This window comes from Thunnus thynnus, chromosome 10, assembly GCF_963924715.1.
Source record: "Thunnus thynnus chromosome 10, fThuThy2.1, whole genome shotgun sequence".
NCBI classification, from domain to species: domain Eukaryota; kingdom Metazoa; phylum Chordata; class Actinopteri; order Scombriformes; family Scombridae; genus Thunnus; species Thunnus thynnus.
The window spans coordinates 9,523,072-9,634,192 of record NC_089526.1 but is presented as its reverse complement, the minus strand read 5'-3'; the positions used below and the strand labels follow the sequence as shown (position 1 = coordinate 9,634,192).

Here is a 111,121-nt window from a genome sequence, read left to right as displayed (position 1 = left end):
AATTTATTATTTTTCAGTGTTTTGGCCTATATAGAATCTGTTAAATTCTAATGAAGATGTGTCATATTTAAGTTATGATGTAGCCTACATTTTCATCAGGTTTGTTGAGCAGATGGATCGAAGGTGCAAAGAGAAGTTGTGTGGCTGTATTTTCAAATAACCTTTGACAACTGACTTGAAAATGAGGAACTTGCGAAAGTGGAAAGTGAGAATTATTACCAGAAATGCACTTATATCTGTTCATAATCATACAGTTAAAACTGTTTGGCTTTGTTTTAGAATTGAATAACTGATGATGCTAATTTATTTCCATCACATTAAGAACAGATAATCAAATGGATTAGTAGTACACATCAAGATTTGCCATCACATGTCTTTATTAGTGAATGTTAAAACTGAATTGGCAGTTCCACTTACAGAAACCAATTCTCCTTTTAAGTGTCTTTAGTATTCAGTGTTGTGCACACCCAAAACAGAAGTCAAGCTCAAGAAAAACATTCTGACAGAAGTGGCCTTTGGTGGCCTCCTTCAAGCAAATTTGGCAGTAAATCAATTAAGTTCATAATATTTAATATCAATTTCACTTCCACAACTTAGCAAGAACCTCACAGCAAATTTGTTCAATCAGATGTCACTTTTCACTTTAACATGTTCTCACAGAAATCTGGTGTTTTTAAGAATGACACACATTCAATATACACTATGAATAATGAATGATATTGAATGTGTTTTTTGTAAAATTATGGTAAATTATTTTCATTATTGGTAGGATGTCATTCTTTCATAACAGTTTTGCTCACTTGGCTGTAAGAAGCCTACCGTATAATAATAAATATAATAAATAATTGCAAAATACTGTCCTGACCAGGAACTGACAACAAAGAAACCATGTTTTCTTTAAGATACATATTCTCCATGTTACATTTTCATAGATATTTTCTTTTATTTGTTAAACTTGTGCTTGCTTGTCGAACTGGCTTCTTCACCCTGTCCAGGTAGGTCTGAAATAATCCAAGGTAATCCCTTTAGGTTTTTAAAATCCCTGAGACCTGGTCGCCATAGCTCCAGCTCTCTCAGCCTCTTCCCCACTACCTCTGTGAGGTTATTCTTACAATGCTGATAAAGGAGAAAATAATCATTCACTCCTGTCCACATAGCAATGTCTTCATGTTATAATTCTAAGTAGAGGTTGATATGTTTTCCTTTTATGTACTCTGAGAGGTGATTTTGCTGGTGAGGTTTACAGTGTTTTCTGTTATTCTCTCTATGATAGCAGTAACCCCTTGAATGAGTGACAGACAAAGTTCCTTTGCTAATAATTTCAGAGATCATTGTCTTCCCCATGTCCTATGTTTTCTTCTCAGCTCAAGACAGAGGCTTGCTTGCTCTGCTTCCTTGGTCAGCTCCCTGATTGCCAACTTTACCTTGATCCCAGTCACTCCCAAAGTCTTCAGGAGGCACTGTGTAGATGTTCCAATGAAGCCTCTGTAGCCTACCTCCAAAAAGTAGGTGATGGCTGTCCACCCTGCTTCTCTGCACTCTGTAGGCTTTAAACATTTTCTTTTACATAAAAGACCTGTAGGCTAAACTCTGATGTGTAAAATCAGTGGAGTTTTGCTTTAAAGGGGACTTCACACCAATGTCCAGATATTCTGGGGCTCTACTGGTATATCATTGCATGATTCACAGTTCAAAAAGCTTCTTATTTATCTACTGGCCCTTAGTGCAGCCCCTCAGTTCAGCCTCTGTCTGAAACAGGCTGTTTTAGCTCCTGTCTCTGTAAGGGTCCCTTCTCAATGAGCCCATTCTGTTCTAATCGGCCAGCTCCCGAAAACAGCCCTTCGGCAGACTTCCAGCAGATCTGGAGGCTACGTAAACAAACAGTAGTAGAAGGATTTCACTTCTTTTTCTCGTTCTATACTCAAAATGGAAACTTCTCAAATACATCTGAATATTTTCAAGCCCGAATCCGATCTGAAATGTGCGAGTGGACAGGGTGAACAACCCATGGGACAGCGACAACCTTAGCAACAAAGGCTATGGCTATCACGAGATGATGATGTGATAACATATTGGACATGCTTGCACTAGTTTTTTTTCTTTAGGATAAGGAGAGAAAGAAAAAAAGAGTTTAAATTCAGTAATTATTTGAATTACTGCAAAAGATTACTTCCAAAGTAGAGACAGTGGGTTACTACAGAGCTGTTCTATTTTATATTTTCCTTTTTTGGGTTGTGTTTTTTCTTGGGGCTTAACACTGATGAGTAATTGCTATTAAAAAGTGTTATTCTGCTAATGAGGGCCTGAAGTTGGAGTGCACTGGTACTATTTGTTTACTATGCTTGTGCCAAGGTCTGGTTGTCATATACTGTATCCAACACCAATAACAGCACCAAGTGTTGGCAAAAATGATTGCCACATCACCCTGATCTAGAAATGCAAGAAATATACTTCTGCAATTGCATGGTAAAAGAAAAACAATGATTGATACGTGAGATTTTAAAATAATGCCATTTTATAGTATAGCAGCCATACATAGACTCAAGATAGTTGGAATAAATAGACAACTGATTGCACTAAATGTACACAGTTGGACATGTGCAGTTGCAAATGCCTTGAGTTCTCCAAGACAAATCCTGATGCAGCCTTGCTAGAGATTTAATGTAAAATAACATGACCATTTAGCAAGAGCACAAAGAGGAAAACCTATCAAGTAAGTACTAAGTTAGTAACTGCTAAATATGAAAATCCATCCCCAATCATTGGGTACTTTGTCCATTTACTTTGCACCTGGCAATCTCATTATTGTAAATCTAAGGTCCCCTGAAGCAGTGTTTAGGCCCATATGACATGTTTGTGAAATTCTAATGAAGTTGTGCCATATTTAAGGTATGGTGTAGGTATGTTTTCATCAGGTTCGTTGAGCAGATGCATCAAAGATGCAAAGAGAAGTTGTGTGGCTGTATTTTCAAACAACCTGCTAAAACTGACTTGAAAATGAGGAACTTGCAAAAGTGGAAAGTATGCGAAAATCATTACTACAAATGACGAAACAGCACCACAACATTTTTGGTTCTTACTGCACTTATATCTCTGTTCATGATCATACAGTTAAAACTCTTTGGCTTTGTTTTAGAATTGAATAACTGATGATGCTAATTTGTTTCCATCACATTAAAAATAAATTACTCTTATTGGCTTTTTATTTGCAAAGCTTTTATTACACTTACAGTAACATAACGAGTGTAGTTGTTGTCAACTCGAGTACTTCACGTGGTTCGTTGTCTCTCTTCTGCTCCGCTCAGAGGACACACACCCACACACACACAGAGCGCTCAGCCGCACCCGCGGTGAAACAGAGGATGACGATAAATGAGAGCAAAACACAGTAGACACTGTTTATACATGTTAGTTACCTTTATGTGCACTTGTCTCATTTCAGCTCAGGGTGAGCGTCTGCTGCATTTTGCTTTCATTTATGGTCGGGCTAGGTTTCTCTCCTCTCCTCCGTTTCACTGCGAACAGGGCTGAGTGCTCTGTGCATGTGTGAGTGTCTGTTCTCTGAGAGGAGCAGAGAAGAGAAAGTTAACAAGGCCGACTTGACCACAACTAACTACACTCATTGCGTTACTGTAAGTGCAATGAAATCTTTGTGAATCAAAAGCCAATAAGAGTTAGAGGACGGACCTCTATCACAATGTTACGATGGTGGAGGCTCAGTGGTCGATGACTGTCAGCCATAAGCGATACACGATGGCATCGCCCAGCTGCCCAACCCTTATATCAATTCGACTAGGTTGTCACGGGTTCACCGTCTTAGGGACAATTCATGTTGCTCACCTGCCTGATCTCTAAATCTCCTGTCATTGCAGATCCTGCCACACCCATCTGCCCTGCAGATAACCTCATTCCCCTCACCTGAGTTTCCCCACCCATCTCCTCACCTGGATCCCATTTGGCTCATCAGTCATTCCCTATATACTGGTCCATATTCACATGCCCCTCGCCAGATTGTCTAGCGTGTTTACCTAGCCTTCCAGCATTTCTATACCTACCTGTTTGCTTGCCTGTTACCTTAGATCCTGCCTGTTTCCCGTTCTTGAGAATTGCCTTAGTCCCTTGGAGTTGTCTGCCTGGTTTGTGACCCTGCTTGTTTTTTTGGACTGATTAAAGTATTTTGGACTCTGCTCCTGTCTCTGGTATCGTGCTTTTGGGTTCTGAGGTTCTGAGTCGTTACATAGGTCAGATATTCATAATAACTTAGCAAGAACCTCACAGCAGATTTATTCAATCAGATGTCACGTTTTACTTGATGTATTAACATGCTCTCATAGAAATTTGGTGTTTTTGAGAAGCACAGTTTTTCGTAACATTAGGGTAAATTATTTTCATTCTTGCTAGGATGTAATTTTTTTCATGGCATTTTTGCTTTACTTGGTGGGAGAAGCCAACCATATAATAAATATAATAAATAATTGCAAATAACTGCCCTGACCAGAATTGAAAACAAAGAAACTATGTTTTCTTAGATACATAATTCTCTTTTTTACATTTTCATAGGTATTTTTTCTTATTTGTTATACTTGTGCTTGCTTCTTAAACTGGATCTTCTCCACTCAGTCCAGGTAGGCCTGAAATAATCCAAAGTAATCCTCTAAATTTTTCAAAAGAATATTTCAACAGCTCTCTCAGCCTCTTCCCTCTCACCTCTGTGAGCTTATTCTAACAATGCTGATAAAGGAGGAAATAACCATTCACTTCTATCTAGATGGCAATGTCTTCATGTTATAATTCTAAGTAGGAGTTGATTTGAGCATTTAGCATGAGCACAAAGACCAAAGCCTATCAAGTAACTACTAGTGCTGGTACCAAGTCAATTACTGCCAACATGCCTGAGTTTACACAATACACCATACAATCTCAGTTATAGATATGAATACATGTACAGTACCTGAAAATAATTATAATATAACAAAAAGATAGGTCCTCATGTCCTTTGAGACCTGAGAAATATATTGCAATTACTGACATCGGCCATGTGACATCTAGCAGTTGTGAAACAACAACAAATGGACTTATTAGGTGGTAATGAAGACTTTTCAAAACTCATCTGAGAGCTGTAGTCTTAAATTGTCCAGGTGATCTTTGAAAACAAACAGCAGGAAATAATAGCTTGAGAAGCCATGATGGCCAGCAGAATTAGCATTTATTGTGACACATTGTACACAGTAACATTGTCAAATGCTCAACCAATTTACCCTAGATAATTAACAGCAGAATCACAGAATAATAGAAATAGAGGTCACGCCACAATTTACTAATTTGCTAGACATAAAAATGCAACAACTAAAGAAACATCACATTCATCTTTAAAAGTTTGGAAATACAACAACAACAATTAATGAAAACACATGAACATGATTGAAGAGCATCCATAAGAACATTTAAGGCAGGTATTAATACAAACTTAACGATAGCACAGACCTGCACTACACAATAATGTGGACACATACACTTGTGACTAAAGATGACCATACAGTAAACTTCTGCAATTCAGTTTCAACAGTAATTTCACTGAAACCTCCTGAATCGAAGTATCTATTGCAGTGCTGTTTTGCTTTGCATTGTGTACTTGTTCATGTCATTTTACCCACACCATGTTGCGAATAATCATCATGAAAAGCTGATCTAAACAAGTGGAAATTTTAAATAGTATTTCTGGATGTAGTATAAAAGAGAATGACAAAGAGAAATCAGAACAGTCATTTTGAAGTTTGGCCTATTAAAAAGTGGCGCACAGCTCACAGCTCCAAATCTTGAGTAGAGTATCAGGTGCACAGTAGTGATGAAACAAAACAAAACACTGGCACTCACTGATCCATCTACTTATTGTTTTTTACTGTGAACAGAAACGACAGAAACTGTTTCAGCCAGAGGCCATCATCAGCGTGGAGTTTGGCCTATAACATCATACTCTGGAGACATGTCTCTTCTATCCAATGACATGTAAGTTCTGTCCTCTTCATTTGGCTTCACATTCTTTCTTGCTTTGCTTTTAAGAAAAGACAGAGGAAGTCATGTAAAATTCTCATTCCTAAAATATTTACTATATAGCTTAAATATCATAAATGTATATTGATATCAGAAAATTGTATCAACATACCAAAGCAACATCATGTAGATGATGCAGAAGACATTCCCAGTCAGAGATACACCAGCAACAGCCCAGGGAAGGACTGTAAAAAAAGGTCCATAATGATATGTCAGAAGACGCAAAATAATATAGATCATATCCATCATTAACTGTTGTGTTTACACTACAAATCCCTGTTGTGGAAATTGTCTGAAAACACTAAACAGACATATAAAATAATACACAAAACATTGCTGAGTTGAAGATTAAAAAATATTATTGTACAATAAGGAGACAGGAGATACACAAAGATTTGCATCAGTTGAATGGGAGTTTAGGATATAGAAATAATTCATTTTACTGGTTAATGTTTAGACATATTATATGAAGAATTGAGCTTGGCAATAAAAAAAGTATTTTTTATTACTACTTCCTTATATATACCTCTTTCTTTTTTCAGGAAAGAGGCATACCATATGCATAAGTTGTTGGTATTAAAGGTGCAGTGAGTAGAACTTAGAACCAACTAGCAGAAAGGAATTGGCAGAAATATAATGTAGTACTCATAAGTATGTTTTACTTAGTGTATAATCACCTGAAAATAAGAATTGTGTTTTCGTTAGCTTAGAATGAGCCCTTTATATCTACATAGGGAGCGGGTCCTTTTCCACAGAGCCCGTCATGTTGCACTGCCATGTTTCTACAGTAGCCCAGAATGGACAAATCAAGCACTGGTTCTAGATAGGACCTTTTATGTTTTTCATGAGTCTCATAGCCACTGTAGGTTCTCCTACATGTTTGGAGGGGGTCGGCTTATTCAGATTGTTCTAATCTGCAACCTCACTGCTAGACGCCACTAAATCCTACACACTGCACCTTTAAAGAAAAAAAAAATCCAAGAAACATTTGTGTGGGCTCATTTACATATTAATCAAAAGTCTCTCTAATGTAATTTGGTTTCAGTCATTTTTTAAAAAACTGCTAAACACACACCTTCATGATGCTCAGCACTGTGGACACTAAATTTTTGACTGGCAGATCCCAGAGAGTTGGTGCTATGACAGACCAAGTTGGAAAGATCCTTCTTCTGTGGTTTATTCACAATAATGATGCTTCTCACCAGAGCTGTGCCATTCACAAGATTAATGCTGATAGTAAACTTGTCAGAGGTATTGACAGGTAACCCATCCAAATACCAACGTAACTTGGGAGAGGGGTTTCCCATACTCTCACAGGAACAGTTGATCTGGCCTGTAGATTTGGCACAATCAGATGAGGGTAGGATCTTTGGAGCAACTGCAATGAAAGTATAAAAGACAAGTTAAGAGTCAAGTGAAGTCATGTTTAATCAAGTTTACAAAAATAAATTACAAGACGTACTGGTAGTTACAGGTGAGGGTGTTATTAGTCAAAGCAAAGGGCTGTTTTCTCCAAGTCCATAATTTTCTTGTTGGGACACCCTGGGGGGCATCATTGTGCTAATACCATAACCCTGTACACCAGGAATTAAGACACTGATTGTAGCCAGGGTTAGGTTAGTTTTACAAGTGGGTTAACTTGTAACTAGTAGGCCACACTATTAATTGAAATATTATCACAATTTTGATTCAGGCTTCTGTTATCTCATTTTATGTGACAACCATTCTGTTTGTATTAGCAAGGAAAGAACATTACTTTTCAACCAAAAGTACCATCACAAATTTGTACAACCACCTGAAATGTCTTAAAAAGTCTAGGAAAATGTAGGCAGAAAATGCATGTCGCTCTAAGTCTTAAACATCCCACTTAGCATAAAAGGACTACAGAGGCTATGACTCATCACCTAAACTCAGTCACAGATATGGTTCTGGTCACCATTGCAAAACAAGAGATTAATGCTTTGCTAAAGAAATGCTACTCAGTGCAGTGAAATACTGTGAAATATGGGCTGGGCAATATGGCCAAACTATAAAATCTTGACTTTTGTTGTTTTTTTTAAGCTTGGGTTCACACTTCATAATTTTAATCAAGTTTTGTTTCTTGATTTTTGTTTGCCTACAAAATACAGGATTGAAACATCATATTTTTTCACATAGTTGTGCAGGAATAATGAAAGACCTGCACCACCTGCAAGGCTGTCATCATTATACATAAAAGACAGGTTATCCCATACAGCTATAGACTGTCAGTACCAGATGCTTCAACTAAGTAGAGCACTGGCATCAACTTTAATAATCAGTTTCAGCACAGACAGGGCAGAAAAGTCCACTCACTAATTGATCTGCTACTGTTTGTGTTTCTAGACATCAGCCTGATATCTGCAGTCTGCTAAGAAGAAACTGGAAACTGGTCAGTTGAATCCCAGTGTTTCAACTCTTGTTACCAGAGATGATACCTCCTCAACAAACACAAACTGAGATAAACCAGTGTGAAGAGTCATTTTCAGTCTGTCCCTCTTGTAGATGTGAGCATTAAATTCACTACGAGATAGCCAGAGACAACTAGCCACCTTGAATCACGACTGTCCTGCAAACTGAGTGTGTCATGTACTAAAATGGTTGTGTCGTGTAGATACTGCGAGTCCTCCAATAGACCTACGTGATGTAGTGTAACTAATCACGTCACAGTTAACAGGAATGTTGTGACTTAAAACAGCTAATGTAGCCAGCTACCATCTACGTTTGACTAAAAATAACCTCTTTGTATATAGCAATAACTCATCACATTGTAGACATTTTACACATTGTGCAAAAACAACATGAATGAATCAAATTAATTCGATATACTGCCCAGCCCTACGGTGAAAACAGTCTCTCTTCATATCTGGACTAGGCTTCCATGTTTTGGAGCACAAGCTATGTCTGGCCACAGGTGAGCTGTTTATTAGTTACACTTTTTCTTATTTTTTAAACACAATAGAAAAGTGTTCTAAAGAGTTAACGAGAAGTTGAGCTGTCTGTTTTAAGTAAAAAGCAGTGTGTCCTTTACCGGTGGCCAATGATCATATTTATATTTATTATTATTTATTTATTATATTTATTATTTATATTTATTTATATTTTCTTAGAAAAATACTGTCCTTAAGAATCGTGGGAGAAAATTGTGATCTTGATTTTGAGTGGAATGATGATTCCCATTGTAGCCCTTGTAACTTGTAAGAGATTGATTTATATAATTTATAAATTAATCTATGATTAAGTATATCAAATTAAGAGATCTATAAAAAAACTAAATAAAACATTTAATGGACATATTCATATATTAATTGTAGAATTTGTAAATCAATTTACATAATGAATAAATAAGCCTGGCTTTACATAACATAAAACTTTTGAATCATGTGATACATACATTGAATATCTATTTGACTGTTGTTGGATCGTCCAGCTCCAAGATCATTTTCAGCCTTGCAGAAAAAAGAAGCTTTAGGAGCTTTAATCTTTAAAAAACTTCCAGTCCCCATGATTTACTACTGCATGTCAGTTTCACATTGCTGTCCTCTGGTGCTGAACCAGAGAGACTGACTGACACTGTGATGTCTTGGGGCAAATCTGAAACACGGATAATGAATAGTATGTTATATGAATAATTCATGTTATTGGTTAGTGTTACATTGCATTTTCTGATATCTGTTCCTATACAGCATTTGTCCTAGTAAAGCTTTAGAGTCAAGTCATGTTAACCAACATGATACTAGAATTTCACAGGGGTTACAGTAAACAACAACAGCTAGACTTATTGCTTGTATGTTTCTGCACGTCCTCCCACCTGTAAATTTGCATGCATGTCATTAATGCAGGGTCTATACTCAATTTGTGTCTGCTATGGAAATGGTTTAGCCTCACAAAGACCAAAGCTAATAATGTTGTTCTTGTCAACTCATTAAGTCCAAAAATAAATAAAAATCGATAGGTAGGTGACCTAAAATGGCCAACAAAGTGCATAATAGTGGTAAAATCAGACAAGGTCCTATTCAGATAGAAATATATTCAGATACATGATACATACATTGAACATCATTTTGACTGTTGTTGGATTGTCCAACTCCAAGATTATTTTCAGCCTTGCAGAAAAACGAGCCACTGACTTTAGAACTTTTAGAGCTGGAGTGCGGGACTTTTACATATGAACGTCTGTTACATTCAAGCCCTTATCAAACAAGTTCACAAAATGCTGATTAAGCCTATCACCACCAGGTAAATCTCTCTGTATTTCAAGTTTTTAAATCTGGTGTGTTAAATTAAATTACTGTGTCCACATAAAATCATTAGTAATGTAACCCAAGTCTGGGAGGAACAATTCTGCTGGGTATTATGTGCATGTATTATGTTCCTGTTTATAACTGATGAATTAGACTTTAAACTGAATCAATAGATCAAGTCAGTTGTAATGAAACAATTTGACAAAGGAGGAAACAACTCACATGAAATATCAGCTGTTACACTGCTGCTAACAGATTTTCCAGTGCTGCCGTCTTGTTTGTTGTATGCAGCAGTGCAGGAGATTTCCTTTCCATGATGGAGGTGAGAGGCAGTGAAGGTCAGAACAGAGGTTATGATTTTAGTTTTGTCCTCATTCTGCTGCAGTGTCTCCTGACTGTGACCCAGGCTGGGGGTCCATGCCAGAGCTGGTGGATGAGACAGACAGGGAGCTGGAGCAGAGCATGTCAAATTCACTGAGGTTCCCTCCTTCCCTTTCAGTGTGGACGGAGTCAGAGCTAGTGTGGGAGGATCAGCTGATTCAAAGGCACATTTGAACACTACATTAGTCACTACATACATTTTTTTAAGCTTCACCATTTGATTTGCAAGCTGCAGTAAATACAATGAGGTCAAAGCAGCTCTACAGGAGTAGATTGGTATCAAACCTACCTGTGACATGAATTTTTAGTGGTTTATTCGGAAAAGTCATTTTCAGACCATTGTTACACTCCAGTCTAAACCAATAGTTGCCGTTGTAATTAGGACGCATGTTATTGAGCGTTGTGCTGCAGTCTTTGTTTAGTAAACTTCCTGTCAAATTTCCCTTGATGGTACCTTGTTGTGGAGTGCTGCTATCAAATATGATTTCTTTGTTCTTATTCCATATAGCTTTACATGTGTGGTCTAAGTTTTTGTCATATTCATCCTTTATGTCAAAGGAGCAGGGGATGGTCACACAGGATCCACTCAGAACCTTTATAGTTTCTGGCATGAACACCTCAAATTTCCTACACAGGGCACCTGAAAAACAAAACAAGGAAATACTTTATCACAGCAAGGCAGTTTTAATGCTCTACTGCTGCCTTCTGAAATCTTGGCAATACAGTTTATCAACAACAACACAAGTTAATGAATGAAGCTATACCTTGCTTTGATTTCAGAGTGATTTTTAGATGCAGAACTAACAGTAAAAAATTCATTAAATTCAGTTTCTTATAAAATAGCTGCCAATTTTAGATGTGAATGAATTTCGACCCACCTTGCAGCAGACAGCCAGTGAGAAGGAGATTCAGAGCTCGAACCATCTTTGTTTGGAGAGATGGAGTCTGGAGACACAGGGATGAAATGAACATTTTCACATTTTGAATCATTGGTTAGTGTATAGATGTTTGCTGTGCTGTTCTGTGTGAAAATGAATGACAGCAAGTTGGTCATAGAAAAATAATTTACATTTATATATTACTGATCTTCAGTAGCTTTAAAGGAAATAAATATCCACCATATTGAAGTTTTTCCACAGAGCATTTTTTTTGGACTCTTAAAATTCTCAATTCTGAATCTCATGAATTTAAATTTAGTGGTTAAGCAGATTATGAAACTTTATGATACAGCAAACTAATTGTTCACTCACTGGAGAAAACACTGGTACATTACTGCTTTTAAAATGAACACTGTAAATATTAGTTTACAAGTGCTGATGTGACATATTGAAAGATTAATTTAGTAACTGTGGTCATGGTGAGTTTCAAGAGAAGGCCAATGTTGCCATCTAATCCTAACATAGAGATAAATGTACAGCAATTTAAATATGAAACATTTATGAAATAGAATGGAAAAAAACATTCATGACATACGGAAAAACATCTGTTATACTTAACAAGATGCAGAGCATGAAATGAAAAAAGAGATGAAAATGGGAAGTGATATGCAACAAAGTGAGAGACATTTGATGAACATTATGTTCAAACTGTTTTGAAGCCTGCCTTTGTTTTAGGTACATAATATACTCAGAGGAGTATATTTAAAGTTATGAATTAAAATGTATGTCTGGAGAAAATCATATTGTCTTCATGTTCAGTTTTAATAGTTAGTTTTGCCATATTGAAGTCATGACTTACGTTTTCTTGATGTCTGTAAAGAAGTCAAGTTCCTCAGAGGTGAAGTTATGTTTTAAAAAAGCCTGCACAACAAGACTTGAAAATGAGGAACTCTCGAATCACTATATCTTACTTTGATCTCTGCAGCTCATATTACACCCCAGAGCTGAACTGTATCGCAGAGTTTTTCTTAAATATGCTGTCAAAGTTACTGTAGTCATTTAATAATAGCGTGCAAGAAAAATGTCTTGGCTTTTTTTGTGGAGTTGAAATAATTGATGATGTTTCTACCACATTAAAACTGACTGATAATCAGTCTAATTGTACACATAGAGATATTCTATGAAATTAAATTTCTATCAGTGTTTATGAAAATTTAATTTTCCTTTCTGAATTGTGTTTTAGTGCTGATCGAAAATTAAATCATTAAGTTATGTAATTGACTGATTCTTCAAGTTATTTCAGGTGCATTATCTGCTCAAGTATGAGGCTTTTCTCCTTTTCTCATTTTTCTATCATTGTACACTGAATATCTTTTAAATGACATATAGTTTAAACAAATAATCACTTCATTTAAAAATAGTAACTCCATTAATTGAAAAATCACTGACAAATTAGTCAATGTTGAAAATAATTAAAAATTGCTGAACTAATCTGTTTTACATCCATTTAAAGCCTGAGTGAAAATTGAGTGTGGGAGGATCAGCTGGTAGGAAGGCACATTTGAACCAGTCATTCTCTTAAACTCTATTGCTCAAAATTTCTTGTGTGTTTGGGCGTGTGTGCGTGTGTGTGTGTGTGTGTGTGTGTGTGTGTGTGTGTGTGTGTGTGTGCCATAAAATAAATACATTTTTATACTGCTCTGAATTTATTATTTTTCAGTGTTTTGGCCTATATAGAATCTGTTAAATTCTAATGAAGTTGTGTCATATTTAAGTTATGATGTAGCCTACATTTTCATCAGGTTTGTTGAGCAGATGGATCGAAGGTGCAAAGAGAAGTTGTGTGGCTGTATTTTGAAATAATCTTTGAGAACTGACTTGAAAATGAGGAACACGCAAAAGTAGAAAGTATGTGAGAATTTTTGCTAGATATTACTAAACAGAACCACAACACGTGTGGTTCTTACTGCACTTATATATCTGTTCATAATCATACAGTTAAAACTGTTTGGCTTTGTTTTAGAATTGAATAACTGATGATGCTACTTTGTTTCCATCACATTAAGAACAGATAATCAAATGGATTAGTAGTACACATCAAGATTTGCCATCACATGTCTTTTAGTCAATGTTAAAACTGAATTGACAGTTCCACTGACAGAAACTAATTCTCCTCCACCCAGCACAGGTAGGCCTGAAATAATTCAAGGTCATCCACTTAGTTTGTTAAAACCAGAGACCTGGTCAGCATTGCTCCAGCTCTCTCAGCCTCTTCCCTCCCACCTCTGTGAGGTTATTCTAACAGTGCTAATAAAGGAGGAAATAACCATTCAGTCACTCTAGATGGCGATGTCTTAATGTTATAATGCTAAGTAGAAGGTGATATGTTTTTCTCTTATGCCAGTGTCCTCTGAGAGGTGGTTTTGCTGAATCGGGAGGTTTACAGTGTTTTCTGTTCCTCTCTCTGTGATGGCAGTAATCCTTAAAATTAGTGACAGACAACATGGCTCTCAATCATTTCAGTCTCATCTTCAGTCTCATCAGACCTTATAACCTTATTTCTTCTACTTTGTTTCAGTCTCCCACAAGCCTTTTGGCAAACTCTAACTCAGATGTCATTTGACTTTCTTTCAACAGCCATAAACCTGCAACTGAAGCACTTGGGTAACAGTTGTTGTCAGTAAAGAGTCTCCCATCTTAGCCACAAAACCCTGCCCTGTTGCAATAGTCTTCATGGTGGCCTCCTTCATGACATCACGTTACATTGTGATGTGACAAGACAACTTGCTTCAGGCAGATTTACTGCTACTTTGTCATTTAAGTCATTGTATTCTGAGGGATGTTTGGTGCCTTGCATTCCTCCCAAGAATGGTACTTTGCAATAAACTTGTCACTGATTAGTCTGGAAAGTCTTTTTGTCACTGATATGCACATTTTTTATCATCACTTTTTGGACCTTATATGTATTAAATTTAATTTGTTTTTACTTGGATAGTTAAGTTGTTCTTGTCTTGATCAGTTTCATTAAATTATATTGACATTCATTGTAAGTCAACAAAATATAAAAAGAGTCCATTTAAGGACTTTCCATTGACAATGTCTGATATATTAGCCTTCATTCAGCACCAATGTTTTAGATTTTGAAATGATGGCATAAGAATACAGGAAATGATAATTGAGTTAGGTCAAAAGCTATATAAAGACAATGGTGTCATTTACGTGTGTTATGTCACATCTTTATTGGTTTGAAATGGTCTCTTTCAGTGGAGCTAATGATGAAAATGAATCAAACAAGCAAAATACAAGACCATAACACAGTAAAAAGTACAATTGGGGCACATACAGTTTAGTTCATGGCTCCTGGTGAGCTCTGTCCTTGGTATCGATCAAGCTTTTTATTTCATAGCCAAATCAACTGTTATTTCCATAAGCAGGGCAGCAACATTCACCTTTATCCTCTGGCCCAGAGAAAGGATTTACACTTCTTTTGACCTAGCCCAAGCAAGAACTGCAACAGCTTTTTCCAGGGCCCGCGTGAGAATTGCATTTTTTTTTTTCCACTATGACCAGCGAGATAATAGCTCTTCTTGCCCTGGCGCAGGAACTAACCCCAGAGCTGGGTCTGCTTCTAGCTCTGTATTGTTATATCACAGCTATTCAAATCTTCTTCAGGTTGCAGCAGCTTTTTCCAGGGTCTGAGCAAGTATTGCATCTGTTTTTTCCATGGTGCGAGCAAGAACAGCAGCTCTTTATTCCCACGCCAGGGTAAGAATTGTTGGGTTTTTTTTACAGGTGGGAGCAGTGATTGCTGTTATTTTTTTCTAAAATTCGCAGCTACTCTACCATTGCCTGTGGAGGAATAGAATTAATAAACACACAAAAATAGCATTGTCTGATTTTGAAACAATGTAATCAAATAATACAATCAGAAGTACAATGCATCATATTTCTGAGAGAGAGCGCATACCACCTAGAATTACCTTTTATCCCCGGTGAGTTGGCACTCAGCCGGTTCTTAAATGCCCCTGTACAGGATCAAAAATAAATATAGCTAACCTAAAGGTCAATGAACAACCCTCAGATAGAAACAAGGGTCAAGAGTGCAACTAGTTTAGGAGTAAGATTTCTTCTCAACCATGTATGCCAGAATGACAGCACACAATGTGGACCAAAGCAACATCGGATAACAAAGAGACATTGCTGGCACATTGAATTGCAGAACAAACACTATCCTCTAAAGGCCTGTCAAATCAAGGCATTAAAGAGACATAGAATCTGTATGTACATAACTATAATCTGTCCTACCACTGGCTCAGGCAAACATACAACATTTGTAACATATATAATAGGGGCATATACAAATACATTATTCAGCAAACCGCAAATAGTGGGTTTTTTATGAATATTTGTTTCATGCAAATATTTTAAAAATTATTTGTTCTGTATCTCAGTCTCTCTCCTCTGCTCCACTGTTATGTCTATCAGCGGGTCTCAACGAGGGGTGTCACATCCACCTGCTGCATGACGCACATTTCATAATTTGGACATCACTCCCGGAGTTGGGGCTGTTCTCCAGAGATAAAGCTGAGCTGTTGCTCCCCTTCTCCTTTCCACAAAATTAGGTTGTAAAAAATAGGCAATAAATGAAAAATGCAAAGCAAGAATCACCTTTGAAGTTCTTCCCTACACGTTACACGGTGCACTGTCTCTGTGTTATGGGTGTATAAATAGGTAGAGGTCTGCCTGCATTGAGGCGATGAGTAAAGTTTTAGCTCAGTAATCAGTGCAGTCATCTATGATCTGGGAGACTCCAGTTCGAGACCCGATATAGGGAGCTCCTTCGTAAGGTAGTTTATTCATGAACACTTCTTGTAACACTTTAATATTCTAGAATAAAAAGTGTAACAAAAACAAAAATAGGAATTTTAAGTCTCTTTCCACTTTTATTCAAATACAAATACAAATACAAATAACTTTGCTGCCTCAACAAATATAGATAAAAATATATAATACAAGAAATATATCAAATGATAACAACAGTTTAAATCTCTCTCAAACAGTGGCTCAATGGTAAGCACTGCTGCCTCACAGCTAAGGTCTGTGTGGAGTTGTATATTGTATGTTCGTCTCGTGTCTACGTGGGTTCCTCCCACAGTCCAAAGACATTCATCTTCTTATGAAAAATTTCCAAAGTTCAATGAAGTCAATACAATATTGAAAAAAAGCATGATTCAGATGTGTTTTTTAAGTTGACTCAGTTTTAAATAAATAATTTAACTTAAACAATATTTTAATGTTTGTGTGAATTATAACTTTAAGATTGTGGGAAATTGTTTTTTTCAAAGATCTTCAAATAAAACAAAGTTTAAAAATGCAGAGTAAGGTGAACTACACAAACTACGTCACTGTCTGTCTGGCTGGACCGCAGCGGACCAAATTTAAGTCTGTCCCTGACTGACTGAGTGACAGACTGAGCGATGATGGTGTAACTGATGAAGTTATGGTGTAATGAAGTTACACCACTGGTCGGCCGACCAGTGGTGTAACTTCATTGTCACCACTTCCTGTATTTATCGTTTCAAAATAAAAACCCTCTAGCGTTTCATACACAGTCCAGCCATATAGGCTTTGACCTACAGTCTTGTCATTGCCAAATTCCCTCTTTTTGTTGCAGCTGTAGCTAAACAGGAAAACACTGTCTGTTGAGGCACAAAGAGGGATTTTTTTTATTAAAAAGAGTATAACTGTGGCCGATATCCACTTTACATGAGTAGCTCAGACTGCTGAAGTATCATGTTATCTTCCGATAAATTTTTAAATAAATTTTTACTCAAAATGAGGACTGTGAATTTTGTCCCCCATCACTTACATTGTGAACACATTTGAGGAGACCGTCAAATGGTCAGTATGAACAGGAGGAATGATAACAGCAAGCAAAAACCTGTTTCAATGTCCATGTGATCACCGGACTATTGTTTCAAGACAGACTTGAAAAATTGTGAACCTATCCTTTAAGCTACTGTTTAATCTATAAGAAGCTACAGTATTAGAATACAGATCCGTTATCTATTATTGCATAGTATTTTCATCTCTAAATTTAACCTGGGCATATACAGTATCCACTGCCTCGTTTGTGTCATTTCTTGGCCCCATGTTACCATATAGGCTGGCCATCTCCTGGGTGCTGGTCACAGAATTTCTACATGTGCCTCCCTCTATGCACCTCTCCTCCTCCAGAAAGGAGCTACCAGACAGATTCCTGTTCCCACAGCGTTCTCCCTTTCTCTTGCTCTTCCAAATCACACTAGAGTAAGTCAAATCATCACCTTCCTCCTCATTCTCCTTCTTGGAGCTTTTACTGGTGACTTGTACATGTTCTTGATGGGTATTTAGTTCATTTGCCTTTTCCAGCACATCTGTGTTGTCATAAATGTCCTCTTCTGGTTTGTCAGACACCTGAAATTGAAAAATAAACATTAGCGGCACATATATTCTGCCAGATTATTTTTTTTTAATACACCTAAATGAAAAAAATCTGTCTGTACCTCATTTCCCTCTTCACTTGTCAGGCCTTGGTTTATCACAGCAATGCTGGCGTCACCTGTGCAGTAGGTCCTCTGAGCCCTGACAAAAATACAGCAGGAAGCCCCATTCAACTTACACGGACATATTCATTTCAACTTTGGTTTTCAGCCTATTCATGTATTAGTTGACAGAATGAATAAGTGTGATCAGTAAGGAAGTCAAAACTGAGGGTAGACAGACTCCAATCAGCACATCTTGAAGTCCAAATGTGGTTATAATAGGTGAATTTCTAGTTAGGACTGATTAACTACAGCTCATTATTTGTCACACCTGACATTACCTCTAAAGAGGCGCGATCATTTATGAACTAGTCTTGATAGAAAGCAATGTCAAACATTGATTGTGATTTTTTTTGTTCTTTTTCATGAGGTGTTTATATTAATTATTTTGTTTATACACGGTGCGTTTCTCTGGTAAACTGTTAATTTTGCAGGGCCAGTTTAATGTAGCTGACTTGTTGTGAGACAGGTTGGTCCACTGACAGAGCATTTGTTCTGGCAAACACTACATAGAGTTAAATTAACAACATTAATTTTACTGTGTATGTGTAGTCTGAACATTCCTAAGCTGTTACCCTACCAGATGGCAAACAGCAGAGCAGACACTAGAGCTGCTGTTAGAACAGCGACTGTGGCGATTAAGATTGGCAACGTCACTCCACCTGAACAAGAGAGAATAGAAGGTAACATTGGTTAATCAGAATCAGAAATATATTTGGTATTTTGGGGTTTAGGTTTGGACATTCAAGTAACTTGGTGGTTTGTGCATGTTGTTAAACACAATACATAAATATGATGGATCTGTATTTTAGGTAATTCGTCATGGTTAAGAGATTACTTGATGAATGGCCTCCTCCATCATACCAGACATTCATACACAATCACACAATAATGTCTTAAAAAATGTTTGATTTGAAAAGAAAGTTTTTAAACAAAAGAAAATGTTAAACATTTTTTTAATATATTTATACATTTTCATGATGTGAATATTTAAAAAATGTAGCCAAAGATGACATTATAAGTCATGAGGGGTTTTAAAACAAAGCAGCGATTTTAATGGCAAAAAAATGGGGCTGATTGGGGTGGACTGACTCTAAACTGACTTTATTATATTTCAAATGCCTTTATGGACATGAAATGTTTAAAATCAATACAATATTTTAATAATCCTATAGTGACTGGTGGTGTTTCCCTGTCACTCAGAACTTGTCTAATCATGTTGTAGCATCAAAGTTTGACAAGTCCATCACGAACAAATGCTAACTTTAAGATGCTGAAATTAAGAGTGTTAAAACTAGCCTACATATTACATAAAATATGCAAATATGTCACTGTTTGGGGCTTACAGGACAGTCAGTAGACAAAGATGTTCAAACAATTTCAAGAACTCCTGATGGTTTCCAACTAATAAATTAAATGTGCATTCAGCACAAAGACAAACCTTGATATTCTGCAGATGTTTTAGGCTCAAGTCTGTAGAAATAAAATTGCTGACTGTCAGATCCCAGAGAGCTGGAGCTGCGACAGACCAAGATGTGAAGATCCCTCTCCTGTGGTTGTTTCATAGAGATGATGCTCCTCAGACTTGTGACATTCTGAATCAGAGTCTCATAGCTCACGACAAACTTTTCAGAGTGGTTGACAGGTAACCCATCCAAATCCCACTCCAATATGGGAAAAGGGTTTCCCACAGTCTCACAGGAACAGTTGACTTGGGATGCAGCTTTTGTGCAACCGAAGGATGGCAGGATCTGTGGAGCAACTGTCAGAAATGTAAAGTTAATAGTTAAAACTAATGCAGAGCCGCTAGCATGGCTGTAGACTTGTTTTGTTGCTGTTCATCTGCCACAGCTTAGTAAGGAAACAGCTTATCAAAACTCAAAGATACTAGAAATACTTTGGAAATAACCCACTTAATATGGCTAACAGAGGGAATGAGTACAATGAACAATGCTCTTTCAAATTACATATTGGTATGTGAGTATTATAAAATGGACCTGAAAAATCTTACCATGTTGCCTGTGGTCATTCAGACATGCAAATCAGAAATTTTCAGTAACCATATATAATACATGAATATTCCCTGCTATCATAAAAGTTAGTCAAGTTGAAATGGCATCACCTAAAGACCATCTGCAGCAGTAAAGTACTGCTTACACATCCATTCTTCACAATGAGTGATTTTACTTTTCATAATTTAAATTAGACAAGTAAAAAATAAATTTCACAACCCTACAGAACAATCTTGATATCACAAATTGTCACTGATGACAAATTAACTCACATGAAAAATTGAGGGTTAAATTCCCACTATTGGTTGACTGAGTGCTACCATCTGATTTACTGTATGCAGCAGTGCAGTGGATTTCCTTTCCGTGATGGAGGTGAGAAGCGGTGAAGGTCAGAACAGAGGTTTTGACTTTAGTTTTGTCATCATTCTCCTGCAGTGTGTCCAGACTGTCACCCAGTCTGGGGGTCCATATCAGAGTTGGAGGATGAGACAGACAGGGAGCTGGAGCAGAGCATGTCAAAGTCACCAAGGTTCCTTCCTTCATCTCCAGTGTGGACGGAGTCAGAGTCGGATTGGGAGGATCAGCTGGCGAGGGCACATGTAAATATACAGTCATTACTTTATGCTTCATTATTTGATTTGAAAATCCCAGTAAATTCAAAAACAGGATTAAAAACATAGAACATAAACAGTCAGCACACACAGTACACAGATATTAAAACGTACCTTTGACCACAATATCTACGCCATGGTCTTCAAAATTATATCCCAGTTTGTCACATTCCAGTCTGAAGAAATGTATGCCACTTTTACCAGGACCAATGTTATTCAGGGTTGTGGTGCAGTCTTTCTCTGTCAGTATTCCCCTCAATTTTCCATTAATTGTATTTTGTTCACTACTATCAAACACGACATCCCTTTCTTGATTTTTCCATATTGCTTTACATGTGTTATCTAAATCATTTTCAACTCTGCTTTCTATGTCAAAGGAGCAAGGGATGGTCACACAGGATCCGCTCAGAACCTCTATTGACTGTGGAACAATGACCTTAAACACCTGACACAGGGCACCTGAAACATAAAAAACAAATCTTGATGAAGAAGAGTACGTACAACTTAACACTAGTGAGACCATTTCACTGCTGCAATAGCTTTCTAAAATCTTGGCCCAATAGAATATCCATAAAATCATAGGAAGTGATAACTGTAACTATTATGGCCTTCAATCTCAGAGGTCCTTAGATGTGTTCATTTACTGAGAAACTTATCACAGAATTATTTTGTACTGTAGTTTGCATGGTTGAGCAACAGTTTAGAGTTTTGATTTTTATTAGTCCATAAGTGAATGAATGTCAACTCACCTTGCAGCAGGTAGCCAATTAGAAAGAGATTCGGAGCTCTGGCCATTTTTGTTGTTCAGGAGAGGCAGAAACTCAAGTTTAAAACAGTCTGGAGATTACAAATGGAACAGTCTGTGTGTGGTACATTTCATCAAAAAAAAACAATTTTCAAAAAAAAAAAGAATTCATTGGTAACTCTTGGTCATTTTAAATCCACAGTCTCAAACCTTTTAACTTCTGTTTGTACCTGTTTTTAATTGATTTTGTTGTCACTCTATTATTTATATGTTTGTTTTATTGATTGTCTTCTTTCTTGCTCGATGTCATTGTAAAGGGGGGCTTTGCCCTCCGTGATTTTCGAGTTTAAATAAAGACAAATATCCTTTAAGTAACATGATTTTCAGAGTAGGGTCTCAGATGGAAAATCCTTTTGTTGAACTCACACATCAAGATTTTACCAAGGTGGAAAAACAACAACAATGAAATTAACAAGTGCTAATTTTAAAACATTCTTGCAGATTTGACAGACTTTTCCTAAAAGATTTGATCATGGCGACAAGATGAAAACAGGAAGAAATTTGCTTAAAAAAAAAAGGTGACAAGTATTACTGTATATTTATTTTATTTACTGTTGTGTTTGAAATCTATAATTATTTTAGGTAACAAACATACAGTATTTAGGAGTTACATTTTCAAAACCACAATCTACTGAGGATGTAAAAGTTTATTTTGCAAATATACAGTATAATCATTTAAAGCGTAATGAATCAGTGTTTTGCTGTCATATTTTAATAAATGAATGCTATCAATATTGAAATTCAATGACTTACATTTTCATCAGGTCTGTTGAGCTGTTAGATGAAAGGTGCAAAGAGAAGTAAAGTTCCTTTGAAGTGAGGTTGCATATAGCTTACAGGAATTGTTTTGAAAAGATTGCACAAGCGCGACTAGGTGTGTCACAATGATTTTGACATCGGACATATGTTTTTCTTCTTGTGACTTTATTAAATCCCATTATTTAAAAAAAAAAAAAGAATTGTAATGGTAACCCTTCCCTTTGCCACAAATTAGGCTTGCACATAAAGTATATACAGTATTTCACATTTTCCATGTTATATGGGGTATGCATGAACAAAGTTACACATATATACTGTATATGTATCTTTTTTTGCCAAAAAGCCATTCACGCATAAAAGACATACAGTATGCTATTCTACATAGTGATGTTAGTTAAGTTTGGGATCACTTAGATCCCTGTAGACCTCACATGAAAAAGGGTGAAAAATTCTAATAACATGAATCTATAGACTTATTTGGGATTTTTGAGAGATACTACTGCATGAAAAGTACTGCCAACACCAATGGCACATATATAGAATATGAAAATCAATTGTATTTAACCATGTTTTACAGCTGAGGTTACAAACAGAAGTGATTTGTAGTTTTATGTAGCAGCAATTTACATGAAAGTAAGCAAAGTCATGAAACATCAAGATGATAAAACAATTGTAAGTATGTTTTTTGAGTTGTGAAAGAGGACTCTGGTCTTCAGGAATCCAAATAGAACATCAGGGTTAATGTGAATTCCACTTTAGATTGAAGTCAGAATGTTAGTCGACTCATGGTGGATGCTGGGAAACCATTTGCATCTTCAGATGGTGCCATACCCTAACAAAAAAAAAGCCAAGTAACTTGTGGTCATCTTCCTCCAATCAGATCTGTGGAAGACTTCAGCAACTCCTCAATCTTTGTCTGAAGCTCCTTGGCTTTCTCTGCGTTCTCTCCTTTCTCCACCTTTCCTGCGACTTTGAGCCCCTTTAGCACCGACTGCAGGGCGTCTACGTTCTTCACAGATTCCATCTGGTCCCGGTCAGCCTGGATCTCCTCCACCCAGTCCAGGTAGGCCTGAAGTAACCCAAGGTCATCCACAAAGTTTGTAATAATCCGGAGTCCCGGTCGGCATTGCTCCAGTTCCCTCAGCCTCCTCCTTCCCACCTCTCCGATGTCATTTCCAACAATACTGAGGAAGGAAAAAATAAGCAGTTAGGAGTAATTCTTTTTTATTAGGACAGGACAGTAGGTCACACTAGATGGCAGTGTTTTCATACATTATAACTCTGAGGACACTGAGCAGAAGTTAGTGTGTTTTAATCTTACGTCAGAGTTTTCAGAGCAGTGTTTTTGCTGAGGCATTTGACAATGTTTTCTGTTCCTCTCTCTGTGATGCCGGTAATGTCCAGATAGAGCTCCTCCACAGTGTTATTTTGCTCCAGAGCATTCCATAGTTCCAAACCCCCCTCTGGACCAAGGTTATTGCCACACATACTGCATAAATGAGTAGAGGAATTATGTTGCAGTAAAATACAAGTAGTGGTAGTTGTGTAAGTGCATAAGTTACAAGTTTTTTGTGCTACTTTTTGCATTTTATGGCACTTATGCCCTCATAGTTCTTAGCCTTTAATGTATATTTTTAAAAGTGATATTATGATCATCTTAATAAATACTTGTAGTGACTTACAAGAGCTGCTTCACATGGCACTCGTTTGATTTCAGAACTGCAGATTCTAAAATAGCTGCTTGCCTATCCAGGCAGTTGTATCTCAGACTGAAAGAGAATCGAAGAAAGATTAGGTTGACTTTGTTTTTGGCAGTCCATTCATTAATTTTCAATCAAGCTTATGAGGGAGCATTGGGCAGAAGACAGAGACCAGTCTTGACAGACAGACAAACATGTAGACAGGGGAGAAGATGCAAACCCCACACAGAGAGGCATCAGCCCAAGTCGATTTTTGACTTCATCAGTAGTCAGATAGTAATCCTTACCTATTTATCTAGACAGTCCATGATCAAATCAGTTACTCACTAGAGAGATTCACAGCGATGTAGGATTGGCCCCAGCCTGTTGAGTCCTCTGTTGCCAATGTTTGAGTAGCCTAAGTTGAGCTCCTGCAACTTGTGTGGAGAGAACTGCAGTACATAGTGTATCGCTGCACAGTCCACAACACTCAGCTTCATTTTAAACAGGTTGAGTTTCTTGATCTCTGGTGCTACGATGCTGGTGGCTTCGTCCATGTGGAACTCCATCAAGCAGTGTAGAAGATTCAGGGCTGTCTGGTTTTCCAGCTCCCTGTGTTTAAACTGGTCTTGGAACCACAAACCCAGCCTGGCAGGGATGTCATCCTCTTGCTCCATGGGCTGAAGAACAAGGCCATCCAGCTGACCTGCCAGCCGTGCTCGAAGCATTCCCATGAAGAAGCGTGTGAACATCTGGAGGCTCTCCAGTTTGTCCATGCTGAGGTCTATGTTCTGCAGGGGTACAGCAGTAGAGGATGGTGGATGTACTCCAAAGCACCAGAAATCCAGAGCCTGGATTATGTCCTCCTGGCTGAAGAGATTGATTGCACAGTAGAGGGCAGCCAGATGTTCTTGAACAGTCAAGTGGAAAAAAGAAAACATCTCCACTGTCTCCTCTTTGACAGACTGGAGGATGTGACAGAGAAAGGTGCTCTGAATATCAGCGGGTGTAACGCCGTAGTTCTCCAAATCACCTCTGTTGAACATGATCTTTTTCTTTAGAAGGTTTTCATAAGCCAGTTTTCCCAGGTTGGTCAGTTGCTGCTTAGCTAGTGAGAGAACCTCAGATCTAGGGGTGCTTCTTTCTGCTCTCCCCCTCAGTGCATGGTGCTTAACTGCTGTAAACAGGTAGCAGAAGTAAACCTCGCTGACTGTTCTGGGTGGATTGAGCTCCAGAGACTTTAAGTCACCAATTTCTTGAGGCCCTGAAGAGAAGAACTCGGCCATAGCGGTACAGATGATGTAGCAATAAAGAGGGATGAAGGACAGCACAAAGAGGTTGTCGTTGTTCAAGATGTAATCATAGACTTTTCCTGCAACATTACTGTCTTTGTAGAACTTGGTGGTATATTCCTTCACCTGGTCCTCCTCAAAGCCCAGCACCACACAGCATCTCTGGAAGAAACGCTTTGGAGCTTCAGTCGATGGTCTTGTTGTGAGAATAAGTGAGGCCTCTGGAAGAAGGCTTCCCTTTATCAAAGCCACCATCAGCTCTGACACTGGCACTTTCGAATCCACATCAATGTCTTTGCCAGGACTGTTCCAGTTTAAGGGGAATTTGAATTCATCCAGTCCATCTAAGATGAAGAGCAAAGAGCTTGGGGATGTGAAAAGGTCAGGTAAAACTTCCTTCAGGTACCGGAACCGGTCTTCAAGCAGCTCCAATAAACTCAGTGGTGCTTCAATCAGATTGAGCTCTCTGAAGCGCAGGTCAAAAACACAGGTGAATTCACGCATGTTCTTCCCAATCGCCCACTCATATACCAGTCTCTGTACTGCTACACTCTTTCCGATACCAGCAATACCCTTCACTTTGACCCTTTTCAGTGGCCGTGCCGATGTTCCTTGGGAGCTCAGTAGATCGCAAGGGCGGATGCGTTGGCAAGCCTGGTGGACATAGATGCGAGCTCGTCTGCTTGCCAGATCAAAGTACTCATGTTGGCTGCTGCCGATTAAGTCATCATCTTCTGTCACAAAAAGGTCAGTGTAGCGGATCTCGATGTGAGAGGCTGAGTTTGAAGCCACCCCTTCACCCTCTGAGTAACACTTTAACTGCTCTGTGCGTTTCAGCAAGGTGGTTTTATGGGCAGAAATGGGAACTGCAATGAAAGACAAGAAGATGATACAGTAACATATCAGAAAAATGGAATTTAATCATTCTTCAATTTTGTCTAAAATAAATATTTTGACCTTTTTCTGTCAGTTCAAATAAGATATTTACATACCTCGAGTGTTGGAAAACTTTACACTCCTGCAATGTTTAAGTTCTTCTTTAGCTGGATAATGATGAAAACATGAGTTATTTGGGTACACAGTTGCCTTCATAAATTTTAAGTATTTTTATTATAGAAAGTTAACCCATTAGAAAAGAAAAGTTTTAAAACCCAGCTTTTGACAACTTAATAAAGTCATACCTGTGACCTCTGCAGTCACCGTGAATCCCTTGTTCTTTCCTTTGAACAGTTTAGCAAAGGGGCCTTTAGGCTTCTTGTCTGTGGATATCATTGGATTTGTAAAGTAAATAACATATTATATAATATATGTGATAATACACAGTGTAGTTTTGTTTAGACACAAATTAAGAGACCATGCATTTAATTAAAACTGTTTAAAATTATTCACAGGTTGCCTGAGCATTTTTTATTCTTTTAGTGTTTATACTGCTTCATAGCCAAAGTCAGCAAAAATTACTTGGCATGGTATCACAGTGTAACTGTGTAACTTTTGCACCCTGTTAATGATCTTCTGTATGTTCCTGTTACTCAAGCAGTAAAATTTCATTGTGTTCAGTGCAGTGTGGACATGCAGGGTTTGAAATATAATGTTATTCACCTTCCAGTTTAACTGCAATTGCATCTGTTTATATAAAAACTTAATCTAATCAGGCACAGTCATCACCAGCATATGAAAACAGCCTCACCTTCAACTTTTACAGGTGCAGGCTTTGGCTTACTGACAGTATCATTCATGCAGTGTCTCTCCACCCAGACCTGCAGATCCCTGCAGTAATAATCCTGCACTTCCCTCAGCACCTGCAGGAATTTTTGGCTGCTCTCCTCAGTGGCACACACTGTCTCCAGAGCCTGGGCCACAGCATTGGAAGGTGACCTCTCCAGCAGAGACAAGTAGTGGTCAAAGGAAAGCACCTCAGCATCACGCAGCCACCGCAGCAAGGGTGCTGGGTGGTCGCAAGTCCAGTTCAGCAGCAAGTCTCTCTGAGACCGGAGCAGCTGCTGAGCTGATTTCATGGCTTCAGAAAATGCTGCTAGACTGTGCAGAAGAATAAAATAAGTACAAGATGTTATTCTAATAATGATTAGAGCTTTAAATGAAGGATTACCACACTGTCTTAAGAGCAGACTGTAACTTTGAATACTGCTGACTTTACAGTTCTCACGCCCGCACACAGAAAACTAAAAGAGAAACAATAACGAATTCTGAACAAACAGCATGCAAATTGAATTTTAATACTTACCTTAACTAGATATTTTATCTCTGCATACTGTATTCCTCTCGTCTTGTTTTGCCATTGCAGTCATGAGTGTTAGCAGGAAAGCTGTGTGTGTTCTCTCTTAAGGTGCAGGGAGGAGGAGTGGCATGACTTAGGTAGCAATTCAAAGGGTCCATAGTTCAAAGAAAAAAAGTCTTTGTCCCTGTCTCTGATTACACGGTTTGTTTGATCTTGCAGAAACATGCCAATCTCAAGGTGTCATGTTGGAGATAACACACAATATGAAGAAAAATACACATATTCAAGACAAACTTTCCTGAAAAATGAAATTGTCTGTCATATAACAACCATATATTTATGATATTTATGTATTTTGTGTATTTAAACAGATTGTTTGACCAGTAAACTATTCTATACAATCGCTTGTTGAAATACAAATGTTTTAGCATGAGACTTTTCCCTTGTACTTTCATCATTTTCACCACTGATGACTTACAGCACTTATGTTGAGGGATAGTTATCATCAACAGAACAGCAATGAATCAGTATCAGGCAGAAAAGTTAATCATTAATCTGTTTTATTCAGCTTTCTTTTGAACTTATGTCACCATCACTTTTATCACACTGCAGTGGTTTGGTGAGGTCGGTTCGTACAGACAAAAGGAATCAGGGAGCCTTTGAGGAAATGGCTAACAGCATGAGGGTGACTCACCCATTGTCATGTGTTGTCTCACAGATACTTGCTGAGGTCTTTCTTTCCCTAGCAAACAATTCCTAGTTTGACCATATGAGCGATAATTTGAGACTTTTAAAATGTTTAAATGAGTAAAAAGTTGCCTATCGTTATTGATTGTGAAATTACATTATGAGGCAGCGGGGTACTTAAATGGGATATAATTAATATTAAGATATTGGATGGTTAAGAGGAGGCATCAAAGTGAAGTACATTGCACCAGGAGCGCAATGAAACAATACAACTTCCCCCTCTTCTTTCCACTGTTCATCTCCCCTCTGTCTGTGCTGGCAGAGCAGGGTTGCAGTCATGCATGCGGACACTGTCTTTCTCGTGTGTCCTCTGATTTTTGGTGAGTAACACAATCCATTATGTATGTTTGTTTGTTGTTGTTGTTTTGTTTTTTTTAAATACATTTGCTTCAGATTTTTGTATGTATTTCATGGACATTCAACATTGACTGATGTAAGTTATGACTTGTTACCATGGATACCACTGTTATTCCCATAATTATTACTGTAAGAGAGGTTGTTTTTTTCTCTGTTGTCCTTTCTTCTGTTTTCTGCAACATAAGAACTGTATTAGAGTTTTGTTGCTTGTTTTTTTATCAGATGCTAATTTATTTTATCCATGAGGTTGATGAAAATGTGCAAATATATTTAGGCACACAAATGTGCCTAAAATAACATAACAATCGATTTTTCTTATTTCAGTTTTTAACCACATAATATCTACTGAGTAAAAAGCTTGTAGTAGTGCGATAGTTCCAGAGCCAAAAGTGCAGTTGCCCTCTTCCCTTTTCTAAAAATATTTATATTGCGAAATACTTGCGAGACAGTGCATTTAAATGCAACACGTCATGAACTTCAGCGTCTAACGTCTAATATGACTTGAAATTTATTCTTAATGATTCTTTCTTTCTTCTTTGTAAAAGATCTCCATGACTGAAAGTGAGAGCCCTATAGCTTAGAATAGAAACTTTTTAATTGTCCATGCATTTGGGAAATTGTCTTTGGCTTCACAGTGGTCAAATTCAAACTGAAAAAATATAAATGCAAAGAACGTTAATAGCACAATTATGAGGCACAATTTTATGGCAGAATAGCTCAATAACAAACCCTCTGTCTCCCATTAACAATGCGCCAGTTACATCAGATCCTGTAATTAATCATTTTCTGTTCTCCATCACAACAACAGCCTTGTGGAGGGGGGTCCAGGCTTTATCTCCTGAACCCTCAGTCCCTGAGCGTGTCCATGCTCTGGTGGGCTCCTGCGTGGTGATTCCTTGCTCCTTCACTCCTGCAGCTCCTCATCCTCACAAGGGCAGGAGGGAGAGGGTGGATGTCCGGCTGAGGTTCAGAGGTGGTGGCCACTTCTTCCCTCTCCGCAGCACTGCTTTTAACAGCGAGGACAGAGATCAAGTGAGCAGGGATTTCCAAGGCCGGACATCCCTCATTGGGCGAATCGTAGATGGGGACTGCTCTGTGAAGATCGAAAGGATCAGCCTGGATGACTCGCGGGTCTTTGAGATCGCTCTAAAGAGAGGTGATGACTTACTTTGGGGGAAGCCAAGGAGCTTCAATCTAGATGTTGTGGGTAAGTGGGGGAGTCCCTGTACTTCCTATTTCTCCTTTTATAAAACTATTTTGAATATTTATCAGCTAGATAATGTATGAGTATCCAATAGTACATAATAAATAGTACAAAACACACACAGTGGAGAATATCCGACACATGATACTGAGTGGCACACAACAGCCAAAAAAAAAAAGCTTAGATGAAGGTTCTAGTCAATAATATTTATTACTTGTCAATGTGCAACGTGCAAAGTGCAGAAGTGCATGGAGTACAGATGTGTCTGCCTAACAGAGCAATAAATAACTAAAGCTGAACACTTTTCAGATTGAATGAGCAATAATAGTCAACAACTACCTTTTGCATTTTGTCCAAAAAAGTAAATTAAATTTTAAAAAAATAGAAACAGTCATTAAAAATGTAATAAAGGAGACAAAAAAGAGTAGTAAATACAATCACATATGGGCTGATTGATGAAATAGTTTCTGTACCTACATAATCTGGGACACGTGGCCTTTCCACTGTCTTTTATGAAATACACAACAGTAATGAAACACAGTGATTACAGATGTTTTCCTCACTGACAGACACTCCTGAGGCTCCTGTCGTCAGCGGCAAGTTGTCAGCCACAGAGGGACAGCTGGTCACCCTAAACTGCACCGTCAGCTACCACTGCCCCTCAAGACCTCCTGCCCTCCGGTGGCGCTGGGAGAGGGGAGCGCAGCTGAACAGCAGTGAGCCCGGCGAAGTACAGACTCTCTACCCCCAGGCCCACAGGCCGATGTTACTGGCTTCTATGTCCTTTACTGTGTCACACCGGGTGAAACCCAGAGTCAGATGTGAGGTCAGCTACCCAGGAGCCAAATTAATGGCCACTTCAAAGGATCTGCATGTCACATGTAAGCATAGTTTTGACATGTATCTTTGTGCTTCTTGGCTCAGTTTACACTTAAAGCTCACTTTTTTTTTTTTGTTTATGCTCTGTAGTTCCACCAAAAGATGTGAAGGTTCAGGTGCAGTCCTTGACAGTGCAGGAGGGGGGCAGTGCTTTGCTGGTCTGCTCATGTAAAGCTGACCCACCAGCATCAGAGTACCACTGGTCCTACAGCCAATACGGCCATACGGTGCACCTCCACAAGCGCACACAGACAGTCCGTGTGTACAACGTGACCCGAGACATGAAGGTCCGCTGCTCAGCTCAGAACCTGATTGGGCGAGGAGAATCCCGGCCCACACCGTTGAACATACAATGTAATCCTACTTTCTGTAGACCTTCCTCCAATGACCACGCATACATTTGGACTGTTTGACAACACACTTAGCCTGTTTATGTTGGATATTCAAGGCTGTTAAGGTGTTATAAGAGATTTTTGAAAAAAAAAAAAAATTTCTGTGTTCCTATTTTTTTCCTGTAAATGGAGCCAAAATGTAACTGGAGAAGAGCTTTAAAGGATTAGTTTGACATTTTGGAAAATATGCTTATTCACTTTCTTTCAAGGAGTTAAATGAGAAAATTAATACCGGCCTCACATCTTTATATTAAATATGAAGTTACCACCAGCTTAGTTAGCTTAGCTTAGCACAAAGACTGGAAACAGGGGGAAACAGCCTGGCTTCTTGGATGGAGCCCAGCTGGCTGTTTCCCCCTCTTTCCAGTCCTTAAACTAAGCTAATCCAACTGGTAGCTTTGTATTTACCACACAATCATGAATACTATCTTTTGATCTCAGCAAGGAAGCGAATAAGAAAATTTACCACAATGTCAAACTATGTCATTTAATGTGTCAGTAATATAAATGTTTTCCTTACTATTCGTACTATCCTTGTAAACTCAAGTCAGTTTTTTACAGTGTGTCCAATATACAACACTTCCTTTGAACTTCAGCTCTGGATAAGGAAAATCTTAACACTCAGAAAATACCCAACTAACAGAGAAATGGTCCCATACGTACAGAGTAAACACTTTATAGTGAAACAGAGCTACAATAGTCTGTGAATAAAAAATAAACTATGAATTATAGTATCAAGTAAATAAATTTAAAGAGTTTCAGGCAAAGTGCTTCTTCTCTCCTCCAGATAAGCCAGTCATCCTCCGGCTGTCTTCCACCTGTGTTGTAGAGGAGTTGGAGGTGCTTTGTCGCTGTTTGGTTGACTCCAACCCGAGACCTGCAGTCACCTGGAGCGTTAATGGAACTGTTCCACCTCGTGATTACAACGTGTCGGTAACATCAGAGTCTGACACGCTAACAGCCACTCTGAGGGGCCACATGGACAAACCTCAGACAGTGATCTGCTTCGCTTTCAATGCACTTGGAAACGACTCCCTGATTTTGGTGCAGGGAGGAGACGGTGTGTTCAAAGTGCTGTTTTTTTTTTCCCACACTAACAAAGAACACAACAGCTCTGCCTCTTGTTTATTCACTCAGATGTAGGGCTGGTGCTGAAACCTCTGTGCAACATGTCTGCAGCTTGAAAAATGAAGTGGAAGAGAATACGCTGAAGAGTGAATTAGGAAACATTGCAAAGAAAACCTTATGTTTTGCCTTTCTTGAGCTATGAGTGCAGCTTTTTCATATTTTTCATATTCCTGTATATTGTATTTCTTATGATGTTAAATTCTGTAAAAAGAATAAAGATTATTATCATGAAATATCTGTACAGTAAGTGAAGCCTTCGAGCTTGAGCAACAAACATTATAATTTCACATCATATACTAATGCTCTGCTGCTCTTTTGTCCATATACAGAGACAGCAGCTCTGTTGTGGTCGGTGGTACCTGCTGTGGCCATTTGCCTGGTCATATTCCTTATATCTCTTATTTTCTACTGCTGCCGTAAGAGAGCTGGAAGGTACGTGAAACAAATCAGCCCTTTTAATTTAACATTTAATCTTGTCACAAATGTTTACCATGTGATTCACATACAGTCTCTGTTCTGATCTTCTCAGACATGTTCTGAGACGTCCAGCCGTGTACCCTGGAGGAATGGGAATTTATCAGGACCGGATGCCCCTCTACATTAACTGCACAGAGGTGACCCATATCTACGCCAACGGCAGCTACCAACTTGTATACCAGAACTGCACACCTCTTTTCGTCCGTACTAAGCAGGTATTTGATTAACATAATTTTTGAGTGGCGGTCATGTCCTTGGAAAGAGAGGGTATTGCATACTGTAGACAAAAATCTCTAAATCTCTTAATTCCCAGATTTGAGGATTAACAAAAGCTGTCCCTTTTTCAGATCCGTCCCATGGGCAGAAGAGGTGGGGAGAGGCGAGTCGGGGAGAGAAGAAGAGGTGGAGAGGTTGGACGTATAGACAGACGAGGTGCTTTGGGAGTCAGAGGCACAAGGGAGGTGCAGGGTACTTCTGCGGCTGATGCTGAGACAGCCATCTACCTGGAGATCCTCTAAAATCATTGTGGAGAAGTCAAGTGATTCACTTTTATATGATTCATTCTCATACTGATGATGAATTAATGTTTTTTAGAGCTGCAACGATTAGTTAATTAATCGATGAGTTGCCAACTATTAAGTTAATCGCCAACTACTGTGATAATCGATAAATCATTTGTATCATTTTTTTAGAAAAAAATGTCCAAATTCTCTGATTTCAGCCTCTCAAATTTGAAATGTTTCTCTAGTCTTCTATGACATTAAACGGAATATCTTTGGATTGTGGACAAAACAAGACCTCACCTTGGCCTTTAGAAAACAGTGATTGACATTTTTCACAATTTTCTGACATTTTATGGACCAAACAACTAATTGATTAATCGAGAAAACGATCGATAGATTAATTGATAATGAAAATGATAGTTAGTTGCAGCCCTAATGGTTTTACATTAATTTATGTTGCTCAGTTTATACTGTACATATATATGACACCAGCATTTCACAGCAATGCACTATGTAATCTGGTAGTAGTGTATCTTTCTCATAATCTCCATATTGAACAATTTCTTTTTTTTTTTTTTTAAATAAAAGATGAAAATGTTTTTTAAAAAAGGGGCTTCATCTTGTGTCTGTTCTATGACGCACACATGCATCGACCCTCAGATCTGATTCAGTCTAACCAGTTGGCTGCTCTCATTGCTTTTGTAACAGAAGATGAAGTCTGTCTAACACAAAGTGATTTTCAGAAAGTGTTTTAAGTTCCTCTGGAGGGAGAAAGCATCAAGAATGTTGAATGTTGGAACTGGAAAACATAAATGGAATCTTTCTATCTATCTATCTATCTATCTATCTATCTATCTATCTATCTATCTATCTATGCTGCCTATGCACTGATTTATCAGTGATAATAATTTAACTTACTTTATTAAACGTATTTAATGTAGCCACAGCCCATTTTCTGCAAAACAGCTACTTTTAATACTTACTGAAATTTACCTGGTAATACTTCTGTACTTTTACTTAAAGACGTTTTCTTGTAATGGAGTATTTTTTTTTTCATTGCTGTATTTCTACTTTTTAAGTACGTGTTTAAATCATATCTTCAAATACTGTTCAAGCTGGCCTCATTTATAGGATTTTTTACAAGTGCATACGGTTGGTGGAGACCTTACCCCGGTAACGCGCTGATTGAATCGCAGAAGAAGAAGAAGAAGAAAACGAAGTAGAAGAAGAAGAAAACGAAGAAGAAGCAGCTCTTATATTATAGGAACTGACGTCATGTGGAAGTTGCGTCACAGGACGATACATACATCAGGCTTTTGGTGGGAAAATGAGTTCGCATCCACGTACATTTAACTTAAAATTACTGTAAAAGCATTGATATGTACTTTCTGGTGTTTGCTATAATCCCAAAGTAAGCGGCTATGTGTCAAGTACATAACTGTGTGAAAGATTTATGCGTAACAGCCCTTTGTTCACTCTGCCTATTGTTTGCTAGCATGCTATCACGTTAGCCAGCAGTTTGTCGGACGTTGACTTGCAACAAAGTAATTTTTTTGCTACAGTCACTGCCATTGAAAGTATTTAACAGTTTTGTCGTGCTAGGTCGTTACGATAACGCTTTGCGGAAAGCCAAGCAGTTGGTTGTTTTATTTGACTTCACATAAGCTGATACACCAGTGTTAAACCAGTCAGGAGTCCACAACAACATGCCAGAAATCAAACTCAAGCACGTTGTGTCTTGCACCACCGAGGACACTGTAAGTTCATTTGTCACTTGTATTGACATTGTAGACATAATATGCAGAAATACGTGCTATCCTTGTGTCCTTTTGGTCTGATTCAAGCTATTTTTTGAAATGTGAGCCTTCCTTACACACACTTAAAATCACTGGGTCCATTTTTTCTACCCAGTCTGGGTCAATATAGCACTATAACATTAGGTTAACTTAACCGATCTGTTATTTTGACTAAGTGTTCAACACACAAAGCTTAAGCTAAAACTGTCACAAATGTATTGTTTCTTGTACTAAACAATGTGCATATGACATTAAAATGATACACAAATGATTGACAATCAATAATTAACAGTGCAATTTACGTTTAAAAGAGTAGAGTAGAGCTTTAGTTTGTGTAAATAACCCAACAGTAAAATAAAAAATAACATCAAAACTGTGTCAAAACAACCCCCTGTCTTGAGTGGCTTTCTGGGTAACACTAACCCAGTATTGTGTTGGTGCTATATTGACCCAAACTGGGTAAGATTTTAACCAAGTGATTTTTTTTAGTGTTCACTCACTTTTGTTTGTTGTAATGTCAAACAGACTCACAAAGCAGACAACCTGCTGAGCTCTGACACCTACAGAAAGTGGAAAGCAGCAAGATCCGGGGAGAAGCAGACATCAGTAATTTTACAGGTATGTTTTTTTTTTCCCTCATACTCACACAAATCATAGGTTTCAGTGGTTACACAAAGTGTTGTTTGGGTGTTATTTAGTTTATTTGATTGCATTTAATCAAGCTTTTGAGTTTCCTGAAAACCCAGTGATCCAGCTAAGCCTAATCAAATAGTGTTTCCCACAGGTTGAGAATTTACTTGTGGTAGTGGGTGGCGCGGCGTGTGATGGGTGGGTTCAGTAATAAACTAGTCAAATAAAGGTTTATGAAAAACAAAGTTACAGAGTTCTTTGTGGGAAAATACAAATAATTAAACACTCAAAGTTCTCTTATTGGGAACATTTTTAGAGCTTTCACCCACATCTTTTGGCCTTCATCAGTGGATCGAGTTTGTTCAGACAGCTGATGTCTGTTTCTGGTGTTGATTCAGCCTCTTGTTCAGGGTCCTTTGCTGTTTCACTGATGTAGTGTTCCCCACAGCTGTCACATGTGATGTCATGATGATGTCATATACCACTCCAGTCTTCCTCTCAGGAGGGTTCTGTCTTTAGAGTACCAATAGAGATGTTAATGGATGGTGATAAATGCTGACTCCTTGAGACTTGAAGACTCTGGTTAGGTGTTCTGACAGTTTAGCAATAAAAGGGAGTCCCGCTGTAGCTGCGTTTCGACTGCAGGAACTTTCCCCAGGGACTAAGAACCTTTTGATGAACTCAGTTCCTCAACCTGCGTTTCCACCAGAGGGACCAGGGTCTAAACAAAACATCTGGATTTGCAAACAAAAGTTTTTGATTTGCATTTTAATCACAAATGTATTTTACTTGCAATAAAACATTTTTTGATTGCAGTGTTGATAGTTTTACTCTCAAATCTATTTTTGATTGCAAACCTATTCTGTTTGATTGCCTAAGTAGAGCCTATGTATGGGAAATGCTGGTGTCTCTCAGATTTTAGGTGCTTACAACATAATGTTTTCTTTCATTCATTCATTCATCTTAGCTTCTTCTTTGTCGCCCCAAGTATTCTGCTCATTCCCCGCACTCTTAACAGGGATTTTTGTTCACTTATTAAGTGGTATTTACCCAATTTTTTTATGTATTCAAAGTAAGATGGCTAGTAATGGCTGATTGACAGAATATAAAACAAGAGGTTGTTCACTATTTATTGGGGGCCGACGTTTTACAGGCACAGTGAAAACACTGCCTAATATGTTTTGTTCATTTGTTTATATTAATTAATTCAAGAATAACATTAATTTTAAGAACAGTTTTAGGGTTATTTCTGAGGACAGATGTCATAATTTCCTTTAGTAAGTGACAGCAAACAGAGGGACAACATCTTATGTTGATACTGATTTGGCAAAAAAATGTCACATACATAAACATGAACATACATGAGACTAGAAATGTAATTGATTATTATTAATTGCTTTTCCTCACAGTGGCCTGCTTATTTCATGGTGGAAGGAAAATACTGTTATTGACACAAATCTGTTCTGTTCAGAGAGGCCATGTTATGTACATGTGTTATTCATCTTGTAAATTTATAAGAGGTCAACAGGTCATATGTATTGGGATTTACATGAGCCTTGTGTTTACATTGTTATCTGTTGTAGATTTCTGAAGAGTCATGTAAAAGATTTTAATCTATAAAAGGGAAAACATCAGCTGTCATTAAATATTTTTTAGTTGGAGGGCCCAATTTGGGTCTGCGGGCCGCTATTTGCCTACCACTGTGTTAGACTCTAACCTGCCTTTTGATAGCAAAGTGGTAATGGTTGTGCAGTCATGTTTTTCTGTTATTTGTGTGAAGCCAGTTGCACTCATAGCGCATTTGTGTGGTAATGTAACGTAATTACAAACGTTGGCATTTACGTAAGTTGCTTCCCACTTCTCCTTTGTAGATATATTTTTATCCTTTTGGGAACCCCCTTGTCTGCATTATCTTACTGCACAGACCTTCCTCCGCTTTGATTTGGTTTTGGCTGTAATTTTATTTCCTCTTTTTGAACACAGCTGATTTTGAATACAGTTGCGGTTGTCTTTATTATTTGGAGATAAGATATAGCTTAGTCAGTTTCCTGCTTCTAGCTTATTCAAAAGGCTGCTGTGAGGCTTTTAGCTCCTAGGAGACAAGAACATACTATGCTCATCTACATTATATTTGGTTACATTTGAGATATTAGACCTCTGCTTGCTGGTGCTGCTAGTTGTTTGCTGGTCGTTCATATAATGAAGAGTAACTGTGCCTTCTCTGCCCCAGGTGTTCAGCTTTAAAACTGCATGAGCATTATATTGTGTATTACAATGTACTATCATTTAGGAACAGTTGTTCTTTGCTCTTGTATTTCCTTTGCACAAACATGTTCAAAAGAGGGACTACTAGTTGGATACTGTCACTTCTTGCAGCTACTCTGTTAAATCTTTTTCATACGTTGTGTAAGCTATTTTAACTGTTGTACTTTTTCTCTCAGTTCGAGAAGGAGGAGCAGGTGTACAGCATCGATATTGGAAATGAAGGCTCAGCTTTCATTGAGGTGTTAGTCGGGAACTCTTCAGCTGTCAAAGACCAGGACTATGAGGTATTTTTGCAAACCAAACCAATGAAAATATCTCACTTCATAGTCATCTTAATTTGTTCATTACTCCATATTTTTCGACTAATTCTTCAATCTCTCCCTCTTTGTTTTAGGTTCTGTTGGTTACGTCTTCCTTTATGTCCCCCACGGAGAGCCGTAACGGCACCAACATGAACCGGGTGCGTTTCTTTGGGCCCAACCAGCTGCAGAAGAGCACGGCACAGGAGAAGTGGGACAGAGTGAAAATTGTATGCAGCCAGCCATACAGCAAAGTAAGGACCTGATCACCCAGGAATTGTAGTTGTATCTGCATTTAGTAAAGAACTGTGCCCATTAAAATAAAAACTTAATTCAGCTTTGTGTAAATCATGAATCCATCTAACTCCTAATCAACAGAATTACCAGCAAGTACAATATATGTATTTAAAATTGAGATCTTTATAAATCACAGCACTGTTGCAAATTAGCACTTTACATACAGTTCAAACGGTTGCTGTACAAACTATGTGTACTCAAGCTGCATAGTTGTACCTGTAGAGCAAACACTGTTCATGTTTTGTAGTTCCATTAACTACTGAATTTATGGTAAATTCTGTGATAAGAACATAAACAGTGCACTAATAAGCACATCTCCATTGCTGCTTGTGAAATGAAGTATGAGATGAATTTTTTTGTGTACTTAATAGAATATAGCATACGGACTGGCCTTTGTCAAGTTCCATTCACCGCCTGACAAAAACGATCCTCCTCCAACAGCTTCCCCAGTAAGTAATGCACTGTCTTGTTCAAGTGACCATAAGGATATTGTTAACACTGATACTATACCTTACTTTGAGAAATAAAACATATTTTTCTATAAAAACCCCCCCCCCAAAATCCTCAGTGTTAATTGTTGTCTGGACAAAAGAAGCCATACAGGAATTCTGCCTAAATAGTCTAAAACTGGCAGAGTTATGATTTTAATTTAGAAACTGCCTGATCAAAAAATATGTAAATTAGACTACAGATCTGACCAAACATTAGGTGCCGACTTGACACTTTAAAGGTGTTACGACACATTTTGTTCAGGTGCAAACACTGTCTTTGAGGTTCGATACCCAGATGCTCCTACCACTTACAGAACAAACCAGTTGGAGAAACCAGACAGACCACCAGCAAGCATAATAAAAAGTGTGAGCATAATAGTAGAAGATTAAACATGATGCTACATTTTGATGTGAACTTATGTAGTATTTATATGATTTACTTTCATGAAAGCTTTGGTTAACATCCAGTGCTGAGACCTGGCCCGGCATGTCACTATAGGGTGTCTGAAACCTTAATCTACTCTTAAACTCCACACATTTTTTTAACAACTTATGAAATCATTCATCTTGTTGAAAACTCTAATCTTTAATAAAGAGACAGATCTCTCCAGTGTATCTTTTTTATCAGCACTAAACTTGTCCTCCTTCTCCCTTGTCAGAAACTGACAAAGCTGGGGCAGTTCAGGTTGAAGGATGAATCTGCTTCATCCGGGTCCAGCCTACAACCTGGCAGTCTTTTCTTCAATCGGGACAATGCAACAAAGTCCAGTTCTTCACTCAAAGGTGAATTTAAATTTACCAGCTGCTGAAGCCCACTTAAATTCTTCCAAGTCCTTATAATAATAAAGTGGTAATAACTGTGAATAATAATAAAACCACCAGACCACTTATTGGATTTATATTTAAAGCTTCTTAAGTGTGCCAGGAGACAAGACGAGGTGATTTCAAAGACATTCTTTATGATTATGCTACTTTGTAGGAATAAATCTCCTGTGTCCACTCATCACCACGCTGCACTTTTCTCTCTTTAGTGTCTCCTCAGAGTGACAAGTTGAGTTACGCTGCTGCTGCCCTGCAGGCTGGTGGCAGCTCCCACACGTCAGGTCAAGCTTCCTCCCCCAGCTCTGACTCACCACAGGTACTAAACATCACCATCATTTTCCTCACTTAATGTTTTTTGCTTTATTCAGACAACAGGAAGGCTGAGAGAAACTTATAGAAGGTGACACGCTGGCAGCTTGTTGCAGCATGTGATTTATAGTTATTGAGAGTTTTAACTACAACACCAAGTCTGCAAAAGTTTGAGGTTTATTTTACAAATGGAAAAACTTGTCTTCCACACTTTGTCTGTGCTCGAGGGAGGTTTATTAAATGTAATTTTTTTTTTGATGACTTTCTCCTAGCATTAAATGAAAGTGTGGACTGTTTGTGCCACTTTTCATCCAACAGTATCTCCTCCAATGCATCTATTCTAAATATACAGGCGCCCATTGTGCATATTTTTACTCGCTTACTTTAATTGTTTCCTCATAGCGACCAGCAAAGAGGAAATTTGAGTTCAGCAAAGAGCGGCAGTCTGCCTCCGGCCCTCCTCCCTTGAAGAAAACAAGCCCAGCTGGTTCACCTGAGGGCAAAGCTGTGACACCCAAACCCAAACCCAATCCAGCGAGCACTCCCAGCCCCAGCACCTCAAAAGGTGACACCCACAAACTCACTCTTACTGTCTGAATCTCGGCTTACAGATGATTCCTTAACTGAAAACTTCTTTGACTTTCCGTTTGATCTCGCCAGCCTCACCAGCACAGAAGTCCGCTGACAAGAAGAGGGAGAGTCAGTCCAAACCTGAGCCCAAACCCAAACAACAGAAATCCAAATCCCAGAGTGCACAGCAAGTTCCATTCAACCGGATGATGGAGGGGGTGGTGTTTGTCCTCAGCGGCTTCCAAAACCCCTTCAGAGGGGAGCTCAGGGAAAAGGCTCTGGACATGGGAGCCAAATACCGGCCTGACTGGACACCCGACTCAACACACCTTATGTAAGCCGTGTCCCCCCCCCCTCCAACCTCCTTTAATGCTTTTCTTTTGGGTTTGCATAGTTTTCACAGAAAAATACATCAACCTCAACAAGATCAGATTTTTCATTCCCACCACATCACAAGTTTGTTGCTGCAAGGGCACACTGTTTACTCAAGAAGAGATAAATGGGATGCAAATGCAAAAGAGCTGCAGATAAGCCAAAAGATCAATAAATGGTGAAACTGCAGGATGTAGGCAGACTATAAGATTAAAGAGAGATTAGTAGAAAGGCAACTTTATGTAGTGGATGAAGCAGATTGTTTACAGGTCTCTTCAGGGAAAATAATTTTCAGTAGAAATAAAAAACATAAAGATAAAATCCTGTTCATTTCTGAGGTATAAAGATATTTTAAGTTGCTTGACCTCTGACCCTACTGCACCAATATACACTTTTTCAGTTACTTTCACTTAAGACAGCTGCATGTTATGGACAAAATAAATATCACAATGAGCGTAGGAAATAGTTTTGATAAATAACCGAATCACTTACATTAATATGAAGAGCAAAAAATGCTTTTAAAATGATTCTCATAGTTGTTCTAGAGATGTCCTTCCAGCAGAGATTTTTATTCGTAGTTCATTTTTATCTTTGAAGCAGATTACAGGATTGTGTAACAGCCCCTGTTAGCACTAATTTAGTTTGATTGCATCTTGATCTCTACTATCAGAGCAGAATTATGTCCTTGTTAGCGTCTCTTTAGTGATGTAACCATATGTGCCGTGTGTGTGTGTGTGTTTATGTGTGTGTGTGTGTGTGTGTGTGTGTGTGTGCGCATGTGTCTTTTGGCCCATTAATCTCCAGCTGTGCCTTCGCTAACACCCCCAAGTACAGCCAGGTGAAATCAGCAGGGGGCATCATCGTACGGAAGGAATGGGTGATGGACTGCCATAAGAGGAAACAGAAGATCTCCTACAAGCGGTAAGAGAGGGCTGGAATATAAAACAAACAAGTGAAAAGAGATGGTTTTACAGCAGCAATAGCAAATTGAAACTGTATAGATGCTTGTATAGGATTTATACCTGTAGGAAGGCCTGCAGGCTGCTTGGTTGGCATTGTTAAAGGACACTTCCGCAGGATGACAGCCTGGTTTCAGTGTGGAGCGTAGGTCCAGTGTATGAATCCATATCTGATTAATAACTTCTCTTAAGCCACGTCTGTACCTCTACACAGCGCAATCTGTGCACAGCACTCACTCTGATTGAAACCTCCCAAAAATACACCCCTCACAGCAGTGATGCCCACTTGCTACGCAGAACATTGTAACCTTGAGCAGCTGATGCCTGCTGTGATCACAAATTCAGCCCAGACAGCTCCAGCAGCTGTCTAATTATATGCCTCATTACAGGGGGAGCTTTCGCAACATCAAGGTCTTCTGTCATCGCTCCACATGAATCTGCGTCTATTGAATAATGTAGAGCAGGATACTCATCTCGGGCGAAGGAAAGGTCCTAATTAATTGGATTAATATTGTACTTGTCTTATACTGTATGAGGCTTTGCTTTATCATTTAAGGAATTCCTTCATTTGTGTCGCTTCCGTAATAATTGTGTCTGGCATGAAGATGAATCAATTTAGGAGCAGGCTCCCATGCTCCAGTGTTACTGAACTTGTTAGTTTCAGGCTTCTGTTGAATTCAGACAATTTAAATAGTTTGAAGAACTGGTTTTGTGGTAGATTTGACATTATAAGTAAATGTTTTGACTGTAATGAAATGAATCAGTTTATATTGTTCTTTAGCAAACATAGAGTCAGAAAAAATGCTGGCCTCAACTGGCAAAAAGTAAAGGCTCTTGGTTTTTCACACAAATGTTGCAAAAATGTTCCATAATGACTTTGTTTAAGCAGGACTGGGCTAGAGCTGCAACGCTCACGTGATATAAACACCAAGCAAACAAGAGGGAGTTTTAAACATCGTTGTTTCTTCTCACCGCTGTGATTTGGAAAGTAATGACATCGAGGAAGGAGAGTGTTCACAGTTCTCTAACAGGCGGCTTCAGCGGTGTATCTTGTAGTTGAATGATAGCGTATCTGCATGAACGATGATGATGGTTGCTGGCCCTTGAGGAAGGCTCACCCCCGAAACTGAATATAATAATGTAAACTGAATATTTTTACCGTTGGTTGGGGCAAAAGATGACATTTCAGGAAATGATTATTGACATTTTTCACCATTTTCTGACATTTTATAGACCAAATGACTAATCAGTCAATCAAGAAAATATTCAACAGATTAATCCATAATTAAAATAATCGTTAGTCCCGGTTCTAATGTAAAGTATTTAGCTGGGCTTCAGTGGCAGATAGTGTGATCCTTACTGTGAAGTTTTTCCTCTGTTGTCCTGCACTAGAAGTTAAACTGGTTTTATTTCCTTATTCTTAAAAAGTCATGATAAAGGAGAAATGTGATTAAGTTCAATTTTGACTTATTAATTGGCCCAAAACAATCACATTGCCAACGTGACTTTTACAGGACAAAACAAGCAGTCTAAAAACATGACATCAGCTTTGAAAACGACTCCTCATTTTCAGAATGAAGTGCATGGACCTGACATTGGCCTGTGCTGATGTCAATAATCTAGATATCATCTATATCGATTATGAAAATAATCTTTAGGTTCCAGCCCTATTTGAGTTACAAGTATAGATACGGATGTCACAAATATGTCATTAGTGTTCTTTCCTTTTTTGATGTGACTGTCATTTAAAAGAGATAATTGTCATCCAGTTCCAGCAGGACACATCTGGTGATGAGACCGAGGGCACAGAAATCAATTTTTACTCACATTAGTCTTCAAAACCAGAAATGAAAGCAGTCAGATTTATGTTTTGATGGGATTACTGTGGACAGCCACAGTGTGCATATGAGGCTTGTAAAGCTTTTTAAATAAATACAGCTTAAGGACAATGGCACATTACACTATGATCTTATATAATCAGGTCCTTTCTTTCAGAGTCTCAAGGAGTGCAGAAGTTCACTACGGCCTGTGTCGTCATTCTCCCTCACGCTCGCCTTTCTCAGTCAATATCTGATTGCGCAGAGGATCCCTCATCCCTATCCTCCCCCTCTGCTCCCCCCCCTCTCTTGTTGTCAGAATAATCCATTCCCCTGCCCGGCACCGCTATTGTGCGGTGCGTGGAGTGTGCAGCTTTGATGATGTACCCTTTATTTAAAAGCTGCATCTGCTATGGGTAATTAAAAGGACCACTTACTTTGATGATGACAAGTGCCCAAACAAATACACACACACACACACTCACTCTCTCAAACTGTTGCTCCATCACGCACACACACACACACACACTTTGTCACCGAGCATTTGGAGACAAATGCACAGCTTCACTAACGCCATTCAAGCGTGTACTGTGTAGTTGTGTATATATTCATGAGACTGTGACATTAGCCAAGCACCCCAGAAATGCTTTCTCCGTAGTCATTACCCAATCAGTGAGGATCCAGAGACAGACAGAAAGAGAGGAGAGCAGAAACCACTCAAGCAGCTCTACAACGTCCCATCACAATAGACCTGAATAAGTAAACACATTTCTCATTAAAACACAGTCTCTGTTTCAGCATCCCACAGGGACTCGGGAAAGAGTCTCAGTGTTGGAGCTGAAATATCAGCACAATCACATAGTAAAGAATCTATAGCACATAAAACTTGCAAGTTTTAGTCTGTAGGTGTACTACGCCTAAAGTGTTTTAAGGGCTGACATCATCATCAGTAGTAAACAGAACATCTAAAAAAAAAAAACACAATACTTTGATTTGATCAGCAATGATTGGCAGTAAGCAGCTGGTGTAATATTCCCAAACTGATAACATGCGACTACCTATTTAAAACATTTCAAATATGGTTTATAACACACTATAATGTAGTTTTTGGCAGATATAAATATTTATTAATTTATTTGTCAACTATTTCTGTATAACTCCTCAAGTGTAGGCTGGTGTATACACAATGATGAATGACAATATAGTAAAATGCAGTTGTAATCATATAAAATATGTTCATAGGAGAAGTTTTAATTGTTGACAAATACTGTACATTAATGAACAATTAAAAAGGTCTCATAGGTGCTTATAACTAAATGTGTATACATACACCATAGTTGGCATCACTCTATTTTTTTTTTTTTCTTCAGTGTTTTTTCTATCTACAAACTTAAAGGGAATACATCACACACATTTCCAGGTCTGTATTTATAGTCTGGTTTAATTATGCAGCAGATAGTTGATCTATCACAGTGAAGATAAGAGCTGAAATGATCAGTTGATTTTCAATATTGTCTGTTTTGAGAATCAATAATTTAGGCAATATTTCCAAATGAAAGTGATTTTGTTTGCTTTGCAAATTAATTAATTTTTGAATAGAACTAAAGGCCAGACAGTAAAAATCAATTTGAAGATGTCACTGTGGGAATGTGTGATAGATGTTTGTCAATATTTTTGACATTTTTAGATGAATCCAAAAAAAGTCAATAGATAAATCAACAATGACAAATGATAATTAGTTGTGGCCTACAGTAGTTAACATACAACATTTATGTTGTGTTGAAAGACTTTACATTATCATCTGTACATTGAAGTAAAAGCAGACATGATTATACTGATTTCACACAAAATCCCAACAGGTTTATCTGATCTAGAAGTGAAGCGCAACTAACAGAAACCTGGGAGGAGGAAGAAAAGACAAAAAAACCTAAAACAAACCATCAACAGATAATAAAAGTAGCATTTTAAGTATGTGTGACTTCTAGTTTAGAGGCTTCAACATGAAAAAAATGCCATAAAATATCTGCTTCAGTCATAAATACTAGAACAGTAGATTTTCATCACTTACATTGATTATTTTGTCAACACTGTTAAAACAATGTCTTTGTGCTATTTGATTTTACCCGCTCAAACAAATCAAATGTGTCTCCAGTAAACTCTAAAGCAGAGTAGATTGAACTTGTAGGTCTGCTTTTGAGGAAAGGGCACTTAAAAGCAATAGATTCTGTAATACTCCCCTTAACCACCGTGGCCTTTTCATTTTCCAATTTCCTGGGCACTGAGTTTAATGAAACAAGTAAGCATATGTCAGTAAAATGTCTCGCCACAGTGTCAGCGGAAATGATTACTGGTATTTGGTATTTCAACTCTCTGCACTTATGTCCAGGTGACTTTATAGTGAGATGAAGGAATATATGGAGAGGGTGGGGAGAAATGTCACATTTTCATTGAACCTTGTTACTTCCGCATGTGTGATCCATTTCCTGTATGATTATCACCACTGTTATGTATTCTCTCTGGAATTTATAGGGACATTTAGCTTTTTATCTCTCCCCACACTCTCTTAACCTTTGCAACGAACATTACTGATTCAGTCACGGTCTCTTTTCTAACCGCATAGTCCCTTCATCTTTTATGGGTTTTTTTTCTGCTTCTTCTGTTCTTCCTTTCACTGATTTTTATTTGATTGTCTAATCAAGTCATCGCTTGATGTTCCTTTGACGAAGAAGAAGTGATTGGTTTTTGGTGTGGGTTTTCTTATTTTCTCATTAAATATTGCATCTACTTAAGTCACAATTATCTATCACTCTGTTTTGATGCAGGTCTGTGTCTAGATGCAAATTAAGAATTACCAAAAGTTTTTATTATTAAAATATCAAATTGGAGGGATTGTGTAGCCTTGACAGAGGTATTGGATCTTATACTGTACATGAGTGCTTTTTTAGTTAATAGAGTTACTAAAAGCATAGATTTGAAGACATGAAGCATTAATTTGCAATGTCTTGCTCTCTAAAATGACCAGTACACTGGACTTTACTGACACTCACTTAAAAGTTCTCTGGAAATTTCTTTTTTCTTTCATTGCTTCAGTTGTCTCAAATATGAGCCCAACTAGACATGATCTACTAAACAGATGTTGTAGGAAAGACATATAAATTTTGAGTTGGGTAGGTTACATTAGGAGTCATGTTTGGGTTTAGAGTTTTCTTTCACCAGTCAAAGAGGAGGGATATGTATTTAGCCTAAAAGGAAGGTCGACTAGTTGTGAAAGATGGCGGTGAATAGTGAATCCCTTATGAAGCACTATGAAGCAGATGTATGTTGATTAAAATGTATACTAAGCTTGGAAAATATTTTCAGCCTTGATCAACTTATATGATTTCCTGATATCTGTTTTTTTTTTTTTACAGAATAGATAGATCACTTAGTGGTGCTTTAAAAACCAAGTTTTACGGTAGACTTCAACCAAAGGGCTTGCAAACACCTCTCCAACTTCAGAATTAGAGGGAACTGAATCTAACGATTTCTGCAAATTTCTGAAACCAACAATCTGATATTCAAACCCACTTAATGCAGTGATTAGCCAGGTGTATGGAGGAGAGGAAGTACACATGGTTTTATTGTTTTTCATTATTAACATAACTTATTCTGTCAGTCTTTGAGTGCAACAGTATGATTGCCTTCCAGGACTGATTGTCTGAAAGTGTGCACCATTATCCCCACATTTAAATGATTATCGTATCTTGCCCATTTCATTTTTGGCTGGCTTTTCACTCTGCCTTCGAGTGAGGTTGTTCAGAACAGCTATAAACACTTTTGACATGTCATGCTTTAAGTGTCCCTATTTTTTTTTTTTTTTTGCCAAACTGTTGAGGAATATGGTTGGTTTTGTTATTTTTTTTCTCCACCCTGCAGTAGATTAGACTTGTCTCCCAGCATGCAAGCTTCAAAGTATTTAATATACAATCAGTGGTAATGTTTTAAACATCAGGATATTAAATGTCAGGATATTGGTGAAAAATATTACCTTCCCTCTGAACCTTGTTTTCGTTCCACTATTCTCTGACAAAGGTCCACTGTAGTTTGAAACATTACATATGTAAAGCTGATTGGGAGTGTAATGGAAAATCACTGATCACTCAATAAACACACAAAGAGAGCATTGTCAGGTTATGAAATAATGTAATCAAATAATACAATCACAAGTATGATGCATCGTATTCCTGGAGACAAAGATACATACCACCTAGCTATCTTTTCTTTGTCTGAAAAGTTGGCACTTAGCCAGTCCCTTAAATACTACTTGTACAGAATTGAAAACAGCTGTTCACTAACCTTACAAGTCAGCAAATAACCCTCAGATAGAAACACAAGTCAAAAGTTCAACTAACGTAGGAACAGTCTGTCTTCACAACTATATATGACAGCACTCAAGCATGCACCAAGTATCATCACAAAATAACCTTACTACCATATTAAATTAACAATAAACCACACTATCCTCTAAAAGCTTATCAGATGAACGTATAAACATCTACATAACTATGGTTTATCTTATCATTGGCCCAGATAAAAGCACAACAGAATAAACTAACTGTTAAACACTCAACTGCCTCATCTGACACAGCAAAGAACTAAGTTTAGAATAGACACAGCACAGAGAAACTAACACTAAACTGAACTCAAAACACTATCTGTTACATGTATGATATATATACAAGAAATATATCAAATGATAACCTATTATTCAATTTTCTCTCACAGGAGCAAGATATAATGTGCAGGCGTTCTTTTCCCTCCAGTTTTTAATCATCCTGACACTTTTGTTCACCCCTTTTTTGTCTTCCTCCAGGTATTTGATGGATGGAGCAGAGTCAAGCTCAGAGAGCGAAATGGAGGAGGACGACCAGAGTGAGGAGGAAATGTACACAAAGGTAAATTTGTTTTTTTTAAAGGCATACTATGCAGGATTTGTTTGTTTGTCTTTGTAAACAGAACAGTCAAAGTTGGCCCCTCCTCCCCGGCTAAACGACACCAGAGAGAGAGAGAGAGAGAGAGAGAGAGCAGCGTTGGTGGTTGCGTTCTGAAGCACAAATAAACACACCCACACCCACACACAGCCCTCTGCGAAGCGCACACTTCATCTTGTCCGCTGTGGCCTCTCTGCTCGGCGTGTGTGTGTGTGTGTGTGTGTGGAGGTCAACCCTGTCCTCGGTCAAACAGGCACAAACAGAGAGCAGAGGAGAGAGACAAAGACAGCGATATAACCTGGTCATGACACTACGAGTCCCGACCTCACACCCTGAATGCTGTTATTAGCTGTGTGATACACGCTCACTGCCAAAAGGTTGACACCTAGAAACGTTCCCGAACACAGCAAAATAATAAGAAAATACAGGCAGAGGGCAGAGTCTCTGTAGATATATACACTGCCACACACTTCTAGTGGGTCATAAGTGCTGATTGAGAGGGATTATTTTTGTAGGAGTCTATACATATACAATCCTGCATAGTTTGACTTTAACTGAGCTTATAAAATTATCAAATGAAAAATCCTTTTTCCAGTTTGTAAGTCAATTAGCTTTGATCACTCTGTCCGTGCTGTGATTACTGTTCTTGCAGACTCCACAGAAACAGGAGAGACAACCCCAAAAAGTCACCCCCAAAAAGACACCAGAAAAGAGGAATGAAGATGATGAGTATGCCGGCTCCACTGATGTAGATGAACCAGGTTTGCATCAAATGTAGTTTAATAGAAAGTTTCACTATGGAAAACGATTAACTGAACGTTACCTGAAGCTCAGTTTAATATTCAGCCAAAAATACTGCGTGACCGGGACTTTTCTTTATTTATTTGTGTACTAAACAAACTTTTGTTGAGATGCACTAAGTAGCCACTTTATTAAATACACCTTTCAAATCTGGATTGCCCTCCATAATAGCCTGAATTCATCATTGCATGGATTCAACAAGGTGTTGGAAACATTTCTTAGATATTCTGGTCCATGTTGACGTGATAGCATTATGCAGTAGCTGCAGATTTGTCAGCTGCACATTCATGCTGTGAATCTCCCATTCCACTTCATCCCAAAAGTGCTCTTTTAGTTTAAGAGCTGGTGACTGTGGAGGCCGCTGGAATACACTGAACTCATTGTCATGTTCGTGGAACAAATTTCTGACAATGTGTACTTTGTGACATAGTGCGGAAGTAGCCAGTGAAAGATGGGTAGACTGTGAGCATAAAGGTATGCACATTGTCAGCAACAGTGTTCATACAGGCTGTGGCGTTTAGACAATGCTCAGTTGGTAATAAGGGGCCTAGTAAGTGCAAGAGTCTTACCCAACGTCTAGACAGCAAACATTGCATGAGCAGCATGTCAGCAGAGCAGCAGCAGCAGCAGCAGCAGCGACTGCTCCCTCTGTGTGTCTACACTGGAGGCATTCAAGTGCAGTGTTGAGCGTAGGTCACCCACGTGGTGGAAGCACTCAGAGCCCAATACACATGACTGTAGTGACGTGTGTAAAATCGACTTGAAGAATAAATGAACACTTGAGGTTGCGGTTAGACCTGTGAGATCCGGCTGAGACACGAGCCTGCACGGAGCCGATACGCACAGCTGCATAGATTACAATCAGAGCCTATCTGTTGCGTGTGATGTGTGTGTGAAACACACGTCTGACACCTGCTCTCTAGACACGGGGTTAAGCTGCATAGCATGGTTGCCACACGTGGTTATTTGAGAGACTGTGATCTTTCTGTCAGCTTGAACTAGTCTGGTCTTTTGTCTCTGAAATCCCTCTTTAACAAGTCATTTTCAGCCACAGAACTGCTGGGTCACTGGATGTTTTTTGTTTTTTGCACCATTCTCTGTAAACTCTGGAGACTGTTGTGCGTGAAAATCCAGGTAGATTCTCCCTGTCTGGCACCAACAATCATTCCACGGTCAAAGTCACTTAGATCACATTTGTCTTCCCTGTTCTGATGTTTAGTCTGAACAATAACATCTGAACCCCTTGACCATGTCTGCATGTTTTTATGCATTGAGTTGTTGCCAGTTGATTGGCAGATTAGATGTTTGCATTAATGAGAGGGTGCACCTGATACAGTGGCCTCTGAGTGTAAGAGACAAAGCACATAATTCTTCTAAAAAGTGATTTACAAGGTGACAGCCTTACAAAGTCTTAAACTGTGTCGGTCAATAAACTTATAGCCAAAGTTCACCTGAGACAGGCAGACAGACAGGGTGAAATGAGAGGGGAAGAAGTAGGCAGTCAGTCCACTGAAAAGGTGAAGTAGAGGAAATGGAGGAATAGCAGCTAAGATCAAAGAGGCACTTTGAGCTGGAGAGGATGCGGTGCAAATGGAAAGGAACAAACAAAGAAAATTAAATTATCATGGTTGTAGAAGGTTGCAGACATTCTTTTGTAAGTCGTGTAGGGCTTCTTATTTATTTCTGTGCTTTTTCACTTAAAAGTGAGGTTGAATTTAAGAGTGACATCCTAGGTTGTGTATGGTAAATTCTCCAATAAAGGCTGGTATACAAATAATAGCCAAATATAGGGTACAGTCTGTAAATAAATAAATAAAAAGCCAGACCCAGAAAAGACTGTGTAGAAAGGGGGAGGAGGGAAAAGTGCTTGGGCTGCAGTGGAGCACATTGGAAATGAATATATAATTTATACATAAAATGTAGCTTTCCACAAAACGATCTCAATTAGTAATGTTGTCCTATTCATCACTCTGTTGCCACCCCCCACCCTCACGCCTTTGGTGAACCCCTCACTTTTCATCTGGCTCCACCAGAGTTAAGTGCTTATTAGCAAATGGTACTGCGCTAAACTAAGAAGGTGAGCATGGTAAACATGACAAACATTATACCTACTAAACATCAGCAATGTAACATTCTCATTTTAGCATTTAGCTCAAAGCACCCCTGTACTTAAATACAGCCTGTGGTTACCAACCACAAATAAAATGCAATGAGAGTAAATTAGGAGAGACAGGAGAACATTTCTCAGTCACAGAGAAAGAAATCACAAACCAAATGGCTTTAAATTAAGTTAAGTTAAGTATACCTGATCATTAAAACCAAGTAAATATGTTGGCTGGAGATGAACTGTGTGTGTGTGTGTGTGTGTATATATATATATATATATATATATATATGACTCATGGGAAGTGTCTGCATCCATTGCAATTGGGTCAAATAACTGGACAGGGAGAGAGGGTAGCACTGGAGCTGAAGAGGACTGAATGAATTGAGAGGGGCAAGGCGACAATGTGAGAGCCCAGGGATTAGACAAAAGGAATCACCTTTTATGAAGCACTTGGAAATGGATGAGCTGACAATGCCACCGTGAAAAGGACAAGGAACAACATACTGTAGATGCGGTACGAGGGAGAAGGAAGAATGGAGGCAAGACATAATCAATGTGAAGGGACTTGTGCATGATTCTCATTTCTATGTTAATGTGAGGCCAAGAGTAAAGTGGCGGAGTGCATCAGTGAGGAGACACAACAAACACTGACCTACCTAACGTATACAGGGAGACGGCATTTTAATAAGAGCTGCTTCTCTCCCCCCCCACAACTGCACAGGATGTATGATAATGAAAAGTGTTTGTAACGAGGTTACATCCTTTAAACTGCTGATATGTTTCATAGAAATGCAGATTCACCTGGCATTTTTCTCATTACAATATGCATAACAAAAATGAAGATTCAAGGCGTTTTGTAGAGAACATGATAAAACTATAATTCTCTGATATTATAGGATCACACTTAATTAGTTTTAAGATTAGGGCCAGAGTGCAATGATGGTAATCTCAGAGAAAGGCCTTCCTGAAAGGCCTTTTTATTGTCGAAATAAGTCTGACCTCTCAGTTTCCTTGATACATTTCACTGTATTGACAAATAAACACTTCATTTCACAGGAGGTGACGATGATGATTCTGCTGTAGACACAGAAGACGAGCTTCAGAGGTAAACAGAACAAATGATGTCAATGATGCTGTTTGTTATATTGATCGCTGTGGTCATTCACTCCATCTCCTTTCTCTTGTCATTCCAGTAGTAATGTAATGTGAGTCCAGTGTTGAGTCCTGCAGAGAATAATTACCGGACTCGCAATTCCTTTCAGCTCTACAGTGCGTTTTAGCATCTTTCAGCTCTTTTTGTTGGTTTTACAGCCCTTAACTGTTTTTATTCACAGCTTTCATGCTGTAAAAAAAAAAAATGGTACACTACTTGCCCAGCACCAGACTGACTGAAGTTATTGACTAGCTGATGAACGTAGTGCAGCATCTAGTAGCTAAAGAGACAGTTTGTGGAAAGCAAAACAGAGCTAGAAGGAGAATGTGTCTCCTTTTTGTGTAAATAGGAAACTGTTTGCTAACACACTCAGCTTTATAAGGGGATCATTTGTCAGTGTTGTGTTCACAGATTGTTGCGCTGCCTCCAAGTGAAGTAAATCAATTAATGCAGGTTTAAAGTAGTTTGTAATGTAAGCTGTAGAAGTAACCTTACTTATACAAAAACAAAAGTAGATTATCACACACTGAGAGGCTTTTGTGAATATTCTGCAAAAGTTTAAGTCACAAGTGAGATAAATAAAGAACAACAATTAGATTATCTTGATGCTCAAGCAAGACGATGTTGAAGCCTGTGGCAAAATGAGACGTTCACATAGTCGCATTGATGATTTAATAACAAACTCCTAATGAGTATTGGCATAAGCCTCTCAGTGTACGATGATCTATGATTTGTTTGTTTGGTGTATGATCTTAATTTGTTAATCTTACTTCTACTTGATGAGGATTTAGTTAATTACTCCACTCTTATTAGTCATATTAAGCCTTTACTGCATAATAACAGCAACAAAACTAAACATTTTTTGCATTTGAGGCATTTAGCTGACGCCCTGTATAGTGCTTTATAACAGTGCAACAATAATTAATTCTTCCTTTGACAAAGGTTCATTATCGCCATAGAAAGGAGATCTCTAGTTTCGTTCCAATGTAACTCTGATCACTGTTCAAAGAAGCACTAGGACAAGACCAAAAAAAAGGAGACAAGCAGGGAGGTTTCTTCTTTTAAGAGGCAGGCATGTATGGCCTTGGTGCCCTACATTTTGGCCGTGATGCCCCAACAAATTTGTATTTATCAAAGGGCAAAGTGGCCTTGCCCTAAAAAAGACTTCCAGGCCTGATGAACATGAGTACATAATGTCCCATAAAAGATGTAATGAATTCATTCAAGAGACCTTCTCTGTACTTGTGATAGGGTGGAGAATGAGAGCAGACAGAAGAAAGCAGCAGCACAGGGGAAGGTGGTGAAAGAGGAGGATCCATATGGGGGGTCGACAGATGAAAACACAGACGCTGAAGCTGAAGAGGATCATCCCATCCCTGATCTACCAGGTACGTCTCTCTTTGTTCTTATCTGTGTGTCCTCCTGTCTCTTTTGTCTGTTCCTGTTCCCGTCACAGGAACAGATGTCCTCCCTTCTATTTCAGACCTTGCACACAGTGACAAAAACTAATTGGATAGTGTTCTGCTTTTAAGGAATGACACACACTATGCTCAAAGTGTGTGTTGTTTTTCTTTGTTTTCTTGGATGCTTTGCCCTTTTATCAAAGAGTGCCTATAATTACTACCTCTACAAATTGTGTAGTCATCAATTGCACTCTTCTTCTTTCTCTTCCCGTTTTCTTCCAGACTTCCTGACCGGAAAGCACTTTTTCCTCTATGGTAAATTCCCCAACAATGAGAGGCGCCTACTGTTGCGGTACATCGTTGCCTTTAACGGGTGAGAAAGACTTATCAATCCTAGAAATAACACTACAGCTTTAATCGGTCATGGGAATACACTGTGAAAAAAAGATGTAGCATGAAAAGCAAATCTTTGCAATTCATTCTCTGTAAAACACACCGTTGTCTCTGCTCCAGAGTGATGGAGGACTACATGACGGAGAAGGTGCAGTTTGTGGTGACCAGCGAAGGGTGGCATGATTCCTTTGAAGACGTGAGTTGACGTCTTTTCTTTCTCTCTCTTGTTGCGTCAGCATTTCTTTGGCAGCCACAGACAAATAATGATGTCTAACAACAAGCTATAAAGAGAAGTCGATTTTGTGAAGGTTATGGCTTCAGGAAACTTGTGTTTCTCAAATATACCAAGCGTACAGCTGAAAATATCTTTCAGAAGAAAAAACACTCTTTGTACAGGTCACACCAAACACTACCAGCACTTGGATGACTTAGTCATTTTCTTTTTATCAGTAAGTACTTACTATCACTTTGAAAGGTATAATCAAATAAAAGTAATGAAGCAATTTGAAAACCTGAGCACCCACAGTGAAAATGCAGCAGAATTGGGACCAAGTGGCCTTCGAGTGTTTGAAATTGTGGGTCAGAATGAGTTTGCAGACATTCAAGGGCCTTGTGAGCGACTGAATTAGTATTTTTGGTTATAAAATCTGAGCTTTCAGTTTTTTGAAAGGCTTCATACTTTTTCCTGTCTATTTGTGACTCAACAAGAACACTTGATGACCTCTGTCTGCTCTTGTCGCTTTCACTCTCATTTCCATCACAGGCGCTGATGGAGAACAGCAATCTGAACTTTGTCAAACCTGCTTGGATTTACGCAATCAATGAGCGACAAAAGATGCTTCCCTATCAACCCTACTCTGTCGTCCCCTGAACAATATACTGTATTTATACACAAGGTTGTGTGCAGACACACTGACACACTTGACATCCTGATGAAGAAGCAACGGGTAAAGCCATAGACATATTTTTTGTTTGTTTTTTTTTTCCTTCAGATTCACCACTTCACGTAGAAGAAGCAATAACCCGACTATATTATGTTGACTTTAGACTTGCTATTCATGAAATGTCTTGAGTCCTTGATGCTTTCATTACAGATGTTCCTACCTTTTGGCCAAGCTAGAGAAACATGTCTATTTAAATGGTGTGTGTTAAAGTTATTGTTAGGATTAGGTTTGGATTTATGATTAGCTTTTTACCTGAAGGTTGTTAGTCTCAGCTTGGCCACAAAGTAACATCCTCATCAGTGTGCCGCTCAGCCACTTTGGCCTTTTGAACAAAGCACACACACTCTCTCTCTGATTCAGGACTTGTTTGAATTTCTCAGTTCCTGCGCTGCAGTTTGCAGCCACTCACCTCGGCTACCTCAGGCTCTGTCTGGAAATGAGTTATCACCATGTCCTGACTGCCAGCGGTGCTGATAAGACTCTGACTTGTGTAAGTGGAGCGGCAGAGTTTTATGAGACCAGCCCAAAGTCAGGTGAAAGGTGCCAGTTATTTAAGGCTGCAGCCACCAAATTTGAAAAATCAGGACAGCTTAATTCAAGAAATGAAAGCAAATGCGGCGGAACTGTTTTTGTTTTTTTTTCTCCTTTTTATTTTATTAACTGCTGTGAGTGGTAAAGTGATGGATTTCTGTGTGTATAAGTTTGATAAATCTGAGTTTATGATTTGATTTTATTCATGTCTGTGGAATAAGTACTGCAAGAGATGAACTGGCTCGACAAATGAGAGGACGTAAAACAGATGTCAGTGTTTTGCGTAACTCAAATTTTCCAAATTGCCTATTTAAGTCACGAGGAAATGTTGGGCTTTTTGTCTGTTTTGTCTGCTTGCTTGTATAAAAGCAGTTTGTTTAAGTCTCTTTCTTTTTTTCTTACAGTTCTTAATTATTTTGTCTAAATAAAAAAAATAGATTTTTAATTAATGTTGTTGCTTTCATTTTTATTCATTAAGCTATCTGTGTACTCTGCTGCCCTCATCCCTTCCTATACCTTACTCTCTGTTTGCAGCTTGAGAGGCACTCTCATCCTTTTCATTCCTTCTTCATCTCTAGCCCTCTCTCTCTCTCTAATTTACTTCTCCTGTTTTGCACCCTGGAGTCACTGTGTCTTCTGTTCTTCAGTCAAGGGGATTAGAAAGATGGAATGTGGACGAGAGACAGGGGAAGGAGGAGTGGTTACAGGGGAGAGAGGCTGCGGGGAAGATGAAAAGGTTTGGATTCTCAGCAAGGATGCATTAGTAGCCAAGCATTGAAGTGTGTTATTGTACTTCTTGTGTGAGGTAAATTCATGCACACACAAGCAAGTACGAGTCAGTAGTGCTTCCTGCAACCTTATATCAGGCACTGATTTGCTCTTCATAAACGTGAGAGCAAGGTCAAATCCACTTAGCTATGGAGGCAGGAAAATTTATGGCAGATAACAGTGACATACTGATATAATGTCATATTTCATTTCAATGCATATCGGTCCTCAAGATGGCAGGGGGGATGGGCTACATCTGAAATTGTGTCATTTGACAAGCTGGCTTTGTTCAAACAGCAGAGTTTCTACCTTATTCTTGTCACCTTGATCTCTTCCAGTCTGATTTATTCTTTGCTTTTAGCATTTTTATGTCTCCAGTGAATCTTGGCAATGACCTTGCCTGACAATAACCTTGCTAAGATAGCCAAACAGCATTAGACTCTAGCTTTAATCCTCATTATCACTGGCACACAGTCAATGTGTCTGATCATGTGTTTCTTTAATTATCCCAAGATTTCAGTTATATGTTCCCACTGACAGTTTGTTTTCCTTCATTTTGTGTGTCCCACAGCACTGACTTGGATGGTGTGAATATTTATTTTGTATTTTATGTTTGTAATTAATTTAGATCATTTTTATAGAGATGTGTTTTCATCTACTTTGATCCAGTGTTGTAAGACACTCATATTAGCACGATACATAAAGCAATGGACTGCAACTGCACTTGTTACCAGAAAACAGTTTGTGTGAAATCAGCCTTATACTGGGTTCAAATTTACATTTGTGCTGGAGCTATATTTCTAGGTATCTTTCACTTGACATCATGCAGATACCATGTGATGTCAAAAAACAAGTGGAAGGTTATTCATGCTGGATATTCATGTCAGTGTAGTATTAATGAATAGCTACCTTATGCATAGCCAGGATTACTATGTCAGTTCAGTTGATGAATTGTGCCTCTGAGAGCTGAAATATTTTCCCTCGGAAGGGTCAGATGTTCCTGCAATTTCAAATGAAGGCAACCTGCTGGCTGTCGGTGTTTCAGGGGGTGTGCCAGGTCAAACACTGCAAACCTGCTTGAATGGAAGAAGTTTGACTCTTACTTAAAGTCAAATTTTGATAACTTTACTGCAGTGGGAGAAAAGTATTTAAAATGACAGATTTTTGAAAATGGAAAAAACCTAAAATGAACATATTTGATAAATGTATAGATATAAATGTGAATTCCCACCTTTGATGCAAAGTAAAATATTTTTTTGGAGTTAGTTTAGCACCTTTTGTCTTAATGGGCTTTATCAGGACAGTTCCAGTGTGTGAATACAAGCATCTGATGATTGTGAGCCTCAAAAAAATCTCATTTTAAGAGATGAACCTCGATGAATGGAGCCAGAGCCATCTTCATGTCAGTCAAATACAGTTTGGCTTGGCATTGTTTTCATCAGTAAGTTTGTTGATATGTAGTTACACTGTAAAAAAAAAAAAAAAAAGTTATTTCACAGAAATTTACGGTATTATATTACTTTTTTTTTGTTTTTTCTACATTAAGTCTAAATGTAGTATAAATAAATAGTATGAAGTATAAATAAAAACAGTAAATTATTTTTATTAAAAACATTCACTGTAAAATAAAGGCTGTCATATGTAAAATAATATAATGGAATATTAGCCTATAGTTTTTTTAACAGGATTATTGAATTACTTCAATTACCCCAAACAGTCTTCCCAAGGCACCATCAGCTCCATGATGAGGATGTTCTTAGTAGCCTCGGAGACCAGAAGTATATCTGGCCTCAAGGTGGTGCTGATGATGTGTTGCTCCAGGTCTCCAGGTCCACTAAGAGCTGCCAGTCCCGGGCTGTTGACAGGATCCCTGCTGCCTCAGTCTTGTGTCCTGGCCTTGGCTGCACTCCTGCCTTGACAAAAGCTGTTGCGCTGGTGGTGTTTCGCACTCAGCTGCAGCTGCTGATACCCTTGCTGATGGCTCCTGCAATCAGTTTCTGCACCTGATTATAGCGCCAGGTGTAACAGCCCTCGCCAAGAACTTTTGGGAAGGAGCTCAGGATGTACTCCAACGTACCCCTTGCTGAGCACAGCGAGCAGTTTGGGGTCTCCACCTTTCCCCAGGTGAAGAGGTTCGCCGGGCTGCGCAGGACATCATACACTGCTCGAATCAGCAAGGTGCGATGTGGCTCTGCCTGTCAGAGGTCTGTCCAGGTGACTTTCCGGTCCATTGCCTGCTTCCACCTTGTCCAGGCCCCCTGTTGCCTCTGCAGCCCTCACCTCCTCCTGAATCTGCCTCCGCTTCTCCTTCCCCTCGCACTCCCTTTGCCAAGGTGTTGGGAACAGCCCCAAGCCCGCTCTGCCATGAGTCACCATACCCACCAGATCTTTTTGGTGCAGCCGGGACTCAGCATCCAGCACAGCAGCCTTAGCACTCCAATTCCTTCCTGTCCTCACCACCACTCCAGCCTGGGCCACCTTTGGGTCTCTTGAGTCTCTGTACATCAGCACCTCTCAAGTCCATGTGACCATGAATTCTTCTTCCAGAGACTTCAAGGGCGACCGGAGCTTTGTGCTGTTCCCGTAGAGGGCGATGCTGCTGAGACTTCTGGGCAACCCCAACCATCTCCTGAGGCAGCTGCTGACCTTCCTCTCCAAGGTCTCCACAGTGGACATGGGGACCTCATAAACAAGTAGCGGCCATAGTATTCTTGGCCGAATGCCATGCTGGTAAATCCACGCTTTAAACTTGCCTGGGAGGCCGGATCTGTCATCTGCTCTTAGCCAGCTATCCAGTTGCTGGCAGGTGGACTGAACCGATGAAGAGTCCTTGAGGCTGCTGTCAAACACCTTGCCCAAGCTCTTCACCAGCTTCTCAGAGATGGTTGGTATTTGCTTCCCTTCGATGTTAAATCAGAAGCTGTCGGTGACCTTGCCCTTCTTCACCACTAGTGATCTGGACTTGGCTGGTTTAAAACTCATCCATGCCCACTGGATAAGCTTTTCCAGCCCTTGCAGGATCCATCTACATCCTGGTACAGACTCCGTAGTGACTGTCAGGTCGTCCATAAAGGCCCTGATTGGTGGCTGGCTGATCCCTGATTGGGTTCAGGGGCCCCAACACCCTGGCTCAGTTGACTTCACAATCATGTTCATCGCCAGGGCAAAAAGATCAATTTCTGAAAAACAAGTTGGTTGGGTGGAGGGTTCATCTGTATCATATTTATGGATGTTTGCAATTCATTTCAAAACATACAAACAAACAAAAACATTAAAGAATGCTACATTAATGATTCATTGTCACTAAGCTGTTTGTTACCATGGAAATATATAATTTCTGTTCATTTCAATTTAGAAATGAAGAGGTGTTTTTCATTTCTCATTTTATTTCACATCAAGACTTGTGTAAGCAATGTCACACTGCCCGTTGGGTCATATTGTTTGGCTGAAACTCATTGAAATTTGGTTTTCAACCTGTCGCAAAACATCTTAAGATTTGTGATTGCATCTGAAATGGTCAAGGGCTTAAAAACAGAATTGTGAAAGGATGAAAAGTTTGACAATATTGAGTTAGACAAATTAATCAGAAAATTAAAAGACCAAAATATGACTCATTACCATATGAGGTTATCATGTAGAAATATAGTCAACCCTAATATTATGGTACAGAAAGTAATTTTAAAAGTTACCATATACTTAAATAAAATTCTCATTTAATATTTACCAATACCCCCCACCCCCCAAAAAGTTTAAAGTGTGCTGAACATACTAACAATACACTTAACCTATTGATAATATATAATTAGTATATAATTAGTGCAATTACAAATATACTGAAATACACTTTCATGCACTTGACTGTATGATTTTGAGACACCATTAAGTTATAAGTTATCCTTCACTTAGATGTTTGAGTCACACTGTGCAGACTTTGACCCTTTGGTGTTATAGGATAAAACACGCAGTTGCACTTAAAAGGAAATGAGACTGTGCAATTAATTACATTGTTGCACTTGAAAATTGAGCATTTTTACAATGCAGTGGACTGATTTAGCCTGGGACTGTGCAATCTACTGTGTATGACATTTGAGCTTACTGTATGGTGCATTGATTGAGAAAAGACCTTAGTTGAACCAGTCTATTCTATACAGTATCTTCTAATCTTTATAGTATACTGCTTTCATACAAGAAAACAATGTCCATATTGTTTTACAGTATTTATTTCAAAAATTTAATTATTTTGTGTTTAGATGTTCCTGGAGCTGTCTCACCACAGTCCACTATTACTTTTCATTTTGTCCAGCTGTGATTACTGTAGCTCCCTTGTGGGGACAAAAGAGTCAACAAGTTTCATTCAGCGTATTCTGCTCATTCCTCAGTCACCACAGTTGGATCATTCATTCAGTATATAGCAGGTTTAAGTGTTTATTGTGTTCATAATGGAAATGTGACAAAATTGACTTTTGGTTGATTTTTGTTTGTGCTATTGATGGATAATATTCTCCCACAATGCAATGCACAAAAGCTACTTGTGAAAAGTGCAAATTAACGGTAATACACATTACTGTTATTTTACAGTGCTTTTAGCAGAATTTTCACATGTGGCATATTTACAGATTTTTATTGTAAACTGCAAAATGGATGACATACTGGTCAACACACTATTGTGTAAGTGACTACTAATAGTGAGGACTACAGTCAGTTTCAATTAACAACAGCTACTGAATACCCTTTAAAGTCAAGTCACTTGCATGTAAGTCTACACTTTATTGGCTGAAACGGCCGAAGAAGAAGCAACAACAACAACAACAACAACAACAGACCCGAGACTTACAGGCTCTTGAGGGGCCCCGTTGAGGCCCCTGGCCCAGGGTCCCCAGCCATGCCCACTCGAGCCTTCATTATAAAATATTGCTAGAATATTAAACATATGCATAAATCTGCCCAAAAAATGAAAAATATTGAAGAAATTCATAGAATTATCCAGTTTATCCTTAAGGCTGCCCAATCAAAGCACAAATTTCTGGATGTAAAACACAAAAAGTATGTAAAATTATATTTAAATTACCCTCCTTTAACATTAAACATTAAAGCTATCTTGAGAGCTTTAGGCTTTAATTGTATGTGATTATCTCATCTATTTTCAGTAAATTACAAAAACACAATTTTAATAATCATTACTTTATATAAACATTATTTGAAAGTAATTATAAGCAACTATCCAATATATCTACAGACTTTTCCAATTAATGTATGAGATTTACTGTATAAAAGGAGTATATGACAGTAATTACAAGCAACTATCCAATATATCCGTCTGACATTCTTTTTCAGAGGTATATTTTTTATATATTGTGTGTACACTGCCATCATTCCTCAGAACTTGCCACGTATAGGCTATTTGAGGCTAAAGAGAGCTATTGTATTTAGGTCTTGATGCACAACATATTGGTGTTGGGGCTACATGTCAAAACCAAATGGTCATAAAATGTATGTTTGTTGTATCCTATGTTCCATCCTAATGCTGAGGAAAGCCGAGGGCTGGAACCTTTCTGTTTTTTTCTGCTGTGCATCATTAAAAAAGTGATATACACTTATTTGTGAGTGCTGACAATTTCATTTGTTATTTTTGTGAGATGCTGCCCTGACAGTGTTTTTTGTTAAAAGCCTGTAAATATATTGGAGAGTTGCTTGTAATTACTGTCAAATAATGTTTATATAAAGAAATGATTATTAAAATTATATTTTGTACAGTATAAAGCCAACATTTACCAGAAATGTACTGTAAATAGATTGGATAATCACGTAAAAGAAAAAAACACTTGCCTCTCAGTGTGCAATAACTTACTTGTGTTTTTTGCTTTTTTTGACATTAATGAAGAGGAGTTTTATGAGGTTTGATTGATTTTCAGGTACAAACTAATAATGACTGTGATGAGAAGCTGGCTTGTATGGGGCCCAGTGTCCAGTGTTTTTATTAATTAGTAAATCCTCCCCTCAAACAAGTGCATTCAGCACAATTTTGTTCCCTCACTTAAGTAATCCATACTACTAAATCACTCGTCATTTCCTCAGAGTAATGGCTTTAAGCATGTCCTTAATTGTCCTCTCCACTCCCTTGTCATCAATAATTTATATTTCGTTAGGGCAACTAACAATTATTTTCTTTATTAATCGTGTGGTCTATAAAATCTCATAGAATGTCATAGAATATTGATAAATGCCTTTTATAATTTTCTGAAGCTCAAGGCAACATCTACAAATTGTTTGTTTTTGTTCCACCAACAGTCCAAAACTCAAAGATATTCAATTTAGTATCACATAAGACAAAGAAAAGACAATTAAGAAGCTGGACAGGTAATATTTGGTAGTTTTGCCTGGGGAAAAGTGATTCCATATGATTCCAAAATAGTTTCTGGTTAACTTCCTCAAATCAGTTAGTTGACTTAAATGTTTCAGATCTACATTTAATGCAGTTTTATTTTGATCTTAGACTCAGACACCTGAATATACTTTAGGTTTTTACTGTCTTTGACAACCTTTGCAAAGGTGCATTGACAGTGCCATGCACAAGAGAGATGGGAGGGGACAAATTAAGGGTGCCCTGTGGAGTTTTTTTTTTTTTAACCACTAGTAGTAATCACTAGTTTATATTGTGTGCACGCACAACCAAGCATCCTGCCTTGGTTTCATGCCATTCTGCTGATCAAGTTAGCAGTTGGCAACAAATGCCAACAAACATAACAAGGGAGGAAGAAGAAGAGTGCTTGCAAGCAAGCAGGGATGTAAACAATATAGGATCTTAGATATATTACAAATTAACTTTGCCACAATGTGCTTTGGTGAGAGACAGAGAATTAAGAATTTAATTTGAGAGGACAATTTATTAGTTCAAGAGCATGATGACTAAATTAAATCAGGTATTTGAAGGATATGAATAACTAAATTGTTGGAACAGTTAAACAACTGGATGATTTGTGGGAAACAAACAAACTAAAGCTAATTGTTAGTTTGCCAAGCTAACATTAAAGGGGACCTATTATGCTCATTTCTAGCTCTATATTTTTATTTCTGAACTCCACTAGAGTAGCTTTGCATGATTCACAGTTCAGAAAACTCCTTATTTATCTTATACTGGCCCTTTATGCAGCCCTTCAGTTCAGCCTCTGTCTCTTAACGGGCAGTCTTAGCTCCTGTCTCTTTAAGGCTGCCCTTCTGATGAGCCCACACTGAGGCCTGCCGAGGGGCAGCTGTATCAAAGTCGTGGTAAGTTACCGCCGATGCAAACCCAACATTTCCCGCTTTACTGCTTAATATTAAAAGCTTTTAAATGACTAAATAAGGGGAGACTTTTATTGTGAAGAATTTTTTATTGTTAGGGGAGGAGTAGTGAACTGGTGTGTGGGGCAGATGACCATATAACCATATGAAGAAATCCGTGACGAGCAGACGTCAGCTCCAGCTGAAAGTAGAAAAAACAGTTGGAAACCAAGCCTTCAGAGCAGTCTGAAGCTGATGCTTTTTGCACACAAGGATTACTTCTACATAAGTTTATTTAATTATTTGACACTTTGGCTTTGTTTAATATGAAAATCAGACATTATAACATTATATGACTGAAAATAAGGAAAAGCATAGGCTTGATATGTCCCATTTAATGTAAACCCTGCGGCTGGAGCCTAACCGCTGTTGTCAGTTCGGGTGTAACTGTCAGTGGACCACTACTTCAGCCTCTAGATGATCTTGGAAACGAGAGACCTCATCAAGTAAAGTCAACCATCATTGAAACAGAATGTTTGGTTTGGAGGCAAAAGAGAGATGGACAACACAAAAACTCCTCTAAAAATAGCCTACCACAAAACGCTGGAAGCCATGCCAATTGTAGTGGCTGCTATGATGTTGGATTAATTTGGATTAACACTTGGTGCGTTTACTGCCATGTGTGAGTATTCCTGAGGAATGTCTCCACTGACCACCGTCGGTCCATGCGCCATGCGCGCAGGGCGCAGCTGGCCTTGGAGAGAGACGTCACATGCAAATGCCTGAATGAATGGAAGAAGGTCCTCAGGAGATCCCACACCGGTGGTTAAAAAAACTGTAGGTGAGTGTTGAGGAGTACGTTTAGAAACTGTGACCTCGCTGTGAGGTCGAGTTCACTGAGCTGTGGTTCAAATTTAGGCCAACAGTGTTCAGGCTTGTTATGATGTGGTATTTTGGTAAAATTAATCAGCTTTTGTCCAGCAAAATTCTTGTTTTTGTTCATTAAGTTTGTATTAGAAAATGCTTGTGCTACGCTGTGATGCGCTCTGACGCAGACATTGAGTGAATCCTATTTCTGTTAAGTATGTAATTAGCAAGTTTGTAATGTGTTTTTGTATTAAAGCACGCGTTGTTAAGCATTATCTTAATATGAGGGGTTCTCTTTTGGTATTGGCATTTTTCCCCTGTAAAAGTAGGCTATACGTTTCCAACTATGTTTAAAGCCCGGCCCCCAGCAAAACCTGAATGCTACCCCGTTCAATTTGTTCTGGCTACGGGGCTGCCTCAGCGGCAGCTCTGGATATTTTTTTTTCTCCTATAGTGCACCGAAACTCTGCGTGAAACCTCCTCCTCCTCTTCTCTGCTCCTTCAGCTATTTCCATCGTCTTCCTCCGCGGCTCATCTATCAGACTCCCGCCGCGCCGACTCGGCCTCTTTCGCCGACACCGACACCACATAGGAAGGGAACTATATGACTGAGCAGCGGCGTGTGGACCTCACACTCACTCACTGAGGTCAAAGTGGGTGGCTCGGCTGTAAATTTGTGGATGGGATGCTGCAGCCTGACCGCTGGTTTCTCCCCTGGTGTCCCTGAAAGGAGAGCGGACCTGGATGTAAGCAGCTCTGCCAGGAGAGGGTAAGTGATGATGAAAATCTTTAAAGTGGTTGAAAAACAGATTTTTGGCGCTATAGTAGGATCTCTGTCAATTTAAATGAATCCCTGAGCATGTAGCCTACACTCACTGTGAGGAACTGGTTACTGTGGTTTTTTTTAACGTTTTAATGATTATTTGACTTTTTTTCTGGTGATGGATGAATCGACAACTTTCTGCTGTAGTTAAACAAAAAATGAGACTTTGTAAATGTGATGCTTAAGTGACAGCTCTGTGTTTGAAAAAATAGTTTTTGGCAAATGTATTTGTAAAGAATTCAATTCTTATAGATACTATACTACAACTTTTATTATCGATTAATCTGTCAATTATTCTCAATTAATCGATTAATCAAATGTCAGAAAATATTATAAAATGCTATAAAAATGTTATAATTTCCCAGAGTCAAAGGTGACCTTCGCAAATGTCTTGTTTTGTCTGACCAGACCTGTCCAAAAACCCATAGATATTAAATTTACTGTCATATATGACAAAGAAAAGCATTAAATCATCACATCTGATAAGCTGGAATCAGCAAATGTTTGACATTTTTGCTTAAAAAATTACTTAAAATGATAATTAAATTGTCAAAACAACTGACAATTCATTTTCTGTTGATCGACTAATCAATTAATCGATTAATTGTTGCTTTAATACTGAGGACTTAACAACAGGTTCAAAACAGTTAGTTTTATCATTATGTTTGTAAGAACATGAAGCTTACAGTGAAAATTTTAAGACACTCTCAGTTAAAAAAAAAAAACACAACAAATCCAAAATTAAATACAATATACAGTGTAAAACAGACATGTAAGGGGTTCGAGGTTCAATTTATTCATTGATAAAAACATGGAAATTGCAGTGTCCATCCCATCCTAATACTGATCACAAAAAACTTAAGAAATAAATACCCATAAATAAAAACAACATAAAACTACACTCCACAGAAAAAACAGTAGTATGGACCACAAATTTATGAAATATACACTTTACAAAAATATATCATTAGACTCAAGTCCAATATTGTTCAGTATGAGTAGTGCACTTTAATTTTCTGCCCGTATATGTTGAGAGGTTGTGAGAAGGACACATTTATTGTTAGACCCAAGAATCAAAATGTTTTGTTTTGTTTTGTTTTTTTATATCACCTCTGTCCCTTAGAGGTCCTAAAAAGTTTGAATTTCATTACTCCCCTTGGTCTGGTTACGTTTCTGTGGAGATACTCCAGAAACATGCACAATTCCCCTTTGCGCAAACATTCATATGGTTCACATTGTATTGTGTACATTGCATAGTTGTCCACTGAAGATTCAGAGTAATGATGCATTGATGAAATAATAAAATCACCTCACAAAATCAATTTGGATTGAGGACACAGGTATATTACCTTTAATATAGTTCTCATTTGTGATACCCTCTGGTGGCCACAAATCTCCTAATTGCCCTTATGTGTAGTTTGGACGTTTTCTCGCAAGATAATAAAGCTCAATTGAAGGAAAAAAGACTGAACTGTAGAATTTAAACAGGCAAGGTAAACATATTTGGCACTGATACCCATGTTCTACTTTGTAGAAGCAGCCAACCCTGACTTTTAATGTGTATACCATCTGTACCTTGATCCAAATTGTTACTAGAAGTAGTCATTCTGAATCTATAGGTAATTGTCCAGCAGCAGATAGGGTGAATCAAACTGGCTTTTGCAGTTTTCTTTCTATTATCACATGCCACACTGAAACACTTTCTCCTCAACAGCTGGTGTGTGATAGCGTGTTAGTTTAACTTGACTTTAATATCAAAGCTGCACACATCAAGAACACACCATTTGGAGCTGAATCCCAAAATCTGCAGTCTCTCTCATTTTAAATAAAAGATGGAGAAAATGCAAAATTGCTTCCTGAATAAAATATGTTAGCAGTTGGTTTTGGAGCACCACCCCCCGGGGTTGAGGTCTCCTCATGTGAGTCGGTGCTGAAGTGATTTCCTCTATATTTTGTTAATCAGTCAATGAGATACTCAAATCACGAGACAGATTCTATTAGTTTATAACACCAGAAAACATTCATCATATGTCACAGACTGGATCCTCACTCCCTCTCTGCTCTGGAGCTCATTTCATCTCTCTGATCATTTTTTTGGCAGATTATCTATTGCAGGAGCGATTTAGATGAAGCAAACTAATATTTTATTTATAACTGTCTCAATAGCTTGCCTGCACTTTACCTTAATAGTTGAAACACACAGTCAACCTTTTCTTCAATCAGTTTTGTGATGAGAAGGTGTGACTCTTCTTTTTATCTATCCTTCTCCTTCATTAACACTGGAAGTCATGTACTGTGGGTGTAGTATAAGGTGTCATTTCATCATAATTGGAGCTATGGTGCTTCACAGGTTGCTGATTGAGTGTATATAACCATATGGGGGATGTGCAGTTTTAGAGCAGCTCAGGGAAAAACACATAATATCACAGGTGTACTTCTGAATTGCTGCAGTTGCTCAAAGCAACTCAGTTGAGAGGAAACAATGCTGTCTTGTTTGATTGATTGAAAAAAAACAGGTGTATTTTTTTTGGAAAAACAAAGATTACACTTATGAATTTTTCATGTGATATATTGATATATCACATTGATATAGAACAACTAAATACGGCATCCTGTAGTTTTATTTATTTCCAAAAGTGGCCAGGTGCTTGTTAAAGGTATCACCAAGAGTTCTGGGAGTGATTGAGAGAAGAAATGAGGTTGCAAAGTATGAGACAACAGTAAATATTTTCTGCCCTGAACTCAGCAGAGAGCTTATTATACTGCAGCCGAACATCCGCATCATTCCCAATGGCCGCGACTCATTCCTGCCTCTCCGTGAAAGAAATGAAAGATTTATTGTAGGCCAGCTCATAGCCTTAGCAGAGCCGGGGTAAAATTTGAAGGAGTGTTCTTTATTTTTTTTTTTTTTTTTCTTCCTGTGGTATTGGGGGCAGACAAGGCCAACAACGTAATAGACCTGTCAAGTGTCTCCAGAGAGGAGCTACAGAGGAGGAGAAACAGGAGATTAAACAGGAGAAGGAGATAAGAGGAGAGGATGGAGGGAGGGTGGCTGGAGGAGGTTATTGAAGGGAGATTCAGAACAGGATTTCTGGATGACGACCAAAAAAAAAAAAGGGCATTGGATAACACAGGATTGGAGTGTGGGGTCATTTGTATAAGAAAATTAAATCAAAACAGGAAACTGTAGAATAATTACACAGCACAAAAAGAAAACACAAGCTTGACTCTTGAAGGGTAAAAAAGAGATTATTACTTTTTAACATTGATAAAGCACAAAGCATGATATCGATATCAACTACAGCTTCTTCGTTTCTGCATTTTCTTTTTAATCAGGGCCAGAGTGCTCAGCGTTTTCAATTTACAGAATTTCCATTTGGCATATTGTGCACTCCTTGATGTATTTGTTCTGTGCAGGAGTGCAAAATATTGCAAAACGGTTTTCCAACAAAGACAATCCTTGTTTCATCATGTGTTTAACCCAATGCATTTTAAATGTGCAGGCTAGAAAAACAAATGATGGACTCGCGGTGTAGCCTGAAGCAGTAGTGGGGGCAGGTGAAGTAAAAGTGGTAAATTGACTTTGTCTCAGTTCTTTGTTTGAAGGCAAATGTCTTAATGAAAAAAACAAAGACTTATTAAAGTGTATATTGAGTCATGTTCCCCACATAACATCAAACTAATGTACCACCAAATATTGTTATGTAAACTAAGATTTTTTTCAGTTCCGCTTATTTTTAATAGATTGCTTTTATTAGCAACAGCGTCAAATAAGTTGCATCAGAAGAGCTGATTTAATTACACAACAATCTATACCTTGGAATACATCTGGGCAGTGTCTCACTGGTTGTTGTTTGGACAACACAGTCTCGTAAAACTTTAAGCTTTTCCTTAACAGTTATCTAACAATGAACAACTTTGGTTAAGGTTATGGTAAATCTGTCTTTTATTTGGTTAAAGCTTCACTGGTAACTGAAAATTAATTAATTGTAAATTAATTGGACAAGTTTCCAGCCTGATTCTGACTTAATTACCCCACAGAGAAAGTTTTGTCTTTTTCTACTTTTGCATTATACACATCAAGCTCATTCCACAGAAGTTTGGGGGACATAGTTCTGAGGTCATTGCTCATTCACATAACTCAGAAACTTCTATGTCCTTAATGAGGCATGAGCAAGAATGAGAAGCAATATTCATGGTGACTGAAAGTATGAAGGGCAATCAGAAAAAAATGCAGCACAGGGAGCAAATAGGATATGTGGGATTTATGTTTTCAATTAAAGAAATCGTTTCAGTAGGAGCTCACAAAATTATACATTGTTGTTGTTGATTTGCAGAACATAAATCAAAGTACTGGAGAAATGAAGTACTATTACAAATGTACTGCAGATGAAAAGTAAAGGGAGTTATTCCTGAGGGGGACCATTAATGTCAGTGCCAATTTTTATGGCAAGACATGTAAATGAAAACCAAAATGTTAACAAACGGTGACAGAGAAAAAGTCGTTAGGATTAATTGTCTCAGAACCAAACCATGAGGGTGTGTAAAAGATTCATGTCAGTGGTGGTCTGCCACCCTTAGAGCCACTAGCATGGCTAAAAAACAGACATGAAAGTGTTGATGCTTGCATTGAAAGGGGAAAAAATAATGCAGATGCAGTGAAAACTTCTCCTTAAGTGCTGTTCTCTGTCCAAACAGCAATATGATCCCATAAAATCTGACGTTAAGAATTACACCAAAATAAATCTAATGACATTTGTAGCCATGATCTCAGAGACCCGGCTGTTGCACTTGTGTATGCACAGTGTCAGACATGACACGGCATGTGGTAACATGCAGTTATGCAGCTTTGCTTTAGTGGCCATGTGTGAAATTGAATTGACGTCTCAGATCAGTGATCATTGCACCTTGTTTTGAAAGGAAACCGATAAACCGATATAATGGCCTTCCCTTTACAATCAATAAAAACTGCTCATGGTGTCACTCTAATGCTTGTCAGAGCCAAACAGGGTGACCTATTTATTATCTGAACACTCACTTTACTTTCTGCTTGCATATTTCTTCCAGTAGAAATTATACATGTTGAGGTTGAGTCAAGAAACTTAGAAAGCAGTGTTGTTACTCGGATGCAGCAAACTTTTATGGAGTCTAATCTATTTAGTAAATGAATATGCTGTAAAATGATCCCTGACCAACATGTATGCATACCTAAACAACAAAATAGGTCGTTTGTTGGTGCAGAAAACGACATATATGAGTAACAAAAATCATTCATAAGAGTGTTTTCTTATGCATCTATCACTGCAACTATAAGGCAGGTTATGAGAATGGTTCAAAGAAACCAACATTGACTGTCAGGAAACAGGCTGTGAACTGTGGTCTCCAGTGTCAAAATCAGGCAATATTTACATGTAACCCCCTCCACCCCCTCCGACCTCCTCCATGATGTCACTTGTTAGGAAAATGTAAACATATGTCACTTTAAGCGTTGAAGCAAACAAACCAGCGTTGTCATTTTTCCAGTGAGTTCACACCACAGACCTGTTTGAACCGTGTCAGCAGAACCAAAAGTAAATCACACAGCTGTAAATCAGCCAAATAGAAAAGCCCATACTGATTTAGAAAAGGATCATAAAGTTTAATTGATTTACAGTTTACAGGTTTGGTCTTCAGTGACCCAGTATTAATAAATCAGTGCTGGTAAATTTGAGCCTCGGCATTCCCTACAGCATCTTGTTAGTTTGTCCTACGACAAAATGAATGTATCTTGGAGGACATGCTACAATGTTATGCATGAATTTGACAAACAAAAGCAGCATTTATATTGTGTGTGTTGGCATGACTGCAATGTTATGAGATGAATGAAATAAGCTCCAGGGATATTTATAGGAATCATTCTACTTTTCCTTATTTGGAATAAATTGTTTTTTTCTAAGGCTGTTAAATGATGTACCATCCATTTGGACATAACACACTTTGATAGCATTTTTAATCACTTTCACGACCAACACATTACTTTTGACTGTTTTTATCCTTAAGTCATTATTGTTGGGATGAGACAGTTCCAGTTTGTACATCAGTGAGACATTTCAAACATTGATCTTGGTTTTTCTGTCACAGACGGTGATTTTCACCACCCACTTCATTAATGTGTCACTTCTGAAGGTCACAAACAAAACTAAACACAGCTGATGCTCCTCTCTGTTCTGATCTCTCAGTCTTTGGACTTTCCAGTTTGCTTACAGTGTTTGACTTTAGTTGTAATGCAAGAAAGAGATTTCTTTGTTGGCAAATTAATGTCACCACAAGGTCTATTCCTTAGCTGAGATTACTTTGTTTATTTTGGATTATAAAGAGAATGTGTGGAGAATTTTGTATAAGAGAGTTTTTTATGATCAAATTAATCGTAATATTATATTAGCTCCAAATCTGATCTTTTTTTCTGATAGGTTTTATTTTATACTAACAAACTAATTTGCTTTTCGGTAAAGCGTGACCCAGTACAGTTTGAAGACTTTATCCTCTCCTCTGCTGATTACTACTGACTTCTTTAGTGAAGCACAATACTCTGTTAGCACACGGCCTTTTCCTGGTCTGGTACTCTGTCTTTGGGGCATCTTTCTCTTCATCTTTGACATCTTTGAACTCATTTATGAAGTTAACTGAGGTGAAATTAGTTTAGTATAGCTCAAGTTTTCTTTTTGTTAAAAAAAGAAAGAAAGAAGAGAAAAGAAAAGAAATTCTGCCAAAAAATGAATTTTTGGTCTTATTTGTTTTGGGGTTTTTTTTGTTTTTTGTTTTTTTTAACTTTTCGCTATTGAGTGTGATATCTCAAAAACATGTTAACAAATTTCAGTGAAACAATCAGTGCAATGATTAGTTGATTAATCAATTAGATGACCAACAGAAAAATAATCAGCAGCTATTTTGATAATTGATTAATTATCATTTTCAAGCAAAAATGCCAAACTTGCCCTCGGTACAGCTGTCATTTGTGACGATTTGTTGCTTTTCTTTCTCTTATGTGATAGTAAATTCAATATCTTTGGGTTTTGATGTGTTGGTCAGACAAAACAAGTAAGTTGTGATGGACATTTTTCACTCTTTTCTGATATTTTATAGACAATTAATTGATTAACCGAGATTGAGAAAACAATCAGCGGTTTAATTTAATGTGAATATAACAATTTGTTGCAGCCCAAGCTGAAAGTTCTGCTTTTTGCCAAGGACCAAGTGATTCAGTTTAGGACTGCAACTACTAATTATTGTCCTTATTGATTAATCTATCAACTTTTTTCTCAATTAATCAATCAATTTTTGTTTTGTCTATAAAAAGTAAAAATATATATTAATACAGTGAAAAAAGCGCAAAATCCAAAGAGATATTGTTAAAGAGTCCCTCCAGACATGTTTTAATAAAAAAAATTTAAAAAAGAGTAAAAAATACTCTGCTTTGAATAGAAATTTGTGTCTGGTTTGGTTTTTACACACACAAGTACAATAACCTTGTTAAAATTCATGAAAATGAGATGCGTGGCTCAAACTCTGATAAATAAATAAATAAACTTCCCCCTTCAGCAGATGAATGTGTAAACAGCCTTCTGGTGTCAAACTCTGCACATGCATCATTCTGCACAGTGAAGCTCAAACATCCAACTGAACTAACAATAAGCAAAACACTTTTTCAGTGGAGGGGGACTTCAACTTCCATGTCAGACAAAGAAGACTTCCAAAATAGTTACAAACTAATAAATTGATTAATCAACAGACAGAATCTGACTTTTTGTAATTTTGCATTTTTTAACATGGTCTGAAGATTTTTGCTTTTTTCCCATGAATGACAACAACAAAAAACATCTTGTAGTAGAAGTTTGATGCCCATCCTGATGATTTAAATTGTTTAAATATTTTCTTTTGTTAAAATAACACATTTACACAATTGTGCAGCTTTTGGCAGAGCGTTGACAACTCTTGGTGCCTTCTTGTTGTTAATGTTTTTATTTTAGTTTTTAACCAGCTGAAATTAGCCAGCTAGCCATTAACTGAAGGACACTTCAGCGGTTGGACACTTGCCTTCATGGAGGCTTGAAATGAGCTTCTCCAGCTGAACGCAGGTCTTGCCCTTCACTTCTGCACACTGCTGCCCCCTGTAATGATTGGACTGACCTCCACCACAATAATGATGTCTTTGCTACTCCACATCAAGTCCTCCACTGAGCCAAATCAATGCCTAACAGTGTGAAATCAATACATGTGCCACAAAGAATAATGTCTTCTTCAGGGACTGTGGCTGGTGGTGGTCAACAGGTGGGATAGTTTATTGATTTGTCAACCCATCTTGGATATGTAGTGATTAGAAATGCAGATTACAGGGTCAGAGAAAGACAAGCGATATATACTGTAAGACATGATGGTGTGTAGGTGGTGTGTAGGTGGTGTTGAGGTGGCGAAAATCTCACTGAATTCATTCACGACCTTGGCACTGACAGGAAAGTTCATACAGGAGAGATGCTGTGAGTCAGTCATCTGTTTCAACTTCCTGTCTCTGATAAATATTTAATTCAGCTTTTTGCATGCTATTATACAGCCCAGTTGTTCGAGTGTGTCAGAACAGAAGGAAAGAGAGATAAGAGAGAGGGAAGAAAAGTTATGATATCCTCGTCACGTCTCCTCTGCAGAAACATAAAAAAACCTTCAGCAGCGGGTCACTAATGGTGATCTTTGCAAATGTTGCATCGCAAAGCCAGCCCACAAATTTGTGGCTTTTTTCGTTCATTGGTTTTAGCTTTTGATTTTTAACTCAGAATAATAAGGTGACAGTTCTATAAATGTCAAATTTCTTTCCTTACATTATACACAGAAATCAGTTTCTGAATGTATTTAAAATGAGTCTTTTGAGTATCAAGCAATCCCCTCTCTTCTATGTTCTCTTCAAATGTTGCTGTAAAATGTTTGCTCTTTCATGCAGAACAGAGGCTGCAGTCAGCTTGGATTTGGCAGTTCCAATGGAATCAAATACTGACAGGTTTTTATGGTGAAAAGAAAGTATTAAAACACCCAAAGACCACCACTGCTACAGCATAATCCACTTCTCCACGGTCTATCTGTATACTGAAGCAATAACCCCCCCCCCCCCCCCAAAGTATGAATAGACTTGTTTGTCTCTATTCTCATGCAGGACCTGGCCAAGCTTCCAAACAAGTGTGTGTGTGTGAGAGAGAGAGAGAGAGAGTTTGCAAATGTCACTTGCCTTCTGCTTTGTCATTAGTCATGAGAACTCATGACTCTAAATTCTGTCCTTAATCTATCAAATGACAGTGTGTAATGTGAGGGGCGTTGCTCGTAGAGAACCTACAGAGAACTATCAGCGACTCTGCAGTTCTCGGCTATTCGGATAGTGAGTTTCAGCTCATTGTTTTGCTGTTCAGCTGCAACTTTACTGTTTTGGTTCATTTTCAACGCTATCATAGTGTCATTTTCAGCTGTAGGACGCAGCTGTTTTCAGAGAAAAAGCTCTAAAAAACCATCTGCTCAACACCAAATGCCAAAAGAACACAGTTAAGAACTAGCTGGTGAACATAGTGGAGCATTTAGCAGCTAAAGAGCCAGATATTTCCCTCAGGAGTTGGTAGACATCAAAAACAGAGCTAATGAAGAGTGATTATTGGACTTATTTTCACCAGGTGGACAGAGAAAGACTTCAAATGATCCAAATGATAATGTTGCTCTGTAACTGCTGGATGTGTAAATGAGCAACTGTTTGCTAACTAATTCAATGTATCACCTTAAAAGTTTATGAAATGTCAATGCTGTGTTCACAACTGCCCCCAAGTGGCCAAGAAAAAAAAACAAAAACAAAAAAAAATCTGTTAATTCAGGTTTAACTCACTCTAAATCAATTATTCACCAGCAATGGCCACATTTGTGCTCTAGATTAGAGTGGAGTAGAGCTTTTATGTTCCAGAGGGGCAATTTGGCTTAAAGATAATAGTCAGTGAATAATAAATTCAAAAAGCACATAGCAGTGAATTAAAATTATAATTGATACAAAGAAGTACGCAGATTAATGGTACCCTTTGTAGTTTTTACCATTAGTAATGCACTTCATATCCTGCCTTTGGGTTCATGCTGTTCCACTGATCCACAGTTGGTGGCAGTAATGCACCAACGAACATAGAGAAGAACGAGACTGCTAGAACGCAAGTTGGTGTTGCAAATGTTTTATGAAGAAGGAAAGGCATTCTACACATTTGTTAGTCCTCAAGGATGCATACGGTACATTTTGGTGAGAAGTAGTTAACGTATAGATAACTTTTGTTTGTTTACAAGAAACACAGGGCACCTTTAGTGTCAATGTCAGCAGAAAAAAGTGAGAAGATGCCAGGCAACTGGTTGAAACATAATCTTGCGAGAAGAAGAAGTTGCTTTGTGTAACCAACCTGTAGAGTCTGTTGACTGTTTGAAGTACTGCAGAACTTTAACTGAGTTTTACAAGTTTTACAGAATTTATGTGTAGTGGCAGTTGTTCCCCTCTCCATGAATTTGAGTTACTTCCTTTCAGTTGACCTTTTAAGAGCACCAGAGGTGAAAAGGAACCTGTTGAGATCTGAGATCTTTTATTTCTGTCAGTCAGTGGTTTAGACTAAATCAGGTAACCTTGACAGAGTTAGTGTTGTAATGTCTGTATGCATGTCTTGCGTGTGGTGTCCTGCTAAGAAACCAAAGATACTGGTGCCACAATAACCTTTTCTTTCATTTTCCTCTGTTGTCACACTTGGAAGCTAATCTTTGTTGGATCTATTGTGAAACGCTGAATTGAGTGCACAATGATCCATGAAGGGTCCCAGTGTCATTATTCTTTTCTTCCTCTCTTTCTGTGATCAATTTTCAGACTGGCCATGTCCACTGGAGCGAGATCATGACTTTACTGAATGAGTCAGATGAGACCTCCCGTCCCTCCTTTCCTCTCTTGTCCTTTGAGCACAATTTCTCCATCCTTGTCACCCATGACCCTTCGTACTCCCCCATATCCTTCCCCACCACCTCCTCCTCCTCCTCCTCGCTGACTTCCTCTAACTGTACCAGCTCGCCATCAGCCTCCTCTCCTCCATACAACTTCTACGCGGTGCTGCTGGTGCTCCTGATCTTCTGCGTGGTGTTTGGTAACGTGCTGGTGTGTGTGGCGGTGTCGCGGGAGCGTGCTCTCCAGACCACCACTAACTACCTCATTGTCTCCCTGGCTGTGTCCGACCTGCTGCTGGCCACGCTGGTCATGCCCTGGGGCGTCTACATGGAGGTGTGTGAGTGCTTGTTTGTGTACATGGTGTGTTTTTAAATCAAATCAAATCTTTATTGTCATATGCACAGAGAACACTGCACTGTACAATAAAATTCTCACTTTGTGTTCCTTCCCGGCCACCATAGATAACCAAACAGTTGAGAATTAAATATAAAAATATGGAAATTTAAACTATAAACACAATATACACAGAATTTAGAAGATAAAAATACAAAATTAGATGTAAACATAATTTGTAGTATTCAGTCTAATTGTACATTAGATTGATTGTTCATTTATTTTTACTATATTTTGTTTATAGTTTCTGATTTTGATTTTTTGAGCAAGAAAAAAACTTGATGCAGTCGGAAAAAGTAATAAACAGATGCAGGAATATCAGCTTTCAGAGCTGCAGTTACAGAACAGATTTGTATTAAGTGTGGCAATTTAGTGTTTTTCATTTTTTCACAAAGTTTATGTAACCAACTGGGTCTGCAAGTAACAATAATTTTTGTTATCAAATAATCTGCCAATTATTTTCTCAATTATGGTCTATAAAATGTATAAAATTGCTAAAAATGTCCATCTCAGTTTCCTACAGTCCGAGGTGCTCATCAAATTGCTTGTTTACTATCACTTAAGACAAAGAAAAAGTAGCAAATTTTCCCAGTTGAGAAGTTGGAACTGGAGAATGTTTGGTATTTTTGCTTAAAAATTATTAATTGATCATTAAGATAGTTGTCAATTTAATTTTTGTCAACTGTCTAACTGATTAATTGACTTTTGTGTTCAGCTCTGTAACCAACTATACAGCTTGCCCAAATACAGAGAACAGACAAAAGACATGAAGCTGACAAACCGGAATATTAACATTATCTGGTACTGTATTTATATGGCATATGGTGTATGAGAAGATGATGCATTTACATGCAAGGTTAAGCCCATAATAATTTACCAAATTTTCTTGTATTCAATTTCATACTACAGTAATGATGGCAGCTGTCCACTTTCTGCCTGCATTATAGCAAATTTTTCCAGTGCCGGTAACATTCATATTAGCTCCTGCAAGATTCCGCTCCACTCACTGCATCACAGTCTCTACTGGGGTTGCAACTAACATTTAGGATTATTTTTTTGAATGCTAGACTAATCAATTTGTCTATAAAATATCATAAAATAGTAAAAACTGTTCATCATAATTGCACAGCCTAAGGTGACATCTTCAAATTACGTTTTGTCTAATAAACAGTCCAAAAATCCAAAGATTATCACTTTATTTTCACATTAGAGAAAAAAAGTAGCAAATAATCACATTTGAGAGGCTGAAACCAGAAAAATGTTTGGCATTCTGGCTGAAAAGTGACTCAAACCATAAATCAAAATAGTTGCAGGTTCATTCCCTAATCCATTAGTCAATCCACTAATCAATTAATTAGCTGTAGTCTCTACTATCAGTGCCAATAATCAATGCAGTTGTTTCAACTGAGGCTCATAAACCTAAATGAATAGAATAAAAATCCTTAAATAATGGATTCAGTCTGAGAATTACGAAAAAATGTCTCACATATGATGAACAATTAATGTTCAGGGGGAAAGCAATAATTACAGCATTCTTTGTGGGTAAAGTGGGTCACTTCAGAAGTGAATCATGTTGGCTTACAGTAAAGAAAAAGTCTAATTAAATACTAAATATACCACTGAGAGATCCAGCCTTGTTAATATTAATGCTGCTCTAACACATTTTATTGAACACTGAATAAAATTTACAAAATGAGAGAAGAAATTTAAGTCCTTGAAACGTGCAGAACTTTAAAATGAAAGTTCAGTTGTTTTTTTTTTTTTGCTTGAAGGTGGTCGGGGAGTGGCGCTTCAGTCTCATCCACTGTGACATCCTGCTCACCCTGGACGTCATGATGTGCACCGCCAGTATCCTCAACCTCTGTGCCATCAGCATCGACAGGTGCATTCTTCCTTTAACTTTACTCTTATTTTGCTCTTCAGTTTACTTTGCGGGGTGTATTTCTCTTTACTTGATGTGTATCGTCTTGTTTATTGGACTTTTAACACACACTCTCATCTTCTTTCTTTCTCTATGACAATTAATAATTCTCTCCAAAATTCCCTTGTAGCAAGAGAAGAAGTTAGTTGATGAGAAATATTTGTATCCAGAACCAAGACCATTTCTTTACCGTGTATTCTCCCCTAAACTTGATCTTGATTGGTGCAGGTGGGGCCCAACAAAGGGGGGCTAAACAAAGAGCAGGCAACGCACATCCCTGTATTCACACACACACACACACACACACACACACACATATACATAGGCGTCCACTAAAAACTTTAAAGATGGATCCATCATCCAGTTGTCATCAAGCAGCAGGACAGAGGCCTTGCGTACTGTAGTCATCTATTTGTCTTTCAGCACGCAATAACAGGGTTGTACTACGACTTTTACAATGTCTGCTGTCATTAGTGTTCATTTTGTTTTTCTTGGATCAAGGACACTATGTTCAATGATTTGGCATCCTACTTGATGCCCTCTTCATGGGACCAGACACCCAGCGGGCAGGCTGTCTGCAGCTGCGTCCTAATTCTTCTGACAAAGTGACACATTGAGGCTGCAGCAGTTTAGACTGTAATTTGTTGCAATATCTAAGGATAGAGTCTAATTGCTTTGTCGAAGCTTTAAATATATGCTGCAGGCAGAAAGCTGTCTGGACTTTATGCTCCAGCATGTTGAAGGGAATTTCTGACATGTTTAATTTGAGGGTGCTTATATTCACATCAGTTGAAGAATCAAGGAAATGTAGCTCTTTTTATACATAGTCCTCCAATACTGGGAGATATAAAGTCATTACAAAAATGTGCATTAACGCTAATAAAGTAATCATATTTAGTGTCTCTAATTAGTGTGTAATTAGGCTGATTTTTAGCCAATGCTAGTGGCATTGCTCCAGGGATGGCTGTGTTGTTCGGTCAGTCGGGTGCCGTGAACTTTTGTACAAACATTCATGGTCCGCAGAGGATGAATCCTTATTTATTTTGGTTTCTCCTGACTTTTCCTCTTGCGCCACCATGAGGTTGACATTTTTGTTTTTTAGTCAAACATCTCAACAACTATTGGATGGATAGCCATTAAACTTACAGGTACAGACGTCACTTCCCCCCTGCGGGATAAATTCTAATAACTTCGGTGGTTACAATTTCAATTTGTCCAATACTTTGGTTCATGACTAAACATCAGGAAAACTACTGACATTCCCATCAACCTCAGCTGTACTTTGTGTTTGGCTTTAATAAGCAAATGTTAGCATGCTAACAGGCTAAACTAAGATGGTGAACATGTTAACATTATGTATGGCATCAGCATTTTATCATTGTCATCGTGAGCATATTAGCATGCTCATGTCAGCATTTAGCTCAAAGCTGTGCCTAGGTGCAGCCTCACAGAGCTGCTAGCTCGGCTGCAGACTCTTAATTTTGCTTATGTATGGCAAAGCAAGGCAGACATGCACAGTTTCCTCTTCATCAAGATTTACACATTTTTAATTCTTAATAATTAATGTTGCAACAAAATTCAGTTAAAATGCATTATTGTCCCTATTGTCCTCCAGCTGGGAGAGACTTTAAAAATACAAGTATAGCTCTAACACTCCTAGATAATATATTGCAGATTTGAACACCTAAAACAACAAAGACTTCCTGAAAATTGAATCTATCGAAAACTGAGTTTCATCTGTAGAGTCTTGGGTAACTAAAGCTCTGTGTTTGTGTCCGTGACCCTCTGCCCACAGCCTGGATTACAGCAGCTCACTGAAGATGACTTCTGACACCTCCACTTACAGCAGATGACTTTTAATTGGTTTTGACATGCTGGCAGTTGTGTGTTTTGTGTCCTTGTGGCTGTGAAACAGGCATTGACAGCTTTTGTCTGTTTAAGGGGAAACTGGGAATTTGTTTGTCTGTGCTCTTTATCAACTGCCTGAATTTGGTTTAAAATACAGTATGTGTGAACATGACAATGGGATTATAACATCTGAAGATGCACATATATGTGTTTATTCTGTATTGAAGAATGTGTCCAACTGCATGAGTTTGTGAGAGGCATTTTAATGTGTTATCTGTTTGTTTATGTGTCTGTGTGTATGTACTATTGCAGATACACAGCAGTGGCCATGCCGATGCTCTACAACACTAGATACAGTTCCAGGAGAAGGGTGGCGGTGATGATTGCTGTGGTGTGGTTCCTCTCTTTTGCCATCTCCTGTCCTTTACTGTTTGGACTCAACAACACTGGTAACAGCACCATCTGATCCCTCCTCTCAAGTTACTCCACACTTATTCATTTAGGTGTTGTCAGAAAAATCCAGGCCTGTACAGTCTAGAAAGTGGGACAGTGAAATTCAGTCATGCATTTCTACAAAACAGGTGGTACTGGAAGTGTAAACAGTGTTTTCCCTAAAGCCAGGACCCCTTTTTGTGCACACCGGCAGTGAAATAACTTAAAACTATGTCAGAATTGTTCCAGATAGGTTTATTCATGTTCATATAATCATGTTCGTGTTAATTTAGCAGGAGCTTTTGTCACCAGAAGGGCTCTAGAGGCCTAGATAGCTGTAGCTGTAATAAATGTCATAGAATGAAATGCCTCAATAGTCAGTTTCCCAAATTAACATTGAAATAAGTTTTTCTTGCCATAATCATTCCTCCTGCTCATACTGGCCATTAGAAGATCCCTTAATAATGCACTTACAGTGTAAGTGATGGGGGACAAAATCCACAAGCCTCCTTCTGTGCAAAAATGTATTTAAAAATATATCTGAAGCTAATATGAATCTTCATCCAAATGAGTCAGGTAGATACATTTCAACATTACAGTCTTTTAATGTTTTAAGTCCCTCTTTTTGTTACTATTCTGCTACAACAGCTCATCAGGGAAACTGTCTGAGGAAACACAAAGAGGGAATTTGAAGCTAAAAAGACTGTAAATATGGCAGATATCTACTTGATATGACTAACTCAGACTCATATAAGCCTCAGATAAACTTTGAACTGCATTTTTGCACAGAAGGAGGCTTGTGGATTTTAGCCCACATCACTATCACCCCATTACATTGAAAGTGCATTTGAAGGGGATCTTTTAATTGCCAGTATGAACAGGAGGAATGATTATAGCTAGCAATGAACCCATATGGGCACTTGACTGTCGTTAAAATTGTGAACCTGTCCTTTAAATAGCAGGACAAATGAGAGTTTGATGGCAACAAACTGTTCAGGGAAATGACAGAGAGAAGCTTTGGTAATCTGGAGGTCTGTGACAGGAATAAACAGCATATATAGGAAACATGGTTTAGTGAAATTTTTTTAGGACACTGGAAATCTTCTAGAGCTTTTAGCCACATCTTGTTTTCATCTTGGTTAATGACTTTGACATTTTCCTAGTTGACACTGTGACCAGTTTTAAGACATGATAGAAATTCCATTGGTCAAGTCTCCATGACAACTGAGTGTCGAGACCATTACTGTTACTATAATTTACCTATGATATATTGATATTTAACAATGTTATTTACTGTGAAAAGCACTTTTGAAGTTTACAGAGAACAGTAGGTGGACAATAAAACTTTTCAAACTTCAGTAGAGAAACCATGTCACATCCATAATCAAGGTACATTATCACACATCACATCAAAGTGGTTTAAATAAACTTCTTTGGGGGAGTGGGGGATCCTCCATTTTTATGGTTGCGAGTCCAGTATCTACTGTAGAGACCACTGGAAGAAATGTAGATAAAGTGATTGCTGCTTGGTCATACATGGCCTGTTCTACACCAGTGCAGGTTAAGAAATGCCTCTTTTTTTAACTTATGCTCATGTAAAATTGAAGATTGGGTCCTTCATAGTTACTTTAGTCCACAGCTGTTAACAGGTTTTTCAAAACTTAGTAGTGTTGTGCCTTCATGCTTCATTATCCTCTGAGGTGTCATTTAGAGTCTTAAAGGAAAGACTCAAGTCACTAATAGAGCACCGTGCACACTTTCTTATGCACACACAGCCTCTGCAATATCCTGGTCCATCTGTCCCTGAATTTGATTATCAATCTTTGACGAGAGAGTAAACAAATCCCGTACGTCTGCTCGACCAACAAACCTTAGCACACAGCAAATTGGCATGCTTTATACTTAAATATCCATTAGCACAGACACAGACCAATCAGTAAGATTTCCATATGTTGTATTCATTGAGGCAGTGACAGGCGACATCTGCCCGGCAAACAAGTGGGCACACATAATCCTCGATTTGTTCGTTGACTCACAAAAGGATCAAGAGTGAAGATGCTCAGCTGCTAACCTCTGCCTTAATGAAGGCAGCTTTGAGCAGGGACTTAAGCTTTGAATGTGCTTGCATTGAACTCAAAGGAAAGCACTTGAGAGCTAGCAGGAAACAAGCTGTAATGTGAGAGTTGACATCCAGTGGCCTCACTTGTGGGTCCAAACACAGCAGGATTTTGTATGATGTCAAATCAAACTGTTTCTTAAATTTCCGTGTCAGTGTACTTAACCCATACATACTGTTCATAATCTGACTCTTCACAGGACCCCCTCATAATTAGTCTCTACACCAAACTTCTGAACCACAAATATGTTTTTCATTCATAATTACCTTATCAGTCCTTAACAAATGGGATATTAATCTTTAATGAAGCTTTCCGGGAGCAGAGAGAGATTTGTTTATGGAGGAAAACACTATATTATGGTCCTATGTTACCTAAAACAGGAGAATATAACAGCCATCATGATTTCAATGAATGTTTATTGAATGTGAAGAATGCAACAATATTTTTGAATGGTGATTTTTACATTTTTTAAATAAATATCAGTCAAATTTAACCTGGAATACACTCTATGTACAAAAATGTGCATCAGCTGCACAAAAAGAAGTTAAAATATTTTAATTCTTATATGTTCTTATATGTTCTTGGTTAAATTTGACCTGAACGGTGTGTAAGGGTTAAAATGATCAAATTGCATTTCAAATATGTGTATGAAAGTTTATATCACATAAAAACTGTGTTTCAGGTGCTGAGAAAACAATCTCACCACGAGGTCAGTTTAATAGCTGTTCTTTTAAGGGCCGAAACTAATATAAATTCATTAATAATTATATAATTAAATTCTTAAATAAATGAATCAATAAAAAATTATGTAATTTAATGCTTAACTGTCACTGGAAATAAATAAATCACAAATTAAATGACATTAAGTATATAAATGTTAAAATTATTTGTGTATTTATTCATTTATTTATTCATTCATTTTACATACACACACACACACACACACACACACACACACACACACACACACACATATATATATATTTATATACTTATCTATTTATTCACACATTTATCTATTTATAATTTTATTTATTTATTTATTTATTTATCCATAGTGTAACTTGCTGCAACATGAAATAAATAAATGTGTCAACTTCATCCATCAAAAGCCAGAGGGCGGGTTAAACATCTGCAATTCTCTGACAACTGGGCAAACTCCATCTGTTGCAGAAGATTGTGTGATACGATCAAAAGCTCCAGGACAGCTATTAAATGGACCATGTGGTGAATTTGTTTTCTCAGCTGCTGTTTCCAAGGTCAGTAATGGACTTTCAACCTCAACATTTCCATTGTTTTGCTTTTATAATTTGACATATTTCTGATTAAAACAAGATCTTTGGCCATAAAAAGCACATCTTGTAGTATTCTATAATAGTCTCTAATAGTCTAGTATTATTTCTGTACATTTTCTCGTAATTTCCCTCTTTTTCTTTCTCTCCTCCAGCTAGCCGCGAAGGCACCACATGCTCCTTTGCAGACCCAGCCTTTGTCGTGTACTCATCTGTTGCCTCCTTCTACGTTCCCTTCATTGTAACTTTGCTGGTGTATGCGCAGATCTGTGTGGTGCTGCGCAAACGAGGCAGACGCACCGCACCGCCGCGCAGACATGGCCTCCATGCTCAAGGCGGGACTGAAGCCGGAGAAGGTCATCGACACAGGAAGGTAGAGTGGTAAATCAGCTGAAAACAAATTGACTTAGAACAAATCTCTTGATTAATTTTAAGCACTTCACTCCACAGACTGTGTGTGTTCTCCCTTCTCTTGTCCAGCAATCATTTTGCCATCGATGGATGTTGACCCACTGGCCTAAATCAACATTGATTGTATCATCAGAGAAGTTGTGATGAAGACTATAATAATTTTGAAAAATGGAGCTAAATAACTTTCTGATATCAGTTCTGAAATTTCAAAAGCTGTTTTAAGTGTAAGGTTGCTTTGCCATCATATCGTATTTTAAAAATCTTTGTTGCTACCACTGACACACTGGAACCATCAAATATTCTGTATCAGCCTGTTCCAGCTCTTCATTGAACCTACATGACATTTACACTCAATGAAATATACAAACCCAAGTGTTTTTATGGCTGCACCAGTCCATTAAATAGAAATATACCTAAAGTCATATGCACAATTTTGTAAACATTTCCCTCAAATTCAGCCTGGAATATTTGGTATCTTTGGAGACTTTGGGATCTCCACTATAATTTAAAATACATATCTTTTGTTTCAACAATGTCTGGCTGCACAAATTGAATTTGTAATGACTGGCCTGATGAGCCTGTTTGTATTTTTTGTTGAGTAAGTCAGGTTGAAGGCTAAAACAACAATATCAGGTAATCGTCTCCACAGTAAGAGACATTTTTTAAACTTGACATTTAAAGTAGTTGAAACTAAATTACAAAAGAAAATCAGAAATGATTGTTCAGCTCTAGAGCTGACTAGAGGGCAAACCGAGGCCACTGTTCATTTGGCCAGTAAAAGCAGGAAGAGTACTACTCTGGGATTTCTTGACATGTATTTTATCTGCTGTCTTCTTCTACAGTATACAGTATGTGCTATATATGTACTTTAAAACAGAGCCCAATCAATACACTGGCATGGTCAATATATTGTATGATTTTAACATATCGCAAATCTCTATCAGTGTAAATTTTGGCTGATATGTAACAAAAAATCTAACCAAATTTAAGTGTTTCTTATCAAAAATGTTTGTTTATGTTTAAGCTAAAAGCATCAACCTCAAATATCCGGTATCAGCTGATATCTTCTTTAGTATATTTTCTCTTTTTTCTATGTGCTGCCACCTTCGCTCTCAGAATAAGTGTACACAACCGGAGGATGTGAAGCTGTGCGCCCTGATCCTGAGGCCCGCCACCGCTGCACCCCAGCGCAAGAAAGTGGTGAGTCTTTTAACCGAATCGATTCAGCAACACACAAATCTGCTGCATCTACAGTGATGCTCTGCTTGCTTCCTGTTTCCTATTCTACCTTTCACATCCATAAATGTCCCTCCGAGTTACATTTCCTCCTCTCATTTCATCTTTACAACCAAGCATCCACAACATTGTTTGGCCCCTCATTCCTACCCCCCTCACCCATCTTCCTCCTTCTCTGTGAGTCAGACGCTAGTGAAGGAAGCAGTGGTCCATCCCCTCGAGGTGGAGCCGGGTCAGTTCCTGCCACAGACTGAGCAAAGCCTTGCTCCTGCCCCTGCTCCCCAAACTTCCTCCCACTCTGGACGGGCCAGGATCTCTCTGTCCATCTCGGTCGGACCCGCCCCGGTTCTTCCCTCAACCGTGACACGATCGGCCTTGACGCCTCGCCCCCCCACCCTCGAGGATGGCATGAGGGGACGTGAGGGATGGAGGGAGCGCAGCGGAGGCAGAGAGAAATGGGGGATCAGCAAGGAGAGGGTGAGAGGGAGGCTGTCACAGCAGAAGGAGAGAAAGGCCACGCAGATGCTCGCTATTGTACTCGGTGAGCGGAGGAAAGTGCAGACTAATTTATGAGATGTTCATCTTTGGAGCATGTACACATACTCGGTACACTTGTAGTCTGTCACTCTGGGTGTGTGTGTGTGTGCTCACTCAGAGTTGCCTGAGTGATATACAAACAAACTCATGTTCATGAATAAGTAAAGATACTAAAATAATTGCATATATTCTCAAATCAGATAGAGACAATGAACTTGTGTGCACTCGTTAAGATTTAGTCACACAAGACAAATATTATTAGGGGCAATTACGTTGTGTTGCAGCAACTGTGAACAATAATCTCATGAAAATGTGACATAATTTAATTTGTGAAATGTGAAATTCCATCTCAAATTACTTCACATATTTTGTTCAGATGACTATTTTTTCTTTCTGACTTTTAGATGTTTATTTTTCATTGATGAGGATTTTATCCACGATTATTTTGATTATAAATTCAGATAGAAAATAAATCGATAACATGAAGATCTTTGGTAAAGTAGATTGGATTAGGATTGTAAAATACCCTTTTTAGTGTAAAACACTCAGTTTAACAATTTTGCTTATTTGTTTTGTTTTGTTCTTACTTTGAGGGACTGGCGCATAATCTAACTTGCATTTTCTACCAGTTTTTCCTGTTCACTTTCTATCACCTGTTAATTTTTCATTAAACTCTGAGTCTTCTTGGAGCAGGAAACAACAACTTTTTGCTAATCCACATTCTGTCCCTGTTTCCAAGGTGTGTTCATCATCTGCTGGCTGCCCTTCTTCCTGACCCACGTGCTGAGAGCTCACTGCAGGAGCTGCTGTATCTCACCCTCGCTGTACAGCGCTGTCACTTGGCTGGGATACCTCAACAGTGCCGTCAACCCTGTCATCTACACCACTTTCAACATTGAGTTTCGCAAAGCCTTCATCAAGATCCTACATTGCTGAGAGTCAGAGAGATGAGAAACGTCAACTGTCAAGAAAACATAAAGCCTGACGTTTGTTTGAGAGCTGAGGTGAGAGAGAGAGAGTAGTGGAGAAAGTAGAAATAAGTAGGAGCAGTTTTTTATACACAGGAAGAGGAAGATGAGACAATGCACAGGGAAGACTTTTGAGTCAAAGTGGTTCAAGCCAGCTGGGTGAATATTAGAGACAAGTGAAATGTAACCAGCAGCTCAGACAGGGCTGAAGAAAGAGAGAACATGCGATATGGGAGGAATGAAAACACATAGATGATCACAAAAGAAGGAGTCTAGAATGTGAGACAAGTAAAAGACAGCTACAAGAAACACAAACAAGCTAGAGATATGTATGGAAAAGGAGACATGCACTGTGTTATGTACATACACTCTGAAAAGGGAATATGTTAGGATTGAGGATCTCTCCGCAGCATCCCAACTGAGAGCCCGCTGCACATATGTGAGACTCACTGAGACGTGACTGTTTTTCCAATTTATTTGAAGATTTGTTTTGTGTTGGACTCTGGCTGTTGTATTTTCTTGTAATCTAGACAAGCAACGTCCTGTTTCTTCTTTGTATGTGCTCATTGTTCTCAGAGGACTGGAATAAGTTAACATAAGGATCCAGCACAAAACTTTTATTTTTATTCTCATGCCCAAGGCTCCGAACATTTTTCACATTTTTTAACAACCCACTATTACATCAAGATAGAGTTATTGATTTGGTGATTGATGGCATATTGATGGAATATTCAAAAAAAGTAGAGAGTGAAGAGAGCTTTCATCCAATGTAATGTGTACATTTTTTTGCATTAAATAAGTGTGAATACATGTAAAATTTGGTGTTGTAAATAATCATCTTAGTGGTTAACGAATAATGATGATAATAAAACATTTTCTGTCATTGCTTGTTTCATTTTGAAATAATCATCATCATAATTAAAATATGAGATAAGATGCAACTTTATTCATTCCAAAGGGTGTTTTTTTACCCTCAGTATTGCTCAATATATGTAGTATTTTTAGTAAAGGAATATCAGACAGCACTCCACACACTGTACACTGCGGATTTTGGGCAAGCCTTCTATTCAAAACCTTCGCCATCCTTCCCTGGCCACAGGGCCACAGGGATTTTCTCCTGTTTTTCAATACTGAGATTGGAGGATTTGTGCTTGTATGTGTGTTTTTATGTATCTTTTCCCAAAACCTTTAGGTAAGTTGTGCTTCATACTTTGATTTCCTCTCACTGATTATCTAAAAACACCTCCTGTCACTGAGCATGGCTAGAACATGCTGTAATGCCATTTGATACTATTAAAAGAATTTCAGCCAAAACATAATTTATAATAGGATCCATAACCACTCTCATATACTGTATGTCTGTTTAATATGAAGATACAGCCAGCAGCTAATTAGCTTAGTTTAGCATAAAGAGTGGAAACAGGGTTAGGATTAGAAACAGGTAGCTTGGCTCTGTCCAAAGATAACAACCAAAAAACTCAACTGCACCACCACATTATACCTAGTTTGTTCAATAATAATAAAAAAATAAAAATAAATCTGGTTTTACAGGGGGAGAGCAGTGACCTCCTGGAGTCTCCACTGGTTGCCTGGCCTGAATCATGATTATATTGGGTTTTGTGTCAATATAACTGCCATATTTAACTGTCTTTTAAATATGAAGCCATAACCAGCAGCTGATTAGCTTAGCTTGGCATAAAGACTTTAAACAGGGTGAAAAACAGGAATCAGCTAGCTTGGCTCCATCAAAAAAAAAACCCAAAAAGCTCACTAATTAACACATTATATCTAGTTTGTTTAATACAAAAAAAATACTGAAGTGTAAAAACAAAAAATTGTAGTGTAGTGTAGTTGACTGGGAGCAGTGACCTCCTGGAGTCTTCACTGGTTGCCTGGCTTGAATTAATTATAGTGTTAATATTGGATTTTGCAGCATTTTGCCAATGGTTTATTGACATGTGTGTAGTTCTTTTCAGCAAATGGGAGATATCATAACCGTCAGAAATCCCAGAAATCTCAGCCTCAGAATTACAGTACAACTTGGTTGTTGACTCTCAGGTTTTTCCAAAACAGTTGCCCGTATTTACAGTTCCCAAGGAGATGTGAATGCAGCATTAACAACCCTGTGAAACTACAACTTGTCAGTTTTACACCTTAGTTTTTGTGTTTGGATTAAACAAAGATATAACATGGTGATTAGTTTAAGAGGCACAGGTAAACTGATATTTAACATTTGTAGAGAGACAGGCTCGCTGTTTCCCCCTGTTTGCAGTCTTTATGCTAAGCTAAGTTAACTGTTTCTTGCCTAAAGCACCAATCTTCCCAACTAAATAGTGGCTAGAAAGCACAAGCAAGCGTATTTCCCAAAATGTGTAACTATTGCTTTAAATCCCATTGCAATCATTTCTATTTTATAATACCATTCAATACCATTAATAGATTTTAAACTGTCAAAACGTAGTCTGTGGCAAGAAAAATTCCTTAAATAAAAGGAGCAAGTCATTTCAGGACTTTGAATGCAGAGATATTTTAGGTACCTGATTTGGAAAGATGAGAGGGAAACCTACAGCCTGTATTACTGCATTTTATTCAAGCTCCCAAGTGCCTGAAAGTTTGACTATCACACGAAAGTATATAAAAGTTTGGTTTACTGCCTGTGACTGGCAGCTTTTTGACAGTAACTCTGCTGTCCTGTCAGTAAGCCACATTGATGTGCTCCACTGTGCAGGATAAAACAAATGCTATTAAGTTGCAAATGCAGCTTCACATCGACGGCTGCTGTGGAGAAGCTTAACCAGGGGTTCTTCTCTCCTCGCCTGACTGATGCCACAGGGAGGAGAAGCTGACAGAGCTGAGTGTATCTAAGGAGTTCAGATTGGTGCGAGTTGTCAGTCAGTCTGATTGGAGTAAACAAGAACTCTGACACCAATACCAAAGCAAATGAAGCCTGCACACTTTATGTATTCATTCATTCAGTCAATGTCATGAGCAGGTGGGGAGGAAGCTACTCTACGCTCATGTTATAAACAACAAGCGAGCAACACTCAGGCATTTTCAGAACTTCAGCATGAATGTTCGTGTAGTTGTATTATAAATCATTTATCTGCGGTCGCACAAAAGTGCACAAAAAAACATTTGCCAGAGTAATTATAAACAACACAACAGCAGCTCAGGAAATGTTTTGCAAGAGTAAAACACAAAATAGAAAACTGTGACTTGACAAAACTAAATAAAACTGCAAACAAGACATAACACAAAGCAAATATGCAAAACAGAAAAGTAGTAGTTTGTGCAAACCTTTTTCAGTTGGTGAAATGTTTGTTTCCTGCTTTCATTTCTTTTTTGTCGGTTGGTGCACCATGCTTGTCCAAACTGAAATATCTCAACAACTAATAGATGCATTGCCATGAAATGTTGGATGGACATTCATGCCTCCTAGAGGATGAATCTTAATGACTTTGGTGATCTCCTGACATTTCCTGTAGCAACACCAGCAGGTTGATATTTGTGGACTTGAGTGAAATGTCTCAACAACTATTAGATGGCTTGCCATGAAATTTGGCACAGACATTGATTTCACTCACAGGGTTAATCATTAAAAAATGTAATGTGTGCAATACTATAGTTTAAGACCAAATACCTGCAAAACTTTCCCATCGGCCTCAGTTGCACTTTATGTTTATTGACAAAGGCCTCAAAGAGCAGTTAGCATGGCTGCTTCTGTTTTTGTTTTATGAAACATCCCTCTCTTGTGTTTTTGAAGTTATTTATAAAAATGTGTTCATGTTCTGCCTGTTTGTTTTGTAAAGTGTCATAATTCTGTTGTATTAAGATATTTGTTTTTCGCCATGTCACTTTTTTGTTGTTGTTTTCGGAAATTATTAGATTTTGTTTTGTTAATTAGACTGGCTTTTTTGTTCTGTTTCGTAAAATGTTGAATTTTAATTTTGTACATATATTTCTGTTTATTCATTTGTTTTGTGAGATGGTGCATTTGTATTTTTTTTTAAATATTTATGTTATGAAACCTGTGTTGTAAAATTTAGGACTTTTCTTTTGCCAGATGTGTTTTTTTGCACTTCATGGCCACCATGTTCTTCATATTTTAGACATACCCACCTGCAGGTGAGGCAGTCATATCTCCTCCACCATGTTTGATCTTTGAAGTGAACTCAGCAGTGTAACCTAGAAGTTGCTGAGTAATACTACTTCTGGGGTTCCTCGTTACTGCCAGCCCCTCACACTCTCTGTTGCAAAGTAAAGTGATAGGATGAACAAAATACTCTTGTGAAGACTGGAAACACACACACACACACACACATACACACACAGACTCATACCCACAATTATGCCTCTTCAAATTCTTAATAGCTGTTTGATTATTGGATCCATTTCTTTCATCTATATGAAATTCAACTCCTTTACTCTTTGTATGTGTGTCTGTCCATGCTGCCATTATGTAGCTCATGAGTATCTGTGAGTGGGAGCGACTCAGTGGTGTGGTATACATTACCCTCTGTTGTTAAATTCTGACCCAAGCTCACAATTATCCCCATGCATATTTCATAGACGCCCAATGACAAGAGTGCACGTATCCGTTACTGACCTGACTGCCTGAGCCTCACCTGTTCTGACCAGAGCAGAAAGATTAAGTTGGAGAGGGAAGAAGAGTAGACTGGAAGGAGAAGGAGGGTAATGAAGGGGGTGACACAATGAAAGGATTAAGTGGTAACTGAGGAGAGCAGCAGAATTGCACGAGAAGAGGTGACAAACTACTGAAACCTGTGCAAGCTGAACATGATGGATTCACAGTAACGGAGCAGATTATCTTTGGATTAAAGATGCACCAGAGCAAGCCGGTGTCTTCGGAGTCTTGTCATTGACTGGGTAACAGTGATGCATTTCTTTTCCTCATTGTGGTACAAGCTGGTTTAATAGATGGAGGAGACACACTTGGATGAATAATCCCGCGCATACAAATGACATCGACACATGCGAATCTGTTCGGGTGACATTCAGGTGAGGGCTCTTGAAAAAATGTTTAGTGAAAAAAAAAAGAATACTGATGTGATGAGATGTGAAGATGTAAGGCAGTTGTGGAGGGTGGAGTATCCTGAAAAAAACAAGTGAGTTTAATCACAGAGGCCTTTTCCACAGTGTTATTAGTGATCAATAAAGGTTCTTAAGTGATACAGGATGAGTCAAAATTATTATGCTAGTAATGTCCGTTGCTTTTTTTGCCTTCATTTTAGTTTAGTTTTCCTCAGAGCAAGCTTGTATTTTGATGTTATTAAAGTAATCTATTAATTTCTTTTAGGAAAATCTGTTTAATTCCTTCTTATAATTCAGACCACCTAATTGCTAATATCCAATCTGACATATGCCTAAAAAGACACTATCCAAAAAACACTTTTTTGAATAATACTAGATGATAAAATGTACTTGAAAAGAGCCATATTAACTTTGATCTATAGTATTTAAAGATATCAGCATTCAATATCTCAAAATTACTCAAAGATGCATTATTCTAAGCTCATATTTTGTTGTTGCCTTTGTTTCTTTTGCAGGACTCAGTGTTTCCCTGCATCTGTGTGTCCTTCCTCTCAGCTCAGCCATGTCTGAAATCTAGCAGATCTGCTTCAGAACAACACATGTATATTGCTAGTCACAATCCACAAATTATACGACATCAACCCAAACTTTAAACATACTCTGCATTTCATGACAGCTACGAGTGACTTTGAAAGTATGGATTTGCAGGTCCAGACTTTTGATGCACAGCTACCAGTCGTTGCGTCAATCTATCCGTACCTTGAGCACTGGTCATCTACATCTTTTCAAAGTCCAACCAGTCATGAAGTATTGAGCATATCATCTCTCGTCCCCTCTACAGTCCTTACACTCATGCCCCACTATAAATCTCCAGCTAATGGAAACTTTTACCCAGAGCTTCAATCTTTTACTGAAGTAACATCAGAGCCTCAACCTCCAGAAACTTCAGCTCCTCCCTCTGGTTCTTCAGAGGCCCAAGATGAAAAAACACTGACTTCACCATTTCATTTTGGTGATAATCCTCAAGACATTCAGCAGAGGAAGCCATCAGATGGTGGCCCACTGGAAGAGGGATCAGTAGGGCTCATGTTGCCCAAAGATCTCCCTCATGAGCAGCCAGGTATGGAAATAGTCAAGGGTGTTGGATCAATGTGGATTTTTGATGAAGCCCCAAAAAATCAGGCCTGACATGGATTCTGTTTTAAACCAACCAGCCCTGGCCCAAACCACTGCAGCATTTAACCCAAATGTGATCAAAATGCACATCACATATGAGTGACACCCCTATAAGGCTAAAGGTTCGTGGACACCCAAACATTACACTTAATGTTTTTGTTGAACATCTCATTCCAAAGCCTTTGAAACCTGGATGTAGGGATCTGCTCCCATTCAGCCACTAGAACTTTAGCAAGGTCAGCCACTGATGTTGACAGATCAGACCTGGTTCACAGTTGGTCTTCCAGGTCATCACAAAGTAGTTGGATGGAGTTGAGGTCAGGGCTTTGTGCAGGCTGGTCAAGTTTTGCCGCTCCAAACTCAGAGAAGCCTTTCTTTAGGGACCTAGCTTTGTGCATGGAAGGATTGTCACGTTGAAACAGGAAAGAGACTGTTTTCACTTTTTTCTGAAATGTAATTTTAATCAGAACTAAGGGGCCCAGCTCAAACCATGACAATCAAAAGTACAAAAAAGTATGTCCACATACTTTTAGCCATACAGTGCAAGCTCATACAGACTCAAACAAAAGCACATTATTGCCCTGTTAACATTAACAAAAGATACAATAGTGACAATAGTGTTAGTAATCTTAATATTTTCATGGCAATATCCACAATCTAGGGCAAGCTGACATGCTGCTAAATGTCACAGGAAGTGCTGTCAGGGCTGATGGGACAGATGTGCACTTGTTAACACAATGCATTGTTCCATGTGCTCCCATTAGAAAGTTAATTAATTGAGCCTCGTCTTTGGATCAAGGCAGAGGGAATTAAGATAATTTAGTCCAGTCTGATCATCACAGTTCACAAACACAAGTTTTGGGCATCAGCCCAGCAGGTAACTAACAAAATTAACACTTGACACACAGCTTTACACTTAAAGCATACCATGTCTGATTATCAGTATATTGGTTTTAATGTTGCTTTTGAATCAAAATTATGATGTACATCTCTAATACTCAGTCAGCTGCTAAATTCTTTAGTCTTTACAGAGTTGAATGAAAGCAGCCACATTAATTATGTACTCTCATTAGACTTGCACCACTGAAAATTTGATCAATGCCTACAGATAATTAATCCCTCTGGTTGAATTATTCAATCTCTATCTTGAAATAAAAACGCATAACCAACACGCTATAAGTGGAAAGATTTTTTTTTTTTTTAATCAGAAACTAAAAGATGAGGTCACTAAACACGAAAGCAGGTTCTTCTCCTGCACAGACAGACCTGTACATCCTGTTCCTCTGGCTATTCTTGTCTTTCCATGTGATGCTGTATATATTGTTTTTTTTTCTAGGCATCTTGTCAACAATTTTCCTTAAAGATAAGTCATTGGTACTTTCCCTAAAGGATTATCTCCATCTTACACTTCCGGAAGTGCCTGTGATTTCTTCATGCGTGCTATTTTTCAGCCTTAGAAAGCAACCTTGATCCATTGCTTCCACAAAAAAACAGAGCTATCCATATGTTCCTGTGATAGATAGAATAACATCTCTCACTTTTCTCCAAAGCACAGAGTGCTGAAGCAGCTGTTTACAGCTGCAGTAATAACATCATAACGTGGGATAGCGCTGGCATGCAATCTGTTTCATTGCTATCCGGCCTTGTGCCCTTTAATACTATTGGTCATTATATCATTTGAAGGGCTCAGGCTGTGGCGACGGATTTCTCGCACTACCCTAGATTGGATTGCATCACATCCAACAAATAGAGAAAGCAAATGATTATCTACCAATGAGAATGTTTCACCATCCCCAGAGGTTTCTTCTTGGACCTATGGTGTTAACTACCCCCCTCAGGTACATCATATGTCACTTTAATGGTGCTTTTTACCAATACCAGGTCAGTCATGTGGACAGTTTGATCTATCTAATGATAACTCATGATTTAGGAAGATTAGTTTTACTTTCAAAATGAACATTGGCACACACCATTAAGTAAACCAAAGTATCATGCAACATTGTTCTCCTCTTTTCTTCTACAAAATAAGACACTCAGCCCTAATCCATTCTGTTTATCTCTCTATAGAGGGCGTTCACATTTTTTGCAAGTTTCGCAGCCACCGTATTTGGAAGGGGAGGGTGCACACTTGGAAGGGGAGGGTGAGGGGTGGGATATTCAGTTGGTTGCAATCTGCAACCACACTACTAGATGCCATTACACACTGGTCCTTTACCAAAAACTGAACAATGGATTTACTAAAAGCTGATGCAACCCGGTCATGGGCCAAAAAGCTGAAACTCTAGGCCTTGTATATGGTTTTAATATTTATGTATTTGTTTGTTCTATGTATTTGTAGATGCAGAGTCTCAAGCCTGTTCATCACGTGATGTGTTACTGATTGTGGGCTTGCCTGTCATCATCAAACTGGTCATTACCTCTGCTCTCTTAGGTAACCGAGCTGCCTCTGTTAGCAGTCAGAATTTACTTGTATAACTAGTTTTGATGTCATAACCTAAAAAAATAATATGCCACTAAATTCTATTTATACACCAGTAGTTCATTGAATTCAATAGGGTAAAACAGAAATTGTAGACTCTTAACTGGAATACACTATTTCATTAGAATAATCTGAGCCATGCATAATCTCAGTCTTTTTCAGTTAATGGTTTATTTTAGTACAGACTGGATTTTAAATACCACCACAGTAACCATGTGCATCAGGAGGGTCTCGGCTGGTTGACAGAGAGGCAGCTGTTTATCACTGGAATACTGACCAGATCAAATCTCCTGGGGCTTAACTGTGATTATTAGTATAATGAGGATGAAAATCAAATTAAATGAAGAGAAAATCTAACTTAATTGGTTTTCCTCATTTGGTATGGCAGGTAATATGTCTTATGTGAAGATTTCTTCTGAATTTTGAATGAATTAAAATGATTTATCAGGAAAACTCAAAGGGCAGATTATTTTCACCCTTTTAAACATGTATTAGGGTCACGTCATTTGCTGAGGTTCTTATTTCACCAGAGGTGCCTCATGGACAGCATATATTGGGAGTTTCTGGCTTTGATCATTTCAGTTCTGTGATGTTTAATTCTTAACTTACTGTGCCATCTAGTCTCACTGTTTTTCTTGTCTTTTCAAATTAGTCAAGTTCCTGGTATTCCCATCTGAGCTAGAGGACTCATCGCCTCTCTGTGGTGTGATGAGGAACTGCAGTGTCACAACTCAGCCACCTTTTCTATCAAAGAATCCTGTTAACCAGACAGGGAACATCACTGCAGGTAAAAAAAACAAAAAAAAAACAAAAAAAAAAACATATCACACTGATTGATGTTTATGTAGTCTGGGTCTAATTCCCTGCTTATCTGTCTTGGACAGAAGATGATCATTATATATCCATATGACTGTCTGGCAGTCATGGCCATAAGTTATATGATATAGCCTGATCATGGACAGGGCTTTATAGGAATGTCACCTTAATCACGGAATATATGAAACTGCTGATGTGATTTTGCGGAATTTAACAATCTTTGTAGATTGTTTAGTGTTTTAAATGTGATTTTTTTCACAATCATCTCCACATATCTAGACTGTCCAATTCTGGCCAGTGATGGCCGACGGATCGTTGGGGGAACATTGGCAGCCAAGAACAAGTGGGGCTGGCAGGCCAGCATGCACTGGAAAGGGAAACATGTCTGTGGAGGTGCCATCATCTCCCCACACTGGGTCATCACTGCAGCTCACTGTTTTGTTGAGTAAGAGGTGGACATGTGGAATGAATGTAAGGAAGAGGATACATCAGTTTAGGGAGAAAACAAAGTGCAGTACATTTAGAGGGATAAAAGTTAGATCTACACTGCATATCCACAGTACTTAGTGGGAAGGCTGTAATCAACCAACCCTTGGTCAAGTCCAAGTTAATTCTATGTTCTGATCTCGTCAGGTTCAAGTTGAGAGCAGGTCAAAAAGTGAGTCAAAGCAAATTCAAGACACCAAATAAACAGTGTAATACATTTCCCATCCAGATCCAAAGTTTCTTGAACATCACCAATGCAGATCTGTCAGCAGGGACTCTGTTCAACCCTTGACTTACAGTAAGACAAAGACAGGTATTAATCAGCGCACAGTGAGGCCACTTGAACTGAACTCAGACCACACACATCTCTGTCACACTGTGTGTGTTTCTGCAGGAATGACATGCTTGAAGTGGCTCACTGGCTGGTGGTGGTGGACACAGTTAACATAGCAGACAACTCTCTGGGGAAACGTTACAGAGCACTGCAGGTGCTCTACCACCCCCGTTTCAACAGATACAACAATGACTATGATGTGGGCCTACTGCGCACCATCACTGACATTAACATGAAAGGTAAGAGGAGGTGGCCCCTTCTGTTGACAGGGCTGAGCAAAAACACATCATTTACCTACAGTCTACTTTCATGTTTTGAGATACAAAAAGTAAAATGGATAAAGTTTTCTTTTAAAGGCTTATACTGTTAATGCTAATAATAATAATAAGAAGAAGAATTATTATTATTATTATTATAACTTCATTTGTATAGCACATTTCATACAAAATGCAGCTCAAAGTGCTTCACATTAAAGAGATAAAAAACAAAAGAGAGACATTAAGAACATTAAACAGGAATACATGCGTATAATAAAAGGAGGGAAATAAGAAAAACAGAAAACAGTGTATTGCATTAAAAGAGAGGACAAGAATAGCTTAAAAAGGAAACAGCTAAAAATCTTAAGTAAAAGACATAATCAATCATGAAAAAGAATAAAAATGCCTTAAAATGGAGTAAATTGTCTTAAAGATGGTGGGATATGGTGCAAAAGAAATGGTGCAAAAACCATGCTATAGAAAGGCTAGGTTAAAAAGATATGTTTTTAGGTGTCATTTAAAGCTTTCAACCAAGCCTGCTTCTCTAACGTCTTTAGGTAATGTGTTCCATAATTTTGGAGCATAAGCGAAGAAAGCTGCATCTCCAATTTTCTTTTGGGTAGGCTTATGGGTATCAATCAAGCCTGCAGTAGAAGATCTAAGGGCTCATGAGCAAACATAAAGCAACAGGGAGTCTATGATGTAGCTTGGCCCTAACCCACTGAGAGCTTTATAAACAAGTAAGAGTACTTTAAAATCGATTCTGGAAGACACAGGGAGCCTGTGTAGTCTAGCCAAGACTGGAGTGATGTGTTTTCTCTTTTTTGTTTTTGTTAACAGTCTAGCCACGGAGTTCTGAATAAGCTGTAATCTTTCAATCGACCTTTTAGAAAGACCTGTAAAAAGTGCATTGACCATACATAGACCACCATGCTACTGTGCATATTGTGTGGGTCACACAATGCAGAAGCAAACCCGGAAACTAGAAACTTTTGTGCCAGGTGAACAATTCTTATTGGATTGAATGGGCGCCGTTCCCCGGTATCCAGCTTTTATATACATCCATGGGGTTAACACTCCTGTCCCCTGACCAAGGCACAGGCAAAAGATTCGATGCATCCTAGACTATTTTAAAGTACATATTCTTAATATGTGTGCTAGAAATGTAAACACCAGCCAGCTATGTATATACAGATACAAAATTTTGCAGTTCTAAATATGTTTTTCAACTGTATCTGGTTAAATACAGCTGATCTGTGTTGGCTCTTAATTTCATTGCAGTGCTACAGTATCTCTCTGTAGGGGAACTTGGCTAGAAAAAAACTGAGTTTACTATATATGGTTATGCAATGTAATAGCCTTTATCTCTTTATTGCTTTGCATATAAATGTTTCAATCTGATTATTGTGTGTTGAATGTAGGTGGGGTGCGACCGGTCTGTTTGCCCAGTCCAAACGAGTCCTTTCCTCCTGGAGCATCCTGTTGGATCACAGGCTGGGGATTTATTCATGAAGGAGGTGTGTTACACTGACACGAACCCTCTCTGATTGTGTTATTTATATCAGGAAGCACATTCTTTGGTGCCAGTTCTTCCATGATTTCTGTTTCCTCGTTTGTGCCAGTTCATTGATTATTCCTATCATGTAATATGAAACATAAAATAAAGTTTGCCCTATGTTCCTCAAAGCCAGCAAGCCCTTTTGGGGGTCTAAAAATAATTTGACCCCACCATCCACCATTAACAACATATGCAGGAACACTAAATAATTTGCCACTTACCTTCAATAATTACATTTAGTTATTTCCATTGCTTTTACCAAGACAAAAACCAACAATAACTTGACAATATGCAAATCCAGGGAGCAACAATCAACTAAAATTTAAACCAATGAAGGAAACAAAAAAAAAACTATGAGAAGCAACATAATTTTAAAAATTTAAATGATGACAGAAAGTTAGAAGAAAATATCCCCCCTTAGGCGTGAAACAGCTGCTTAGTTTGATTGGCTAAGGTCTCTCTGAGGGATTTCAGACACATTAAAGGGCATTTTCTTAACCTCCCTTTGATTAACATACTCACATCACAGTCTGTCTTTTATACTTTCTCTCTCTGTTCTCTGTCAGGTTTTGTGTCAAATGAGCTGAGGCAGGCTCAGGTCAAGGTGATAGCTCAATCTGCCTGCTCCCACCCGAGTGTCTATGGCACGTACCTAACTCCTCGGATGATTTGTGCTGGCACCATGAATGGAGGGGTAGACTCCTGCCAGGTATACACCCAGTGATATAAAATCTCCACCTAAACCTGCCTGATAAAGTTTTATGAAGAATATTTGTCACCAGGTCAAATTTGCACCAGTTTCACTTCAGTCACCGTTGAATGTTCACAGGCAATTCAAAATCTGATCTATAATGTTTGATAAATTATTTGTCCTGTGTTAAGGGAGACAGTGGTGGACCCCTGGTGTGTGAGACAGCTAGTGGGGACTGGAGGCTGGCAGGGGTGGTGAGTTGGGGTGAAGGCTGTGGACGGCACAATAAACCAGGCGTCTACAGCAGAATAACTCAACTTCTCCACTGGGTTGAAAGATTTATAGAGGTACTGTAAACTGATTCTTCTTTAGTCCAACAATTATACCCTTCCACACATAAGACATTTTAAATCTGTTTCCCCTACATGGGCATAGTTAGAAATTAAGCTACATGCAAATGTTGATCACACTCAGTGGATTTGTTTAGTGATGATCCCACAGTTTACAGTGCCTATAGATCAGGATAGTTGTAAAATGTTGTAAAATGTTGTTCTCAAAATTAAATGGAAATGACGCCAGCCTGGAAAACTGTGCCTAAAATTCTTTGTTTTTACTTCGAATCCTGAATTCAGGAGGGAGAACAGTTTGACTTTCTATCTAAAGCTGGTTATATGAATAAAACTTGTTGGTTCACCTCATAACTGTTGGGATTGTCATATAAAGAAAATGGTTTGACAAAAGCAGAAAGTATTGTCTTTTATGTGCTTATTCTTCTCAAGAAATACTGCTCAGTCCAAGTTATACAAACCACAGTGTTGACACAGTTTGATAAACTATCCAGCAATGGGCTCGAGTGACCAGAGAAACAGAGTTGCTTCAGTTGCGTATAATGATTATACAGATCAATAAACAGTTTAGTTATTCACTAAGGCGTGCTACAGACACTGAAACTTGTGATACCTTGCTGGGTTTTTTTTTTATTGACATAAGGCTCTCTAACCATACAATACATTTACATTTAATATGTTTCATTCATGGAAATATATTTAACTATATTTTATGTTGACGCTTCTCTTTTCAATTTTTTTCAGCAAGGCAAACCAGAGAACTTGGAGGAGACCACAACAGCCATGACCGACACCTCTTCAGAACCCGAGACATAATAACTGAAAATAAAGAGGCAGATCACCTGTAGTTGCTTGTCTGTGTTGTTGGTTATAAAATAAACCAAAATTACTGTAATATTAGTAGGCAGTAGTAGGTATGTATGCACTACAGCTTGATGGATATATTGATTTTTGCTTTTCAGCTTATTAAGCTTATATATCACTAATGTACTGTATATGTTGGACAATAAGTTACAAGAAATTTTAGTACAGCAATGCCAAGGAAATGTTTGAAGTAATTTAGAGACAGTGCCACTGTTATATCGTTTGTCCACCAAATAGCACTAATAAGTTTATTTTTTAGCAATAAAATATCCCACCCAATATCTTTATCACAATTATTAAAAAGACATATTAAAGAGATACTTATCAAAAAATTGTTTTGTTCATGCCATGTATCTCAGCCAGTAAGTGGTTGTCATTTTTGTTTTAAAAATAAATCTCACATACTGATATCAGTATCTAAATTCTATGACCCCTCTGATTCTGTGACCTATTGGGATTTTCAGCTGCTTCTATCTACATCTTTATCTACTTTATTACATACTTTATTTTTTATAGCTGTTACCAGACAAGGCACCCAGCATTATTTAGATAAGGTCACAAATTTTTATGATTTGGACTGAAATCTATGACTCATCAGATTCTCTGACGCTATGGAATAACTACATGAAAAAGACCGAAGGGTCGACCAGGTATTGACAGATGAAGTATTAGTGCTCTAAATAAACTAAATAAACTGATACAAGAAACAAAGACTCCATATTTGAATCTAATCAAAAACAAAGACAAGATGTATCAACGATACCAAAATAAAAACAACAAAGCCTGTTCCCACTCATATATAATATATATAATATATACTCGATATCCCTTGGCTGCAGAAAAGAAAGAATAAATACTAGGGCTGCAACTAAAGATTACTTTCATTACTGATTAATCTGTCAATTATTTTTCTTGATTAATCGATTAGTTGTTCGGTCTATAAAATGTCAGAAAATGGTGAGAAATGTTGATCATCATTTCCCAAAGCCCAAGATGCAACCTAAAATGTCTTGTTTGTCCTGACCAATACTCCATAACCAAAAGATATTCCATTTTTTATCACAGAAGACTAAATAAACCAGAAAATATTCACATTTAAGAAACTGGAACCAGAGAGTTTCAGCATTTTTTCTTTGACTCAAAATGATTAATCAATTAAAAAAATAGTTGGCAATTAATTTTATGTCAATGAAGAAATTGAATAATTGACTAATCGCTGCAGCTCTAATTGATACAAAAACATTTTAAATTTTATTTTTTTCCCATACTATATAGATGTACTGTTTTTGGTAATGGCTTTAAAGGTAAAGTATGTGTTAAAGTTTTTTTTGTTTTGTTTTGTTTTTTAAGTTTGCTGTGGCAATAGTATAACTGAAATTCCCAATGAGGAGACAGAATCTGATAATAGTCAAATAGTTTGGTGTAATACTGGCTCGGCCAAAACTCCAGTATTGGCCGAGCTATAAACTGCACTATGGTCCTCAGTAATGAGAAAAGATCCTAACAAAATATTTTTTACTTTTGTTGATTTTAAAAACTGAATATTTCTATTTTATACTGTGTTTGTTAATATAATTTTTCAACTACGGCATTTTACTGTCAGATGACATATTTTTTTCTTTATATATTGCATTGTAAGTAGCTTTAGTTTGGGTGGTATGAGTCTACCTGATAAGCAGATTTCAACAGTCACGTAGACCATGCTGCCTGCTGTCAAGTCTATTTCAGTGTGTGCATGTGTATATGCGTGTGTGCGTGCGCTTGCATGTGTCATGGGCGCGCATGAGTGATGCTCGTGCACTACAACGGACAGTAAGTGTGTAACGGTTACGACCTGTAAGCATATGTTGTAACAGATGTGACCTGCTTACGTGACCGTGGAGGAAGTTGACCAGCAGGACTAGAGTGGACAAACCCACATTACTCAATAATACAAACATTGGCTATGGCAACAGCCACAGCCGCTGTAAATGTGAGTGACACTGTCACACCATTAGTGTGTCGGAATTCATCCAAGGTGAGAGTGTAGCTTCTAAACAGCACTGAACTCTTGAGTTGTATTTTAAGGAAACTGACATTATCTTCCATCAGCTCAAGGTAAACGCAGCTAACTTTATACACATATCCTTGCATGCTCAGGTGCTTGAAAGCGTTTGAACCGCTGCTGATTTTCAAAAAGACATTTGTCCCACACTTCTGATAAATATCTAGCACTGCACCCAGGACATTACAGGCAAGCGACAATGTGTTCGGTAATAAACAGAGTCAGAGCAGTTCAACGGGCTCTGGCTCTCACGCCTCGGCTTAGAATGAACACCGAGGCCTCGAGTTACTCTGCATCCCAGAACAGGCGCGCCTGTCCCGGCCTGAGTGCTGGCGAAGACCCGCTGCGAGCTTTCAGCAGATCGTACTGCTCCAGGATGGCGCTGACCAAAGGACTGCTCTTCAGACAGGTGCGGTTAATTATTAACATGATGTTTTTCTTTGTATTGGTTAAATTATTGGCTCCACATTCAGAGTTAGCAGAGATATTCGTAAAATATTATTTTGCTCCCAGGAAGTGAGCGAGCTAGCCGGTGTTAGCCGTTAGCTTAATTACTGGAGCTTACTGTAACGTTACACAACGTTACACAGTCATAGTTTGTTTATACTGAGCCAAACTAAGTTTACAGATTCATCTTTGTGGGTTGTGTTAGTGAAATCTGCAGCCACATGTATCACTCTGAGTCACCCTGCTCAGTCCTCTCAATGTCTTGCAATAACTCTGCAAAACTGATGAATGGAACTTACTGTAATGTTATTATGATGACACTGTCTTGACCTGCGTGAAACAGCCTTACAGCAGAGGATAGAAGTGAGCTTGTCAACAGTAGGCCCTATATGACAAAATACTCTTAAGTCAATGTCCTCTTATTTATTTACTCTCCACTTTTGACCTTATCATGGAAAGTTTGAAAATCTACATGTCAACAAAACCAACTGAGTTTGCTGGAGACGAGGGTGTGGTATGTTCAAAAACTCCAGAGCAAACAAGTACGTAGACCGTGACATGGTTGAGATAGTTTTGTTAACAAGTAAACTGTCCTCTTAAGTATCGAACGGCAAATCTTTGCTTGTAAACACAAAAATATATTTATCACAAACACTGCAAACTTTCCAAATACTGAAAAAACACACATTTTGTAACGAAACATCATAATCGTCTATCCATCTCTCTCACAAACACTATCTCAGGATGACGAGGAGGTTGTGCATCATTATTACCTGTTACCGCGCTTTTTATTTATTGCTGACTCACTCCTGTGCCCTTGCCTGTTTTTCTGTTCAGCTGTTTGAGCTGGAGAGCAGTACCTATACCTACCTGCTGGCTGACACAGAGACCAAGGAGGCGATCATCATCGATCCTGTGCTGGAGACCATTGACAGGGACCTGAAGCTCATACATGAACTGGGGCTTAATCTAAAAGTAGCAGGTCGCTTACTTCTGTGGTACAACAAAGAGATATGGGTTTATTCCATAAATTCAGACAATTTAATATTAATCTTCTGTATTGTCTCTCTAATCAATTGAGCACCCATGCTGCAACAGTCAGCTTTGAGCTTTTTCAAAATTCTGTCACCGATCCTGAAATGTTGGGGCTAACTTTGCTCTGGAGCAAGATAATGATGGCACTGTGAGGCTGCAGGACATCTCAATCTTCCCAAAACTCTGAACCCAGTCAGGCCAGGCTCACAGACATTCATACACTGTAGACTGTGGGTTTCTCATGTCAGAAGAGTCTTAGTAAACTAGAGCTGGGTAACATATTGTACATGTACAGTACCGGTCAAAAGTTTGGACACACTTTCTCATTCAAGTGAATGTGAAGTGTCCAAACTGTTTACTAGGACTGTAGCTGAAAGTGTGAAAGTGCAAGTGTATCTATTACAACAGACACAAGTCTACTTTCAAGTTACTTTCTGCTCTTGCTTTATAGTTAACCATACCATCTTCTTTTTCTGATAGTAAACACCCACTGCCATGCTGACCACATCACAAGCACAGGTCTGATGAAGAAAAGATTGGTTGGGCTGAAAAGTGCCATCTCCAAATTCAGCGGCGCCTCTGCAGATATATACCTGTTAGACGGAGACAAGATCACATTTGGAAAACATGTAAGAAGGAAAAATATATAACGTAAAATAAAAACCTATGGTTCGTAGGGCCACAAATAACGATTATTTTCCTTATTGTTTTAATCTACAGCTTATCATTAATTGTTTTTTATCAATAAAATATCAGAAAATTGTGATAAATGACCATTATATTATGTATGACAAAGAAACACATTAAATCATCACATTTTTAAAGCTGAAATCTGCTCATTTTTGGCATTTTAGCTTAAAATATGACTGAAAAGATTATTCAAAAATCTAAAGTAGTTACCGATTAATTTTCTGTCAATCGACTAATCAACTAATCAACTAGTAGTTGCAACTCAAGTGGTTATATTTAGATCTAATAATGTGTCAAAATGTAAACTGGAATATAGTAAATGTGCCTCTTTGTAGACCTGGTAACGTGTACGGATGCACCCATTCAAACTTTTCATTTTTTATCAGTGCGCCATTTGTTGCTCTGTAGAGGAATTTATTCTTTTTTTTTTAAAATTGCTTCATAAAATAGCCTCAACAATCCTTGAGTTGACTTCTGTTTGTTCTCCCCTCTAGTTTCTGACAGCGAGAGAGACACCGGGACACACTGATGGTTGTATGACGCTGGTGTCAGGGGATCAGAGCATGGCTTTCACTGGGGATGCTTTGCTCATCAGAGGCTGTGGCAGGACAGACTTCCAGCAGGGTAGACATACACTCTTACTTTGTCCTAACTGGGCTACAGTGAAAGCCTTTATTTTTGTAATGCTGCTAGATGGACACAAGATGGCAGTATTGCATCTCTTTACTTTAGAAACTGTCTTATCTTTGCAAAATGTTCTCTCTCTTAATTCAGGCTGCCCTAAAAAGCTCTACCATTCAGTCCATCAGAAGATTTTTACCCTGCCTGACCAGTGCCTCGTCTACCCAGCACATGACTACTTAGGTTGGCTGAAAACTCACACATCTGAACATTTTTGTAATGTCTCTTGGATTCACTGATTTGAAAACTGGTTATGTAAATAGACAGATTTTAAGAATCAGCAAAGAAAAGTAAAGCCAGTATTTTCCCACCCATAGCAGCCAGTACTGATATGACACACATGTTAATGTTGGAGTGTTTGCATAAATGCAAATGCAAACAGGTCAAGCCTTTAGACATGCCTCTCCTAATAGTAACCTCATTAGTTTTATTCTGTTGCTACTTTGACAGTTGTATTCAGTGAAAAAAGATCAGCATCAACTCCACAATCTGTCAAATATCAGCATTAAAAATTATATTACCACTTAAATGATACTACTTGAAACCAACTATACTGATATATCGGTGTATGTCTGTTAATAAGTCACATGTTTCCATGTCTGTCAGCACCATGTGATTTCTCCGCATTTTCTGAAACTAATATTTGCTTTGATTGATGAGTAAAGTTCAACAGCTGACAAACATTAAGTCCACAGTTGCCATAGATGACATATCAGGCTGAATCTGTCTCTGTGTATCAGGTCAGACGGTGTCTACGGTCGGTGAGGAGCGCCAGTTTAACATGCGCTTGACCAAGAGCCTGGAGGAGTTTGTGGACATCATGAACAATCTTAATCTCAAAAAGCCTGCTAAGATAGGTATGAAACACTCAAACCATAACAATAACTCCTCATCTACATTCCAACCACCAGAATTCTCATTCCTTGTGCCAAAATATTTTAAAGGCTTTGACACCTCACTGCACAGTCTTGCATGCTTAGATTGTTGAAATTTCTTGCTTATTACCACGCTTCTACTTCTGAAAACAGTCTGTTTTTCTTCTTCCTTTGCAGATATTGCAGTGCCTGCTAATCTAGTTTGTGGAATACATGAAGTTTGAATATCCAGCAAAAGGGAGGCTTTTAATCAAATCAACTACATCATAGCAAAACGATAAACCTACAGAACTAACCATTAAGTGCTTTACTGGATTGTACAGTGTACTGTATGTAAATTTAAAGATGTATATTTGAAAAGCTGCTATCATTTTGAGTGCAACCTCTGATGTCCTTGTGATCATGCTTAAAATAAAGATGCAAACTATTTTAGAAATAAGTGCATGAGATACTGTGACTTTTTTTTTTGTATTTTGATTGAATTTAAATCTGAGCAACTTTATTTTTTATTCAGCTGCATTTTTATTAATAGCAGAATTAGAGAGGAAATTTACGAGGAGGAAAGCTCAGATAGGAATGTTCCATTCAAGGTTTGGTTTAGTATTCATGAATGCTTAACTTAGACAATTGAGTTCTTCCACACAGCCTTTCCAGTGATTCCGGACTCCACTAGCCAAGGCCGCACACACACCACCCAGACTGCTGCCAGCAACAGCTTTTTTGCATAGCAGGAAAATGAAACTACGCTATTTGCATTCAGAATCACCGAGGGCCAAGTTTCCATTGCGAAAGTTGAAAACATGTCATGTCAATGTGTTTGTGTTCTCAACTGTTTCTCTAGAAGTTTAATAGACAAGGGTGTCTCAGTATCATAATAATATCCACGCCAAGTATCAACACAGTGAAGAGTGCTTCTGGATATCCAGATGTCCTGTATAAACTGCTCTCAGTCAGCATTTAATAGCTCACCAGTACTGCCAGTAAGACAGGTTTGTTTGGGAGTGCCGGCCTCTGACTCAGCCACATCCCTCTGCCAGAGCAACTTGCACATGTGATAGTATCCCGTATGACAGTGTATGACTGATGAAGTTTTGAAGACCAGTACCAGTTCTACAGATTTTTACTCTTGCCAGGAAGCACACTGATTATCGGCCATGATGTGACTGATCCACATTAAATACAGTTTTGGTTTTTTTTTTGTTTGTGTTTTGTCAATCAATGCCGTTATACAAGTCGATTTTACTTCTATTAGTTACATTCATTCAGTCACAGAAGAGCACTGACTCGGTTTTTAGTGCCTCATCCAATCCTTGGCCTCATGTAATCTTTTTTTTTTTCAAATTATGACTAAAATGATCAGCGGTGGAATGTAACTAAGTGCATTAAATAATGTACAAAAGTACAACTTTGATGTACTTTTCCATAAAACATGATCAGTTAATAAAACATAATGGATTGTTGTAGTTAAACACAGTATATAAAGTAGTGGCAAATAGATTCACATTAACCCGCTTTAACATGTAAGTTGATGAAAACACGACTTTTACTTGTAATGGAGTATTTTTATATTGTAGCATTGCGAATTTTACTTGTGTAAAGGATCTGAACGCTTCCTCCTTCAATGGTGATGAGTTTCTCGCAGTGAGCTTTTAAATTTGTGAAAAAGAAAGCATTTCTATGAGATCTGTATGTGGTATTGGCAGAAACCCTGAGCTGAGGTAACTGAAACATATCAGGGGAAAAAAAGTTGGATTGGTGCATCCCTATTAATAAGGCCTGTACTGACAAGATGTACAGTATACCAGTTTGCTGTAATTAATCTGACCCCATCTGCACTTCTTATTGTTATCTGGGCAGGTCAATACATGAATGTATTTAATGTATTAGCAGCAAAATAAATTCCTGTAACTCCTCAGAAGATGCACAGCAACTTTGTTATTGAAGAAGACTTGTCTAAGAATAAAAGAAAGTGTAGGTCAGAGTCTCTGTTGGTGCACTATGCAGGTTAATACTGTTATCCCACATAAACACACACACACACACACCATCTACCAGCTGTCTCTGTCAGCACTTGAGACAAACAACATTATGGGACAGCCCCTCTGCCTCACCTAGTACACTCACCAACAGACACCTGTATTGCTTTTCTTTCTAAACAGACCGTTGCTGAAGATATGTTGCTTCAGGGGAACAGCCATTTCCCTGTAAAATGGTTCTATTCTCTTATGTTTTTGCTGCTGCTTGGGAGTGAAGGTGCCAGCTGTCCTTTCACCCAGTCTGTATCACCCATCTGCCAGGTCTCTTTCAGTCTCTCCCTCGACACCACTACGCTGTGCCACCATGAACCTGCTGCCCATTCTCTCCCGCACTGGCCACATGTCACTGGAAAGAATCTATTACACTATCAGCTCATTCAGAAAGAGCTGTAAAGAGGCCAGTCAGGGTGATAAAGCCCTCAGAGTGAAGAGAGCAGATTTTGCCCAACTGACCTTAAAGAAAATACTCCTATAGAGGAACTTAAAGTGTATCTGTGCTGCTTAGCACAGGTTGGTTTTATACTTTTTTCAACTTTTTAGCTCCTATAATGCTAATAATGTGTATTGCTTTTGCTAGGACTATTCTTAACTCTCTCGTAGTATCACTAAATAACATTTCTACAGGAATTTACAGTGCTGTGTTTCTCAATGCTAAGTTTATAGTGACTGTCTAATACCTGATGGTATTTTAATCTCTACTGGGATCAATATAAGACTGCCATAGGGACTTACAGTGTTTGTGGTAGTGTTGAAGCACTTTGTATATGTACATATTCTCAGTCATCCAGGTCATGGGATTTCTAATAGTAGTAAGTCACACAGCCTTGACGGTCATGGAATATCTAATAGTATCTTTTATGATATTTATATTACCACTCTAATATGTAGGGACTTTTGGTGAGCTTGTTGTATTTTACAGAAACAAGTAAGTAAGTAAGAGACTTGATAGAATTTAATGGCTCGTGTGTTTCCACAATTTTTGCTATCTTGCAGAAACACTGAAAATGAATCTGCGTAAGGGGAGAACAGGTTCAGTTGTAACACCCCACTTCAGTTTCCCTTCAATTCTCTACTGGGATAGAGGATGTTGTATTGCTGTACAGATTAAAACCCCCTGAGGCAAGTTTCTGATTTGTGATACTGGGCTATAACTATACAAAAAAAAAAGACTTGACTTGAAACATGCTTTAGTGACATTCAGGCCCTTCTTACAGTTACATTTCCTGTTTCATGCTACAAAGCAACAGACAG

The 111,121-nt window shown here is 38.3% G+C and overlaps 6 protein-coding genes and 1 pseudogene across 11 annotated transcripts; 4 read left to right on the top strand and 3 right to left on the bottom strand.

The window, feature by feature from the left end:
• Positions 1–5,198: 5,198 nt before the first annotated feature.
• On the bottom strand, positions 5,199–12,654 carry LOC137190571 (myelin-associated glycoprotein-like). Its single transcript, XM_067600120.1, has 7 exons — positions 12,432–12,654; positions 11,573–11,639; positions 10,984–11,334; positions 10,536–10,847; positions 7,127–7,429; positions 6,164–6,236; positions 5,199–6,052 (listed from the first exon to the last, which is right to left on the bottom strand). Exons 2-7 carry the CDS (start codon positions 11,616–11,618, stop codon positions 5,944–5,946), a joined length of 1,194 nt encoding a protein of 397 aa, XP_067456221.1. The 5' UTR covers positions 11,619–11,639; positions 12,432–12,654; the 3' UTR covers positions 5,199–5,943.
• A 9,452-nt stretch (positions 12,655–22,106) lies between these two features.
• Positions 22,107–27,660, bottom strand: LOC137191043 (NLR family CARD domain-containing protein 3-like). The gene is made up of 8 exons (XM_067600849.1): positions 27,557–27,660; positions 27,002–27,351; positions 26,496–26,573; positions 26,307–26,357; positions 24,371–26,180; positions 24,026–24,112; positions 23,665–23,832; positions 22,107–23,527 (listed from the first exon to the last, which is right to left on the bottom strand). Exons 2-8 carry the CDS (start codon positions 27,327–27,329, stop codon positions 23,206–23,208), a joined length of 2,844 nt encoding a protein of 947 aa, XP_067456950.1. The 5' UTR covers positions 27,330–27,351; positions 27,557–27,660; the 3' UTR covers positions 22,107–23,205.
• Positions 27,661–28,295: 635 nt separating this feature from the next.
• Positions 28,296–34,350, top strand: LOC137191042 (sialic acid-binding Ig-like lectin 5). Its single transcript, XM_067600848.1, has 8 exons — positions 28,296–28,617; positions 29,463–29,861; positions 30,428–30,739; positions 30,828–31,091; positions 31,917–32,189; positions 32,587–32,689; positions 32,787–32,949; positions 33,082–34,350. Exons 1-8 carry the CDS (start codon positions 28,575–28,577, stop codon positions 33,250–33,252), a joined length of 1,728 nt encoding a protein of 575 aa, XP_067456949.1. The 5' UTR covers positions 28,296–28,574; the 3' UTR covers positions 33,253–34,350.
• A 140-nt stretch (positions 34,351–34,490) lies between these two features.
• xrcc1 (X-ray repair complementing defective repair in Chinese hamster cells 1) lies at positions 34,491–56,611 on the top strand. 3 transcript variants are annotated; one of them, XM_067600847.1, is made up of 18 exons: positions 34,491–34,556; positions 34,840–34,994; positions 35,559–35,651; positions 38,105–38,212; positions 38,323–38,481; positions 38,896–38,973; positions 39,675–39,798; positions 40,047–40,153; positions 40,549–40,711; positions 40,807–41,050; positions 41,893–42,009; positions 48,717–48,798; positions 49,487–49,595; positions 52,799–52,847; positions 54,147–54,283; positions 54,581–54,671; positions 54,812–54,887; positions 55,455–56,611. In XM_067600847.1, the coding sequence occupies exons 2-18, from the start codon at positions 34,944–34,946 to the stop codon at positions 55,560–55,562; spliced, it is 1,896 nt and encodes a 631-aa protein (XP_067456948.1). In that variant the 5' UTR covers positions 34,491–34,556; positions 34,840–34,943; the 3' UTR covers positions 55,563–56,611. The 3 variants fall into 3 exon arrangements, with proteins under 3 accessions (XP_067456948.1, XP_067456947.1, XP_067456946.1); XM_067600846.1 differs by having other exon boundaries at positions 34,503–34,648; XM_067600845.1 differs by having other exon boundaries at positions 34,503–34,994.
• A 2,027-nt stretch (positions 56,612–58,638) lies between these two features.
• On the bottom strand, positions 58,639–64,928 carry LOC137190657 (uncharacterized; annotated as a pseudogene).
• Positions 64,929–65,309: 381 nt separating this feature from the next.
• Positions 65,310–88,865, top strand: drd2l (dopamine receptor D2 like). The gene is made up of 8 exons (XM_067600844.1): positions 65,310–65,830; positions 76,776–77,180; positions 79,013–79,122; positions 81,322–81,458; positions 85,006–85,223; positions 86,378–86,461; positions 86,684–87,038; positions 87,774–88,865. The coding sequence occupies exons 2-8, from the start codon at positions 76,803–76,805 to the stop codon at positions 87,968–87,970; spliced, it is 1,479 nt and encodes a 492-aa protein (XP_067456945.1). The 5' UTR covers positions 65,310–65,830; positions 76,776–76,802; the 3' UTR covers positions 87,971–88,865.
• Positions 88,866–103,850: 14,985 nt separating this feature from the next.
• On the top strand, positions 103,851–108,273 carry ethe1 (ETHE1 persulfide dioxygenase). Of its 4 annotated transcripts, XM_067600840.1 has the most exons (7): positions 103,851–104,515; positions 105,391–105,535; positions 106,069–106,217; positions 106,773–106,902; positions 107,053–107,142; positions 107,700–107,816; positions 108,012–108,273. In XM_067600840.1, exons 1-7 carry the CDS (start codon positions 104,306–104,308, stop codon positions 108,056–108,058), a joined length of 888 nt encoding a protein of 295 aa, XP_067456941.1. In that variant the 5' UTR covers positions 103,851–104,305; the 3' UTR covers positions 108,059–108,273. The 4 variants fall into 4 exon arrangements, with proteins under 4 accessions (XP_067456941.1, XP_067456944.1, XP_067456943.1 ...); XM_067600843.1 differs by lacking the exon at positions 105,391–105,535 and having other exon boundaries at positions 103,854–104,034; XM_067600842.1 differs by lacking the exon at positions 105,391–105,535 and having other exon boundaries at positions 103,854–104,079.
• The last annotated feature ends 2,848 nt before the right edge of the window (positions 108,274–111,121 follow it).

Bases quoted from the DNA above. Each gene is read 5' to 3' on its own strand.
- LOC137190571 (XM_067600120.1), bottom strand. From the start codon at position 11,618: ATGGTTCGAGCTCTGAATCTCCTTCTCACTGGCTGTCTGCTGCAAG. The intron at 11,335-11,572 runs GTGGGTCGAAAT...TTTGTTTTTCAG, and splicing joins CACTGGCTGTCTGCTGCAAG to GTGCCCTGTGTAGGAAATTT. The intron at 6,053-6,163 runs GTATGTTGATAC...TTTTCTTAAAAG, and splicing joins ATCTACATGATGTTGCTTTG to CAAAGCAAGAAAGAATGTGA.
- ethe1 (XM_067600840.1), top strand. From the start codon at position 104,306: ATGTGTTCGGTAATAAACAGAGTCAGAGCAGTTCAACGGGCTCTGGCT. The intron at 106,903-107,052 runs GTAGACATACAC...CTCTTAATTCAG, and splicing joins CAGGACAGACTTCCAGCAGG to GCTGCCCTAAAAAGCTCTAC. The intron at 107,143-107,699 runs GTTGGCTGAAAA...TCTGTGTATCAG, and splicing joins CCCAGCACATGACTACTTAG to GTCAGACGGTGTCTACGGTC.
- LOC137191043 (XM_067600849.1), bottom strand. From the start codon at position 27,329: ATGAAATCAGCTCAGCAGCTGCTCCGGTCTCAGAGAGACTTGCTGCTG. The intron at 26,358-26,495 runs GTATGACTTTAT...ATCATTATCCAG, and splicing joins GGTGACTGCAGAGGTCACAG to CTAAAGAAGAACTTAAACAT. The intron at 24,113-24,370 runs GTGAGTAACTGA...ATTCTCTTTCAG, and splicing joins CATCGCTGTGAATCTCTCTA to TCTGAGATACAACTGCCTGG.
- LOC137191042 (XM_067600848.1), top strand. From the start codon at position 28,575: ATGCATGCGGACACTGTCTTTCTCGTGTGTCCTCTGATTTTTG. The intron at 28,618-29,462 runs GTGAGTAACACA...TCACAACAACAG, and splicing joins CGTGTGTCCTCTGATTTTTG to CCTTGTGGAGGGGGGTCCAG. The intron at 29,862-30,427 runs GTAAGTGGGGGA...CCTCACTGACAG, and splicing joins CTTCAATCTAGATGTTGTGG to ACACTCCTGAGGCTCCTGTC.
- xrcc1 (XM_067600847.1), top strand. From the start codon at position 34,944: ATGCCAGAAATCAAACTCAAGCACGTTGTGTCTTGCACCACCGAGGAC. The intron at 40,712-40,806 runs GTGACACCCACA...TGATCTCGCCAG, and splicing joins CAGCCCCAGCACCTCAAAAG to CCTCACCAGCACAGAAGTCC. The intron at 42,010-48,716 runs GTAAGAGAGGGC...GTCTTCCTCCAG, and splicing joins CAGAAGATCTCCTACAAGCG to GTATTTGATGGATGGAGCAG.
- drd2l (XM_067600844.1), top strand. From the start codon at position 76,803: ATGACTTTACTGAATGAGTCAGATGAGACCTCCCGTCCCTCCTTTCCT. The intron at 77,181-79,012 runs GTGTGTGAGTGC...TTTTGCTTGAAG, and splicing joins CCTGGGGCGTCTACATGGAG to GTGGTCGGGGAGTGGCGCTT. The intron at 81,459-85,005 runs GTAACAGCACCA...TCTCTCCTCCAG, and splicing joins GTTTGGACTCAACAACACTG to CTAGCCGCGAAGGCACCACA.